General features: G+C 39.7%; 5 protein-coding genes and 1 pseudogene across 22 annotated transcripts; 2 read left to right on the top strand and 4 right to left on the bottom strand.

Moving 5' to 3' along the window:
* Positions 1–1802: 1802 nt before the first annotated feature.
* Positions 1803–42554, bottom strand: slc38a9 (solute carrier family 38 member 9). Its single transcript, XM_037118098.1, has 15 exons — positions 42264–42554; positions 40354–40493; positions 33481–33610; positions 31226–31344; positions 31056–31119; positions 21537–21630; positions 20085–20255; positions 17734–17793; positions 16798–17004; positions 15479–15586; positions 14614–14720; positions 6321–6434; positions 5558–5706; positions 4219–4308; positions 1803–3442 (listed from the first exon to the last, which is right to left on the bottom strand). Exons 2-15 carry the CDS (start codon positions 40449–40451, stop codon positions 3277–3279), a joined length of 1677 nt encoding a protein of 558 aa, XP_036973993.1. The 5' UTR covers positions 40452–40493; positions 42264–42554; the 3' UTR covers positions 1803–3276.
* An 18396-nt stretch (positions 42555–60950) lies between these two features.
* On the bottom strand, positions 60951–63327 carry purg (purine-rich element binding protein G). Its single transcript, XM_037118107.1, has one exon. It carries the CDS (start codon positions 62075–62077, stop codon positions 61049–61051), a length of 1029 nt encoding a protein of 342 aa, XP_036974002.1. The 5' UTR covers positions 62078–63327; the 3' UTR covers positions 60951–61048.
* Positions 63328–67902: 4575 nt separating this feature from the next.
* On the bottom strand, positions 67903–88852 carry il6st (interleukin 6 signal transducer). 6 transcript variants are annotated; one of them, XM_037118082.1, is made up of 16 exons: positions 88725–88852; positions 87975–88077; positions 81816–82118; positions 81574–81718; positions 80175–80329; positions 79901–80055; positions 78815–78977; positions 78321–78403; positions 76140–76413; positions 75171–75341; positions 74348–74449; positions 73592–73735; positions 73298–73438; positions 71983–72079; positions 70391–70472; positions 67903–69601 (listed from the first exon to the last, which is right to left on the bottom strand). In XM_037118082.1, exons 2-16 carry the CDS (start codon positions 88039–88041, stop codon positions 68969–68971), a joined length of 2715 nt encoding a protein of 904 aa, XP_036973977.1. In that variant the 5' UTR covers positions 88042–88077; positions 88725–88852; the 3' UTR covers positions 67903–68968. The 6 variants fall into 6 exon arrangements, with proteins under 6 accessions (XP_036973977.1, XP_036973978.1, XP_036973976.1 ...); XM_037118083.1 differs by lacking the exon at positions 88725–88852 and adding an exon at positions 88412–88690 and having other exon boundaries at positions 87975–88053; XM_037118081.1 differs by lacking the exon at positions 88725–88852 and adding an exon at positions 88412–88689.
* Positions 88853–91889: 3037 nt separating this feature from the next.
* LOC119030475 lies at positions 91890–98900 on the bottom strand. 2 transcript variants are annotated; one of them, XM_037118099.1, is made up of 6 exons: positions 98600–98900; positions 95077–95285; positions 93651–94624; positions 93396–93465; positions 92655–92772; positions 91890–92412 (listed from the first exon to the last, which is right to left on the bottom strand). In XM_037118099.1, the coding sequence occupies exons 2-6, from the start codon at positions 95282–95284 to the stop codon at positions 92250–92252; spliced, it is 1533 nt and encodes a 510-aa protein (XP_036973994.1). In that variant the 5' UTR covers position 95285; positions 98600–98900; the 3' UTR covers positions 91890–92249. The 2 variants fall into 2 exon arrangements, with proteins under 2 accessions (XP_036973994.1, XP_036973995.1); XM_037118100.1 differs by having other exon boundaries at positions 92655–92702.
* Positions 98901–102672: 3772 nt separating this feature from the next.
* On the top strand, positions 102673–120172 carry LOC119030471. 12 transcript variants are annotated; one of them, XR_005078285.1, is made up of 7 exons: positions 107170–107302; positions 110172–110323; positions 111792–111850; positions 114337–114408; positions 114496–118599; positions 118710–118777; positions 119047–120171. XR_005078285.1 is itself a non-coding variant. In XM_037118091.1 (6 exons), the coding sequence occupies exon 6, from the start codon at positions 114649–114651 to the stop codon at positions 117148–117150; it is 2502 nt and encodes an 833-aa protein (XP_036973986.1). In that variant the 5' UTR covers positions 107170–107302; positions 110172–110323; positions 111792–111850; positions 112026–112109; positions 114337–114408; positions 114496–114648; the 3' UTR covers positions 117151–120172. The 12 variants fall into 12 exon arrangements, 6 of the variants coding, with proteins under 6 accessions (XP_036973984.1, XP_036973987.1, XP_036973986.1 ...); XR_005078284.1 differs by having other exon boundaries at positions 114496–118777; positions 119047–120172; XR_005078283.1 differs by having other exon boundaries at positions 114496–118827; positions 119047–120172.
* Positions 120173–123748: 3576 nt separating this feature from the next.
* Positions 123749–125425, top strand: LOC119030230 (annotated as a pseudogene).
* The last annotated feature ends 8819 nt before the right edge of the window (positions 125426–134244 follow it).

Raw genomic sequence — 134244 nt, 5'->3', positions numbered from 1 at the left:
CAGACGCATTCGGCTCACGGTCGCCAGTTAACATGGACCCGTGTTAAATCCGAAACGCTGGCATCTTTTCATTCACAAATCTTCTGTCAGAAGCTCATCTGCTTATCAGCAGATAAACATTAAGTAGAATTTGTATTTGGGTAGTAAAACCAGCATTTTAAAAATATCGAAGCACCCTGTATCATAGCTACATCTGTGACGTTTTTAACAAATCAATACGTTTGAGAATCGATCCAAAATTCAGCAAATAATTCTACTTTGAGATTGAGGAGTAACTCTTTCCTTCATAGGTTGACGCTCCACTGCCTGTGTTAGCACTGTTCCAAGATGGCGACGCTTTAGGCACACCCTCCACAGTCGATGCAGCGTCTATGTATAAAGGCTATCGGTGAGCTCAAGGTCACGCAGCGTTGCGCAGAGCTGCCTAAATTGTAATGCATGCTAGTTAAAATGCGTCCACGATGATCTGGATGGGAGTGGTTTCTGCGGCGCATCCGATGTCACATGACCTTAAGTTATCGTGGGAGCAAGGCGGCTGCAGAGCAGTTGCGCTGTTGCTCTCCAGGTACTGCACGACCCTAGACCCACCTTCAAGAGGTTACTTCTGATTTTAAGAATGTTCTCTGTTAAAATCTTGTGTGATGCAATAATTATGGTTTATTATGTATGATGATATGAATATTGATAAATGTATAATTAAACTTGTTACAATGTACATTTGTGTGTAATTTCATTTTTTTAAAAAAAATATGACAGTGAATGATGCATTTACTTTGTTAGCGGTTAAATACCCAACTGAGTCAATCAATTGCAGTATTAACGCTAACAAAGTTAGAGACAAGAAAGACAATGAAAGCAGCAAACCGCGCGAAATAATGTGCGGTCAACATGTCCGCTTATGGCCGAAATAGGTGAAACATCATAAAACATCAAACATCATCATATCCATGTCTTGCATCACAGTATTCTTTAATAGCAGTGTATAAGTCGTCACTAACAGTGCTCTTATTTTGAAATCATGTAAACGATGTCCTTCCGGTTCAGAGGACGGACCAGTCCAATCAGCGACGATTCCTGTCACCCGAGGCATAGACATAATATACGTAGACGCCTTATAGCGTGCTAGAACGTAATCCCGCGTCGCCGCCATCTTGGTTGGGTCTCCTCATTGTAGGCTAGCACCAGAGTCCAGAGTGAGCAGTTATGATCGTATTTTGTGCATTTTATGGTTGCAATAACCAGCGCAGTATTGTTACCAGATCGTGGGCGATTACCTTTCACAAGTAAGATTTTATTTTTTTATTTATGTTTTAATAATTTTTGTGACAGCGCCATGTATCATAACTAAATCTCTGCCGTTTGTAACCGTGTGAATATCTGGTGAAAATGCGGGAGGTTATGGTTATTGTAGTTGGGGATACACCTTCCGCAGTAGAAATAAATGCAGGGGGGTCACATTGGAGACCCATCCAAGATGGCGGCCGAAATGATATGTTATCTCCAATAGGCAGCGTCAGTCTATGAGGCATCTACGTATATTACGTCTATGGCCCATGCGGCCCGTCTATGCGTTTGTGTTTTTTGAAGTGCGTTTGTGTTTTCTGATTTGCGTTTGTGTTTTTTGATTTGCCGTTGTGTTTGCATTTGTGTTTTCTGATTTGCCAATGTGTTTTGCACTTCAGGGCCACCATACTTCTTGACTGAACTTATGTTGAGCTTCATGACGAACAGCCAGGACTACTCAAATTATTAGCTTTTGTTCTTCACACTGATAAATCTGATTAAAAGTGAACAGAAAACAGTTCTTTTTGACTGAAATGGTTTATTTTCATTTAAATATTCCCCTTTTTTACCTTATAATTAGTAAAATACAATACATTACATTAGGCACAGTACCCAGAAAATAAGCAAAATGTAAACATGTCAACAGTGTAAATCAACACAACTCGTACAAATTTAAAGACTGTGCCAAAAGTTGCTTCAAAAAATATGATGTTTGAATTGTTTATACAATCACAAATCTATTAATATATTCCCTACACCACACAGTCATAAAAATCTGCCTGTAAAGCCTTTAATGTACGAAATTTAAACCTGCAGTAACATATTCTTCATATTCATAGTCGCCTTGAGTGCGGTGGAAACAAGTTGTGACCATGGCATATTCATCACCTTTTAAGTTGATGTGTTGAACTTGTTACCAGAAAGTTGCTTATTTGGAGCAGTTACTAAGCAACATGGTCATTCTTTTGATTTATATTTGTGTCTACCTGATAAGACTTAGGGCTAAAAGAGAGTGAATATTAGACTATTTTTGGTCTCCAAAAACTCCTGGGGGAACGATCTGACCCAAAGTCCATTGTGTTGACTAGTTAGAACCTAACTATTCCTTCTGCCATTTGGCGCTGAGCAGGCAGTGTAAAATGTTCTTTTGGAGCCTTTTCTCTAAAAACAGCTGCCTGCGGTGGACTAAAACAATTCAGCAAAAGCAATAGGAAAACCCAAACAGTGAGGCTAAGGTCAGACAGCAAAATGATAATCTGAAATTCAATACTGAGCTCTGTGAAAAGAGGTGAAGATTCTGTTGATAAATCTCTGTAGGTTCAACACGAAGGGTGTCATTGATTCAATATTATTGTTAATAATTGTCGACTCAAAATTTTATAGCATTGTTTGACTGAGATGTTGTCTGAAACTACATAAAAACAGAGATTTAACACAATTAAATTAACATTCCAGCAGTTGTGTTATCTCTCTTAATCGTGACCCCACATTACAAATGTACCTGCAAACTTGTTGCTGATGTTATCAATGGCATTTTTGGGCAGGTCTAGAATCCATTTAGGCAGGTATAATCAATAATCAACATAATGTAGGAAATGATCTAAAAGCAAGATTGTATCACTGAATGATCAATGGCTGGATTGCTTGAGGGAAAAAAATTAAATAATGCTATCATCAAATCAAGACAATGAAATCCAGTGATTCTGATAAAACTTACACCATTACAAATCACAAATATTCTAACAAAACAAAGTGTCTGATGTGTAATGTTATACTACAAAACAGTGATGACATCTGCTTGGCTGGAGAATGCTATAGTTTATCTGGGCATTTTTCTGGTGGCCATGACATAAATGGCATTATACATATTATGCATGATATGTATATTATGTAGATGTTTTGGACATCTACTTTCAGAGATTACCATCTGGTGGGAAAGGTGGGATGGAAATGCTTCTGAATGGTTGAGAGTGTCTGTGTCTCACTGCATCTCTACATGAAGAATTGAGCTAGCAGGTTAGCTACGCCTAGCACAATCAGGAAACTGTGGAAGAGGGCTGACGGCCAGCGGAGTATCCCCTGCCTTCTCAGGGAGATCATGTGGACTAAGGCAGGAAAGACAAACACTAGAGCCAAACCACATGTTGCTCCGGAAAACCTGCGAGGGGAGACAGATAGTTGATATCACAACAGAAGATTCAGTATGATAGGTTAACCAGCGCATTACACTAATGATTTAGGTTAAATCGTAAAGATGCCCCCATACAATTTAAATGCAAAGTCTGCAAGGAAAATTAACATTTTATTCCACAACAATGGCCATTCTGAACTATAATCAACACTCAAGTTTAGTTATTTTGTTGCATTAAGAATATACTTCCATGCTCAAGGGACACAAGTATTTTTTATTTTTTATTTTTTTTAGCAGAAGCCTGTAGGACAAGACAACGTGTGTATGAGGAACGTGTGCCTGGTTTGCCTTTGGACAGTGATTTCATTAAATCAGAGAGCAGAGCACAAAGTGCTTTCAGGTTGCAAAATTTGGTATTAGTGTTTCTGTAGGTGAATGATAACATCTAAAAAACATCTTAGGATGGTATCACACCAGTCGTGATGTTGTCACCATGTCATCTACATGACTAATCAGTAGACATCAACATTCTTACACGAGTCCTCTGTGATCTCAACCACACGTTATGTTTTATGATCAATCATGACTAATCACATCAACTCCTTTTGAGGCAGGCATTTTTGTGGATTAAAGCATGAAGAGATAGATATAATAGAGTAAGTGTGAACCATGCCACGGCTAGCTCTTTTCTGGTCCACAAAGACCACTACTCAGTAATTCCAGACTGCAAGGATAAAGCTACGGACCACTGAGTAACAATTAATTTATATTTAGTTCCTTTGGGAGAAATTGTTGGGACATACCTAATGATGGATCCAATATTGGGGTAAAACTTGGCCATCAGGACACCAGCTCCAACAATTAAGATGTTCAGAGTCAGAACATGGAAGAAACTAAAGAGACAGAGAAAAAAATGAAAATTTTGCTGCACACAAGACTAAAACAACAGTTACAGAGTTCAAATGAAATCATTTTGAAATACACAATTGAATTTCAACAAAATGATGGTTTATGAAAGCAAAATTGAACATATTTTAAGTTTCTATTGTTGATGTTGATTGTTGTGTAAATAACACTTTTCCGAAAATGGTGTTTCTGTCCTGCTTGTTTCATATTTAATGTTTATAATGTATTACATTTTGGAACTTAAGTTTCAAAACCTTTTTTTTTTTTTTTACTTAGGTACTTGTAGAATGACAGTGCCATCTAAAAAACGTACAAGAATTGACTGCAATTTCCTTACCATGAACTTCATATACTATGACTGCAGTTGTCACAATACCAAATGCTTATTATACAATTATCACTGGACAAATATTAGGATAATGTAATAACATTACAATATACAACATTGTTAAACATCTCTAACTGCCATTGCCACTGACAAGTTTCTTTTTTACAACGTAAAATGTCTCAGAAGACATCTTATTCTTTCATATTCAACTTTATGAATCCTTATAATAAATAAATAAATATCTATCTGTGATAAAAATGATCAGCAGTTTTTTAAACTCTCATTGAAATTGATATCTCAATACTCATCTCATCTAATTACTCCTTACTATCTCACTGACACTAGGTAAAAAAAACAACATTCAAATCTTATGAAAAATACAACATTTCCAAGGCACGAAATACTCTGCAGTGTAAATTATGTTTTTAAAGAATATAGCAAAACTTTGAGATAAGTCTGTCTTGAGCCGGTCATCCTTACAAACTAAGGTCCAAATGTACTAGTGCTTGTGGGATGCTTTCTGGCCCGGATATGTATCAAACAAGATGAATTGTCCACGCCCTTATTATATTTATATGAGGGGGATGAGACATGCTAAGTCAGTCTGATTGCACACTCCACTAACCTACAAATACGTTTCAAGTTTTGTGTGGAAAACTATTTGGGCTTTCATGTAAATATGTTCTAATTCCTGAGGATTCCAGAATGCACTGGGACACATCTAGAGAAGGAGTTAATAATCTGGAACTTAAATTGAGGCGTAGCAAAATTTCAGGCTAGAAAAATGTTACCACAAATTTAAAACACAGAGTTGTCAAAAATATCAGATATCATTATCAGTGTGCTGTGCAGGTCTACTTCCACAGAAAGACAAGAACTTGAACAATGATAATATTCTTCAGTGTTACCTGGGGTAATGACTACCAAATATCTGGCCCATCATCTGGACCCGCACCAAGTATCCCAACAGGGGGTAGACTGTGATCATCTGGAACAGCAAGAAGGTCCGAGCTACAAACACCATCACATCACTGCTGGGGAAGTTATCTAAGAAGTTCTGCAGAAGAGAAGAAAGCAGTGGAGGGTCTGCAGTTCATGACACATCTACAAAGCTACAGTCAGTGTAGAAAACAATAGGAAAGCCGACTTTGTCTAACATTTCGGAGTTGTTCTTTTATTCTCAATTTTCTGTTGAACCACTCATTTGTGTTTCTGTATCCTTTCTCTGCTCCTTTTTATTACTCTAAACTGCTTTCTTTTAATGATTATAACCAAGCGTTTGGTAACAATTCTAATAATGGCAAAATAACAATTGCTTTAAGTTAATCATTTTGAAAATTCAATGAAGACTAACTGTAAATGCTGATTGTGCAGCTTAAACTTCATAAGAGTAAGTATGAAATAAAGACAGAAGCTGTAAACGCAGAATGCTGCAGCAATCACACAAGATAAAGTGCATTGAAGAACATTGTTACATTAATCACAATCATACACAATTAAAAAAACATGTTCAAGTTATGCATATTTGCAAATTTCTCTTCAAATCTCTCACTTATGAAATATTGTGGATGGTACACATTCTTGGATTGGAAGACCAATAAAACCTTTCATACATTAGCACCATGTGAGACAAAAAAAACAACAAGATAAGCAAATAAGTTTAAATCTCACTGGCTCAATGCAGTCTTTGAAGAGAGGTGGAGAAGGAAAGGCAGCAAAGATCAACACTCCCACATACAGATAGGTCAGCCCTACGAGAAGATAAGCCACGGACAGGTCCCGCACCTGAAAACATCAAATACAAACTTAATTTTTCATTTTAGTAATGGGGAAATGAATGGCCAATTTGTTTTGACTGAATTTAGTGGATAATTTTGATTCAACCAAAATATCACCATAACACATTTGTTCTTGCTCCAATTCAACTTGTGAAAAATGGAAGCAAACACAGAAGTGTTGCAGTGATATTTTTGTTGAATTAATACTGAGTTATTGAAAGCCCCAGACTTTGCCTCTCTTGCAGATTTGCAGACTCTGCAAGCATGTCGCAGGAAGTCCAGGAGTGCTGGGGGCTGTCTAAACCAACAATTTACAGTATTTAGTCCACACGAGCCCTCAACCAGACTTTCTGCAGACTCTAAGTCCACTGGGGGTGCAGACTTCACTGGACTTCCTTAATTTAACTACCTTCAATTCACAGCAATATACATTATTATGAATTTGTAAAAACAATTAATTTATTGAACTGTTACTTGAATCGTGATAGCCAGACATTATATTCTCCTAGATCACAATATACAAATATGTAGTATATAAAAATATAAATACAGGTTATAGAGGTAATGAAATGCATTTTATAATTGTAGTTTTTAGGTCTGTCTATCAGCAAATCTCATTAGCGTCACAGTCTTTTCTCCTTGCAGAATTGAGCTATGCTATGTGTAAAGCTGTTCAATGGGCCATTGTACCCGCTACACGTTTAACAGTTTGATGTAAGCCCTATGTTGGGTTAAGCTATGTCCAGCCTTGTGGTAAATAAATATAATTGTTGCACCATCCAAAAACACCATCACTCGCTTATAACTTGTACCAGTGGCCCTCAATAGGCGGCCGCCTATTTGTGGCCCCCGAACTGCTATTCCCTGACCATGTGTTTTGGTTGGGTCAGCACGTGTATACCAGGACTTGTATCCATGCCAACAATACACAGACAGCTGGGTCACTCGCTGCTGTGAGCGCAATTTTTAACTTTCACTTTTGTTTTGGGAGCAGTTCGCATATTGACATTTTGAAGGCTGTAGGAGCAGATTGCACGAAAATGGCGTGTTACAAGTTCACTGCTAAAAGAATAGTGGATGATGAAAATCGGCGATTGAGCAAGAATGGACTGAAAAATTTCCAACCAGCACAAGACCCATGTGCTTAATATGCCGGGAGACTATAGCTGTGATGAAGATTTCCAATTTGAAACGGCATTATAAGACAAAGCATGGGAATTTTACAACACAAATAAATGCACTGAAATCATCATATCAAGCTGCAAGCAGGATTCTTGTCACATCAACAACACAACAACAAAACGAAACAGAGTGCTCACTTAGCAACACACACCTGCACTAGGATCAACAGATCTCCTCTGGGAGTGCAAATAGCCGTATGTCACATCGCGGTGAGGTTGTCTTGTCTTGGGGTCTGTCTCGTGAATTTCATGTCTTATTTTGAAAGTAACTCTCCTCTCGTTTCAGGTCACTTGCCCTTCCTCTTGTGTCCCTGGTCTGACGTCATCCCTAATTCCTGATTGTTTCCACCTGTGTCCCCTTCCCCCCATGTGTAAAAAGTCTTTGTCTTCCCCTGTCTGCGCCGCCAAAGTATTTCGTCTTCCATGTCGTTTACCGAAGCCTTGAACCACAGTCCTGTTCCTTGCCCTGTTAAGTATTGTTCTTGTTTTATTTATCTGAGTTTTGTCCTCTCGAGAAGAGTGATTTTGAGTTTGTATTTTTCTGGTTAAGTTTTGTGTTTGAATTTTGAGATTTCATAGCTTTTCTTTTCTCCTCCTTGTGAGCGATTTTTTGTTGATAAGTTTCATAAGAAAGAGTAGATATTTTTCATAGCCCTTGTGCTTCCTCTTCGGAGAGATTTATTTTGTAATTTTGATATTGTAGTTCATTCCAAGAATAGAGTAGGTTTTCCTCCTGCGGGAGCGTTTTTTGTTTCTCTGTGTTTCATGTTGTTTGTCTTGTTTGTCACTCAGATTTTCATAGCCATTTTGTTATCATTCATTCTGGAGAGTTGCAAAAACAGATTAATAAAACTTGACATTACTTCTGCCTATACTGCATCTGAGTCCTCTTTCCTGTCCAAGCCTGACAGTATACTTTGGCCAGCAATGGACTCAGTAGAGGCAGAGTGACTCTCAGAGGTGCTGCGGACCCAGGAAGCTCGTTCAAATCGCCAGGAGGAGTTCCAGACTGCCATGGCTGCCAACATGGGACAACCCTCCTCCCAGATACAAGAGCTACTGGGACAACTCTGTCGTCAAAGCCCTGCCACTCCGACTCCGCCTTCTCCAGCCACCTCGGATGTACCAGCGTCTTCCGGAGGAGCCTCCTATAAGCTGGCGCCTCCAACTAAGTATGCCGGTGAGCCGGGACTTTCGTACGCTGGCAGCCGAGAGTGGGTGGAACAATGCCGCTCTCTACGACGTCATTTTGAAAGGTCTATCGGCAGATATTCAGGATCTGCTGGTGCCGCTAGACTTGCCCACGAGTCTGGATGCACTCATCGCCCTCGCTATTCGAACGGATAATCGATGCACACAACTCCGAAAATACCGCGAAGGGAAACGAGGCGACCGACATCGACATACGGCGTCGCAGGAATCAAGATGGCCGACTCCGCACCGAGCGTCTCCAGAAAATCCCCAGATCCGTCCCATCGAAGAACCCATGCAGCTAGAGAAGGCTTGATTATCCCAAGAGGAACGACAGAAGAGACGCCAGGAGGGAAGGTGTTTCTATTGCGGAGAAACCGGTCACCTCGTCAGCTCATGCCCAGCCAAAAGGACCCCGGTGGTGAGTTCAAATCAGGTCGCTAAGACTGCTGTTCATGTGCTCACTCAAGTTAAGCTTAATTCACTTTTTGACATGGATGTATTGATCGATTCAGGAGCAGATGAAAGTTTAATGGACTGGAACTTGGCCAAGAAATTGCACATTGCACTAACCCTTGTCTCTCCCTCCTCATCGTCCTTACGACTGCGCCATAGACCTGATTCCTGGCTCTACGATACCCAAGGGGCGACTTTATTCCATCTCCGGACCCGAAAAGAAAGCCATGAACGACTACATCTCCGCTTCCAAAATTTCCCAGCTTGGGATTAATAAAGTATATCTATCTAAAATAAATAAATACATAAATAAATAAATAAAAAATTTCCCAGCTTGGGATTAATAAAGTATATCTATCTAGTATATCTATCTATCTATCTTCCCTGAAAGCAGGATTAATTTGCCCGTCATCATCACCAGCGGGGGCCGGATTTTTCTTTGTGGGTAAGAAAGATGGCTCACTACGCCCATGCATTGACTATAGCCCGCTGAACGAGATAACTATTAAAAATCGATACCCCCTTCCACTGATGACTTCTGTCCTCGACCAGCTACAACAGGTAAAGGTGTTAACCAAACTCGATCTTCGCAACACCTATCACCTGGTTCGGATCCGAGAAGAAGACGAGTGGAAGACCGGCTTCAACACTCCCAGCGGCCATTATGAATACTGTGTTATGCCATTTGGTCTCACTAGCGCACCTGCTGTGTTTCAGGCCATGATAAATGACATTCTCAGAGACTTCCTGGACCAGTTCGTATATGTCTACTTGGATGACATCCTGATTTATTCTCCCGACCTTGCCATGCATCAAGACCACGTAACCCAAGTCCTTAACAGACTACTTGAACACCAACTGTATGTTAAAGCTGAAAAAAGTGTCTTTCATGCCAAGACTGTCTCGTTCCTGGGCTTCATTGTAGCCCCTGGAAGAGTTCAGATGGATCCGGCTAAAGTTAGCACTGTAGCCGAATGGCCCACTCCAGACAGCTGCAAAAAGGTTCAGCAATTCTTAGGTTTTGCTAACTTTTACAGGCGGTTTGTCAGAGGTTTCAGCGCGATAGCTGCTCCTCTCCATGCTCTTACCTCCACCCAGGTCCCGTTCATCTGGAACCCTGAGGCTGAAAAAGCATTTCGGGAACTCAAGCACCGGTTCACCACAGCTCCCATCCTCATCTCCGGACCCCCAGAGACAGTTCGTGGTGGAGGTAGATGCGTCTAATGATGGAGTAGGAGCAGTACTGTCCCAGCGGTCCGAAAAAGATGGTAAGATGCACCCGTGCGCCTTCCTGTCACGACGGTTGTCTTCAGCAGAACGGAACTACGACGTTGGCAACCGAGAACTGTTGGCCATTAAATTAGCGTTGGAGGAATGGCGACATTGGTTAGAGGGTGCCGAGCAACCTTTCATTGTCTGGACAGATCACAAAAATGTAGAATTCATTCGAAAAGCCAAGAGATTAAACTCTCGCCAGGCCAGGTTGGCGCTGTTCTTTAACCGTTTCTCTTTTACCTTGTCTTACAGGCCGGGATCCCGAAACGTAAATCCCGACGTGCTGTCAAGACTCTTTGATCTCGAGCCTAAGACCAAGCAAGCCGAAACTATCCTGCCACTGAACTGTGTGGTAGGAGTGGTGACTTGGCCTATAGAAAATGAGGTAAAGCAAGCTAACAGTGGAGTCCCGTCACCTCGTGGCTGCCCCGACGATCGTCTGTATGTACCTGCTGAGCTACGGCCACAGGTGATTCATTGGGCTCACACCTCGCTGCTTTCGTGTCATCCGGGGGTCAAACGAACCATGTATGTCATCTCCCAGAGATTCTGGTGGCCGGCTATGGAATCAGAGGTCCAGGAGTACATAGAGGCTTGTTTGGTCTGTGCTCGCAACAAAGCATCTTCCAAGGCTCGCACTGGACTACTACAACCGCTCCCCATCCAATCCAGACCTTGGTTGGACATTTCTTTGGACTTTGTCATCGGGCTCCTGGTCTCCTAGGGAAACACTACGGTCCTCACAGTGGTGGATCGATTTTCAAAAATGGTACGTTTCATTGCACTCCCGAAACTACCATCAGCCAAAGAAACGGCTGAAGTAATGATGACTCAAGTTTTTTGAGTTCACGGATTCCCGAAGGACATCGTTTCGGACCGGGGGCCCCAGTTTGTATCCAAGTTCTGGAGAGAATTCTGCAAGCTAATTGGAGCCACAGCCAGCCTGACATGATATCACCCAGAAGCAAACGGCCAGACCGAACGCCTCAACCAGCAGCTGGAAACCGGCCTCCGATGCGTGGTACACCAGAATCCCTCGACATGGAGCAAACACCTGGTCTGGGTAGAGTATGCACATAATTCATTGCCTACTTCGGCTACTGGCCTCTCTCCCTTTCATTGTGCTTTCCGTTACCAACCACCTCTGTTTCCAGACAGAAGAGAAAGAAGCGTCGGTACCCTCGGCCTATGCCATGGTTCAACATTGTCGACGCATCTGGGCAGCCGCCAGACAGGTCCTTATCCGACAGGGAGATCGGGTGAAAGGGAACGCCGACCGAAAAAGACGTCCGGCTCCAGACTACCGTCCAGGACAGAGGGTATGGCTTTCAGCTAAAGACCTGAACCTCCCGGTGTCATCCAAGAAACTGGCTCCGCGGTTCGTAGGTCCCTTCCCCATCACCAGAAATATTGGTCCAGCAGCGGTTCGACTACGCCTGCCTCGGTCCCTACGAGTACACCCCACCTTCCATGTCAGTCAAGTCAAGCCTGTCTGCGTCGCCAAAGTATTTTGTCTTCCATGTCATTTACCGAAGCCTTGAACCACAGTCCTGTTCCTTGCCCTGTTAAGTATTGTTCTTGTTTTATTTATCTGAGTTTTGTCCTCTCGAGAAGAGTGATTTTGAGTTTGTATTTTTCTGGTTAAGTTTTGTGTTTGAATTTTGAGATTTCATAGCTTTTCTTTTCTCCTCCTTGTGAGCGATTTTTTGTTGATAAGTTTCATAAGAAAGAGTAGATATTTTTCATAGCCCTTGTGCTTCCTCTTCGGAGAGATTTATTTTGTAATTTTGATATTGTAGTTCATTCCAAGAATAGAGGTTTTCCTCCTGCGGGAGTGTTTTTTGTTTCTCTGTGTTTCATGTTGTTTGTCTTGTTTGTCACTCAGATTTTCATAGCCATTTTGTTATCATTCATTCTGGAGAGTTGCAAAAACAGATTAATAAAACATGACATTACTTCTGCCTATACTGCATCTGGGTCCTCTTTCCTGTCCAAGCCTGACACTGTACTGTCTTTCCAGCTTGGTCCAGGGTTCCATGACAGGTATCATCAGCCACATCTTTAAAGCCACTGTTTGGCATTATGCCAGAGAGTACTCCATTCTCACACAAATGAATTCCATGTCTGCATCGCAAACTACCTTAAGATTACCTGAGTGAAAGCCTTTCCTGTTTACAACTAGAATTATGTTTAATGGTAAATGGGCTATAGCACTTTGCCAGTCAACTGACAGCTCAAAGCGCTTACGACACTTAACACATTAACCGATTCACACACACACTAATATGCTGACTGCAGAGGCCACCATGCAAGGTGCTGACCTGCTGATCAGGAGCAATTCAGGTTCAGTATCTAGCTCAGGAATACTTCAACATGCAGCTTGGGGAGCTGGGGATATGAACCAGTGACCCCTTTGATTACTGGACAACACATCTAATGATTGACAGCTACCACCTCACAATTGTATGCCTCCAGACACAAGTCAAGCTGGTTATTACTTTCATGTCTGTGCAGACTCATTTAACATATGTTATGGATGTATGTATATGCATATGTCTATGTTATGTTATGATGATCTGTAATGTTTTTATTTGTTTTATGTATACTTTATTTGTATACTTCATTTTGCTGCTTGACTGCTGTTTGTTTCTGTACAGTGTCCTTGAGTGACCTGAAAGGCGCTTATAAATAAAATGTATTATTATATTATGCAGTATGTAGTGAAGACTTTGAAGTCAATTAATAAAAGGTGTAATTAAGTGTAATCTTAGGCATAACTGTGTAACTTATAACTGTAAAAATGTGTAATAACAAACTTTTTTACCAAGGAGTACAGAGGACTGATAGAGAGCTTCATCGAATGTGCCACAACAAACATCTGAAGCTGAATATCAACAAAACCAAAACGCATATGATGGACTACTTCTGTATGTCTATTAATATGCAATTCAATTGAGAGAAACAAAATACAGTGAAATTCCTTGACTGTTCACATGCTGAAGCTGATTTTGATGGCACACAAAGAAGCTTGAATGATATACAATTAGGTCACAATCTCTTCTACTGTTCCTGATTTATGGTGTTAAATAATGGCCAGGAAAGTGTTCTTTGCAAAACATTATGCTGTCATAGTGAATGTAGGAGACATTTATTTGTGTTAGATTTGTTTTTTTGTTTATTTTCACTTATATTAGTGTGGTGACATGATGTGGGAGGGACCCATTAATTAAACTGTATAATTTCACCTGTCACCTGGATGTCAGTGCTGGGAGAGAGGGTGACCTGCAAGTGTAGCTCACAGTTTCAACCAGTTTTTCATTCCCAGAAGAATTCATAAAACCTTAAAACCAAACAACTTGGGAGTGGAAATTAATCATTGGATGGCGCATAATACAAAGATGAATCCTCCCAGTCTCAGCCTCTTAGTGGTGCTAGGAAGCAAGAAACCACTACAGTGAAGCTGACTTCATTTGACATTTATGCAATCCCTATCATAATTAACCTGTATCTTACTGGTTTATGGCCAAAAACACATTTTCTGAGGTCACAATGTCCTTTGACCAGCAAATCCAGATCAGGTTAGGGTTATGTGGGCGTTTGTGCCAAATTGGACAAAACTCCTTCAAGGCAATCCTGAGACATCTCAATCACAAGAATGGGGCAGACATGAGGTCATAATGATTTCTGACCACCAAAATCTAATCAGCTCATCCTGGAGACGAAGTGTAGTGTGTGATTGTGACAAGGGTTTGAGACAGGTTTGAAGAAATTATCTCAATGTGTTTCAAATAGTATGTGCGCACAGACGAGAAACAAACACAGAGACAGAAAACAACAGGTTGTTGGTGCATATTGGCAGCGCAGGAGCATCAAAAGGCACCTGCAGTCTAGTTTTTATTTTCACCTTGGAAATTAGTCAAGACTAGCCCAAAAAAAAAGATTTAGACCCTCCACTATGGCTAGATGGTGCAACAGGTATTAATTATCTGTCAGGCTTAAAGCATATTTTACGTCCAGCTTAGTCTTACGCTAAGGTGCACGTCCAGCTGGTGCAACCAAGAGCATGGGTGGATGATGGCTCACATTGTTCTCTTGGTGCCTGTTGCTCTTCATTAATGTGATGATGCAGTTGTGAATGAAGAAGGCCAGAGTAAGGACACCGGTCAGCTGAGGAAAGAACAATCTGAACTCTGAAAGAACACATAATAAAACAGAAAAAATATCTGAAGATCAGTACTAGTGCTCTCCTGGTAGCTGCAATGTTCAGTACCTCCTACTGAAAATTATAGCATATTGTATTAAATCTTTAGCTGATCCATATTCTTACCCTGCTTAGTAATTTATCAGTATCATACAAGTTCTGCAAACTAATGTAAAATGAAAGGGTGAAAAAAATTACACTGTCAGAATTTTTAAGCAGACTTGTCAACTCTCTTGAAATGGACACGAGGTCACAGAAGTCACCAAAATGACCCCTAACCCTAACCCTGATTTAAACATTTTAAAATTTGCCTAACCCTTTGCTTTAATGTCCTGGGGAGCATCAATGGTCAGAGAAAATGTTCTCATTTGCCACTCTGCTACATTACTATGAAAGCTATTGTGTATAAGAGAGAATTTTGGTGGTGGAGATAGAGAAAAGATAAGGAAGTTCATCTTCATCCATTGATCAGACCAACACATACAGTAACAAACTCAGCCAAATACAATATTCAAATTAATATCACAATCTTGACTTATATTATGACGTTATGAAATTCCAACACATCCTCTAAGAAAAAGAACAATAAATCTAATACTGCCAAAAAGTAGATCTGCAACTTGATCAACACCATATTTTGATAAGACCTGATACACCCAAAGGTTAAAAAGGAATCAGGGACGTTCTTTGGAGTTGCTGAGAAAAGATAAACAGAGCATAATGAGCCAAAATCTGCAGGTGATTTACCTGGAACGTAGAACTGGGTTGTGTCAAACCAGTGAAACTCCAGGTGGAAGCCCAGGTGGACAGCCTTAATAGTGACTAGCGTAATCAGGTAGACCACTGATATAGTGCCTAAACAAGACAGAATGATGCAACAAAAGGTGGATGAGCGTTGCAGTACACAGTCCAACAACAAGGGTCTGTTCTAGACTGCAAGTTTTAAAATACTCTGAACTTCTGTCTTAACTCTGACTTTACTAACCATGAGATGGGAAACTCAAAATTTCGATCCCAGAGCAGTTGATCTGATTACGTTCAATCAGCTCTGAGTATGTTCAGTATGAGTTAAGTGGTTGAGTAGTGAAAAAAAAAGTGGGGGCTCTTATCCTAGAAATTCACCATTACATGGGATGAAATAAAGACAGAGTCTCCATTTTAATCAACTGGAGAAAGGATTGGTAACGCTTGCGACTATACACATTCATTTTTTAATTACTGCAACAGCAGTAAATATTGAAGCGGAGAAAGGAGGCAATAAAAAGAATGGCACCAGACAGGCTGGTACAGAGAAACCTTGACAAACTCATGTTCATTTTTAATGCTGGATTTACAAAAGGCAGGAATGATTGAGCTGCGTTTGAAATAAAGACGGAAGTTAATGTTCTTAAACTGTTTGCTGTTTTTCCGGTGCATTCGTGATTACAAACAGGACACAAGGGGAAAAAAAAGACCACTGGCAGTGTGAAAGGAGTTCCTGCCATCTGAAAAACCTACATATACACACTAGCTTCACTGTGTTGTTCTTGGTTCCAGAATAGCTGATAAGTTACATTACCTCTGAATGTGTTCAGTCTGAGTTAAGGGCGTGTTGTGAATGAAAAAAAGGTACTGGGTAAATAAAGAGCTTCTTCTGGTTTGGGAAGAGGGGAAGAGTCAGAAAGAACTAGGTGATCTAGAAGATCTAGTCAAAAAACCTGCCAGTGAGCAGGTAAGGTTCACAGAGACCCAGAGTTCATGTTACCTCTCTTTCTGGAACAGAGTTTCCAAATCTCAGGGTGAACATACTCAGAGTATTCACCAATCTTTTTTGTGAAACAGGGCCTTCAGTCAGATGTTTCAATAATAAATCCAACACACTGACAACTACCTGGCTACCAAAAATCGATTAATGCAGCTTTAATATTCAACTAGGATTCAAAGACAATCAAACAATCTAAAGAAGTGTTCTGTGACCATTTGGAACAACTAGTTATCCTTGGGCCTCAGCCGATGTTAACAACTCAACTATCAACTGTTTTGAAGTTTCAATTTATTGAAATTTCCTTCCTCGTAATCTATATTACCCAAGAAGGTGAACCTCGCAAAGAAGGAGGCTGAGCGGAAGCAGAGCAGTGGCAGCAGCAGGATGATCAGGTAGAGGGGAACGGTGTTGGTTTTACTCCACCAGTGTTCAAAAGAGTTGACATCAGTATCATTTCCACTGTTGCCAACGTAGAGTGTGCTGATAGTAGAGTTTCCTTCAGGGTCAGTGTTCGGGTATGGACAGATGACTGGGAAACAAATCAACAAATTATTATTTTTGGACAGTCAGTCAACTGCCTAAAATCATTTTTCATCCCTAAATGGGATTTTGAAAACTACTAGTCAGTTTTTGGGTGTCAGCAAACTTGATAGCTCTTTATCACCCAAATGTCTTAATCACCCATAACTGCTTAACAATAAATTAAGATAACCAGATGAGTAACAGACAAAAAAAACAAAAAAACAATGCAGATGGAATTCTCATCTCCATTGTGTTATGAAAGAATAATAGATTTTTAATAGATTTTTACTCGAGGATACGTAATACCAAATACCGTAAATATGTCAGATTGTTTTCATCAAGATCCATGCATTATTGCCATAAAATGTTTTAAAAGGTTCAAAAAGAAAAAATCCTGGATCCACACCAAGGATTAATGGGGTCTACTCTGCACTAAGACTCTTTGCTATCCTGATGACAAACCAACAGGAGAGATAAAGGTGGGGATAAATATATCTGAAACACATACTGTCTTAATCCTGGTCTTCTATTTTAGAATTTCTATTAAAGAAAGAGACCTCAAATTATCGTTAACAATAACAACAATTTTATGACAGAAATTTTAAAAAACTTGGTTCATTGGCAGAAACAAGTGTTGGTTGTTAATGCAAACTCTGTCAGGTCTTGAGCTGTGAGATACTTGTCCACATTTAATGTCCAAGTCTTGGTTAAAAGTCAATTAGTGTAACTGACTTACCTTTATCAGAGCCATTGGTTCCAAACTCAGAATCTGACACGTTGACATTGTGAGCATAGTCTGTACACAGGAGAGGAAATCATCAGATCAAAGCAAAAGGTCTGCTTCCTTCTTAATTAGGAACAGTCACTATTTACTTACAATGTTTCCCATACATAGTCTCTACTTGGGGGGCCATGCCCAGGTAAACTGAGACCTGACTGAGAAGGTAAAATCTGAAGTCCACTTTTTTCCAATCAATAATGTAATTTTACAGCGCACACAGACTATCCAGCTTCCGGCCCCACCCACCTCATCACATAGGTGTGCAATTTACTTCAGTGTTTCCCCCACATTGCTTTATTTGTGGCAGTCCACCACACTATCAACAGTGGCCGTTGCATATTGACTTTCTATTTTTGGAGCTGTGCATCATGTTCTCACTCACTCAAGACCCATCAGTAAACAGCATGATGTTATATACTCTGATACAGAGGACGGAATTGTGAAGAATCCAGCTGGCCTCATTGTCATGATCAAGCCCCCAAGAAAAGCACCAGGCCTTGAAGTCAGTTTTCAGAGTGGCAAAACCATGCAATTACATTGTCTTGTGATACACTGGGGCCCAGAAAGACTTTTTCCAAACAGGCTAACATTGTGAAAAACGTGTCTGTAAAACAGGGGATAACTGTTTTTGAGACTCACAACCAAGGCGATATGACTCGGTTTACTACCAGAATTTGAGCCATTTGGTCCAGTAAAATTTGGAGAGATCAGAAGAGCCACAAGATTAATTTGTTTTATCCCCACTGAAGTTAGCTGGGCGCTAAAATGTAAGTAAGGCGGCTCGGTCAGTGGAGTCTCAATGTGCATGCTCTATGCATGCTTTTGTCGATTAATCAATTCATCAATGAATCAATAACCTATCGATTATATTTTAGATTAATCTGTTATTTTTTATTACTTGATTAATATAACAACACATTTTCCAAAAAAATTGTAATTCATATTTCAATATTGTATTCAATCTTCAATCATCACCAAACAAATATGACAAAGTATGCATTGCAGGACATTATTCCCCAACAAAAAACAGCCCAGTCTTAACTGGTAATCTGTGTAATCCTAATGTTTATTACATTTGGGGACAAAATGTAAACAGGACTTTCATCACATTGAATCCAGCATTGTGGTGAAAATGTAGGTTTTCACATTTGTTTTAAGTAAGGCATGTAAGTTAGCAGGGATAATGCCTCATCCTGGTTGTTTACTTTTATTTTTTATCTATTGAATAGGGCAAACAATTGCTAGTAGGATGAGCATGCCAGTATCATAAAAACATAGCACTTCGTCTTTCAGCAGACTGATCAGTGAGGGTTCCCCAACACATCACACACAGACCACAGAGTGACACTCCAACACTGCTGCCTTATGCCACACAGCCGGATCCAGTGTGAATCCAGCTGCCCCAGGATGCCTCTGCTTCAAGCGCTCAAGCATGGCGGTAGTACTACTTACATCCTCCACGTCTTTGTATTCATCCCCTGATTCATACTACAGAGTGTTTGTTTGTCTCCATGGTGTAATTGTAGCCAGGAATACTGATTCACCAGTTACAGGAACAGGAACATACTACAAACACTGCACTCAGTGCAGTGACTGGAATGGTAACATTAAACATTTGCATCATATTAAGCCTTATTAAAGTTTGTTATTTGTTTGAAACCAGTGTTGTGGAGGACATTTTTACCTACTGTCCTTTACAGCAATATTGCGCAACAATAAGATGACAATGGACTCAGTGGTGAGTATGTGGTGAGGTAGACTTTGTTAGTAAAATGCTCAATTCGGTTGCCCTCACTATCCATAGGGGAACAGTGTAACAGTGGCTAATTTGCATTGTGCGTAGGTGCTAGGTTTTGAAAAGGAAAAGGAATGTATGAACTGAAGAAGGTGATATCTCTGGTCTGCTGCATCAATTTTGATCATTTGTTTTTAACTCCACATAATGGTGTTAGTGTAGTGTATGCTAGACCAGTTCAAACAATGTAGCCTCGTCTGGAGCCAAAAAAGGCTTCATACTACTTTTTCCACATATGCAGCAGTACATCAGGACCAGTAAATACAGTTTAATGTCTAAAAATGTTGGAGTTTCCAATGAAGGGCAACCAAGGCTTACCATCCGCCATGTTGCACAGTGTAAGGTCAAATGACACCCAAAGCAGCCAAAGAGTATAATCTGTTGCGATGGATGTCATACACTACTGACATGTCTTGCCTTTAAAGTGTTGAGCTGGCATTGTTTGAATAATCAATTAACTACAACTTGATAATTTACGAGTTCAGTTACTGAGATGAGAATTTTGACTTACTGTAGATAAACTGTCCTGTGTTGAAGAGGAAATTGGACATGAGGACCCAATAAACGACCATGGCACCAATCAGGGACACCATCGAGAAGAACAAGCTGGACCACTGGCCAAACTTTCCAAAGTAATATCTACACACATCAGGGAATTCCCAGTCAGATGTGTCCACGTAGGCTGAGTGAAAAAAGAGTGAAAAGAGCAGTGAATATATGTAAAAAAAACAAAAAACAAAACAAAACAAAAAAACTGTGATCTGATGCATTTGTCTGAATCGGTCAGTGTCCATGCTAATGTGAGGTTGGTTGGCAAGTGCACATAAGTAGTAACAGGCAAGGAAACAGACACTAATCTACTAATCACAAACTCTTAATGGCCCGCCTGCTTTTGAACAAATATTAGCCTATAAACATATTATCTATAGTTTATTTTGTCAGCGTATTTTGTGCATCTTACACAACTGCACGCCATGTACATCTGTGTGCACATGTGAGCATGCATGAGACAGCGTAGTGTTCTGCTTCTATATTCTTGCACATGAAAGAGAGACACTGAGACACTGCAATCTTTAAACTAATTCATCTCATTTTGAATAGGCTATTGATTATATTTTGTCATGAAAAATGCTCCACCTGTCACCAGTCCAAAGATGCCTAATCCACTGGTAACAGTATGCCATGGCAGGCCATGACAAAACACAAAGCTGAAACAACTGAATTCTGCCTGGATGTGGTCAGTAGCAGTGACATATGAACAGATCATCATAGTCTTGAAAAGATTTTCAGGATACAGGCATTTATTTATTTTATTTTATTTTTTGAGAGAATCCAATCTGCAGTCTAGTTCAAAGACTCAGAAAAGCCTTCAAGACCTTAATGTTGCTTTACTATAACTACTGAGTATTCATGGATTGGTACCCTTGGGGGGAAAAGGAGATTTCTGTGCAACAGGAAAGTGGTGTTACGTGAATGGCTTGAGTCACACCCTTTGCTGTGTGTCACCCAGCATCTCTCACCCTGTTTCCTGTCATCTCTAAAGCTGTCCTATTAATAAATAAAGCTATACAAAGGGCAATATAATAATAATAAAACATAAGTAAAAAATGTACCTGGTCACATCTACCCCTAACTGGGGCTAGCTTGTTTGAATTGGTTTTCCTGTGTCCTCCAAGACACAGGCAAGAACAAAACCAATTCAAAGCAAAACAGCCCTGCTAAAGCTCCACCAAGGTTGGTCATTAAAGATCTCTGTGCAATGTGACGTATAGTATGTGCTTACATATTTCTAAAGTATAGGCATATGTCATCCTCCAAGCTTGTCTTATATGGTTTATAAGGGCACAAAGGGGCAGTGTGTAGTATGTGTGTGGTTAAGAGAGGGAGCGACAGTAGCAGCTGTCTGAGCAAAAAGCATTCAAGCTCTGTAATATATCCAGGCCCAAAGTGCTGCTGTACTTACGTATTGCCTTTCGTGATTTGAGGACGATGTAACAACAATAGAGCATCAGCAGACCTGTAGAGATGAGAATGAGGATCCCCAGAGTGAAACCAGCCTAAAAGGGCAAAGACAACACTGACTTATCAGTTTTCAGTTTCTGTCCTTTAAGGAAAATTCAATGTGCGATGCATTCTGCAAACTCTGTATTTCAAGAATAGGTGACCTTAATACAAACTGAGTCAGTTTATTTAAACTGTTTTGAACTTGCTAGAGATAGGCCTTTCACACTTTTCCCATGAGATAGGACACAGATGGATTTTTGTAGGTGTTCCGTTTTTTTGTATCTTGTAAAAAGGATATCATCCAACATTTTTGACATAATGACCATTTTAATGGAGTTAATCCTGCCTGCCCATGAAATGGGGACAGATGCCCAGAGCTTGAAGTCTTCTTTAGCCTACTTTTTTTTTTTTTTCAAATATATTTATTGAGATTTTAACATTTTAACAAAACAAAAACAACAACAACAACAAAAAGGCTCAGTACAACATTGGTCTAGACAGTCTATACACATCTACACTTCACATGCACCCGACCAGCACAATGAATAGGAGACAGTCCATCCCACCACCCCTCCCTGTAAAAGAAGAAGAAAAAAAAAAAAAAAAAAAAAAAAAAAAAAAAGGGGGGGGGGGGGGGGGGGGGGGGGGGCGGATATTCCGACAATTTCAAAATGACCAGGTGGCTCAGTGTTAACAGCAAAACGTGGGAAAAGAGCCGAAGGCTAGCCAAGGACAACACCCGAAAGCACCGAAGCCACTGTAGAGCCGGAGAAGCGGAGATATGGAGTCCAAATGTTCATAAACCGTCCCACTGAAGAGTGAAGCAGACATGTTAGGTACTCAAGGGGAAAACATTCCATAACGATCTTGTGCCAGTTTGATTTAGTGGGGGGTTTGTCACTTATCCAGGACAAAAAGATGTTCTTCCTTGCAGCATATGTGAGGATGTCAAACAGTCTGGTAGAGTTAGAGTCCACAATAGAATCTTGACTGGGGTAGCCCAGTATTAAGGAAAGAGGGTCCATGTGTAGCACAACACCAAATATATTTTCCAGATCTTGCAAAACATCCATCCAGTACGCTTGAATTTTAGGACAAGACCAGATACAATGCGTATAGGTGCCCACTGAGATTTTACATTTTAAACATGCAGGAGAGAGTTGAGAGTTCATTTTATGCCTTTTGTTAGGAGAGATTTGTAAACGGTGCACAATCTTAAATTGCAGCAATCTAGCACGGTTACACACAGATATTTTCTTTGTTTGAGCCCATATCTTAGTCCATTTATCCTCATCAATATCCATACCAAGTTCACCTTGCCACGTCTGCATAACATCCTGTACATTTATCACATCAGTCTGGCTTAAGACATTGTAAAAACGAGTAATGGAATTCTTAGCTGGGCCAAGGAGGAGTAGTTGCTCAACTGCCGATGTACTGGCATCAGTATTAAGAGTAGTTCGCCTGTTAATGAAGTCCCGAATCTGCAGGTATTTGAAAAAGTCACACCTCGGGATATTATATTTTTCTTGAAGTTGTGCAAATGATAGCATGGATGCACCCTGAAATAAATCACGCATCCTCTTTATCCCTCGAGATGTCCAAGTGTTATAGCCACCATCCACCATGCCTGGTAGGAAATTAGGATTGCCCTGAATTGGAACCAATGGAGATGTTAGTCCAGACCTCCCTTCAAGCTTTTGTGTAATAAACCATGCTTTTAATGTATTAGAGATTATAGGGTTGTTTTTACAATGGCTCCTGGCTGACTTTAAGTCCCTGAAGGCTAAAAGGCCTGACAAGTAGCCCGAGGTCTGTGACTTCTAGACTCAGCAAGTCAGAAGTAGAGTCCTCCTTGACCCATTCTGCTATGAATCTTAAATGGGATGCTAGCTGGTACCATCTGATGTTGGGAAGATCTAAGCCACCCTTTGAACTAGGAAGTTGTAATTTTGCTACTTTTAGCCTGGGTTTTCTCTTGCTCCAGATGAAATCACTCAGCCAGCCATTGAGCAGCCTCAGTACCTTGCCTGACAAGAGTAGAGGAATCATCTGTAGAGGGTATAATAATCTTGGCAAAATATTCATTTTAATGATATAAACTCTACCGAGCAGTGACAAAGGGAGCGGGGCCCATCTAACCAGGTCCTTCTTTATGGAATCTAAGAGGGGGTTAAAATTAGCCTTAAACATTTCATGAAAAAGAGGTGTAATGTAAATGCCCAGATAGACAAAACCTGTCATGGACCATTTAAATGGGAATGAGGGCAGCGAGTTAGTCCTACCTTTAAGGCTTCCCATTGGCATAGCCAAAGATTTTGAAAAATTAATTTTGTAGCCCGAAAAACATCCAAACAAAGTAATTACATCAACAAGGCGTGGAACAGAAGTTTCAGGCTCCAGCACATAAAGCAAAACATCATCCGCGTAGAGAGAGATTTTATGTTGGATCCCACCCACATTTATGCCAACTATTTGAGCATCCTGTCTTATGGCCTCAGCAAGAGGCTCTATTGCAAGGGCAAAAAGGGCGGGGCTGAGGGGACAGCCCTGACGTGTTGAGCGATGTAGTGGAAAATTGTCAGATCTATAACCATTGGTGATGACTGCAGCCATGGGATTTTTATATAATAGCTTGACCCATCTAATAAAATTGTCTCCCAAATGTGTAAAACATTAAACAGATATGACCATTCAACGCGGTCGAATGCCTTTTCTGCATCCAATGAAATGATCATGCTGTCAATTTCCTGTGTCTGACAAATATAGATAATATGCAGAAGCCGCCTGACATTAAAGCTGGAACTTCTACCTTTGATGAAGCCTGTCTGATCCTCTTTGATGAGAAAGGGAAGAACCTTCTTGAGACGTAATGCCAGTATTTTGGATAGTAATTTAATGTCCTGATTCAGAAGAGCAATAGGTCTATATCCTGAGCAATCCTCAGAGGATTTTCCCTTTTTTAAAATTAAGGTGATGTCGGCTTCTCTTAATGAATGAGGGAGGCTACCAGTGATAAATGAATATTCCAACATCTCCAGGAAGGGGTCCACAAGCACATCTTGAAATTCCTGATAAAATTCACTACTCAGGCCGTCAGGCCCCGGTGCTTTACCTGATTGCAGGCTTTTAAGTGCCAATAAGGCCTCCTCCCTGGAGATGGGAGCATCTAATTCTTGTTTTTGGGAGTCAGAGATGGTCGGAAGGACCAGCCCCCCTAAAAAGGATTCCATCCTATCTCAAACTCCCTGTGGTTGATCTGATTCGTACAACCTAGCATAAAATTGCCTGAAAGTGTTATTAATGTTTTTGTTATCAAAGTGGCGGGTGCCATTCTCATCTAAAATTGAAGGAATCACTTGAGGTTCCCTTTTAATCTTGGTCAGATGAGATAAATACTTACTGGGCTTATCCCCGTACTCATATAGCCTTTGCTTTGAGGAAAGTAAAGCACTCTTAGCCTGCTGGGTTAGTAGAGTGTCCAGAGCAGCCTGTATTGCGCATTTCCTCTGCAACAGTAACGGGTCAAAGGTTAAGTTGAGCGCACTTTTGATATCTGTCAGCTCTTTTTCGAGTTTTAGTTGCTGTTCTAATTGTTTTTTCTTTTTCGATGCTGAGTAAGCTATGATTATACCCCTGATGTATGCTTTAGCAGTTTCCCACAGCAAGGATGGGTTGTTAGTGGATTGTGAATTAATAGATAAAAATATTCTAAATTCACTTTTTAGATAAGAGATGAATTTGTCATCTTTCAGGAGACGCGAGTCGAACCTCCAGCGCTTACTTTTTACAAGTTCTATGTCAAGAGACACTTCAAGGAGCAGAATTGCATGATCGCTAACCACAATATTGCCTATTGAGCAGGAGGACACAGACTGTATCAAAGACTGGGGTACAAAAAAATAATCAATCCGTGTGTGACACTTATGAGGAGGGGAGTAAAAGGTGAATTCTTTATCAGATGGGTGTAATGTTCGCCATGTATCAACCAGGTTGATTTCCTCACAAGTCGACAAGAGGGCTCTAGCCTGGTTTGTCAGAGAAAAATTTCGAGGGGGATGTCTATCAACACCAGGATTAAGTAAACAATTAAAGTCACCTCCCACCAAGGCCAGTGGCGAAGATACTTCTGCAAATTCTGAAAATGCTTTAGTTAATAAATTTGGAGAGTAATTCAGTGGGCAGTAAAGATTCATGATAGTAATTTCTTTACCATTTAAGACACCATTTATAATCACAAATCTGCCATATTTGTCCTTTATACACTTTTTTAATTGGAATGGGAGATTCTTATGTATCAATATAACTTGCTAGTGGTAAAAGAGGAAAAGTACACCTGACCAACCCAACTGTATTTAAGCTTAAGATGCTCATTGTCCTCCAAGTGGGACTCCTGAAGTAGAGCCACATCTATCCCCTCCCTCCTCAGCAGAGAATAAACCTTTCTTCGCTTCACACTACCCCTCAAGCCCCTTATATTCCATGAACAGAGTTTTAACTTATACGTTGGCATCATTCTTTTGGCAACTATATTGAGATGAGTTAAGTATCCATACAGATGACCAGAGATGCAGATTTATGTATCCCATATAACACCGTACTGTTTTTAGGGGCACGTTTTTAGGTAGTTTATCTGAATATATCAACATGATACTGAATGTAAGAGACCAGTACCGAGCATGAACTACAAGTAAAACAAAACCAGAACATAAGGAACCACAACAGTAAGAACCTATACATGTTGAAAAAAGAAAAATGTTGAAAGAGAAGAAAGTGGATAATGGGGGTCCCTCCCCAGGTTGCAGGGGGATTGCTGTTTGCCTCCACTGGGGCAAAAATGGTTTCTCACACCATGTAAACAGAAACAAAGCAAAGCAAGTGACATAACCCAGTTGACAGGGGCTCCCAGCAGCACCCTATTACGTGACAAACAAACGTTTACAATCTGCAAACCTCTAGATGTGAATCATCATCTGCTCCTGAGCCAGCTGGACTTCCATTGAATGAACACTGGTGTATAATTAAGCAAGATGATACCTTAATATGTATGATAATGAGTAATCATTCACAGGAGTGTAAGATGTATAGTAAAGCAGTACAGTCACCAGTATACATAACCGATTGTCCAAACTTAGCTCTCATATGGTTGAAGAGTGCGTCATTCCTGACGTGCAGCACTGGTCGCGAAGGTCAGAGCCTCTGCCGGGGAGAGGAAGGTTTTCTTGGTGCCATTCAGTGACACTTGTAGCTTTGCAGGGAAGAGCATGGAGTAGTCAGCACCGATTTGTCTGAGATGTTGTTTGGCTTCATTAAACTCTTTCCGTTTACGAAGCACTGCAGCAGACAGGTCATGGTAGAAAGATATCTTCCTTCCCTCCAGAGTAATATCCCCGACTGATGCTTTTCGCGGAACTGCTGCCATCACTCTCTGCTTATCCGGGAACGCGTGAAACCGAACGATGACAGGACGCGGTCGCTGATCAGACCCGGGCCTGGGCATTAGGGAGCGGTGAGCCCGTTCTAGCTTGACTCGGCCCCCCTTAGCATCCATGTCAAGAAAACCCGGTAGCCAGTGTTCAAAGAAGTCCAAAGCATTTCTCCCCTCCATGTTCTCGGGCAGGTTGAATATGCGGATATTCTTCCGCCGCCCTCTGTTTTCCAGTTCATCAATGTGGTCGAGTAGGGAATCAACTTTTCTTTCCAGAGCTACAATTCGATTAGCCTGCGGCTCGCTAGCGGTCTCGAGCTGTAGCATCCTAGCCTCTGCTTCGTCTAGGCGGTCATTAACTCTCTTCAGCTCGGTAGTATGAGAGAGAACTGTTTTAGCCAGAGGGTCGAGTTTGTTATCAATAGCCATCATTAGTTTAGTGGTCATAAGATCCAGCGCTTTAGCAAGTCCGAATTCAAGTTCTGCCTCCTCACCGTCTTCATCATGCTCGCTGCCATGTTGGGCTAGCTCCGTAGCCGCGCTGTCAGTCGGCTGTCGCGGCTTACTCTTTCCCTTTCGCATTGTTTGGTATTGTTTTGTCCAGAAGTGCTCAAGAGACATACTATAACACTAGCATTATAAAAAAAGAAACAAGATTTAAGAGAGAATGCAGAGTATATGAAGGGTGCTGGCGGAGCTCCCGAGAAATCGACCGTCTCCTAGGCCATCATCACGTGACCCCCTTCTTTAGCCTACTTGAAGGGTTGGTTGTTTATTCTTTTTAACAAAATCTTTGTATTACTGTGCTACACACCCTTACATGAGTAAAACAGTCTGTGACCACTTTAAAGGGGAGTTCGATGAATCTGAGTTGGGATGCATTTGCATTGACAGGGAACAGAATACTCTTGGTTAGATTAATTATGTATCTAGATGGATTACTAGGTCGTAGTTACTGTATAACAGTGCAATTGGAATGAGCCTCCCTGCTAGATTCCTGCATTATTAGCCCGGTTCATATTAGCAACAGGTGTCATTACATGTAAACTCTCTCTGAATTAAGAACTTTTGCCTGTTGTAATGGATTTTGAAAACAATCTTGTAAAAATACTATAGCTGACCTATATATATCACAACCCCTTTTGAGTCTTCCTAAGTTAATGGTCTTGCTAACTTAGGAAGACTCATTTAAATCAGGATATCAAACGATGGGATCCCCTGCCTCTCTCTTTGGGTAGAAGAATTAATGCAGTAAAGATGAATATACTACCGAAGTTTTTATACATATATTTCAGTGCCTTCCAGTCTTTTTAACTAAATTTTTTTACCAAATTGAATAAACAGATATCAAGTTTCATTTGGAACAAAAAAAACACCACGGCTAAAGAGAAGTGTGTTTCAGCAACCTCGCTCAATGGAAGGGTGGCACTCCACAATTTCTTGTATTACTACTGGGCCTTCAACATTAGAGTATTGTTATATTAGTTGGGTAACAATAATGATAATACTGACACCAAATGGCTAAATCTGGAGGGAGCATATGTAAATTTTACTTCTTTAAAAGCCTTACTATGTTCTAAGTTGCCATCTACACAGCCCATTTCTAACTTTACTTCTAACCCGGTTGTTTTACATTCAGTCAAGATCTGGAACCAGTTTAGAAGATCCTTCTCACTTACAGATCTATCTCAGGCCACACCAGTTATAAAAAATCATATGTTTGCCCCCATCATACTGTCCGATCTGTATACTAACAGCAATTTTGCCTCCTTCGAACAGTTGGCACAAAAATATCATATTCCCAAATCACATGTTTATAGATACTTGCAGCTTTGCAATTTTGTATTTCAAAACTTAAAATGTTTTCCCTTATGTCCTCCAACTTGCCTGTTAGACTAAAATTCTGATTGTAAACTAGAAAGAAAACGAACTATTAGCACAATATATGAAATACTGTATTCTCACAACTTGACACCTCTAGACCTCCTCAAAAATAAATGGGAGACAGATTTAAATGAACCAATCACAGATGACACCTGGCACAAAATAATACAGGGAATCTGTCTTAGACATGTTGTTATTCAGTTCAAAATTGTACACCATCTGTACTGGTCTAAAGTTAGACTTTCTAAGATCAAAGCTGACTTAGACCTCACTTGTGATCAATGTGGTCGGGATCCAGCCACTCTGTTAAACATGTTCTGGACATGTCAGAAGCTTAGCACTTTCTGGCAGTCCATTTTTGAGACCTTTTCTAAGATTTTTGGCAAAGTGCTCGCACTGTTTCCTTTCATTGCAGTTTTTGGTGTAGCCAAAAACCCTCTTGAGTTGCGGGACAAAATTATGTTGGCTTTCTGCTCTCTGCTAGCTACAAGACTGATATTATTGAGATGGAAAGACCCAGTACCTCAAATACAGTCAATGGAGTAGGGAAACTATGCACCATATCAAGTTGGAGAAGATAAGATACATAATCAGGGAGTCTACTAGGAAATGTTATAATATCTGGCAGCCTTTCTTAATGTTTGTTGATGATATGGAGGCCGATAATACAGTACTATAAACCCCTGATACTGCCCTCTGTCTTTTATGTCTTTTATGTCTTCTATTTCATCTATTTATTTTTATTATTTATCTTCTCCATGTCTGGATATGTGAACCCAATGTTTTGAACTCTGTATTTAATGTTACTATTGTAAGTCTGGTATTTGGGGAAAGAGGGGATGAGCTGGGCTTGGGGGATTTACTGTCCTGTTTAGTTGGACCTGTTCTGAATTCTAAATTGTAGGGTTAGGGTTAAGTGTTAAAACTAAATAAAAAGACCTTGATGAAAAAAAAACACTATAAAAAAAACACTATTGCTGTACTCCAAAATCCTTTTAGGTTATACATTTTTGTGATTCTTAAAATTGCTATCAAATTTTGATTCTGTGTAGTAGTAGTAGGGTCACAGAGTCTGAGACAAACAGTGAATTTTTCTTTTTGCAAAGAATCACATTCTTTAAAAATGTCCTAAGAGTAATTTAGTATTTGGTGTTTCCCCCATTGACTTTAATGATAGCATACAAGTGACCTGGCATGGAAGAAAGTCAATGACAATCAGGACTCCTTGGTCTTCTTTGGTCTTCAAGTAGTTCTTGTAAAGCCTTGAGGTGTGTTTGGGTTCCATTTCCTCACTGCAGTATGAAGTCAAGTCAAATCATGGCTATACTAATGGTTACTAAGGGGCAGTGCATGAAATTCTACAACACTTTTCAGAAACTGGATCAGTTCTATCTACAGTGTGACCATCAGAACAACATCAGAACAACACAGCAAGCTTAGTTCCCAGAGTGTTTGAAAAGCAAATGAATCACATATACAGAAAATGTTATGTTATGTAATGTAACAAACAACAAAAGACTCTAATCAGCATAGGTCCTGTCAAAAGAAGACTTGGAATGGTCACAGAGTACGATTAACAGTTTCTTAACAACTTCTCAATATGGAAACAAGGCCAAAAACCTGGTGTGGGCTGAGACATCCCAGAATTTCACAGTGAATGGCTGAATAAGTCCTATTTACTGATGACTCCTAGTTAGAGATGGATGGCAGTAACATAAGTATTTATGTAAGGAGAAAAACAGGAGACAGAGAAATATCTCAATGTTTCAAACCCACAGGGAAACATAGGTGTTGGACACTTGCCCAGAATTGACTCCACCCTGACCAAGGAGAAGTGCCATAGTTAAAATGTTTTGTGGAGAAGTGCGATGAAAAATGTAAAGAAGTATGAATGTATGAATGACTAGAAAATGTGCATTTCCTGTGAAAATACAGTGTGAATGCTGTCAGCTGAAGTGATTTTGAAAAAACTGCTGATATGAGAAAAATAATTCTTAAAATGCACAAAACTATAAATTATAAATTTAAGACAGTATAAATATAACTTATGGCAAGGAGTTTGCAACTTCACGTGGCACATCTCTATCCGAAAGTCAAGACTAGTTGTTTTGGATGTGGCCACAAACAAGCCAAAGACCTTAAGTAAGTGTTAATGAAGCACATCACCTGCTTTATACCCCAAGGTATGCTGAGGATAGATGTGCCCATCATTGTGTTCCATATAGCAAATCTGTGGAGAGAAAAGCAATAGTCAAGTAATAATCACACATTATAACTCAAATATGAAGACAACATATAGCGCAGGCTGATCTAAAGCTGACAGTGACAGGGCTTACATGGTGATGATACTGGGGTTTCTAGAGGTGTGGTCAGTGCCAGACACCTTGAAAGCTGTACCAAGTGGGCTGTAGACATAGATCTCTTCTGGCCCAGGGATCACATGGTTTGGAGGACTCTGGAGGGAGAAAAAACAGTCAGATACCAAAGATCAGTGGTGTAAAAGTACATTTACTCATGTACTGTTCTTAAGTATAAATTTGAGGTATTGGTACTTGAGTATTTCCATTTCCTTCTTCTTTAAACTTTATAACTTCAGTTACTGGTTACTTTGCAGATGACCAGTTTCATCAAAGCCAAAGTAGTACGTTTTCAAATCAATTTATTTTGTCAGCAATCAGATTTTAAAAAAATAAAATAAACAATAAACAGAAAAATGCCATAATATCTAATAATTGGCCAGGCCGATGATGAGTCAACCACCCTCATATATGTAAATAAATGTATGACTTACTTTTGCTCCTATTTTTGATAAATTTATTGCCAGAAAATTACATTGGATACTTAATTACAATTAATATAAGATACTTTAAAAGTGTTACTCATCACCATTTGGGTGGGTAACTTTCACTTTACCAAAATAACATTTTATAAAGATAGCCGCTGCTCCTCCACATTGAGAGGAGCCAGCTGAGGTGGCTTGGGCATCTGTATCGGATGCCCCCTGGATGCCTTCCTCAGGAGGCGTTCCTCACATGCCCCACCGGGAGGAGACCCCGAGGAAGACCCAGGACATGCTGGACTGACTATGTCACTTGGCTGGCCAGGGAACACCTTGGGATCTTCCCGGAAGAGCAAGAGGAAGTGTCCGGGGAGAGGGAAGTCTGGGTGTCCCTGCTCAGACAGCTGCCCCCGCGACCAGCCTCGGATAAGCGGAAGAAAATGGATGGATGGAAAGATGTCCCAACTGTTAGTCTAGTATGACTTTTGGGTACTTGCCAAAGATCAAGCCATCAAAGGTGCATTAACATGAGCTTTGTAACAGTCCTAATTTTTTCTGGTTTGCTACCTCTCTTCATTTTGGTATTGGGTTCAGAAAAATTATAGTTTGCAATTGCTGGGTTTGTTGCATACTAGATGATGTCATCTTGTTGTCTGTGTCAGACAAAATATCAATCTTTTCTTAGTTCACTATACATTTATTTCACAATTTCAAACTTTTCTGAACTGATTTCTGACAACATAAACTTTAACTAATGCCTAACTTGAAAAAAAAAAAAATTCAACCTTTCCATTAGTGTTCGCTGTGTTGTTGGCTCCTTATTCCCTGCTTTTTCCAATCAAGCTGGGCTCCATGATCTCACTACCACATCAAACAGCCAAACGATTAATAAATATATGATTGCATTTGTTAAGTACTACCCCAACCTGTTTCAAGTGAGATTACCATAGCATCACTTTAATGTTATCAAAGGGTACTTATTGATGATGTGAAAAATTAATTCTGAAAAGTTTTACAATGTGATCAAATTTAGGTGTACTGACGAATGAGGATGAGGATTTTGGCCAGACATGGTGAACAAGATGATATCATTTAGTATGCACCAAACCAAACATTTAGAAGCTGTGACTTGCACATTTTCTGAACCCAATGACAAAAGTCAACACAGTACAAATAGCTAAGAAATAAAACCACTGAATGTGATATTTTAGCCAGTGAAAAGTGAAAAAATCATAAATTGCTCATGCAGTAATTTGACATTGTTGAATTTCTTTTCATAATATGCTATGAATATCAACACTGTCACATACAAAAGTTTCAAGGAAATTAAAATGATGATAAATAAAATATAAAATAATATAGATAATTTGTTAACTAGGTTCTTTAGCTCTGAAGCTATTTTTAATGAGTGGTAATCTGTGGTACTCAATTATTTTTTAAAGGACCAAATAACTTCTAAATGTGATAAAGCTATATCGATAGTACACAGAAACAAAATGTGGTGGCAAGACAGTGAAAACCAGTGGAGTAACCCTTTTCTGAAGATGAGAGATTTTTCTTTTTGTGTGAAAAATGATTTATCATTTTTAATTTGATTCTATTAACATTCTGCAATATTTATATAAATAATAATTTATGTTGTAAAGAAGCATAGTACAAAGCAAAAGTGTTTCGAACAAGTTCTCACTCTGCAAGTGGAGTGTCGGAGTATAGGCAGCTCTATTGTGAGAAATGTGATGAAATGTGAGCGACCATACACAACTGCATTCCTAAGACCAGAGCATTCTACATGAAATTAGCTATACGACTTACTAGCAGACGGTCAGAAGAGCCCGTCAACCTGCCGTAGTAATGGACTCTGCTGTTGAGAATGGCAGCCTCAGCAGAGACTCTCTCCTGTGGGTCATCATCTACGATGTTTCTGGGCTCTACGTGGAAAGGCCTAGAAGAAGCAGATAAAATTAATTATTTCTAACAAAATTCTATCTATCGAACAATTTTAAGAAGACATTAAACGTACAAGTCAGGCAAAAAAATTCTCCATTGTGAGGCTTTGCAGCACTTGCGTGCTTCATATAATTCTAAACTAAATATCTTTGGTTTGTGACAGTTGATAAGACAAAATAAGCAATCTGATTATGTCACCTTGGCCTCTGGCTACTAGAGATGGCCAAACAGAAAAGAAAGAGTGTTTGTAATGCTCCATGTGCTAGAAAGCTAGGTGGTCACTGTGAAATGCCTAACTGGATTAAAATTCACACAACTGTTAATGCCAGAGTCTCTCTCTCTCTCTCACACACACACACACACACACACACACACACACACACACACACACACACACACACACACACACACACACACACACACACACACACAGCTAATGTCTTAGTATTTGCTTGTCAAGTGAATTCCAGGAAGCCTAACCTGCAGAAAGCATCTTGTTTATTAGAAAAGCTGTGAGAAAAGAAAAACATGTACGGTCTAGGTCAGCTCAGCTGCCCATGCAATACAAGCTTTGGGTGCAAGCTACTTTAGTAGTATATTTTGTCTTTTTAAATACACAAGGAAGTTAAAGAAAAACTACAGTATAATTCAACAAAACGCTGAATCATTCATGATGTTGTCATGAATGATTGAAAGATTTTCATTGTTGATGCAAAGACTAATTATGATATATATGCAACAACGAATAATTCCAAGTTGTCAAATAAGAAAAAGGATATCTAGGGATTATACAGTGTAAATACATTTTTAATTTTTAGTGCAATTCATTGACATAGACCATACCACATATACTGAGAATACACTGAGCATTGCAACACTGAGGCTGTATTCAGGAAAGGACAGAAAGGACTCTACTTCCTAAGTTCAGCTCTTTTAATATGTTCAGTAAAATGTTGCATATCTTTTATCAAACTGATGTTGCCAGTGCAATTTTCTTTGCAGCTATCTGTTGGGGGAGCGGCATCAGGGCCAGTGATACCGAGAGACTTAGCAAAGTCTTTTAGAAGGCTGGCTCTGTAATGGGGACTGCTCTAGAGCCCCTCGAGGTGGTTGTGGAAAAAAGAATTCTGCACAAACTGCTGACCATCATGGACAACACCTTACATCCTCTCTAAGACCTGCTGATCAGGCAGCAGAGTGCCTTCATCTCAAGGCTCCTTAAACTATGCTGCAACAAGGACCATTACTTCAGGTTTTTACCTCTGCACTGCCATAAAACTTTACAATCACTCTATGGGCAGGGAGAGGAGACAGCAGAACCAGAACTGAATGCCCCCCCCTTTTATCACATTTTAGATTTACATTCAAACACTATTCTATTTATTAAATATGTGCATTTTCAATCTTACAGTATGGTAGGTGTATGTATATATTTGTAAATATATGTTATTTTTACCATGCTTGTGTCTGATTTATGTTGTGTTATTGTAAGTTGTTGTGATTTTGTGTTAATTGCTCATGTGACAGTGAAAGTTTCCTTGTGGATCGACAGATTCACCTGCTGCATTCCATTTTTATAAGGACTGTTGTTCTGTTATCACCTCTAGACTTTCTTTAGACATATTTGAACACTAAAAATTAGACAACAAAACCAGCTACAGAACATTTTCCCATAACTTAACTACTTAATGGTCTTCACAAAGCTTTGCACATGATTAGTAAAAGCTACATTTATTCATTAACACTTCCTTTGTTGATGAAGGTTCCCAGTCTTCCAGGTCATGGCAAATATAAGTGCTGTATCATAGACAACTGGCAAGTACAGTTGTCTACTATACAGCACTGAGAAATAACTATTCCTTTTAAAACAGCTGCACATAATGAACCATTTGTGCATTGTATAGACATCATTTGTAACTGGTAAGGAAGATCTACAAATGTGTTACAGGTATGTAACATTTGTGTGTGATATTTGTTTACCGTTAAGATTCGGAGGACGCAAAAACCTTTGTAAAAGGATTCAGCAATACATCATTTATAAAAGGTAAGGAACATTTGAAGTGGTGCAGTTTGTGCTGCTGTGCTTGTAAGTGCTGACATAATCTACAGGTCTGGGGAGGTTATAGACAGCTGGAGACACACATAGAGTAACAGCCATTGCTCACCTGCATGTGAGGCGTTTCACTGGCCAGTCGTAACTGGTTGAGTTTCACATTATCGGCAAAGTGTTAATAGCATTTAGGCAGCATCAACTATTCCAGAACAAGCTCACGAACAGCATACTTTTGCATGAGCACTAGTTGGACAATGAAAGACAATACACCCTAAACTAGCATTTTTTATGATAAAACATGAACATGAAGATTTAAGATGATAAAACGCACAGAAGCCCTCCAAGTAATCTATTAAACAACACTCAACCAGAGTGCCTGACAGTCATCGTCTACTGAGCCCTGAACCATAGTAACATCATGATTTAGGCCCCCTTCCACAGAAGACAGAAAAATGTTCTGTGTCCCCTCAGAGTTTCCCTAAAACAGAAGTTGTTGAAAACGGAAAAGGCAGTTTATTGCTGCTCAATACATTAACGTTATGCCTTCATGTCCCACTGGGTTTCATTGATGACAGCAGTGTTTCTTTTCTGTTGGCCACTGTTAGTGTGTTTCTTTCAATCATGCTGTTGTTATTTGCATTTTTCTTAGCTCAGCTTCCTCAGTATTGATAGCCGGCTAACTGTGATTCAAGCATCTGAGGCTCACCACTGCTAAGTGACAGACGTGTTGTGGAGAAAAAGACTCTTTAAAGATCAGGGGCCTCAATTATAAAGCTTGCGTACGCACAAAAAAACACATGACATGAAAATGTGTGTACATTTACAGAAACTTTGACCCATGTGTACATACATTTTGGTGGCAAGGGGAATTGGCAGTGTCAATGGTGAGGTGGTGAACAGAAGCAAGAATGCAGCAATGAAATGTGAAAGGCAATATTCTACACATAACAACAAATGTTTAATAACAAATAGTATTGTATTGTGTAAAATCGCTGCAGCAAACATGTCATGACATGTCAGTCAAACAGAGCACATTGTAGACAGCGAGGCAGCTGCCACAAACACTGCCTTTTGCACCTGAACCTCTTGTGCATGTGGACTGTATAAATCAAAGCCTGGAAATTAATCCATTTGCAGTTCTCACACAATCATCACACTCTTTAACAACATTGAGTCCTAATCATAATACAGGCCAAGTGCAGTGACAAAATGTATAAACTTATAAATAAGTATTGTTCAAGTATCAAACCTCAATTTTCAAATGATATCTCAGGGTGGGGGTTACCACTAGTTGTAAAGATCATTAGGCAAGTGAAGTGGTCAGTCTGATATCATAGTGAAAATATAAATGCGGCAGTGCCAGTCGTGCCTGATGCTGCATGATGGATGTACAGTCTTTCACCATCTTCGACAGGGGTGTAGTGCATTAAAAATGATTTCAAAATTCTTGAGCGGCACACTGACCCAGAAGAGACTTCTTTCTCGTGCATACATGACTTATTCATTGCCCTGATATGTTCCTCTCTATGGTAGTTTATGGCAAAAAAAAAAAATGTTTTTGAACCTAAAATCATTCCCCCACTTGAAAATTTTAACTTGCAAACTTGTAAAAGGGAGGGAAATGAGTGGGTGGAAATCACAGGAAGGCCAGAATATTTTTTTTAAAAAAGGGAAGAGCTGTCAACGTTCAAACAAGAGCTCATTCAGAAGCTACTTGAGGTCAAGGAGACACTTGACACACAGCTAAGCCATCACCGAGGGGGAGGAGCAAATCAGTTTGCACTACCTGTTAACCATGCAGCTTCTCTGCCCGATGACATGTCCCTCCAAATACAACATGCTCACAGAACTCTGGCACAGAAACCAGCCCCTGAAGCTACACCAAGGTCCATTGTTATAAACTTCCTGCAGTTTGACGTTAGGGAAACGGTTTTGAAACACGCTTGGAAGACTAAAGTTCACATAAATAATAAACAGATTTTGTTCGATGCATACAAAGTGATGCAGAGCCTACAGGGTAATTAAAAAAGTGCTCAATGAGAAAGGTATTGGCTTCCAAACTCCATTCAAGAGGATCACAATCCACTGGAGCACCAGTCCGCAGATCTACGAGGAAGCAACGGAGGCTGCACGGGAGCTGTGGGTGCAGGGGCTTCAAGTGACCGTCACTAGAGAGGACACAGGCCCCTACATAGAGGAGAGCATACTGAAGGCGTTTCCATGGCAACTGGGAGACGCCAGGGCCAGAGGAAAATGGAGCTTCAAGTGATCAGGAGATCAGCTGTTTATCAAAATATGGTCATCACACAGTTTAGTGAGTGGACTGAATGGATATAAAGAAGGTAACTCTGAGTTACTCAGGCTTTTTCTTTATAAATAATGTTAAATATTGATTAAACAGTTGAGCAGTGTGGCGTATGTTGGACTTATCTAGTGGATATGGAATGTACATGTAGGCTGATCACTTCTCCACTGCAGAGGGCCCCAACCATCGGCGGGGTAGTCTCCCTCCCACTACCAACAGGGACTCAAGAGGGACAAGGGTCCCCTCTTTCAGGTAAGTTTTTGTTTCTGTTCTGATGTTCTTGACAATGTGTTACTGTTTACTGTTCAAAATAGGCAAGATTTATTTTTAAAATTTTCAAAGCAAGAAATTTGCAGTTGTGCTTTGACATTCGTATCACATGTGATATCAGAGGTGATATCTAATAATTTCTAGCTTTGATCTCATGATTATGACTTTATCTCTCATAAATATGGCTGACCATGGGAATATTATTTCATCAAGCTTTATTTTCATCTTATCCTTTTCTCTTACTGGTGGAAATGGGCTTCCATATTTATCACTGTGAAACCCTTGTAAAGCCTGGCAATGGTTACTTTTGAACCCCTGATTTGGTTGTGTGTGCAAGTCTGGACATGTCACTGTTTAATATACAGTAGGCCAATCGTTTGTTTGCTTAGGTCCTTAATGCAGTTGCTGTTTCTGTAATTTGTAGTTAGTTGTTTTGAGCGTGTAGGTCAGGTGAAATGCAGCCCGCCGCATACAGACTGACAGGAGGATACTGTATGTGCCCATATCATTACATACACTATATTACCAAAAGTATTCGCTCACCTGCCTTTACTCATTCTATGAACTGAAGTGCCATCCCATTCCTAACTCATAGAATTCAATATGATGTCGGTCCACCTTTTGCAGCTATTACAGCTTCAACTCTTCTGGGAAGACTGTCCACAAGGTTGAGGAGAGTGTTTATAGGAATTTTTGACCATTCTTCCAAAAGCGCATTGGTGAGGTCACACACTGATGTTGGTCGAGAAGGCCTGGCTCTCAGTCTCCGCTCTAATTCATCCCAAAGGTGTTCTATCGGGTTCAGGTCAGGACTCTGTGCAGGCCAGTCAAGTTCATCCACACCAGACTCTGTCATCCACGTCTTTATGGACCTTGCTTTGTGCACTGGTGCACAGTCATGTTGGAAGAGGAAGGGGCCCGCTCCAAACTGTTCCCACAAGGTTGGGAGCATGGAATTGTCCAAAATGTTTTGGTATCCTGAAGCATTCAATGTTCCTTTCACTGGAACTAAGGGGCCAAGCCCAGCTCCTGAAAAACAACCCCATACCATAATTCCTCCTCCACCAAATTTCACAGTTGGCACAATGCAATCTGAAATGTACCGTTCTCCTGGCAACCTCCAAACCCAGACTCGTCCATCAGATTGCCAGATGGAAAAGCGTGATTCATCACTCCAGAGAACGCGTCTCCACTGCTCTAGAGGCCAGTGACGGCGTGCTTTACACCATTGCATCCGACGCCTTGCATTGCACTTGGTGATGTGTGGCTTGGCTGCAGCTGCTCGGCCATGGAAACCCATTCCATGAAGCTCTCTGCGTACTGTACTTGGGCTAATCTGAAGGTCACATGAAGTTTGTAGCTCTCTAGCAATTGACTGTGCAGAAAGTCGGCGACCTCTTTGCACTATGCGCTTCAGCATCCGCTGACCCCTCTCCGTCACTTTACGTGGCCTACCACTTCGTGGCTGAGTTGCTGTTGTTCCCAAACGCTTCCATTTTGTTATAATAGAGCTGACAGTTGACTGTGGAATATTTAGGAGCGAGGAAATTTCACGACTGGATTTGTTGCACAAGTGGCATCCTATGACAGTTCCACGCTGGAATTCACTGAGCTCCTGAGAGCGGCCCATTCTTTCACAAATGTCTTGTTTCACAGTCTGCATGCCTGAGTGCTTGAATTTATACACCTGGGGCCAGGCCAAGTGATTAGAACACCTGATTCTGATCATTTGAATGGGTGAGCGAATACTTTTGGTAATATAGTGTATGTCACATAAAAATATGCAGAGATGTTCAACTTTGCTGATTAGAAGAAGCCTTCTTCTTGTCAACACTTTGCATTGACCATCTCTACTTGAATGTGGGTGTGGAGAGGGTGACCCGATAAGGGGCTGATCACCTAGCACACAAGCCCAATTTGAATTGAGATTTATAAAAGGAAATTGAACACTGGCAGGCGCACATCAAGTTGAACAAATTAAGAATATTTTTTGCCATACTTACATTTCCTCATTTGTACATATGAAATGTGTGTGTATTCTCTGCATGGCTGTCCCCCCCCCCCCCCCCATACTGCATAGGTTCTCGTGTAGTGCTTCAGTGAAATCTACCTTTTAGGCTTGAAGTCCAGCGAGTCTGTGGAGCCTCTGTGTGAGTAGCTCTCTCCGGGCAGCTCTGAGCTCAGCAAAGGCCTGCAGTCGTCATCCATGTTACCTCAAACTTGCATCTAAAGCTTCTCAACTTTCATGACCTGAATGGGGTGAAAAATGTAAAAAATCAACATGGAGACCATCACAGATTGCAATCATATGTACAGTATTTATATTAAAGCTAGGATGATTTCTGAATGTGCTGTAACACTCAAGAGGCAACTGGTTCCCATCAAATTCAGCATCCTGTGAAAAACATTGAAAACTATACAATCCATTATATTGAAGATTGTGCCAGATGGAATATTTGACTCAAGCAAGTTTCAAATCTGATAAATTAGATTTTCATACAGTCAAAATCTGATTTGGCCAAATTAACCTGCCTGCTGGCCTAAGCACAAACACGAACATAGAGTACACAGCCCCAGGTCAATCATCACTTCAGCCGATACTGTTCTTTGTTAGTTTAGAAAAAAGTTACAACAGAGTTGACCAAAACCAAACTGCCAGCCTGAGAAGTAATCTAGCTTTGGTAAGAATTAGTAGCAGAAACCAGTGGCTGCTTAGAATGGAGAAAACATCTCAGAACATCTTAGTATCAGTAGTAATGTAAAAAGAACGTGACTTTCTCAAGTGGAATATTAACTGTTAATAAAGTACCACTTTAAGCATCAATGACCTTTTCCTTAGGGTTGAATTAACTTTACTGCTTTGTGCCTCGACCAACCAGTCAAGTTGCATAGTGTACAGTATACAGCCTGGGTTGACTGGATGGTTAACCACACGGCATCCTAAAGTCTTTAGGTATATGCTTAATATATGGGTGGCAACAATATTGAAACAATTTGACCTGACAAAGATCTAGTCAAAACATTATTTACCTCTACATTTTTGGTTTGGCATTAGTGTCCAGCTGTAATTCCTCATAAACTTTAGCAACACTTTGCAAACTTCTACCCCTGACAATAAATGCTCTGTAATACTTAAAGTTGAATTTCAAAAAAGTCTGAACTTGTATTCTGTAAATAGACCTATTTAAAGCCTCTCAGAAAAAAGCATTACAGTGCTATACCCAGGAACAAAAAATATACAAAACCAGCAAACAATATGCATTGGACTAACGATGTTAGACAGTGTACCCAAGTTACTGATGAGGATACTCATATGCATGGCGATCTCATCAATAATCAGATGTTACATGAGCTACACAATTAGCTACACAATTCCAACTATAGGTCACTCATAGAGGGTCATAATTACTATAATGATAATATTAATTTATGAATAATAATCATGATAATAATTGTAATATTCTTGATCTTCTGGGAAACATCTCAGTCGTTGGGACGCCCAGGAAATATATGTAAGTGTATGGTCCCCTCACATCAGCAGCCACAGTAATTGACTGAGCCTGGCAGTGGCACCTACATACCAGCTAACTCTAATGCTTTAGCAGTAACATTAGATAACCTCATCCACACAACCTACGTCAAACCAGGTGGCATGTGACAGCACAAATAAAACCCTGTACAAAGTATCACACCCTGTACAGAACACAAACAACAAACTGCTGTCAGATAATGATTGAGACTAGCGTCAGAATTATAACTTTGATTTTACAAAAGTGTCCTACTTTACAGTAGATTTTAAGGGAACTTCCAGTGATAAAACTCACGTGAAAGGAAGCGCACTTAATATTTCCTCTGAAATCCTTCTGAAGAAATGTCAACTGCTGAGTCTGCAATATATATTGCTGCCTTAAGCAAAAAGTAGCAGTTTGTCTCTAATTTCACCTTAACTAGGTTAGCTATCGTCAACCAAATAATACGAAAAAGCACATGCAGACTAACGGGTTAGGTCAACATCCTTACCAAACTGACTTTTGAAGAGTTCCTTCCTGGTGTCCTCAGCTCATCACAGGTTTGCTGTGTCAGCGAATGTTATAAACCCGAAATGTGGACTAACGTGCGAAGAACGGACGTCTACACACAGCGGCGGTGCTGATATAATGTTTCAATTATAAATATACAGACACAGTAAAACAATGGCAAACTGTTTCTGACCGCAGAACGAATGTGCTTGGAAGGAAGTGAAACACTGAAAGTGGAGCCCCGACTCATGAGGAACTGGAGCTGTGACTGTCTGGTTGTTTTGGTTTTCTGCTGTTTCTTCTTCGCTTTGTATTTGCTCTTCTTCGAGGAGCTTTTAATGGATCGTCAAGCTGCAGTACCGCCGCCTCCTGAACTGGAATGCGTGTGCGACTGTTCAGGGCGACTCTGACAGATCATTTACAGTAGCTACAGTTTTCTCAACGGCTGCCACACATTGCTTGAAATCGTACTAAATATCACAACATATATATACAAGTTCAAAATATTTGATTTTCCAATGTTAGATAAACAGCAAATGAGTAAAATGGTATATGAACTGTATGAACCTTAACTGATGAAAAATGTACAGTTATTTGAATGTTTATCCTGATTTAAACCAATGGGGAGAACAAAAAGACCTTCTCACCATCCTATCTCTGGTCTGGATCATGCCTGAGATTCTCATCCACATCACAGGCAATATTGGCCCTAGCCAGATAGAGTGGGGCGACCCCCCAGTATGCCTTATCCACACCTGGCAAGTCTCACTGGTAATAGACAGAGGTGGTCAACATGGGTGTAGGCAGAGCCATTTCTTGCTATATGCGGGTGCATAGGGCCCCCACACCACTAGGGGTCCCCTCAAGTTGCAAGTCTGGCCTCAATAACTGAGGAGTGACCTGAAGGAAAAGGTGTGAAATGTACCTGGCACTTTTTCATAGCACCTCCGCTGGGGTTCCAAACGAACCAATGTGATACATACGCCTGCTGATTGGTCAGATCTCATCTCTACCGCACTGCATTGCTATGACAACCAGTACTACTAAGTGAGGAGAGGTGAGGCGAGTTGCGCTGAGCCGCTGATATCCGGCCCTGACTGACTGAAGTGACACCCATTTTAGTGAATTATAGCAGGGCCAGCGTGTTGGCATTACATTTGGGAGGGAGGGTGTGTTGTTAGGCAGATGTCTGTCATGTCGCTGTATCTTCATCCAGTGGGAACTGCTGTTCCGTCATAGACCTCCTCTGCTGTTCAATATTTGCTATGTAACATTACTTTAGGATTATTTTAGTGTGTCCTCAATTTATAGGTCTCTCATGTGAAGTGTGCTAAGCAACACTATTACCTATCAGGCCTATTGTGGATTATTATGGACTGTTGTGGTAGTGGATTATTGTTGAGTGGATTATTGTTAACTCTACTCTAGTTGTGTCTTTCTTTACTAAAATTAGTGGAATATTTATTGTGACAATATAATCTGAACAAATGTGCCTACATTCCTGCAGTTTAGTTATGTTTCTGATGTATTACTTTGTTTCATTCAAAAGAATCATAATATAAATTAAAGTCAATTTAAAGTAAACTATACTATATATGACCGTTGGTTCTGCCTACAGAATATAGGTTAAAGTGAAACTCTCACCAAAAAGCAACCTAGGCTTTATTTGTGAATGTATATGAGTAAAACCTTTGTGTAAAATGATAATTACGATGAAAGAGGCACTTTTAAGAAGGTTTGTTTTCAGGTAAGCTAATTTTCAATGGAGTGCAGGGGCAGTCTTACAATAGCATCAAAATCGCTATTTTTAAAACACTAAGAAGTCTTGACACAATATGAATCTTTGCTTGTAGTATCACCAGGGTCTCTACACAGGAACACAAGCATTGAGAATATAATATAATTAATAATATAATATAATTCTGAAATATTTTGGAGCCATAGACCAGGAGGCATCTTAGCTGTCTTCAGCACAACCGGACCAGGATGTTTAAGTTTAAAAATGTTTTACAATTTGAGATAAACATTTTAGAGGAACACTGCATCATTTTCATTTATTGACCTATAGAGGATCCCCATTGTTTACCTTGTATTATCATTTTCATCTCAACTTGTTTGGTTGGGTCAATTTAAGATGTTTGATTTGAATTTGAGAGAGGTTTTCACGACTCTAGCCTGCTTTCCTCTTAAAATGTGATTGTTGCATCATTGTGGATCACCTAAAAGGCTTAGGAATCTATCCATCTTGGTTTGACAGAATAGGGGCCCCCACTAGCTCAGCAAAGAGCAATGGTTAGTGAAAAGGTCCTAAAAATAAGACAGATCAGAACTTCATTAATCATCTTGCAAACCATCAGATTTGTCGGTCCCTATGTATAAAACTGTATACAAAGTAGTTCAAACTAGCTCCACCACCAGCAGTGAAAGGGATAACACCCAGTGGTCACATGCACTTCTCTTCTCCCTTCAGATGCACTTTTGAAATAGTTTGTCACCAATGAGAGAGGGCACCACAACAGATATGTGTTTGAGATACAGGTCTATTTCAGCAAGTGGGTTGAAGCCTTTCCCCTACATATTGACCAGGATGTAACTGTGGCTGCAGTGCTTGTCTCAGAGTGAGTGTGTCGTTACGGAGAACAAAAGACATTTCAATGGGTGGAGATGAACTTCTAAAGCACAGCTAAATCATGACCTCAACATCTCTAAAAAGCAATTGTGTCTGTATGTGAGTATTCAGAACTTTCAGTACAGACTTTTTTGTGTAGTCATAAATCCATCCTCTTTTCTGTAAATAACCCCAGGGACACCTTCTCATGCTGTTTGCTTTCATTTTCCATTGAATTTATTAATCAATAATCAGTCACACAAATCGAGTTTATGGTGCATTAGACTTTATATTACTTTTAATTCATTGTGAATTAAAAGTAATATAAAGTCTAATGCACCATAAACTTGATTTGTGTGACTGATTAGCAACTTGCTGGCAAGGTGACAGCATGAGTTAACCAACCTATTAACTGCCTTATGCATTATCAGTACCAGCATGGTAGAGCAGGTCAACTAGTGATCGGAAGGTCGCTGGTTCAAATCCTGGGATCCTGAGCAGCATGTCAAACTGTCCTTGAGCGAGACACTAAACTCCACATTGCTCATGAGTGACTTGGCAGAGATGAAATCCAGTGCCTCCGGAACCAGACCCCCTCCAGCCCCTGACTGCGCCTAGAAATTCTGTCCATAAAAATAATGAACAGAACCGGTGACAAAGGGCAGCCCTGCAGGAGTCCAACATGCACCAGGAACAGGTCTGACTTACTGCCAGCAATGTAAACCAGACTCCTGATCCGGTCGAACAGGGACCATACCTCCTCCGACCCCGTACTCCCGGAGCACCTGCCACAGAATGACGCGAGGGACACGGTCGAATGCCTTCTCCAAGTCCACAAAACACATGTGGACTGGTTGGGCAAACTCCCACGGCCAGGACGAAAACCCTCCGATCCCCCTTTTTGAATAGAGGGACCACCACCCTGGTCTGCCAGTCAAGAGGCACTGTCCCTGACTGCCACGCGATGCTGCAGAGACGTGTCAGCGAAGACACAGCCCCACAACATCCAGAGACTTGAGGTACTCAGGGCGGATCTCATCCACCCTCGGTGCTTTTCCACTGAAGAGCATCCCAACTATCTCAGTGACTTCGGCTTGGGTGATGAATGAATCCCCCTCTGAGTCCCCAGCCCATGCTTCCTCTATGGAAGCCATGTCACTGAGATTGAGGAGATCCTCGAAGTATTCCTTCCACCGCCATCAGCCCCCCACCTCCTCCGTAAACAGTGTTGATGGAGGGCTGCTTCCCCCTCCTGAGGTGCTGGATGGTTTGCCAGAATTTGGGAGCTGGTCAAAGCTCTCCCGGAGGTGGGAGTTGAAGACCTCCCTGACAGAGGGTTCTGCCAGACGTTCCCAGCAGACCCTCAGAATACATTTGGGTCTGCCGCGTCTGTCCAGCTTCCTCCCCCTGCCAGAGGATCCAACTCACCACCAGGTGGTGATCAGTTGACAGCTCAGCCCCTCTCTTCACCCAAGTGTCCAAGACATACAGCCGGAGGTCAGATGACACGACCACAAAGTCGATCGTTGACCTCCGGCCTAGGGTGTCCTGGTGCCACGAGCACTGATGGACACCCTTATGCTTGAACATGGTGTTTGTTATGGACAAACTGTGACTAGCACAGAAGTCCAGTAACAAAACACCACTCGGGTTCAGATCGGGGAGGCCGTTCCTCCCAATCACACCCCTCCAGGTAACACTGTCACTGCCTCCGTAAGCGTTGAAGTCCCCCAGTAGAACGACGGAGTCCCCGGCTGGAGCACTCTCCAGTACTTCTCCCAGGGCCTCCAAGAAGGCCGGGCACTCTGCACTGCTGTTTGGCCCATAAGCCGAAACAACAGTGAGAGACCTATCCCCGGCCCGAAGGTGCAGGGAAACGACCCCCTCGTTCACCGGGGAAAACTCCAACACATGGCGGCTGAGCTGGGGAGCTATAAGCAAGCCCACACCAGCTCACCACCTCTCATCGCGGGCAACTCAAGAATGGAAGAGAGTCCAGCCTCTCTCAAGGAGTTCCAGAGCCCAGACTGTGCATGGAGGTGAGCCCAACTATCTCTTGTCGGACATGCACGCACGCACTCACATACTGTTTACATGTACTTCTGTTTCAAAAGTAAATAAGTATGAGGAGATTGCCCTTTTGGTTGGATTCTCATTACTGACGCATTACTGTGGGAGTAACATGTAAACCACCCAGTTGAGGTGGGTCTAATTTTAATTTCTACAGGCTTACGCCTGGAGCAAAGCAGTGGTGGATCATATTATGAAGTGAAATTACTAGTAACTCACTCCTCTCGTGATTTTAAGAGTTATTACCTGAAGTTTAACTAGCTTTGTGAAACATCTGTGGCAAATTCTCAATCATTGGTGTCTTCTCCTAAATTTGGCATTAAATACAATACATCAAAGGTCCTATTTCAGAGGAACTTTGATTTTTAAGTCTCATTACAACTCGTAAAATACTGACCCTTTTGGGATTGTAGGATGGGTCGGCCACTATCCCAAAGCAGCTGTTGAACACTCAGTTTAACTGTTTCACCACTGACACCCAATGTATAATACAACAACACATTCTGCAGCAGGAAAATGACCCCAAACAGACCTCAAAGATTTGCAAAAACTTCTTGAAGACCACAGAATAACCAAGGAGTCCTGACTGTCAGGGATTTTCCTCCAGGCCAGGTCTACTGCATACTATCATTAAAATCAATGGGTGAAATACCGAACAACTTTTTTGTCATGCAGCTGTGGGTGTAAAGGGAATACAGGAGGGGGCTGAGGACGCAGCCCTGTGGCAGGCTATGTGGTGCCAGTCACTGAGATAGGCCACGTTACTGCTGTGACCTCACATGTTGCATGTGTGCACACAACTGAACCATTAGCAGTGAAGCCTCCTTGCAGTTATAAATGAAACTCGCATGAGGTAACAGAGGACACTGTACATTGAACTTCTCAGCACCTTTTATACCTGGAGACATATCTTAATATTCTATTCAGTCACCCAGTACAAACACTGTTGAAAACAAATTTGTCATAACCCCTCAGCATGAGGACTGATCCCACTGAAGCAATATCTAAGACAGGTCAGAGCAGACTCCATCTGCTGAGGAAGCTCAGGTCCTTTGGAGTGCAGGGGGCACTCCTGACCTCTTTCTATGACTCAGTTGTGGCATCAGCCATTTTCTATGGAGTAGTCTGCTGGAGCAGCAGAATCTCAGTAGCAGGCAGGAGGAGACTGGATAAACTTCAAGCCTCAAGAAGGCCAGCTCCATCCTGGGATGCCCTCTTGACTCAGTGCAGGTGGTGGGAGAGAGCAGGATGATGAATAAGCTGTCATCGGTTCTGGTGAAGGAGTCCCACCCCCTGCAGGTCACTATCACAGCACTGGGCAGCTCCTTCAGTGATAGACTGATACACCCCAAGTGTGTGAAGGAGAGGTATCACAGGTCCAAGTGTGTGAAGGAGAGGTATCGCAGGTCCAAGTGTGTGAGGGAGAGGTATCGCAGGTCCAAGTGTGTGAAGGAGAGGTATCACAGGTCCAAGTGTGTGAGGGAGAGGTGTGTCAGGTGTGTCAGGTCCAAGTGTGTGAGGGAGAGATATCGCAGGTCCAAGTATGTGAAGGGGAGGTATCGCAGGTTCAGAGTGTGTGAGGGAGAGGTATCGCAGATCCAAGTGTGTGAAGGAGAGGTATCGCAGGTCCAAGTGTGTGAAGGAGAGGTATTACAGGTCCAAGTGTGTGAGGGAGTGGTATCGCAGGTCCAAGTGTGTGAAGGAGAGGTATCAAGTGTCCTACCTTCCTGCTGCTGTCAGACTCTACAACCAGCAGTGCTCCAAATAGATCTAACATCTGCGCTATGTCATAAAAGAACCCCTTTTCTCTGATTTTTGCACTAACTTGTCAATTTCACATACCTATATCTGCTAAAATTACATTGCTAACATTGTAAAACATTATCTATAACATTTTTTATATACAATGTATCAGAGAGTTCTATTTTTTGTTTCTTACTTCTTGCTTTTTTATTGTATTGTTTAGTCTTTTAATGTTCTATTAATGTTTATTACAATATCCTGTCCTCCAGCTGCTATGAAGAGGAAATTTCCCTGTTTGCAGGACAAATATAGGAAATTCTGATTCTGATTCTGGTTCTATCAGACAGCTGCCTCCTCCTGAAGTTTGGGTAGATGGATTTAGAGTAATTTAAAAGTGGGAATCCTGACTTCAAGTGGCATTCCATTGTACTTTTACAAGTGGAAGGTCAGAAATGTTTGAGTTCCAAGTTGTGCAGAACTCAGCCTTTGAATGATAAGATACAGGTGTCTTCTCGATTCCTTCTTTTGCAAAAAATTATCTAACTGCACCAGCTCTGCCTTTGGCATCTGCAGTTATGAAAGTCACGAAAATTCCCCCCATGTACCCTATATTACCAAATAGTAGTTTCAATTAACCGCAGGGTCCCCTTTAAACTCTGGGTGCAGGTGTTTATTTTGATAAACAACCACCGGTTCCAAATAAATGCTGAGTCTAATTTAGGCCTATTTTTTAATTTTTTTTTCGGGAGAAGCAGCCGCTAGACGTTTCTCTGTCGACCAGAAGAGAATGAGAGATTGATGAAAAATCAAACTGAGCTTCAGTATCTGTCCGAGGAGGACAACAACAGGGCCAGGCTGCCTGGTGGAGGGAGGAAGAAGGCTAGCGAGGAGCTTGGGATAAACATGCGGGAATGAGTTACCAGCAAACGGGCACACCACGAGAGAGTGTTGCGCAAAATGATCAGGGCGATGGAGAAACAAATGTACGCCACCGTGAGTGACAGCAGAGATGAGGAGTTTGTAGCGAGTGCTGGTAGGATAGATCATTCCCTCCGCCGCAACAACGTCACTTGCAGAAGACAAATATTGTCCAGAAGGATTGCAAAAGGTTGAGAACCCCTGATATATTGTTTCAAACAACAGGCGACCCCACAGAATGTTATCACATTAAGACAAATCTGAGGACGGCAGGATTCAGAGAAATATAATTATACTTTTAATCATTGCCACAGTCGTAGACATGAGTCGCACTGAATGCCTACTTCCATATACTGTTCCTTTAAGTTTGTAATTAGCAGACAATATTTCTGATTAAATATTTACATTCAAAAAAGAAACAAGAACTGATACACAAGGAGGTTAACATACATTTTGTTCATAATGTAGCTGACCTATTTTTATCTGGTGTTGTGTAAATGGGGTTAAGAATGATATGTGTGCCATCTATTTGCAGGAAACACAAATTAAACCTGGGGACCACACTTTGGCACAACATTGCCAATTATAAATTGTTATGTGTATGTGGATGGATTACACTGCACTAAGTCCAGGTTCACATACAATTGTTCTGTTTAAGAAATATGTTTCAAATTAAATAATTACAAACTAGGTTGCACCATTTAATTAAATAGAATTCACAGGATGAAAATTCAGTCATTATCTCCTCAAGGAGATGGATATTCAGGTGAAGTTTTCTAGTCCACAAAACATTTCTTGAGCTTCACAGCAAAGCAACTGAAGTAGCTGGAGACTTGTCTTAAAACCTGAAAAAACAACTGTAATGAAACATAAAATGGCTCCAAATATCTTGTTGGGCATAATCATTTAATATTAATATTTAATAAACAATGTTATTTACACTCTTGCACAGTTGAGCTTGTGCACCCAACTCAGGTGGGATGCACACTAACACCTTTAGCTTGGCAGCTACAGTGATGATTATGGCTTTGAAATGGTGTAAATAACATCTTTTCAACTTGGGATCCCATGGCCTCTGGAGACTTGGATTCAGTTGGGTGAGCTGTGTGGAATACTTTTTCTGTTGTAGCCATAAATTACCACCATGTCATGACTCCTGTTTGTGTTGTCCTTGTATCTGGGTTTTGGTTCTTGATTCATGTCCTTTTTCTATGTCTTGCTGTGTTCTGTGTTTTGGTTTTTCCTTGTCTCGTGTCTCATGTTCTGATTTTTCCATGCCCTCATGTGTCCTTTAAGTTCTCCTGTGTTCTCCCCTCTGGCTCCCTCTGTCTGTTGTCTTGTTCCCTCCTGGTCTGTTCCTCTGTGCTCCTCCCCCTCATTATCACACCTGGCTTCCTTCCTCCTCTCTCTCCTCACCTGTTCCTCGTCATGTCATTAGTGTCTGTGTATTTAGTCTCTGTGTTCCCCTCACTCCTTGTCCGGTCATTGTTTGCTGTTTTCTGTATTCTGTATGCTCCTGTCCCTGCTCCTGTCCCTGCTCCTGTCCCTGCTCCTGTCCCTGCTCCTGTCCCTGCTCCTGTCCCAGCTCCTGTCCTGCTCCTGTCCCTGCTCCTCCCGAATGGTATGTGTTCTTTGGATTTTGATTTCTGGTTTCTGATGTTTGATTTGAACTTTGATTTTTTTTTCTTTGTACTTTGTATTGCCTTTAAGTTGTTACTTTGCCATGCTGTTTTGGTTGTTACTTTGTTTCTTGTTCCCGTTTTGTCTGCCTTGGTGTTTTGCATTCGGCTTTTGCTAAATTAAAGCTCGCCTTTTGTTCCTCCTTATCTTTGCCCTTACCTTTCCCTTCCATAGTTTTCCCTTTAAACCCCAACCTGACACACCAGAACTGTATCCTTTCACAAGGCCCCCCCAAGAATGTATTTCTAATTCTGATTTAATTAATCGTCTTCAAGTGTGTTGTTTTTTTTTTTGTTTTTTTTTTAAATGATTTTTCATTGGATGCTTTCTTGACCATTTTCAATATATTTTCTATCATTTTTACTACCCATCAAAAGTATGGTTAATAGCCTGCAGTGTGCCACTGCATTGGCCAGAGTATATAATGTAAAACAAATGAAAGCCTTGATAATCCTGTAAAACATTTAATGAACAACATAAAAAAGATGATCAATACAACCAGTAAACAATCATGTTTTCTTTTCCATCAACAATCTTCACAAATGCGTCCAAACTCAGACAACTTTGACCTTTCAAAGACTATATAGATGTTTACTGTCGTATAACTCTGCTACATGAAAAATGATTTCACCACATTAACATCTGAAGAATTAAGAGTACAAAATGATGTCATTAGATTGTCTACAGATCTTTTAGACCTTTGTCACAAAGGCAGTGTAACTGTAAATAGACATGACATTTTTCTTGTCTTAAAAATAGAAACCACCCATGACTGACTGCTTCTAAAGTTTGAGATACTGTTGCTTTTTGTTGCCTTCATGATAATAGCTATTTTCTATATCTGATCATTTGTTCTCAGGGCCACAAGCAAGCTCAGCCTGAACTTGGTTCTGGTTCATCAGAGAGCTTTGGTGGCTGGTAACGATGATATTTACAGTTAGACTTCACCATTTGTGATCAGGTTGGATATCTGAGACTTACAATGCATTCCATTGCTAGTCTTCATTTGGAAATTTCGAGCTAACACATTGTACAGCAACCTCCATGTGCTCCAGTGATGTAGCTCAGGAAAAAACAGGGAAGTACATGGACAACCTTGAGCTTTCTTTGCCCAACTTTAAATGCTCCTTGTGTTTGGAGAATAATCAACACGGTGAAAGTAACTGTCGTCTGTCAAGTTTTCAGAAAAATTGGACGTATTGTTAGATTTCTGTACCATACACCAGAGTTGACATAATCACTTTAAGAGCTGTTGAATGTTAACAAATAGAAGGTTGGAATTTCCAAATTTCCGACATCTTTGGGAAGCAGCACTATTTGAGAACAGTAGAAGGACATCAATTTTCCCTTTTTTTTTTCTTCTAGCTCCTCTTTGCATGCATTCAGCTGGGGTCCATAGAAGCACCTTTTATATAATGTAACATAGCACCATTTTTTCATATAGTTTTCCTATTATACTGGGACCCACCCATTGGCATGCATACATTCTAAACTTTATTTTCTTGGTTATCACTTCTAAACGTAGCATTGTTCAAATGTTACAAGGCAAGTAATGAATATTCATACAGTACTTTTACATGTAGAAGATGAACTAATACAGTACACATAAAGAAAGTGCTAGAGTACAAAACGTCCTTATTTTTTTTTTTTAAATCTCACGCTACAGGACAATAGGACACACCAATGTATTACATTTATCTAAATATACACCTTTTCACATTTTCATTACTCATTTCAGTTCATCTTTAAATAATTACCAAACATTTACATCTCCAAAACTATGAAGGTGAAAAGAGGGCAAAACAAAACAGCAAACCAGAACGTCTTCAGTATGCATAGGCCACATTCACAGCACTCTTCCTGCACAACCACAGATAAACACATACCATTTTTCACCCCTCTTTACTTGTAATACTCACTGTTGTGAGTGATCATTTTCATCCTGGATATGATCATACTATTCAAATTTAAAACAACAGTGCTATGAGAACTAGTTTTCTGTTGGTTTTGACCACTGGAGTGTTTTTTTTTTAATGGCGTTTTATTCATTATTCATTATTACTCCTAATTTCTTAAACAAAGCACATGAATCAAAATAAGCAAAAATACAGTCAGACTGTGAAGGTGCTTTAAGGCTTCAGGGTTGGAAACCCTGAGATCTTTGTTAACAGTCCAGATCTCCTGTCATCAAGTTGTTCATCAACATCCTATAACATCCTGTAGCTCTCTGCCTGCAGCTCTCTGTTGACTGTCCACTGAAAATTAGATGTTCCTGGGATCAAACACTCAGTTACTGTTTATATCTCCTGAGTGACAAGGAAGAGCAGCTGTGGTCAAAATATGGTTGAACACACCATTTGTCGCTTTCATACTCCAGTGATGACAAATTCTGAGAGGTGCGCTGACACATCAGAGACAGACATTTAGCCATTTCTTGGCAAAAAATATGCATATTTACAAACTTCATAGCATACAGATGGACATCTTTTTACTCAAAGAAAATAGGTGTAACACACTGACCACAGCTGCAGTTTTCTGTCAGGGAGGAATCTACATTTTACAGCAGCCTTTTTAGTCTACACAGAGTGAAGAATTTGGACACTAAATTTCAAAGTGCACACTCAGTACATCACTGTAAAGATCACCAATGTTTGTATTGATTTAATTACCATTCATGCCATGCAAATAGACAGTGACTCTTTAATTCATAAGGCCATAATTTTGGAAGGTTTCCAGGAAAGAACTGTCATTTAGACTTCATTTAAGCAAAACTAGATTATTATTTTGAGTTAATACTGAAGGTGAGCACAGCTGAAATGGTGCCAATAATCCTTCACTTCACAGGAAAATTGTGCGCACACAACTGAGAACGTAAAGTTAGTTTATTGTACCTTCTGGGTGTGATTGAAGGTTGAGTATTAAGGTTCGTGTTCAAAACAAAGGAGCTGAAAGAAAATCAGAAATATGCACAGTGCATGATGTGTTGGTAATGGGGGGGAAAAAAGCGAAGCTCCACTATGTGTCTTCAAGGGGAACAAAAAGCATAACAAATATGAATATATTAAATACCCATTTTTATTATGCAAATAAGATACTAACATAGTTATAAATACAGACAAAGCATTTGCACCATATTGTTTATATATTCATTTAATTATATTTAAGATTTTTGGATTTGTTTTTTTTAAATAAGGGCAACTAGTTTTAGATAAATATTCATAATCTCTCTCAGCTTAAGAATCTTTTAAGTTCTGCAGCTTGACATTATTTCCATATAATAAGGAAACTTCTCATGAGGGTTCCACCATTGACATCCAGTACATCATTTTAATTCTACAGAAAATATAGGAGCATACAGTATATTTCAGAGTTATGTTGTAGAGCTGAGATAATTTTCCTTCTTATCCTAATCATTTCAGTCTCATGAAATACTGTGAAATGAGCACAAAGCTAAGATATGAAACATATGCTTCCACAAAACAAAGGCTATTGTGGTTGCAACATTTCAACATTTTACTTTCAGTAAAATTTCCTTTTTATGGTCAGGTCGCATCAAGCTCAATGTGATCCGAACAAACACATAATCCATTGAAATTTATTTGAATTTAACCAACACGTCAAACTATGTTGTAGCATGAACATTGTCTGTTCGGTTGTGGTGCCATCTATGGTGTTAAATTCAAGAAGATTCCTTTTTGTAATTTTTTTTGAGAAGTTACTTCTCAGATGGCTTTGAGCCATAATTCTCTCTTCAGCACAGCTTGCACATTTAGTGTTACTAGCAACAAAAATTTGGTTTGCTGAGTACAGGGCATGGATCAGATATGAACTTTTTGAATTCAAATAGGTGATTTGACACTGAACACTGCATTTCTTTAACTGGTAGTTTGGACTGTTGTCAAACAATCCCATTCAAAATGAAGTAATCTTCACATTGATCATGTCCACAGGATGAAACTATGTACTCATTTCACAAAATTCAGTGATGCTAGTGTCTCAGTGCATCTGATAATGATTATTTAATTTGGCATGTGCAATATACACAAGATGGCAAACTCCCAACTCTCTCTCCTCAATGAGAAGCAGTCAACAAGAGACACAGATCATGATGCTCCTTAGATTCTACAAGCAGGGATCAATGATTGTCACTTTCACCAAAGGCATGGGGAAAAAAAGTTGTCCCACTACGTCAACTGATTACAAAGCAGCAGAACACTAGTGCAGCTTTCATTTAAAGTGCTTTTGGATGTGATATTTGGAATTCAAAAGACAGATGACATATTTCAAGGAATTCATATTCCATTTTAAAGAGAATAAAGACCATGTCTTTTTGCCAGATCTTATCTAAAATCCACCTCTAGAGCCATGTTCCAATGGCCATCAACACTAAATCAAATCAATGTAAAGGATTGATTATATATTCTTATTCCACATCATTTTGAAAATATAATTGTGCTTTGAATTATACTTCCTACACTGCTTTATAACTCAGCCATTTTTATGAAAATAAAACAACTCATTGCTTCATTTAAGTTCAAGCCTTACACTAGACAACAAACACACCAAACCCAACTAGTCTTGTGCTTTTCATGCACCTAAAGGCATCACAAGAAACGGCTGCCACAAGTACAAATCTTTTAACACAGAATTTTCGCAAAAGATTTTTTTTTTATCCTCCACTAAGACCAGTCATTTCATTATATCGCAACATTAAACTTAGGGTTGATAGCAGTCAGTACACTGTAGAGTTACACTGAGACAAAGGGCCCGATTCAGACACTTCTGAGGCTCATGTGTCATTTAAAATGTGCATTTGGGTTGCTTCTGTTCTGACATGGACTAGTCAGCAAGTGGACTACAGATTATGAAGATCATGAAGCTTCTTTAAAATATCCATACTACTTTTGATAATTAGTTGCTTTAACTTTTTTTTTTTTAATATGGATGATAAGTTCAGTTGAAACCTCAGTGCAGCTCAGTATTATTCAATAATACTGTGAGGACGAGGTCACTCGATAAGCACAATATTAAAACAATACAACAAGAATGACGCAGCAGCATTCATTCCTCTGAACAGGCACTGGCAGTATCTGGTGGAAATATATATTTCTTAGCATGTCTATAAAAACTGCAGCAGGCACCAGAGCACTGAGATAATAGTTCAGACACCTCCACAGAGCAGCATGTCTGCTGCAGGACAACACACATCAGTGACAGAAGTCCCAACATCTTATATACATTGACTCTCAGCTGCTGTTGCCATTAAAGATGCGATATGTAAAAACTTTTTAAATGCAGGGGGAACTAGGCCTTTTATTTAAACATGCCTTTATTTCTTAATTCCATTTTTATTAGGATATCTTTATGAAAGCAGATACGTCCCTGTTTTTATAATCTGTTCATTTCATTTTGCTGTTTTACACAAACTGAATCCTTCCTCCATGTTTATCTGTCGACTTTGAAAATGTAGTCGACGTTCAAACAGCTCCTTGTACTGCTGCTGTCTGTGTCTACATTTGTAGGGAAGTGTTGAGTTTCACTTACACTAGTGTGGTGAACAAACCAACAGCAAAATACATGTGACTAGAATTAAAGTAACATTATATAACCATTTAACTTTATATAATAACAGCTTCAGAACCATTTTGATGTTACAGTGAATGGTGTCAGCTGCCCTATCACTTGTTTCTGCCCTGTAACATTTGCAAGCCAGTAGGATCAGAGAGCATTACGCCTTACAGCAGTACATTTTACACAACAAATCTATCAGGGCTTTTAGTGAAACTGCATCATATTTTGTGGTGAAGAGGTTTTCTTGTATTCCCTCTGAAGTCCTCCAGCTGCTCTGCCCCAGCTCTGTGATTTACAGAGTTTCCTGAAAGCATATGGTAACTGCTGCAAGCAGGCAATGTAGACAAGCTCAACAGCCTCTACAGACATCATGACAGAGCTGAAGAAACCAAAGAGGAGGTTGATAGGGAAGAGTGAGGAAGAGAAACAAAGGAGAGGTGACAAAGCAAGAAGCTAAAGACAGGAGTGAATCTCACATAGCTTTGAGTCAGTGGCGACAATCTTGCTAAATAAAAGGCTGCAGGCAGACGCAGAGCTGGGATTGTTCCTGCTGAATAGTAAGTAATATTAACTGGGTTAATAAGTAAGTATGTCTTGTGTTGTTGCACCTACATGGTGTTTGGCTGTGTTAGCAAAGTTTTCATTTCAGTAGTTTTTGATCACAAGCCAAGTCTGCCCATTTGATAGCATCTTCTAGCCAGGAGTTATTGTCTGGGGTTCAGGCTACGTCAGCCTGGCATTCTCTTAATGTTCTGAGTTGTGTGCAGTGCTTGCAAAAAACTTCAATTCAGCAGGAAGGATTACTTCAACATACAAGTTTCCATGTCATTACATTGTTATGACATGCCTAGTTTTGTTTGTGGTTAGCATGTACCATTACATCATATCTGACCAACTGTTACAGAAACCAGGGATTTGTATTTACAACAGTATGGTTGCATTTAGAAACATTGAAAATAAACAGTTCTATATAATGTTGCTTTAATTAGTGAATGAGAACAGTATTTGTGTCAGGAGTGGTGAGTATGACACAAGTCTGTTGTACTGAAGGAGTGTATACTTTGGATGTGTACATTATTGGGAATTAACCATGGGTGGTTCAGGTTATTTTCCATCCTCAGTGTTTTTCAATCCAGCCACTGTTAGAAAACTGTCATTTGCTTGTTTTGGTTACCCTTCTGCATATTATTTTAATACTGTATGGGTGTTTAAATCATTCTCCATTACAGTATTTTCCAAGTACTACATATAAACTGTGTTGCATAATTGTTTCTTTTTTATTCCAAATAATTAGTTCTAATTATTCTTTGATTATCATGTTGATACTTACAGGAAAACAAGTGCATGTATCAGAAAATGGTTGAGAACCCTTGGTTTTTGGCACTTCAGAGTCAGATCTTTCAAAAGACCTTGGATTATCTTGTCCTGGCTTAGAGATTTGGAATCAGCAAAGCATAACTACTGTATTGTAACACCTGTGTGGTGTGTAAGTCGAAGTCTGAATCGGGATCTTTGGGATCAGTGAGAACTCCTCTATCATGCAGGTCACATACAGAATAAATAGAGCTTGACCTACGGCAAACTGCCATTCAAACTCTAATAGAGAAGCAGCACTTCATGGATTTTTAGGAACTTACAGCCAAAAAGAACTCACAGGTAAGACATAAATACTATAAGACAACTTCATCACTTCCTTATCAATAGATAATAGGGAAAGGTAAAATATATGGTTCTGCAGAGGCGAACAAAATGATACAAAGATGGTTTAAAGGCCTGTTTGAGCAGGATGTTGAGCCCTTTCTATGCTACCACAGAGATCAAGGAAACAAGTCCATTTTCTACCTTTACCTATGTGTTGATGTCATGTTGACAACACAGATCTGTAGATCTCAGCTGTCCTACATGGGTTATCAACAATTTTATACAACAAACAGAAATGTGTCAGCACATTTCTATAGCACCACATATTTCAAAACCAAAAAAGGTTTTTGGAGATACTGGTCAAATGGATGAAATAAGTAAACAACTCATTTTGATGTCTCATTTAAAACATTACAGATGCAAAGGTCTAAGGGCATTACTATCCACTCCTAAGATGTGTGTTTGGCTTTATTTGTCTACATACTATTGAGTCCATCAAATATCTGTTGCCTGGCTTAAGTCTCCTCTACCATCTTATCCTCCAAAACATTTGATTTCCCTTATATAATGCTGCATAAATGAGGGTTAAGTCAGAAATAGACATTGCGTTGAGAAAATCACAGAGCAGGTGCTGTCAATTTAAGATGATTTAACATTTATAGATCACATGTGTGAAAATTCAAAATTGGATTCTTAGAACCTTTTTAAGCAAGGTGTTTTATACTCAGCATCTTTTATTAATTTGAATGTCAGCATGTTGCTGGGAATTATTTCAAGTCTAAGGTCAAGTATAAATCTAAGAACATGTTTATAACAAAGGCTCCAGGTCTATTTGTGGCCCAATAGTGTGGCCAGTAAGGATACGCTGCATATGATCTCTTGTGTGCTCCGCAGAACACATGTAAAATACCTTTCCTTCAGCTAACAAAATGTGTTAGTGAATTTCTGAACTGTTAGGCTATAATTACCATATAGTATAAATAGTGTGAATATAGCAACAAACTTATCCTTATGAATGAATACATCTACACATGTCTCACCAGACAGCAGTCACTGTCAGTTTTCTCTTTTCTGTCTTTACTGAGTTTGTGAATGGTGGAAAGACATATTTTCAAAAATATATTCATCCAGTTATCTCTTGCAGCAGCAAATGCCACCGGTCAATTCCTTTTCTTAATTGACTAAGGGTTTGAAAGAAGTAACAAATGAAATTTTAGAATATGAATGTGATTCAGCTCCTGTGTTTGCGGACTAATTGCCAGTGTTGGATAGAATGATAAAAGAGATCTACAAGCCGATTATTCTTTCTACTTTTTTGTAGATTCATTTTTGTTTCCATTATAAATGTGGTTAACCATTGTAAACTGTTTGGTGTTTTCCACTGACATCAGAACTATGGCAGAACAGCCCAAGGTTCTGCATTGTTGTGCTGTCACAGGAAATGATAGATAAAATACCCCAAATGTCTAGTCTGAACACTTATCAAAAACCAGGCGACCAATTTGAGACCCTATACTCTGGATTGTACAGCACTACAACATTCAGTTTCTCCCCTCATCTCAATGCTGCCAGGATAAGCAACAAATCATAACATTGCATCATTTTATACACTGCATGATATTCTACCTGGTCTGGTCACTGGCACATATTTGATTTGCCAACAACACAGCACTGCAGGGGAAGTTGTGTCATTGAAATGAAAGAGTAGGCCTAGATTCATTGCTGCCACAGAGTTATTGTGAATGTGACAGCCTGACCTCTACATGGAGACATCTACAGTGTGTAATGCAGTATTATTATTATTGTCTGGTATTCATTATGTCTCATCACATTTGTTCAGCACACCCAATCACTGTGCTGAGTGTTTCTTCTGTCTCTACAGTGGGGATAGCCAGTGCGTGCTGCACTTTGAACTTGGACCAGCACCACCCCCCACACCTCCCCCCACCCTTCCAACAAGCTATTTCCACAAGTGAGGTCCTCTGTTCATTTTTTGTCGCAATTTAAATCTAAATTCAAACAACAAAAATTGTATATTTTTATTTTTGCACTTTTCATGGAAACTAAACTACATCACACACACATTACGTTAATTCCTGTTTTGTTTTGTTTTTTACTGTCTGTGATTAATTTTGGTTGTAATTTTTTTTCTGCACATGTGTGCATTGTACAACTGCTCACCAATATTCTTTAAGGGCTAAATATAGGAAGTATTTCTGAAATATTATCGCTTGCCCTACAATCTAAAATAGCCCTGGTCTGAGTGGCAAAAGAGCATTAAATTGCAAATGAATTGGAAAATGGACATCTAACATGTTTTCATTGGGCTGTGAATGGACAATTTCTTGGCAGGTTCAAATCTGTAGCTCTCTACCCATCGGCAGATGAACCGACAGTTAATGTGGGACAGTAGATCGAGTAGTATTGTAAGGACATACAATAGACCAACATCATTGGGAGTATTTAGGGGTTGTGGTCTGGTCTAGACATTTTATTCTTGAACAGAATCCCTATAATACATGCAGAAGACAGACAGAAACAGCCTACTGCCAAGGTCAGTCCTCCTGCTCCTCACTGTCCTGCCGAGCGTCTGTCCTCTTCTCTTTGTGACAGGAGAAAATCCGTCGCATCTCCTCCTCATACCTGATGAAATTCTCTCCAAATCTAGCCCAGGCTTTAAGGGGAACTGTGATGGTGTTTCTATAGGGCTGGCGCACTTCACTAATTTTTAAAAAGATACCATACCGGTTAGAACCGACGTCAAAGTAAAATCTCTTGTTGTCCACCCGGATTGACGCGGCCTCTGGAAGTTCGGGGTTGTCGTCCTGGTTCCTGGACCCGGCTCGCTCTCGGGCGTCGCTCTCTTCGTCGCCATAGTCTTCAATCAGCTGTGACAGCGCGTCTCGGAACTCGATGAGCCCCTGCGCGGGCAGCACGATGGTCTGCTCGATGCCCTGGCCGTAGTAGCCCATTGTGCCGTGTCCTTTGCTGACGGTCTGTCGTATGCGGAGGAACCTGCCTCTCTGGTTCTCCTTCAGGTCCAGAAAGTACTTTCTGTTATCTCTCTCGATAAATTCGCTCTTGAGAACGCGGTGGGCATGGTCGTCGGACACCGCAGAGCCTGTGGGAGACAGCGCAGCGTGCGGCTCCTGCGTTCTCCTGCGGGAGTCGTGCGCGCGGCCCTGGCCGTTGTTGCTGTGCTCCTCGAGCTGCGGAGGCGCCAGGCCCCCCCGCAGCCCGATACGGGCATAGTAATCTATGAAGTCTCCCAGACAGTAGCGTAGAGCGGGAGCCATCGACATGGACAGCGTCAGTTTGCTCTTCCTGATGTTATCATGACGGCCTCTTCCAATCCACACCTCCGCTATTTTGAGGAAGCGCCCGCGCACACTCTGCTTTACATCCAGATAGAAGCGTTTCTTCTGAATGTCGACTCGTTTGGAGGCTAACTCCTGGATGTCATTGCCCTGCTGCTGTGATCCCGTCTGGACATATTGCTGAGTATATGCGGACCTCTGTAAAGAATCTGATGCAATCTTACCCCTGCCTCTCTCCATCCCTCTGCAACATCCATCAGCCATCATGATTTATATTCCACTAGGATATTAGACGACACAGGACAAAGCGATCCCCCATCCCAGTGGACACTGACAGGCGAATAAAGCAGGCTTATTCTGACAATTTGCTGGAGCTACAAACAAGTTAGCGAGGTGCCTCGAATGACCTAAAAATGTCAGCTTAGTTTGGAGTCATCGTCTGATCGAGTTTTTGTATCCCAAATAATAGTCAAGCTATTTTAGCCATTTCCACGACCAACTTCCATGCCGTTCTCCATCACCGACAGCCACCTTTTTGTCGAGAGAGCAAGGAAAGCAGCTAACCCGAGATGGGAGGAGGCGTCCAATACTACATGAACCCGATGAACCCATCCCCCCCCCTCCCCGTCCTGAGAATACCTCAGTTAAAGAGACACGATTTGCACAGTGACTGTAGATGCTGTAGCCTAGTTCTCACACAGGATACACACTCACTACAGCTGCATCAAGCTTATCTGCAGCTATTCTGAATCTGGGAAATCCATTTAGAGGGAAATGATGCTTCAAACCATATGTTCACTCCTGAGCTTCTGAGTAATGAGCCAATTCTTGATAACAAGATGGTACAATTTAGGAGAAGCACATTTATTTTGATTAAGCAGGTTAAACATCTGACTTAGTGTCTCACAAGTGTGACTAAGAAAACAATCATAATGAAGTAAGTCTGAACATAATGTACCACAAAAATGTAGCCCAATAGTTACTCACTGGCTATTGCTTCATCACAATAAGATAAGTCACAAAATGATGGTTTACTTGTAGGACACAATAATGCCAGCTGTTCAACACGCAGCAGTGTAGTGTGCATGTGTAATCTTCACACACCTGGAGAATGAGAACGGCTACATCAGGATGCTGTTTGGTGACTTCAGCTCAGCATTGAGAACAATTCGACGCATGAAGCTGATTAGAAAACGTAACACTCTGGCCTTGACTAAATGTTATTGGACATTCTCACAAGCAGACCCCAGCAAGTTCAGATTGGCAGTTACGGAGCCCCCCAGCCCTCTCCTGTTCACACTGTACACCCATTACTGTGCTCCCAGATGTCAACAAAACTGCCATACCACCAGACTACAGAGCAGCTTCTCTCCTCAGGCTTTGAGAGACCTCAGCTCATCATCAACACTCCATTTTCTAAAAATAGATTTGGCACAAAGGACTCAAACAAAGTTAGCAAAGGGTTAGCTTGCAGCAGGAGAAAATTACAGCAGGTGCTGTTGTGGCACATGCAGTTAGCTTTGTTAAGCCCCGGCAAAGCTCATGCAGAACGCTGTAAAATCAAGCAGTCTGACAATCCTCGGCCACCAGTGAAATGCTGGTTAATCTGAGTGTTAACTTTCCTCTTACTGAATAAAACTATTTTTAGGCTTATGGTACAGCAAGATCATGGGGACACCTTCATCAGTGTAGCTTGGTCCACTTTGATGCCCATTTCAATATTAGGACAACTCACCTAACTTCCCAGTATAAAATCACTCCATCAATCTTAACCAAACAGGTGCCCAATATATTACATAGTTCTGTGGTGAACCTAGATTGATTTTTGTATCAGGCAGTAAGGTGATGGCCCAGCCCAGCAGGATTCAAACCCAGAACCTTCTTGCTGTGAGGCAGTAGTGCTAACCACTGCACCACCATACTACCCTCATTTCCTATATCAACCCTTATATAATCAAATCAGTGTTATTAAGTGTCTAATTAACATTGATTAGCAGTCTCTAAAAGTTTCTAATAAGTAGTTAAATCCATCAATTATGCAATTTTAATAAGCATATTGTGAGGTCTAATAGGTGGCCTATTGACTATTTATTTATACTTACTACAAGAACCTTAATACAGCTGTGCATCAGGTACTAAACTTGGGTATCAGGGGCGACTGTAGTTTAGGAGGTTGAGCAGGTCATCCAGCAATCGGAATGCTTCTGGTTCCCCCAGCTCCAGATGAGCAGAGTGGCAACTTGCACGGCAGCCTCTGAAATCAGGGTATGAATGCGTGTGTGAATGGGTGAAGGTGACAAATACTGTAAAGCATTTCGAGCGTTCAGTAGAATAGACTACAATTTTGCAGAACAGCCAGTGGTACTTACACGGTAATGCCTCATTGCATGTCCCTTGATTTTGCATGGTTTTTCAATCACTTCCTTTAAGGACATGGCCATGACTGAATAGAATAGGCCTTTTCCACATAAGATATTTTGACATGTCACAGCAGTTGGAGCATATGTTTAACTATCCTAATAAAATGCATGATGACTAGAATCCATTTAGCTGCATCAGTTTCATTGTTCTGGTATGGGTCATGCTGTCTCAATGACGCATTATGTACATGCTATAAAAAAAAACAAAAAAAAACTGGATGATCAGTCAGTTATCTTATCACTTGCCCTTGTGCTTAATCATGTTGGGAAGACAAGTTGTATGATTAACACATAAGTATGATAGATGTAAACACATGAATTATCCAGTAGCAGCACATTTTGTTGAATTTGGTCACCCTATTCACTTTCTAAGATATACTGCAATTGAAAAGGTATTACTTCCCACCAAGAGGAGGTTATTTGAATGTTTTACTTACTATTAGATCCAATCAGTGGTTTAATAACCCTGGCACCCCATAGACTAAATACAGTTTATGACCGAAAAGTTTACTGCTAGGGAACCCAATTATTGGATATGTATGTAAAGGTATTTAGCTGATGCTTTACCTTTCCTTTATATTTTTTAGAAATGTTAAGAAAAAAGTGTGTCAGTAAGGTACCTCTCTTCATTGGATATTCAGATAAAGGTGTTTCTGAGGTTAAATTAGACCTGATGTTAAAGTGTAATCTTATATCCATTACAATCTACACAGAATTTATGTGGTTAATGTTACAGAAGGTATTTAACCAAAATGAAACTTAAGTTTGAGTCTTTACGTGTTGTGTGAAACATTTTCACTTTAGAAGTAATTTTATATCATGTAACCCGACGCTATCTTAATTTGTAGTCACTGTAGGCTTCTTGATTGTTTGTTCCCACCCTAGTGTTGATTGTCTGATCACTATCATGAGTTATTACAGCGTGACCTATTGAACATCAGTGATTGTACACTTGTGTTCAAAATAATAAGCAGTCCAACATCACTAACCAGATCAATCAATGCTTCTGGTAGAAATTGTATTTCTACATGGCAAATAAATGCACTAGTAGGTGTACTAGAGTAAAAGAAAACCAACAGACCCAACAGTCATGGGGCATGTTCAAAATAACAGCAGTGTGGACTTCAATAAGGTCATTCATTTCAGTGAAAAAACAGGTGTCAAACAGGTTTCAAACAGGTGGCCCTTATTTAAGGATGAAGGCAGCAAATGTTGTACGTGCTGGTTATAATGCATCTCTCCCTGCAAATCTGAGCAAAATGGGTCATTCCAGACATTGTTCAGAAGAACAGCTTACTTTGAACAAAAACTTGATTGAAGAGGGGAAAACATAAAAAGAAATGGCACAACATGTTATGGGCTGATGTAAGCGAGATTGTTCTTTTTGGGTCTAGGGGCCACAGAGAGTTTGTCAGATGACCAAGAAACACCGAATTCAAGTCAAGTACACTGTGAAGACAGTGAAGCATGGTGATGCAGGCATCATGATATGGGGATGTTTCTCACATTATGGTGTCAAGACTATTTATCACATACCTCGGATCACGGATAAGTTTGAATACATCAAAGTAATTAAAGAGGTCATGTTGGCTAATGCCGAAGAAGAAATGCCCTCGAAATGGGTGTTTTAACAAGTCAGTGACCCCAAACAAACCAGTAAGCAACGTCTGGGTTCCAGACCAACAAGATTAATGTTATTATTATGTACTTTGATACTAAATTGGACTGGACTAAAAACACTGAGGCGGTCTATAAAAAAGGCCAAAGCAGACTTTTTCCTAAGAATCAGAATCAGAATCAGAATCAGAATGTGTAAAGCTGGGAAAACACATCTCAGATGCACAGACTCAGTGCAATCAGTACCGGATCCCCCCAGGGCTGTGTTCTTTCTCCTCTGCTCTTCTCCCTGTACACCAACAGCTGCACCTCCAGTCACCAGTCCGTCAAGCTCCTGAAGTTTGCGGACGACACCACCCTCATTGGTCTCATCTCTGATGGTGACGAGTCCGCCTTCAGGTGGGAGGTTGACCATCTGGTGACCTGGTGCAACCAGAACAGCCTAGAGCTCAATGCTCTAAAGACAGTGGACATGGTTGTGGACTACAGGAAGAACTCAGCCTCACTGCCCCCATCACCCTCTGTGACTCCACTATTGACACTGTGGAGTCTTTCCGCTTCCTGGGAACAATCATCTCCCAGGACCTCAAGTGGGAGCTGAACATTAGCTCCCTCATCAAGAAAGCACAGCAGAGGATGTACTTCCTGCAGCAGCTGCAGAAATTCAGTCTGCCAAAGACAATGATGGTGCACTTCTACACAGCCATCATTGAGTCCATCCTCACCTCCTCCATCACCATCTGGTACGCTGCTGCCACCGCTGAGGACAAGGGCAGGCTGCAGCGTGTCATTCGGTCAGCAGAGAAGGTGATTGGCTGCAACCTCCCGTCTCTTCAGGACCTGTACACCTCCAGGACCCTGAGGCGTGCAGGAAAGATTGTTGCTGATTCCTCCCATCCCGGTCACAAACTCTTTGAGACACTCCCCTCTGGCAGGAGACTGCGGTCCATCAGGGCCAAAACCTCACGCCACAAGAACAGTCTCTTCCCGTCTGCTGTCAGCCTTATCAACAGGCCTGAATCCCCCGACACTCCTCACACTCCACCTCTACCACTGACTCTACTGTCACACTGACAGCACCATAACTCTATGCGTTACATTAACGCTCAGCTTGAACTACCTATTCATTTGCGCATTTTTATTTGCACATCATTTCTTGTAATTGTTCACTGCCAGCTGGTCTGCTCCTTTTACCAAAAAACAGATTGTGTATACATATTTATATTATATAATTATATTTTCTACTTTTTAAAATAGTTTATATTGTTAATTTGTTATATTTTCAATTAATAGTTATTTGATGCATGCACCAACATCACCACAACAAATTCCTCGTATGTGTAAAATCGTACTTGGCAATAAAGCTTTTCTGATTCTGATTCTGATCAAGTTGCCAGCCCAAGCCAATACAAAACTTATGGGGTTTGTTTTTGCTGTCTTTTGTAAGTTATTTGTATTATTTGATGAAAAATAAATAAACACTTTTATGACCAAAAAAAAGGAAACTTGTGGGGTGACATCAAAAATGCTGTTTCTGAGACAAAACCAAGACATGCAGAGGAATTGTGGAATGTAGTCCAATGGTCCTGGCCCTGGGAATACCTGGTCACAGGTGCCAGAAGTTGTCTGACTCCATGCAGTGCAGATGTGAAGCAGTTCTCAGAAACAGAGGTTACACAGCTAAGTATTAGTTCAGTGATTCAAAGCAAAGCTTAATCTTCAAGCATTTTCAGTTCATAGTTGAGTTTGTAAAGAGAAACACAGACACTGCTATTATTTTAAACAGCCAAATATTCACTTTCTGTAAAGTAACAACACATTTAATACATTTGTCTTCATGTTTTGATTTGGATCATTACTCACTTTTTTTAAACAGACTGCTATTATTCTGGACATAACTGTGTTTCAGTATGCATTTATCTTGAAGAAAGCCTATGGCTCATACTGTTCAACGCTTCATTTCATATTCTGTTCAGCAAGTTGTTCTATACCACTTTAATTTATTTATGCTAACAGGCTTTCTCACTCAAAGTTGCAGCTAAAACAAGATGTGAAATTTGAAGTTTGCCAGCTACTTTAATGGTAACAAATATGATGTACTGTTACAACCAACTCACAATTTAGGAAAACTGCAAAAATGAGGCCATCAACACCAAAATGATCCTAAATAAACTTTTATGTGCTGCTTTAAATGTACAATGCATGCATAATTTTTCTATTCATTCTGAAGTAGTGTCCTTTTTACGATGAAAATAAAAAAGGATCAATTGCATTGCTCAGAAAGAAACAAGCTACACTCATCTCTTGAAAATACTGGCAAACTAGCGGTATTCTATATTTGGAAACAACAGAAAAGACTTACATCCACAAATCAAGCAGCAAATTTATCCTTAGACTAAATTATGCTTTGTGAGCTACAGACTATACATGAATCAGACATGTACTAAATTAATTTCGTTTCTTTCACCTTTCAAAAGGCAGTTGAACTTTTTTTTTATTGAACATGCACTGGTATCATGTACTGACAGTCTGAACACGTTTAATTGATTACATTCACGTGCAGTGTGTGTGTATATATATATATATATATATATATGTCAGTTGAAGACATACTTTATGTACATGAAAAAAACAATGCCTGGGTAATATGTTGTAACATTTCTGCAGGGGTTGAACTCCTCCACAAGAGGGCGGTACAGCCAGAAGCTGCTCAAAAAGACACAGAAGGCAAAGTGAAAGACGGTTTCATCATGAAGATGCCTGTGGTAGATTCCATCACATGTCCAACTGTGATTAACACGCATCATCTTCACAATTTCAGGAGACAATTTGAAATGCACAATATGACATTTACTATGTAGCTCAAAGTATTCACAGACATGTATAGGGTAGGCTTTGGACATTATTGTACTACAAAGATAAGGCAGAATTTTTTCCGAGTGCAAAGCTAGCAACCCTATGGTGTAAGCTATAATTCCCATTGCACTTGACAGAGAATGTTACCAAAGCATTCTGAAATACTCATACTAGGTTAATTTCAAAACACATAATGGTTCAAATAAATGGCCATTAACAAAGGCACAGAACCACTCATAGATAATATATAGGTCTCTCTGTGTTCTTACTGTGGCCTGTAGCCACCCAGCTGAGGCATGTAGCTGGAGACTGGTGCTGCTGGCAGCCAGTCAGCTGACTGACCCTCTGTAGGTGTTGTCTGCTCAGAGTCCTCTTCCAAGGGATAAAAGTCCAGAGGCTCTAGCAGGTCCTGCTGCTCCATCTCCCGCTGGTGGCAGTCAGCAGGGTCAGTGCCGTCTTTGTTCTGTGCAGTGTGTGTGAAGCAGGGTTGTCGGGGGAAACGCTGCGAATGTTTGCTGCCCTCCTGCAGCAACATGTCAGGGTTCTCCTCAGAATCCAGCAGGGGCTGTGTGGACTCCGATCGTGAAAAAATGGCCTGCTGCTGTTGGGAGCTCGGCATCTGACCCTTGTATCCATTGGAGGCCATCACTGATGAGTACTGAACAGTGCTGGCTGTGGTATCAGCCATGTCGCCGCCCTCATCGCTATCGGACACACTCTGGCGAGGTGAAGACATGCAGGAGGAGCCACCAATGCCGCTGCTGTGCTCCTCAGACAGATACTTGTCCTTCTTCAGAGGCAGACTGGCCTTATCTTCTTCAAACACGCACTTTCCATCACACACATCCACATCAAGCACACTGATGCCAGACAGACAATTCTCCTTTGGAGTCTCTGCCTGTAGAGGACACATAATTGTTTATATAAAATGAGAAGTTCAATTACAATCACACTAAAACCAAATAATGCTTGACACATTTGTCTCTGGAACACTGAGCTTTGTCAGTGTCAATACTTAAGGATCAGGATGCTCTGCTCCTGCTCCCTCATGTATTTTCCAGTACTATGATGACAACTTCTTTCCACACATTTAAATAAAAGATGAAAATTAATACATTGGGCCGGGCCTTTTCCAAACATGGCTTTGTCAGAGCTAGGCACTACAGGAACTTTCTGAAGCTTAAAACACACACCAAATAAGCATGTACACAGACTTCTCACTTTCTTTCTGTTGAGAGAGTTGCACAATGCTCAGTATGCCACAAATAATGGTTACTTTATTAGTATCTTACCTTCAGTCTCTCTTTCAAACTCTTCATCAACTGAGAAGGATGGAAATATATTAACAGGCCGAGCCAGGGGCAATAAATAGCTGTGCACACTGCAGGGTTAATTTACCCTTAATCATTGTCAGGTTAGAGAAACTAACTGGAGTAATGCAGTAAAAACTCTCACACTGAGCTGAAAATGCACTTGTAAAATATCTAGTTATCCCTCTTGCAGTTTGGGCCAATGGTCTGTTGGGGGGTAGGCAGAATATATGTAAATCTGACTGGCACAGAAATGGGTATATCTGACAATGAGGTGCATCTCTACTACTTGTTGTACTGTTACAGTATAATGACAGTATGTTAAATACTGTACATGTTGGCACATGTACAGGGGTCAGTACAAAAGAAGTCCTTACTTTCAAAGGATAATGAGGAGACCATGTTCCAATGGTGCTCTCTCCAGGGTTTGGAATCTGAGGCCACAAATTCTCCTTGATTCTATAGGAGAGGAAACAATGAAGCATATATGACATCTCACAAATCTGTGGCATCAAAGCTAAAAATAGCACAATAATAACATACAAATAAAGTATTAATTCAGATTACAACACATACCTGCACAATGGTGAATAGTAAAACCTTAAGATATATAAACCCCATTCTGCAGAGGAACATGATGCACAGTAGGGAATAGTTTCAATTCACTGGCTTAAGGCCAGGGTACGTTCAAAATGAATTAATGGATACAGATAATACTCTTAAAAACGTCCAGTTCCTCCATGACAGTCCGATGGAAGTTACTACAACGTGAAATCAACTATTCTGACTTTATCTTAGGCATACGTGTGAGAGAGTGTGATTCCCACATAGAGCATATTTGATTATTGTTTGGGTACCATGTCATGAGGTCATCAAAATTATGCTTCAGCTGTCATTTCAACAGTACTGCATGAAAGAGAAAGCAATATGGATGCAAAATTAATGATTTAACAGGGAGGAAAAACTAGTCTGAGTGGCTAACTGCGCAAACAGCCTCTGCAGTGGTACCGGGACAAACTATTATAGTGTAAGAGCCATTTTTCCGCACGCACCTGACGGCGTGGTCTAACAGTTATCTAACAGCATGAGAAATAACATTTATATAACTACAACTACAAACAAGAAAATCTCTATCAGCTCTTCTACTATAACAGTTGTTAATAAATCAGTAATTCCACAGCCATTTTACCTTCACTTCCATGCAGTACTGTTGACAAACAAAAAGCTGAAGCATAACAATGATGACCTTATGATATGGTAGATGATCTTTAAATATGCTCGGTCTGTGATCAAAACAAGTCAGCGACGAGAGATATGTTTCACTTCTCTTTGCCAAGTGGCTTGGGAGATGACGGAAGTGTTGACATGCAGCAAGAGACCATGGGTCGGACTTGAACCTTGGTCCTCTGCAGGGTGTTCATATATGGGTCCCACACTCTACTAATTAAGCTACTGGGGTATGTTGAAATGAGACATTTAATGATTTCATGATTTCATGTGCAACTATAACTACTGATGCATTAATGTGTTCACAACTTTAAATCAAACAACAAAACAAAACAAACTAAAGCTTTAAAATAATTCTTCTGGGATAAAAGCATAATATATGCCACAGAGATGTAATGGGGTAGAAGAATATAAGTTTAAAGGGTATCTATGCTGTACGTGTTTTTTCTGAGGGAAGTGACATCTCATGCTGACATCTTGCAATTGAATGAATCTAGGCACACCCCCAGGAAGAGAGGGGGGAATCCCAGTGGCTGGGAGCTGACTGGGAAGCGGCTGGCAGTCGGCCGGGAGTTGAAAAAACGAGGTGGCTGTAACTGTAGGACCATGTATGAGAGCTAAATTGAATGAGCACAAATAAAAAATAGCGCAAATTGGGACCCTACATCCATCCTCAAAAATAGTTTCAAACCCTGTGCTGAAAGCAACAACATGTATGGGTGGGTGTCAAAGTGTAACTTACACGTCTTTTTTGTAGATACAGATCAGCATGGTCATTAGAACAATGAAGAGAAAGCCAAGGCTCACTCCAACCACAATACCCTCGATCTCTCCTGCGGCTGGGAGAAACACAGAGGATATTCAAAGATGATAAAATTATACTAACAATTCAAAAATCCAGGCTAAGTATTGAGTGAAAACAAACTTCACTATGGCAGCTACACTGTTGTTTTGTTACCATGTGGTACCACTGCATGTAAATTAAGAGTGCTGTTTGCACTCCTTATTACATATGTAGTTGTTTATCTCTTGGGCTCAAATAAGACCCCTAGGATCTAGACATTCACAGGATGTTTAATTTAATATCACTGCCTGATTTCTTTAAAAGAACAGAAGTAATGAAACAATTTTCTTTGGTACACGGTTTTCTCTGAATCTAAAACATGCTAAGCTCAATCAAGTTTGAGTAAGAGCAAAATTGCCTTAAATGGGTGTTGAAAATGCAAACATCAAGTCAAAATCCACTAAGCTTGCCACAAATGATCAGGGATGCAAAATGTTGTGCCTCTGCAGCTTTTTCTAGGTAGTGGGGTATTTACAAAGTGAACAGTTATAAATACAGTCCAGGGATGTCCTGATTGGCTCTGCAGGATAGGGATCAGGGCTGATATTGGCATTTTTCCACTGATTGGCAATTGGTAATTTTGAACGTGGACCCACCCCAGTTTTTTTTTTTTTAAATCTTTTTACGCCAGGGCACAATTTGTGGCAGAACTCAGACGCACACGTAACGTTACTCTGGCAAGCTCGTTGATAAAATGTCTGCAGTATGGAAATAACTTAAATTAGAACGTGAAAGCAGTCCAATGGTGACATGCAACATCTGCAATATGACCGCTGCGTGAAGGGGTAACAAACAAGCTAAATTTAGCCCAGAATATTATTGAAGTCTGCAAAACTACACTATCATATACAGTAAGCCAATCAAATCCTCTTCTGCTTCGACACATCCAATTCACACTAATGCCAAAATTCTGTTTTTGTATAATATTAATATAATATAAAATTGAAATTAAAATTGAATTATGATTTGATTCTCAAAAATTTAACTTTCTTACCCCTCAAAATATGACTACCTTTTGATATATACAATTTTTCTATCATTAATTTGCCACCCACGCTTTTCTAAGGGCTCAAAAATCAGTATGCTAGATGTTAGAGTCCAATTTGAACTTTGTTAAACTAAATGATAAACTAAACAATAAACCAATTTACCATCTCACAAATCGTCAAATAGTTTTGAGACATTTTTTGAAAAGCCAGAACATTTCACTCACCATATTTCTGGGTCCAGAATGAGTGATTAAGGCTTTTGGCTGAGCCTCGGATGGTTGAAGCATTGATCCAAACATCATACCTGGTGTTGCCTGACAGTGACCTCAGAGTGTGTGAGGTGGTGTTAGCTGGAACTGTTACGGCTGCAAATCAGCAAAACGAGCAAGTAAGTAGTAGTAGTGAGCGGCTGGGATATTGTCAGAAAAAAAATATTCATTTAGTCCAACACTTAACAGAAAGCTATAAATGTAGGGGGAAAAAAAGCTTATTCAGGATATAACATGACGGGTACATACAATGTAATTCAGTCCCACTTGTATAGAAGATCGTGTAGTTTGTGATGAAGCCTCTTCGTTTGTGTTGTGGAATCTCTTTCCACACCAGCTCTACATCATTACGTCCAAGTTTTCTATCGACAATTTCAGGGCCATCCAACGGAGCTGCATTAACAACAGCAACATAATTTATGTTAATCATACAAATGAGGCCATGCCCCTTCTGGTGGAAAGAGTCGCACTTTTAAAGAAAGAGAGAAACTGTGAGATGAGATGAACCAAAGATTTTGGTTAATCTTAACCGTATATTTGGTTGTGCCAAGAATACCATGACAATGACAAAAAGCTGTTGTGCTTTTGGTTGGTTAAATGGTTAAATGAAATGAACATGCATGTATGAGCTTCTTATAATTCTTCATTTGGTAATATATTTTTTCATGAAAATTAATATAATTATGAATGGACATCATGATGGTGACAGCGGTGTGTGCAGTTGCAGAGGCCAGTAGCTCCTACAAACCTTGCAATATTCATCTTTTGCCTTTAATTGGTTGTTAACACGTTGCTCAACTAATGTCGCTACTCCCTGTCTGGGATGATTCAGGAGTAATGTGTCTTTTATAGAATGTTGAAACCAAGATGGAAATGAAGAACACTACAGGAAAAAAATGTTTGGGACTTAAAATGGGATTTTTGTAGTATAAATTTGTACCTCCTGTTAACATTCACAATGCTTCAAAATACAATTATTGATTTCTTCAAAGTATTTCATCTTACCTCCTTCCTCTAAAAAGGCTTTAACACTTGCTGGTTTCCCAATCCATCCAGAGTATATTGGATGCACAGATACAGTGTAGCAGACAAACTTCTCAAGGTTGCCTAGAGGTGACATTGAGATCAAGTTAAATCACACTTGTGCAATGCCTGCAAAACATGCCTGTTGTGAACGGACCTTCAGAGTAGGTAAGGATTGTGCTCAACAACTTCTTTTTTCAGCTTTCTCTCTATGATGCATCAAACTACATTTTTTTTAAAGAAACCTCAAATATGTACAGAATGAGTGATTAATTCTCAATAAAATGAATTGCAATGTTTGTTTATAACACCTGGGCAGAGAACCCCTGGATCACACTTAGCTTACATACAATTTAATTACACTTAATGCTTTCTAATTACAATGATCGTATTTCAAAATGTATCCACCTTATTACATACTTCCATGATACATTTCTCACAAATTATGGTCACAACCACAAGAGCCAACATTTTCCAAAATTAACGGAACACTAATCCTCTTTCTAGCAGCAACTAAGTGGATCATTCATTCAGGAAGATCTGTGTAAGTAACTTCACACTACTAAAAAACAACCCAATTCTAAAGTGTTCGCAGTGCGTCACCCATGACTGTTGTGATTTCGCAAATTTCCAACATGCAAATTTACTGCCAGTTGTCTACCTAGAAATCACTGTTTCTAGCGTGATGTCACAGGGATTCAGTTAATAAGCAGAGATTTTGACCAAAATATCCATTTAATGGCATGCTGAATTCACTGCAAATTCTCCTCAGATACTTTTCTTTCCCAAAAAGGAGAATCATCACCTTTAATGACTGTGTGAGTGGTGGCTCTGTTTTCCCTCTGCCAGTCTGTCTGACCATTGGCAGCCCACTCAACCACATACTCGGACAATGCTTTATTTTTGGGAGATTTCCATTCCAGCCACAGCTGTCCTCCATGAGACGACAGATTCAGCCCTTCCACTGGGGCAAGATCTGTAGTACACACACAAAAAATACACTCAGTATCAATTTAAGGCATCTTTAAGTCTTTTGACTTTTTTTCCTCTTCAATACATCATTTCTCACCAGTCTAGACTTGATTTAGACAAAGGTTGAGTTGTAACTCCCATTTATGTAATATGTAATTTAAGGTATTACATTATTTGTTTAAGGCATCATATCGTAAATACCATGTCGGTAAAAATGTAATAGCAGTCTGGACATTTTATCTCAGTATTAGTCCACTTATTAGGTTTCACTCTGAAAAGTTTGTATTTAACCTATTTTCAGGAAATCATGACATTATTTCGCTCAACAGGCATAACCTATCCTTAACAAATACAATTTGGTATCATCAGCCAAGTCTGAAAGAAAACTTGATTTGGAGTTCTAGCCTGGATAATCAGGAGTGTTTTTTATTGTCTCAATTGGTAATGAAGATTTCTCCCCTGAAAAGCCAATTACTCATGCTACAGTGCTGGATGTCATCCTCCAGAGTATATGTTTCAATTGCATTTATTCTGATGGGACTGTGATCTTTTAAGATCAAGATACTGCAATGTTGTAATTAACATTGTCCCTTCCACAGACGGCTCCACAGAAAAATACATGATATCACTAAAAGGAGTCCTCACAGTAGCCGGGATAAGCCAGCAATGACCGGCTTTAGTGCTAGATATTACAAATTACATTGGTATATATTGTTGCAATATGTCCTCCCTACTGGTATGGAGTTTACAATGTAAATAGTACATGCAGCAGTTTAGAGTGTGGCCTGTAGGTCAGACTTACCCCGAACACCATATGCTTTATCAGGGATGAGTAAAGATGCCAGAGCGGATTTCCCCACAGAATTTACAGCGGTGACATACACTTTAACAGATTTCTCATCAGCTAGGTGAATCTGTTTAAGGAAAGTTATCTCCCGGTGGCTAGAGCTGCCATCTGCCTCCGACCTGTTGACTGGGATGCGCTCCCACTCTTCACTCCTATTCTTGAATTTGTCCTTTTTGTCTTGAATCTTTATGTCGAATCTCTGGATTCTCCCATTGGCAAACACAGGATCCTGTCACACAGGAAAGTCCAGTCACAACCTCACAGACCTGACAGAACTTAAGGAAGTTTAGTAGTTTTTTGTTTTTATTTGATAGATGGATGTTTCAGACTTCCATTAGGATTTTTGTCTACAGCTGATCTTTCCCAAGCAACTTAATCCTATTTTTCCTTTACTGACCATGTAGACGTGTCCAAAAACTTGCAGAGACTAAATAGAAAGTTTTTTAAATTATAACAGAGGACACTATAGCAAAAGTGACTTTTTCCAAAGATATATTATCTGTTGAGCATTAACAACAGAGGTTGGTTGGTGACTACCATTGCCTGTTGGCCCAGAGCAAAACACTACATGGGTTTACTTCATTAGTCAATGCTGCAGAATCTGATGCCATAATCACATTCCAATACAGAGCCTCTGAAAAACTTATAAAGAAAAGTAATGTCTTCAATTACCTAGCTTAAAATGTAAAGATGAAGTTGCAAATAGGAATGGCAGTAAGAAAAGGGAAACATGAAATGTAAAACTGGAATGGGGAACAGTTAAGCTTAAATTGAATGTGTTAACTATATCAAGGGGGATAATCAGAAGATCTCAACAATACATATTTTTAGGCTACAACTGTCCTAAAATTAACTCAAATATATTAAAAAAAAAATAAAGATCTTTCAGTGTAACTTGTGAATGTAACTCCATTCATTCCTATGTTACTGCATGCTCACAGAGGAGTATTCTGCTGTTTTTTGCACATGTGCAATTAATATCCAGGACTTCACATCCTAAACTCTACCACTGTCAACCCCAGTCTTAAACAACCCACATTATTGCATCTTGACCAGACACAGTCCAGTCATATAAGGTTTTGACCTATTCTTGTTTTGTTCAACAGAACTCAATTGCACATATAAAAACACACTGAATTAACACAGAAAACAGAGTTTGGGCTAGAAAAACTCAACAAATACACTTCTCATCTCCAACAGTTACTCTGTGTACAGACAGCTTTGCCAGTTTTCAACTTGCATGCCTTTAAAATACAATAATGGACAATACTGGCTGTGGATGCAGGCCAACAGTGTATTGATTATATGTATTAGGAAAGACTATTACTATACTATATTGTTGGTTTTAGATTCTTCATGGGAATTGTTTGCAAAAAAAATAGCCTGATTTGAGTTAAAAATCAAAATAATTTCTGGGTTCCCATATCAGATATGGAAGAAGGTGGAAAACTGCTAGTTTAGTTTTATCAAAAGGTGCAGAAATAAAATACTGTAGTTTCAGTATGCTCTGAGCGCAGCTACAGTCGCTCTCACTCAGCCACACCACACACCTATTCCTTAAAGGAAGTGCGCTGGTCTTTTATGTAACACCATATATGGCTTCCATTTTGGGAGACACTGCCTGTGCGTCTACAACTCCTCAAACAGTGTTATGAGTGTGCCTCTGCAAGCTTGAAGGATGACTTGGAGATTCTACTATAGTTATTAAATGTCATTGTTCCATTTGAGCAACAGCTTCATTTTTTTTTAAGTTTGAACATAAAATAAATGGTATTTGTTAAAATATTTAGCAAACATTTTGGCTGATTAACACTGTCTGGAAATGACTCAGAAAATATAAAATATCATAAAAACACCAACATACAATGGGTTGGGGCTTTAAAGGGGTATCCACGAAAGGCTTAGTCTGTCATCACAGTGGATGGGTCGCAGTCCATCAATTCAGAAACACAAGATACTTTAAAAGATATTACTACATGGGTTCAGGCACACTTCATAAAACCTCTCTTAACATAGTTGGTTTGCAAACAAGCATCTAAACTTTTTTAGAATTGGGGTTGTAAGTGCATACACTTACAATAGAAAATTTAGGTGTACATTTATTTGTGTTGAGCTGAATGTGACGTGGCAATTTACCTTACAAATAAACTGCACTCGTCGTTCATTTAGGCTGTCCACCTTAGTAATGATCCTCCATAAATCTGGTTTGCTTGTTGGTCCTAGGCCAAAGAAAACAAAAAAGAAACAGATTTTGTGTTTGCCAGAAGAACACAAGGAAAAAACATATCTTACAAATGTACAACATAGCATTAAACTGGGCAAATATTACAGACTCAAAAGAAAAGTTCAGCATGTGATTTACCATTGCATTGTGTTTGCATGCCTGCACACTGTGGCAGTCAAGCCAATCACTTTCTCTGAACAGTACATATTCTGTAGATGCTGCCAGCTTAATCTGATATCCATGCTTTAAATATTTTGTGAGTGCAAGAAAGATCAAGAATGTAGGACTCCTTCAATTAAAATAAGATAAGTAAACAATTCATTAAAGCTTTTCAATTGTTTTAACACTATGCAGTATTTGGTGGTCAGATACTTGTACTTTGTAAACTGGCAGCCAGTAAACTCACTGTCTTCTGGTGTTCTCATGGTAGCGTTGGTACTCCAGTTGCTCCAGTAACCGTGGCCCCGTCTAGCATTTTTGCAGCATACCTGAATGACATAAACTATGTCTGGCCGAAGGTTCTGTAGTCTAAAAGACTGTATGTACTTGTCAGTGTCCACAAGAGGTACCTAAAACAACATTAAACACATCTTGTTTAAAGAACAGACAAAAAGCAGACTTGCTGAGTGATCAGATGTACACTCATACAAAATAACACAAAAAATATGTATGTGACTGGAGGAAACAAGACAAACGTTCTGTAACACAGTCACTTGATTTATAAATCCCAACCCTGGTTGATGTGGTGACACCTTTGTAACTGGTGCTAACAATTCACATATCATATTAAGGTAAGAGCTTAGAGAATTCACACGAAATGAATGCGTACAAACATATGAAGAAATTATCTACATAACCTTGCATAACATCACAAGACAATGCAAATTTCGTTTTAATCCTGAACTAACTTGTTTGCATATACACATTTATATCCAAACGTAGATGGTCAATGCAAGTCAAATTTTTTTGCATAGAAATTAGCCTGCTGACCAAAGGCTCTTTAAAATGGATCATCTGAAGTAAGGAATTCCCGAGCCGATCTGCAGGATCAGGATCGGGCCTAATATGGGCATTTTATCTGATATGGGCAATTTTGGATGTGGACCCAAGAGAGATGGAACCAAACTGATCTTGAGATCCTTCATGATGCAGCAAGACAACGACCCAAAACAAAATACCAAAACAACCAAGGAGTTCATCGGGGGAAAGAAGTGGAAGGTTTTAGACTGGCCAAGTCAATTTACAGACTTCAACCCTATTGAGCATGCATTTTTCCTGCTAAAGAGGGAACTGAGAGAAAAAAAACCCAGGAAACAAACAACAACTGAAAGAGGCAGTAAAGTAAAGCTTCACAAAATAAGAATGAAAAGGTTTGGTGATGTCAGTGGGTCGCAGGCTTGATCCAGTTATTGCAAGCAAAGGATGTGCAACTAAATATTAAGTATTATTTACTCTAATCTATACAAGTCTAATATTACAAAAACAAACTTACATAAGTCCAATTTTGAGATCCATTTTGGCAGAATCTGATTTTATACGTTAACTTCAGGTATTCTGCAGCAAGAGGATGAGTCCAGTTTATGAGAAGGGAGGTGGGAAAAGTCTTCTCTGAAATGATTTTGATGTCTGACGGAGGGTTTGTTTTCACTGCAACAAAAGACACAACAACCAATATAGAATGCGAATAGCATCAATGATATACTGGACTTCTGGTAGATTAGAACAAGCCATAAAGATGACAGCAAAGTGAAAAAGATTAAACTTACCAAACGAGTCAGCATCTGTAGACAGATGCTCTGACTCTATTCTTCCCAGTTTATTGTATGCCTCCACCCAAATTTCCAGTGGCATATGATGGGGAAAAATGTCTAGATTCACTTGGGCACTGTTACCATTTGTCTCATTACTATGGTTCCGACCCCTGTTGATGAAAGAATTTACCAGTCAGAGGAATTCTGCAACATCATGCTTTCTGGGTCATTCCCTGTCATTTTGTGTGTTAAAGTGTTTTTAAAGCTTTTGTGCATGTAAAATGCTGCAAACTTCCAAAGTCCATGCCAGACGGGGAGTTCATCTTTCCTAGACAATACACTTTGACCAGTTTACCTGCTCCAAAGAACTCCAGATCATCACATTTCCCTCATGCTCGACAGTTGGTGTTAAGCACTTCTCCAGCATTTCTTTATTAGTTCTGCATCTTGCAAATGTTTTTCATGTCATCATCACACCTCAAACTTAGATTTGTCTTCCTCTGTCCATAGTCTGTGTTCTTTTCTATTGTGATCTCATTGGCCTGTTTCAGATATGGCGTTGTCTTTGCTACTTTGTCTAGAAGGTCAGTAACCTTTAATGATGCTTTAATCGAAGGACCTATGTGGCTTTTCTCAGACTAGAGACGGCAGGAACAGAATGGAGGGATTCAGGAGATTATTTTCTTTTTAAAGGCCATGTTGAGACTATAATCAAACCTACAAATGCAGATGCTCCAGATACTCAACTAGCCTAAAGAAGGTCAAATGCAATACTCCTTGTATCAGTATAGACAGGTTTTAGCTGTACTGATATGATTGCACAAGGGTTACAAATGATCAATATGGCTTTTAACACAATACTTGAACAAGCTCACAAAATGTGCCATTGGACCACAGGTGTGATGAACATGGTCCTCTATATACATTTGTAGATATTCCATCAAAAATCTGCCATTTTCAGCAAAAGTACACATTTACCACCTTAATATTTGTGTAGACTGTATTTCTTATTAATCAAATGAATGTTATTTAATGAAAAACAACTGAGCTTTTCCAGAGGATCCCAAATGTTTGAGCTGTAGCATACATAGCACTTTGCAGTGTTTTGGAAAGGTCATATGTAGTCAGATTTATGGTGCGACTTTAACTTGTTACAACATGACACATCCATATACAAATGGCAGGCTGTGAAATGCAAGAAAGGGACAAGGCAGATGCCATACAGGATAATCTAAAAACTACAAATGATAAGCTATGAAAAAAATCTAATCATCACGTCTTCTCTGTCTGCAATAACACATTTTGACAAAACATTCTTTCAATTACTTCAAACAGCCAGCCCGACTTAATTCTAAAATGAATCAGTGCACAAATCTCACAGGCAAAAAAAAGAGAGAGAGAGATTTATACTCACAATTCTTTAACATACAGTATGTAGTTTGTAGGAACATCTGTGCTACTACGTCCTACTTTTTCCCACACACAGGTTATGGTTGAAGAGATTCCCATTTTCACCTGAACTGCCTCACAGGACAGATTCTCAGGCCTCCCTGGACGATCTGACAAACAACACAAAAACATAGAAATAATGATGAAACCTTAGATGCAGGTGGTTAAGAAACAGCTAAGGTTTTAAGGTTTGAAACAAAAACTTACAGCCTTTCGTGAGGATGATCCCATGCTTAAATTTGCTTCTGTTAAGGTAAACATAGTTCGAGACTTCCTTGCAGCTGCAAAATAACCATTCATGTTTTTCACCGATGACAGGGATAGTGACACTGAGAGATGATCTGTTGATCTTGGTGTACTGTTTATTGGAAACAGTAATATTTGACAGGTTCCAGTAGAGGTCCTTTGCGGTTATTTCAGCTGTGTTAATGATCATACATGTAGCCGTGAAGTTAGTCCCAATCTCTAGCACTGGAGACTGTGGGGTTATCATCAAATGGTTGTAAAGTTCTGAGGACAAACAAAACAATAAAATACTGTTAATCATGTATTAGAGAGGAAGGAGCAAGATGGCGATGTAGTGCGAGCATCGCTGAGAGCCAGCTCCAGTGGCATTTATCAGTATGTTTCTTAATTATTCATGTCTGTGCAGTAAAAGTAAGGAATTTTGAACAGGAGGTACCCTAACATGAGCAAACTTTTGCGAACTCCAGACAGGATGACGAAGTCTTTGAGAAAACCGGCAAAGCCCATTTCTCCCTCGAGCCCTTGCGATACAGGTGAGCTAAAAGATGCTGGCACAAGCGCAATGTAGCCAGGACTTATTCAAGCTTTGGATAAGATACCTGACATCCTCAGTTAAGTCATCAACACCAAAGCTGCCACCGTCTCAGAGTCCGTTAAAGAACAGACCTTGGAGTTACAAGCAGTTGCCACATGTACAGATGAACCTGAAATGTGAATTGCTGATGTCAAACAGGTAGCTACATCCTGAACACAGAAGAGTCAAATCCTATGACGTTTTTAGAAAAGTTGGTCCCTGAGTACCTTCTGACGACTACGAAGGACAGCCAGCTGAAGCTTGGTCGGGCTCATAGATCCTCAGCAACGAAACCCGGCCCAAACCAGTGTCCAAGACCATTGATTCTGAGGTTTCACAACTTTCGGGATAAACAACGAGCAAAGGAGGCAGCACATCAGCTTGGCTCTCGCGAATCCAATCAAGATGACTCCTCACCCAGAGAACCCAAAAGCCCCATTCACACTGGCGTTTGGATGCGGGGTTAGTGCGCCAATTCCGCGCCTCCGTCTCAGTGGGAATCTCTTTGGAGAAAGCCTTTTACCGAGTTGAATGGTTGTGTCTATTTTGCTGATAGAACAAATTTGGTTTAGGGGATAATTATATTAGATGGGTCAAGGTCCTGTACAGTAATCCTCAAGCTGCCATTATGGCTAATGGGCTCAGATCAAATGGCTTCCCTGTACACAGAGGAACAAGGCAGGGGTGTCCCTTATCTACTTTCTTGTTTGCCATGGATAATGAACCTTTGGCAGAGGCCATAAGAACAGCCCCTCTATACATGGCTTGTTAATTGATGGTGTACGCCATAAAAACGTTTAGATTTGCCTGTTTTATATATAAGAGTCTCCATGGTCTTGCTCCACCATTGCTGAAGGAATTCATAAAGAAAAGGACTCTGGGAGGTATGAGGCCTGTGACAGAGGAGACTGTGAGATTCCCCACAGGAGGACTACGTATGGGAGGAATGTGTTGCCTGTTGTTGGGGGGGACATTTGGAATAGCCTTCCCTCCACAATAAGGGAATGCCCCACATACTCCTCTTCTAAAGGAAAACTAAAGCAGTAGATCAAATCAAATCAAAAGTGTGACCACTAACTGGACCTAAGACTAGTTGTACATGAATATTTATTGCATTGTTACATGACTGTGTAATGTATTGTGTTATGTGTGTGTGTCGTCTCTCCTATTTGTATTTGACATACTTATTTGCTGTCTCTTCTATTTGTATATTTTATTTATTTTTTCAGGGACTACGGATGCAAATTAGCAGCTCTGCTATAATCCGGCATATTTACAGAGACATTTTCAATGTGCACTCTCCTTATCCAAAAACAAAAGTATTATCATTATTATCATTATTATCATTATTATTATTATTATCATCATCATCATCATCATCATCATCATCATCATCATCATCATCATTATTAAGATAAGACTTTATGCAGACCATGTACTAATACCTGTATTACTTAACATTATTGATTAATTTAGCAAATTCTGCTTACAAAATGTATTTGACTAAATCAGAGGCTATGCCGCTTGGGAGTCTAAAATTAGCAATTAAATTAATTAAATTGAACATATTGCCTAGAGTACTAACCCTAGAGTGCAATTTATGGCATGGCCAAAGACAATGAGTTAGAGTGCCAAACAGGAATCATTTGGATATGGTAAAGATGTTGGTCAAATGTCTTCACTGAAATTGAATATACAGTATACTAGGGCTAAGGCTAGAGATAGACCCAATGTCTATTATTTCCTGCTAGATATTTTAACACATCAGAGACTGTATTGTATTCTCAATTGTGCAGAAAGGAAGAATATTTCATTGCAGTGGAAATGTGATAAAGAACCAACTGTTTAGGGTTGGCCTTAAGGTGCCGTTTGATTTAGTGCCTCTGGAATATTTGACATGTATGGTTCACTCAAAACCAAAACAATTTCATAAAGTTCGGGAACCTTATTTGAATTACTTGGACCCCAAAGTGTCTGCAATTATGTTAAAAGGATTTCCTGAAAGGTCATAAGGGAGGGCATACTGTTATTTATCTACGTATTATTTCATTTCTTCTTACATGTCTACAGCTGTGTGTGTGTAACTGTGTGTGGTTTTTTTTCCTTCTTCTTTTGGGTTTGTTTTCATGTATTAGAATCAAACTCAACCAAAGCAATAATACCATTTAAACAAATAAATAAAACATACAACTATTGTTATGTTTCTGGCATCTACACTACCCTGACATTTTAGGATACCTCAAAACAGAAACATCTGGAAACACTGCAGGCCCTGTTTTAGTTTGAAAACTTGGGGGTTACGTTTTCATTTGGATGTGAAGAAATGGAGACTTTAGAAAAAAGACACTGACATTTGCTTGACGACTGGGTCACAACAGTCACCACGTGTTCTCTCTTGATTCTTTGCAGCTCTAACACGTTGCACTTTTGCCAAAAGAAAAAGACACCTGCCTTTACTACCACTGATTAATTCAACATAGACAATGAATAACAGACTATGCTGACCTTATTAGCTACACAAATTAGGAGTGGATGTAGCCTAAGGCTGCCAAGGTGACCAATAACCCACAGTTCCTCCCACAGTGTAAGTAATAACAATAAGTCAGCTGTTGACTTTGATGGGATGCAAATTTATTCCATTTTTTGATCAAACATTTAATCAAGAATACACTGAGCTTGTGGAAAACAGTAGTGGTAATGAGACAGCAGCCAGGACTAATTCAACTACCACTTTCTACATGATAACATGATTATGCTTGTTGAAAAGGTGCACTGATATAACAAGTAAACTTCTTTACTTGAGTTGCCAAGTTACTCAGTGTTGAGTTAACATCTTGTCTTAGTTTGCTTCACTAGCCTTTCTCACACAGAACTGGCAATTCGCCAATTCTCTGTGGCTGTTTTCCACACAGAGCCAAGCAGCTCTGGTGTTAAGATGCACCAGTGTGTAATTCACACAGAGAGCTGGCACTGCGGATCCAAAAGAAGTGTGGCAATGTCGCGGTCAGGAGGGACGGTCACCGTGATTTATTTTTCATCACAAACACTTGCCGGTGACGGATGCTGTTTTTTGGGCAGAAATGTGATCAACAGTTGGTAGGACAGACAGGCGAACAGACACTTTAAACTGCTGTATTTTGTTCCTCATATGAATGGCCAAACACTACAAGTTAACATGTTACTGTTGTTTGGTCCTGTAACCTTGTTTTGTGGGACATTTCTCTTTATTTTGTTGAGTGAAGGTCCTGTGTAGTTATCAGACTGTGAACACCATCAGATCCACACTAACGCCCTCCTCGCTGCTGGCTTATCCATTCACACAGATACAGTTTGCCCATGCTGCGCCTCTTTTACTACTTGTCTACTGGAAATGTCTCGGACCCAGAAATCATGTTTCCTATAAACTTTTATGACTGAAATGTAATCTATAGGCCTAGGGTTAGGGGTTAGGGCGATTGCATGTTGGGAAATTAGCATAATTAGCATAATTAGCTAATTAAGGGGAGGACATTACAGGTGAAGAATTGGGACTTTTAACTAATATATAGTATATCACCATGAAACTTCCCCAGTTGATTACTTACATTAAGACAATTACTTTTTGTATCATGAGTTTTCTGAAATTGAATATTTGAATGTGCAAATGGGGCAATATTCTAATTAAAAATGTGCTAACGTGCATACATTTCCAGAACATAAATCTAAACATTGCATAAAGCCAGGTTCAAAATTCCTGTTTCATTTTGTTGACATATTATATCCAAAATTCCTTCTGTAAAAACCTTTGGCTATATCTAACCCTGGCAACAACCATAAAAAACAATTTTCGCCCTGTTTTTAGGGATAAAATGTAAGATAAATCAGGCTATGAATGATAAATGAACAAACGCCTTTAGACAGGAATAAAACTGTAAAAATTTGGTGTATATAAGTGCTACTGAAGTGGAGATTTTTGGCTCAGAGTGTGAGAAAAAACCCATTTTGAGAAAACGGCCTTTAACCATATGTAGTGTATAAGAAATCTATAGAAGGGTGGAGGAGAGGGGCTATGAAACAATCGGTGCTTTGGGATTTCTGGATATCACATGGACTTAGACTCTTAGATCACCTTTCGAAGTTAACTAGAAGCAAAATTATAGCCATTTTCAGTTTCTCGCGATTAAGGGGAAAAATGGCAGGCAAAAACATCGTTTTTTATGCACTGGTAAATTTTGAAATTTTGGGTTATTTTGCTTCCATAACATGTCTTTGTTCAGACTAGTGGAAAGAAAACATCCAAAATACACATTTAGCTGTTCATTTTACTTCACTTTGTCCATTTTCTTCCAACGATTTTTTATACAATATATGTTTACTGACCTGCCATTTGAATGCAGGGGTACTATGCCATTTGTTCACACATTCCTCTGTGTAAAAGTCTGCAGCGAGGGATGAAATTTCGCTGCACCTCTGATGCGCAGGATTGGCAAACAAAACCCATGTTAATGGATAAACCGGCAGTGCGCAGCAGTGCCGGAGCTGCTTGGTCCTGTGTGAACAAACATCGGTGGAAAACTGGCAAAGCACCACTGCAGCGATAATGCGGCATTACAGTGTGAAAAGGGCTAGTGTCTCATCCAACAACACTGATCAGCAATGAATAATCAGAATCTGCAAAGTTTTTTTTTTTGAGAGAGATGCAAGCAATGTGCCCTGCACTGATCTAAATATACTATGAATTATTCAATGGCCTGATTTTAATGTTAATAACTGGTTGGCTGAGGCTAACCTTAGCTACTGATTCTGCACAGCGTCTCAAATCCTGTTTAAGTTTAAAGTTCGGAGAGAGGCTCTCGTATTACTTCTGTAGTTTATCAGACTGTTTTTCCAGCTACAACTTAGGGGGGTCCAAGTTAATCACACAGTAATCATTTTATATTATATAATTATGAATATATAAATATATTCATAATGTCAAGATGTTTGTTCATGCAGCAAGTCTTTTCTTGTCGGTCTACTTAGAATCAAGATTTGCAACAGCCAGTGTGAAGGTGAATAGTAATGTGGACATTAGTGACAGAGCAACCAGTCAAATGGTGATCCTAGGTTCCTCAAAATGGTACTTTAGTAAAGTGCTTGAGTCTGTTGTATTTGGTGACATTCCATCACAGGTTATTCTGAAGTCTGGCATTAGGATTTAACTTTTTTTTGCAAATGCATCACTTTCAATTATCAGTAATCAGTCTCCATGATTATAAATAACTGATCTCAGCCCTTAAATATCAGTTGACACCTCATTTAGCCCATGTTATCTATTGATGTCTCTACATTTGTCACTTGACAACATGTTACATTTAAACACAATCACACATATAGGGATATAAACAACCTATAAACAATATCAATTCAAGTGCACGTTATATCGCTTCAGAGGAACCAGAGGCAGATTTTGTCAATGTTTCTTTATCGCTCCTAAGTCAAAAGTTGATAATGAGCCTGTTCAGACACTGCACATGAACGGGCATTGCACTGATATTCACTGTAAATGAAGGTAAAATGATACTGACCTCCGGCACGTAGAGCAGAGGCAAGGCAAGCTAACACCAACAATTGGAGCACTCTCTTCAGCACCATGATGACCACTCGCTAACACAGAGACAGAGAAAATGTCTGGAAAAGACAGCATGGGAATTGTCACTGAGGTCTTTAACAATATATTTAGCTATAACCTCACAAACTTTACAGGTAGTCGTAACACATCGTGCCGTAACGCCGACGTTCGCTAAACTATTAGCTAATATATTGTGTTGTTAGCTGACTGATAGTTACACACGTCTTGTATTAAAAACATAGAAATTACTAAAAGATGGCACAGGCGATGAAAAAAGGCACCGTTGGTAGCGTATGGCATAGGTTAACGTACAGTAACGTTAACATTAGTCAGTGCTGCTATCGATGCTAACGCCATGTTGTTTCCGTAATCAAGAGCAAGAAGTTAACTTACCCTGTCTGGCGTCAGATCAGTTCATCTATAATGTTTGCCGGAGTAATATCTTTTTTTTACGAACTACCTTTTTTAAGTGTAACAATCGATAGATTAGTTAAACACATGTTAACGCCGTCTACCATTTGTGTCACGTCCGTTCCAGTGATTCTGGGGAACGCCCGCCCACTTCCCGTCAAGGGAAACCTGTGTCGCAACATTTGCGGTGTTGCGCTATAATTACACGATCTTACATCATACGGATGGACCAAAGTCGATTCCTTTGAGCGATCGCACAGCGACTGACAGCTTAGGGCTCTGCTTAAATGCTCACCGAAGTCATATTTGTGGTCACTTATTCGACTCTGTGGACGAATTGTGTTTTCCTGTTTCGCTTCTTGAACGTCTCACACTGTTGTTTTCCAGTATGTCTCCGCCCCTCTTGTTCACAAGTATGCGCATGGCCACATTGCCCTCCATGTTCCTGGACTTCTGGACATTGACATTAGAAGGCAAGACAGCACAAATTCGATTAACGGAAAATGGCAACATTGTTGTGCCATCCAAACAAGCAGGATGTTTTATCAGTTAGAAATGTAGCCTGCAGTTTAAAACTGTAGTCAGCTGTATTGTTATTTGCAAAAGATACCACAGAACAATATCCTGGTAAAGTCAGTGGCAGCTGAATCACCAGGCTGGCCACACTGGATGTCCATGTAGTATGTGTTGCTGCTCAACTACAGGCTACCTTTTCCCAACAGATGCTGGAATAAAAAAAAGAACAGATTCTATGCTTTAGTCCTGCCCTCTTGTACTTATGACTTTTTTGAACCATGATCATATTATAAATACTTTCAATTTGATAGTGAAGTTCTGTGTTGTTCCAGACATTGATTTGGTATTGTCAGAGAGACTTACTTCACAAGTAATCCTAACTGGGGCCATCTGATCAGCTTCTCTGTTTACATTTTTCATGTTTACATCTCCAACTGGGATTATTTACCTTCATATACTTGGTCTGTATTTTAATTATCATATTTTAGAATGAAGTGTCTTCCACAGTGCCACACCAACTGTCTTCTTATAGTTTGATCCCCTAACACTTGATGTCCTGAAGGTGTAATTATGAGGTGTCTTTAGTTACTGAGTTGATTGATTGTTCTGTTGTTCTTGTGCTTCATGCTCTTACAAAAAAAATGTGTCAGTGTATCTAGTATATAATACATGTGACTTTGTAGTGCGCTACTCATGAGTTTACCTGTGCATTAGTGGCCTTAATGTTTAGGACAGTCATGGGTCAGATCCCTAAACCATAGGCTAAATGTCAGTGGTGGTAAAACACAAATATCTGAAATTCACTAGGATTTATGTTATTTATTCAAAGAGATTCACTCAAACAATCAAATTTTGTTACTTACTTTGTGTGATTCAAAGGGCTTCCACTGATTATTTGGTATCAGTACAAGGATAATAACCTAACCTCATGTCAAAGTTAAAGCAGTATTCTAATCATAAATTAAAGCTGCAAGCAGTGATGAACGGGCCCTCGCAGTCCACGCGCGTCAGGGCATGCTGCAGTTGGGGTGTGCCACGTAGATGTATTCAGGGCAACACCCTCAAGGGTTAGGGTGAGGGTTAGGGAGTAGATGGCAAATTGTATGTGGATGTAGAATGACTTGATGGTTTTATGGTTAGCATCAAAATGGACTGCACCACCATGGCCGCCAGGTGTGGCATAGGTGAAAGCTTTTGATAAGTGTTGTCCTTAGATGTTACTTGCAAAGTGTGTTGCAAATCGGTCAAATGGCCTAGGAGGAGTTGGAAAAAGTACACATTTCATTTTTGAAGATTTTATGAAAGATTTTGCAAAAATTTACTGCTAAAGTTGGCGTGGCCTACATGACACAATTCAGCAGAATTTAGGGAACTCGTAGATAGAAGGTTTAAAAATGTGGGCCATATAATATGGGAGTTATTTGCCACCACCTGCTGGTCATTTTTGGTCTGTGAGATACAGGGGCCAATCTATACCAAGGCTAGGAATTTCACTGACATAATAGTCATGATGTGGGCACAGTGCCAAATATTTATTTAGACTGCCAACATAGCACCACATAGTGGTGGAATGGTAACAGTTTTGTCAGCTGTCCTCAGGAGGGCATTGGCAAAAATTGTATCAAGTTTTGTCTTAATCCTGCCAAACGATGTTGAGTCATCAGCCAAAATTTTGCACAGCGCTTTAGTGGTTCATGGAGAAGTAGTCACCTGGGTTTCATGTCATTGAGACAGACCAATGTGGAGATATGCAACATTTCATGTTTAGAGCAAAATGTACAGGAAGTTGTTATTTAATAACTTGAGTATTGTTTGGAATATCGAAATTATTACTTTTTGTGAGAAGAGTCCACAGATGTTGTGTGCCAAGCTTCGTGGAAATCATTGCCTGGGAGGAGTTGGAGGCCTATATCACTGGATTCAGCACAATTCAGTGAACGTGCAGATATAAGGTTTTTGAATGTGCGACAAAGTTTATGTCAGATGCAGGGTGACAGAGTAAACAGAGTGGTGACACTCCCATAGACCTCCGTTATAAAAAATGGCAGTGTTTTTACCACCTACTTTCGGGTTATGGAGCTCGGATTATTTCCAAACAAACATTGTCAAATGTCTATATTGTATCAGAGGCCCTTTGTGATGCTTATACTGGTCTTCATTTGAATATGCACTAGTGTCTGACCGATAGGGATTTTTTGGCCCAATAACGATAGCCGATATTTGAGGGGGTGCAATCACCAATAGCCGATATGCAATTGATATAGTGAGTTTTTGAGCTGAAATGAAAACAGGCCTTGGATTGTGCATAGATTTTGCACCAATATGACTATGCAATAGTCTTTATTCAAGACTTTTCACATTTAACAGACTTTTTTTAATGACATTTAACATTTTAACTTGTTCAGTCAAGCTGAGAAAAAGTGCAGATTGGCACACAAACAAAAATAAAATGAATAATGTAGCAGAACTTTCAATAGATAAATAAAAATAAACAAATCTAAATAAACACTGTAAAACTTTTCAGTGTAAATTTACAGTATTTTACTGGCAGCAGCTTCGCCAGCAAAGCACTGTATTTTACAGTTCATTGCTGTATTTTTGAATAACAGTATATTATGTAATTGAACATGCAGTTTATTACTGTAAATTTACAGTACTTTACTGGCCGCAAAGTACTGTATTTTTTTTTACAGTTTATTGCTGTGTTTTTGAATTACAGTATATTACTGTAAATGAACATGCAGTTTATTACGGTACAATTTACAGTACTTTACTGGCTGCAAAGTGCTGTATTTTTACAGTTTATTACTGTATTTTTGATTACAGTATATATCCTGTATTTAATGCTAATTAAAATAGGTTACTGTAATACCACCAGCACTACTACTATGAAAAATGACAAGAAGACATTTATGCAGCTCCTCTCAAATATTTATTAAACACACTGTTATAAGTGTGTTTATTGGGGCACGCAAATGAAATTGAAAAAAATATAGGTGATTAAGAGGCAATAACCACTGATAAGGAACATCAAATAAACTGCTTTTAATTACTGTAACTTGCTGCAGAAGAGCAGCATTCTAGTTGCATGAGTGTATAAGTATAGAGTGAACACAAAACAATTATGCAACTGTTTTTCTTGAAACGTTTTTTAACATTTTTTTCTTGAACATCAAACGGAGTTCCTTGTGTTCCATGAGAATGAGATAACACTGGGGTTCAATCACTGAATGAGTGAGAGTGTGTGTATGTGTGTGTGTGTGTGTTTGCGCTCGCGTGCATGTGTGAGTGCATGCATGCATGCTCAGACAAAGTTCCACTTGAAGTCACTCAGCTTTTTGATGAGTGTGCAGACATGTGGATTCACCGATGTTGCCTTCTTCTTCACCATCTTTCCGCTCTTCTTACTGTGCACCATCTCATTGCTTGCTTTTGTGCCCCTCTCTGGATTGATGTCAATGCAACATCTGAAAAACAATGGAGAATGACAAAAATATTCTTTCAGGTGATATCACTCTATGAATGAGACATGTCAAGCAAAAGTCTGTTCAGTAAAAAGTAGTGATGCAGAATACTGAACCATATAATTGTCATATTTCACTAAGTGGAAACTGTAGGAACCATGACTAGGTGTTTGGATATTGGTTTGGCAATTATGAAAAGTGAATCAAGTCCAGCTGTGTGGTAGCAGGTGTGAAAAAGCTCCTACCTCTGAATGAATTCCAACGTGCATGCAGCATCATGTTGATACTGCAAGCTGAAATTGTAGTAGGACGAGAAGAGCACAGCGAGACCAAGCAAAAAGGATGTTCCCTCACACATCACTTCTTTTTCTATGCTTTTTTCAGGTCCAGTGACACAGACAGACCAATGGATGATCCATTGGTCTGTCTGTGTCACTGGACCTGAAAAAAAGATTAGAAACATAACAATTAATACAAATGAAAAAAATAAAGCATTGTTAAGACTACAAGATTTTCTGTGTCGTCAGATAGCCGTGCTGTTCACACTAAACAACTCTCTCTTGTAATCGGGAGTCTTGGAAGTCTTTGTGCTGTTCACGTTACATGACTGATCATGAGCAGGTGTCGCCAATGGTTCTGTCTGGTCTCCAAATGTTTTTTTTTTAATCAAAAGCTAACCCTGATTATGCTATAAACATCTGAAATTATGTTTCATAAGAGCAAAAAGTTTAGAAATCAAAGGAGGAAAACAGTCAGTCTGATCCCAATTTTATGAAAGATGAAAGTTATAATTTCAAGCACTTTCAAGCATTTAAACTAAAATTCAAGCACTTTTCAGACTTTGACAACAACATCACTAAAATTCTGGCATTTTCAAGGATTTCAAGCACCCATACAAATCCTGCACTTTAAAAAGGGGAAAAAAAGTAAGAAAAGAAAGAGTGTAGCTGTACATATTTTATTTCATTCATTCATCATTTACTTACCAACCACAATCAGCCGTGGTGTGTCAGGCAATGAAACAGTCATCTGCACAATGGCTGGCGTGGCAGACACCTTACAAAAAGGCACAGAAACAAAATGATTAACAGTATGGTACCTTGCAGATGCACGTTAAATACTAAATATACTGTCCTAGAATTTTAAAATAATGGAAAAGACCTAATGTAAAGAAAGAGGAAGATGTTGAACAAATGAAATACTGTTGTTTAAAATAGACACTGTAACAAAGATAACCTTACATCAGTTTCTATTATAAGGGCATCCAGTGGTTCCTTGAAGTGTGCCATCAGAACCGGCAGGATGTTTAAAGCAGTCACACTGCAGTCACTCCTGTAGAGAACAGCCTTTACATCAGCATTTGTTGGGTTTTGTTTGAAAAACTCCAGAATGTTTCTGCCATGCTCTTCAAGAAAGGCCTCCATCTTTCGGACAACTGGAATATTGGTTAGCAGTTCAAAATGAGCGCACATGCTCCTTGGAAAAAACAAATATGGCCATTTGTTCTTCACATCTGCCAAAGCTGGTGCTGGACTGGCATTTATCATTTGCCGTTGCAAGCAATATGTTGCCACCATGAGCTGTAACACTTCTGCTCTTTCCATTCCTGAGGAACCTTCATGTGAAAAGATCGCTATCAGCTTTTGTCTCTTATTTTCCAGAGATACTTCTGTCTCCTCAGGTGGAAGCTCAGGTTGCCATTGTGTGCAGCCGTAGGTGTCCGCAGGTCCTCGTTGTGGTTGATCCCCATGTCCATTCTTTGCTTTTCTGTGATGAGCTACGGTGTTGTTTCTGTTTAAATGTTCAATGCGTGTCTTTATTTGATACAGAAGCGATTCATGTCCTGCTCCTACAGTTGTTTTTCTGTCATCCATCGCATCCGTAAATGACTGGGGATACTGTCTCACTATGTTCCTTGCAATGATGAGACACTGGGCTCTACTTGGATTGACTTCAATTTTCCGCATGTCATCAACAAGTACCCGGATCATCTGTCGCCTATCTGCTGGTGAAGGCCTTTTCCCATTCTGGATGGCTGTTTTCAGACTAGGAGGCATCTGGTCCCAGTTTACTTGAAAACTGTCAGGCCAGTTGGCTCTTGCAGGCAAGGGTGATGTTGGAGGAGAGGACTGAGAACTGCTTGAAAATGAAGAGCTTTGGTCTTGTTGGATGCATGGGAATATCTGCCTCGGTGTGGAAGAAATGGGCACAGGCTCTGGAATGGGGAAAGAATTACATTTATATGTATAAAATCTAATGCGCTTTGACTTTCTAACAACACAAGTATTACTACCTTACTCTGTGTTATACAATAAGATCACTATCTCCACATTTGCCACATGATATTTTCACAAGTGCAGGCCTGGGTGATCCCAATTGAATCAGTTCAAAATCAAGTAATTCTGCATTTTGCCATGCTAACTTTAGCCTCAGTCTTTATGCCTCCTTCATCAAGGTATGCTGTCATATGCACATCCCTGTTATCTCATGTTATCTTATCTGACCATATTTTATTTCTTCTCAGAATTACAGCATCAAAATGAATGTTATTTATATTCTCCACCATTTGATTTTCCCCCCATCACATGCACTCTACTACTTTATGTTCTGATGTAGAAATGAATTTAGAAATAAGAAAATATGACTAGCATTTGAAGCCTTAATTACCTTTATATTTCCATGCATCCAGAAGTTTTCTGCACTGAATGGGCTTCATGAACTCTTGAATGTCTTCCTCTCTCACATATTGCAGGTCTTCCTCTGTTTCTACTCCTTGCTGTATCAGCTTCTCCACCATATGTCTTAGTGACTCTTCAGGGATCCTGGGAAGTGTAGAGAGGATGGCCTCCCTGAGTAGATCACTAGGTTCCAGCATCCTACAGGAATGGAAAATTGTGGTGAAGTAAGATCACTGACAGGCCAAGCATATTATATTCTGACAGATGATAATAGTCCAGTAACCTTTCATGATCAGTGCAGACATAGCATGTGCTTTCTGTGAGGCAATAAACCCCTTGATCAACAAGACGGACAGATTGGCATTTTTCTGTGACAAAGTAGACAGCAGTGGCATTGTGAATCAAAATTAACTTAATTCTGCCAAAGACAAGTCCTTCATGATTTGTCTCCAGGATAACGCACATGTTCTTTTTATAGAGTGTGCCTTTAACACTGACTCCATGTGCTACAACAGTGCTGCTTGGCTGAAAGCTAAAAGGGGCAACTGATTCTTGTATCTTATAACTGTAATCCTGTGAAAAAAACTCTGTGCCTCTTTCAACGGCAACACATGGTGGGAGAATAGAACCAGCAGTAAGGTAAGCTTGCAGAAGCTGATGCCTTTCAGCAAGAGTAGAGCAGAGATTCTTGAAGTTGTGCAGTTTGCGAGCACACTGTTTGAAATATGTATGTTTACTTTCAAATCGTAGAGTCCATAAACGGATAAGAGGCCCAAAGTGAATGGTTAGGTCTGGGTAATGAGACAAATAGTGGTGTTTTGGTTTCAGTGGCTTATCTGGAAACATTTCCTTTCTGCTTTGCAAGTACTCCTCTATCAAAACTTTCAAGTATGCTACTTGACCAGTGGTTATCTTTGGAGCACAAATCAGCTCAACTATCTGTATGAGTTGCAGCACCATTTGCCATACATCATTGTCCACTGGGTTGTAAATCTTGTCCCTAATCAAGACTGGCAGAAATCTAAGTAGACACCAGTTCTGCACAGCATGCCCACTGAGTTTCTCACTTCCAGGATTTACATCACTTGGTTTGTTATTAGCATCACTGCCAAGGTAACGAAAGCGATTTATACGGCTGTTTAGCTCTACATAACTAAACTCTTTTTGCTTTGTAATAAGCTGTCTGAAGTACAGGGCCAGATCAAATGACACAACACCGTCAAAAAGATCATGGCCTAAACAAGGAGGTAGTCCAGGTTGGCATACATGGAAGTAGCTAAGCTTGTTGAATTCTGAATCAAATTTGATGCCTGCAGATGACTCTAAGCCTGCTGTAACCACCTGCTGCACATGGCCATTGTATGATTCAACTGTCCTGACTGAGGCTTTTGCCGAGGTAGAGGAAGTGAATGTTTCACGATCAATATCAATGAACCTGCAGAAGTGAGTGCCCTTGCTAAAGTTCTCAATGAATCCACCAATATTGTGTGATCCCAAGTTGTCACCAGCGATTGCACACAGTGTGCCTCTGTACACCTGTTCATCAGACATGACCAAACCATTTTCTTCCAGATCTTTCAGATCTCTTACAAGAGAGCTGAAGACTTTGTCCTGGCCAAAGTATTTATAATCCTGCTCTCGGCATAATACAGCCAGTTGCATCTGATCCACGTTTGACCTACTGTGTGGTGCCATATCTGCCAGTGAAAAGTACACAGCAAGACCTTTATGCTTCTTCTTGCCTGATCCCAGTGGATTACAAACTTCAAAGGCATCTTGATACAAGATCAGACCCAAGGACTTTGGATCAGACTGAAAGAACGTGTGTTCTGCAACAATGCTACCATCCCATATATCCTCCATTGTGTCCTTTGCTCGAGTTGGGGAAAACACCTCCTGCTTATGGGCATACACTTGTTGCCTGACTGATGAACACTGAAAGAGTGACCTGAGTGTCTCTGGAATAGGTACATACTGTGCAAAGCATTCCTCCCCTGACTCATTCTGTCCAAGACATACTGGAACTGATTCAACGTATCTGAACTGACTTTTGAAAACTGATTTTCTTCTTTTATCAGTTTTCAATGTACCAGTGTTGCATGCACGGAAAAGATCCTCTGACTTTAGGGCATCCACAATACTATTTATATCAGCCTCAGAAATATCTAGAGTCACCAACTTCTCTTTGAGCTTGTGAAATAGATGAGACTGGCTGACATCATGCACGTCCTGTAAATCTTCAATAATGGTCTGGATTACTGAGGATGGGAGTAACAGTTTTGCCTGGAGTTTAAGGTAACACAAAGCCAAACTGTTTAAAAAGAGGGATTCATCAGCACGCTCGGGAAAAACATCTGATTGCTCTTCCTCTCTATCAGCATCATCCAGAACATTACCTTGCATATTCATGTTCTCTGCCTGTTCACCCAAACACTCTGCGTGTGTAACTGCTCCACTAAAAAAGATCAAAGAGCTTGAAATATATTTTTTGTGAGTTCTTGATAAATGAGATGAAAATGTGGACACCACAAAGAACCGTTTACCACAGTTTCTAAATGGACAAGAAACTGTCCTGCCCTCTCTGATGTGTCCCTTCAAGTGAGACAGTAAATTGTTAACACTGTCACATCTTACAGTGCAAAAATCTACATGACAAGACAGTGTGTCATTAGTGCATTGACCTGAAAAGCCACTTTCATCTGATGCCCTTTGGCCTTTAGCTTGGTGATCTCTGTACACATGTATTTTAAAAACACTTACTTTTCGGAATATGCGCTTACAATCAGGTAGAGCACATTTGAAGGTCAAGTTTCGGACATTCTTGTGAATTTTCATATGCCTCACAAATGCAAATTTTGTGTCACAGCTATGACCACAGAGTTCACAATGAAACATTTTGTAAAATGGAAGAAAAGTTAAATTAAATGTAATTTATTTGCCTATTTTGCAGGGAAAAAATTGTGGCCAAGAAATCTGACTTGGTGAAAACTGTAAACGTATAAGAAAATTCACATTAGCTTACTAATATACCTCTTTTACACCGTGGTCTGTCTTGGCGTCCTGTGTCGGAGTTTGAGTGGCTTAAACTCCGTTAAACTTAAACTCCGTTAAGCTAGCTGCTTAAGGAGGAGAGAGAGATCCTACAGAACGGAGTAAGGGAGTAAACGGAGTTTAAGCTAGCAGAGGAGGAGAGGAGGAGAGAGCGATCCATACAGATTGCACAGCGAGACGAGCACTCACTCTGTTTCCGAGAAGTGACGATGGAGCAAAGACCGCTCACTCCGTAACTCACTTATATTAGGCCTTCAAATTTACTTTAAACTTGCAAACAACTTGCTGTTTTAAGGCCAACATGCACTAACACTTGCTAGCTAACCTTTACAATATCGCAAATATGAAGCTTTTCAACAGCCTTGTTAAAATAGGCTACTGTTCTAAAAGGCAGAAAATTAAACAGCAGAAAATCTTTGCATCTTATACATTTTAAAGGTTGAATAAAAATGATTACTTACTCGGTGGAGGTTGTCGATGCAGCTCTGGACACAAGAGGCTGAGCTGAGTGCAGCCTGTCTGTGGCAGAGACTCACAGATCTGCTACAAAGTTTAAGTTTAAATAAGACGCAAGTTGCATTCAAGCTTTTGCCAGAAAATAAAAGAAACTCTTCGCTGCGTTCGCTTTGTCTTTTTTCCCCGCACTGTTTCTCACCTTCCCAAGATTCATTGCTGTTTCAAATTTACAGTAAATTCCTGTAAATAACGGAATTCTCTTAAATTACAGTAATCAGTTTTTTTCCCCTCCCAGATTGCATTGCAGTTTACAGTATTATACTGTATGACACTAATACAGTAAAATACTGTTCAGATTTTACTGTGAATTTACATCAAGGTCTTACGGTGAACAACATGCTGTCAGTCAGTGTCTGAGGGACTTCACTGAAATGTGAGCTGAGCCAAAGCCTCTGGCTGAGCTCAGCACGCCCCATTGGACACTTTTGAGAAGACTAAACATATCTAACTTCATGAGAAACATTACATATTATTCAGAATTAAATGCTGCAAACTTCTCAATTCAAAACAGTGGTCAGTACTGAGATCTTGACTGCAGCACATAGTCCAGCTCTGGCTCAAAAACAGTGGTTTTGATGCGCAAGACGTCCCGCAGGTGAGAGTCGCTTAGTCTCGTCCTCACGCGGCTTTTGGTAATGTTCATAACAGAGAATGTCTTCTCACACAAGTATGTCGATCCAAACAAGCTCAGCATTTTCTTAGCAAATGTCCGAATCTCTTGGAACCTGCCTTCATCCAGCTGGCGGTAGAAGTTGACCAGAGGGAGCTGTTGGTGCCGACTGCGACACTCGGCGTCACACTGCAGCTCAATGAGCTCCAGCTGCAGGTGGTCTGGAGCATCATCGGGGTCCACGGAGAAAGGAGAGGAAAAAAGCGCGATGTCCTTTTCAATAGCTGCAAAATCCCGAAAGCGCTGTTGAAACTCCTCAACAGCAGATGAGATGTCTGTTGCATACTTTCTCATTTGCGCACTGGTGTTGTTCTGTGGGAAACTGGTCATAATTTCCTGCAGCGATGGGAAATGTGTGGTATTGGGCTGCGCTTGTGACAGGTGCCTTTGGAAAAGTAGCAGCTTGGTCCTAAAGGCTTTGATGTGTGAATACAGCTGGCTTACCATTGCATTTTGCCCCTGAAGGCTGGTATTCAGTGCATTCAGATGCCGTGTTATGTCAACTAAAAATCCGAAATCAGCCAGCCAAACAGGATCAGATAGTTCTGGTATCGGTTGTCCCTTTTTTGCCAAGAATTGGCCAATTTCCTCCCTAAGAGAGTAGAAGCGCTGTAGTGCAGACCCCCGACTGAGCCATCTGACGTCGTTGTGATAAACAACATCTCCGTATTCTGCCTGGATGTCGCGCAGAAACTGTTGAAACTGGCGGTGGCACAGGGCTTTGGAGCGGATATAATTGATAGCCTTATTCACCGGTTTCATAACATGATCATATTTCACATGTTTGGCACAGAGAACTTCTTGATGAATAATACAGTGGAGTTTGATAGCTTTGCCTCCTTCTTCGCTGACTTTGTTACAGACAAGGGTTGATAATCCATTTCACTCGCCAGTCATGGCAGGTGCGCCATCCGTAATAATCCCAGTGACTTTATTCCACACTGTAAAAAATGGCTGTGAAATCCACAGTTATTTACTGTGTTTCTGGCCAGTAATTAACTGTAAATAATTTTCACAGTACATTGTTGTATAATAAGCAGTAATTTTTTAAAATACTGTAGAAATCACAGTAATAAATGTAATACTGTATAAATTCACAGTAGACCTTATTCTACTGTAATAAATCACAATAACATTACCACTACTGTATAAAATCAAAGTAAGCATTATAGTACTGTAGAAATTCACAGTAGAATATTGTGTACTATAAAAAATGACAGTAACCATTATAGCACTGCAGAAATTCACAGTAACATATTGTGTGTATTGTGTGCAGTAACATAATTCACAGCAACATATTGAAATTCACAGTAGAATATTGTGTACTGTGGAAACACACAGCAACTGTTACAGTACTGCAGAAATTCACAGTAACATATTGTGTGCTGTAGGAAATGACGGCAACCAGTATAGTACTGTTGAAATTCACAGTAACACATTGAAATTCACAGTAGAATATTGTGTACTATAAAAAATGACAGTAACCATTATAGTACTGCAGAAATTCACAGTAACATATTGTGTGTATTGTGTGCAGTAACATAATTCACAGCAACATATTGAAATTCACAGTAGAATATTGTGCACTGTGGAAACACACAGCAATTGTTACAGTACTGCAGAAATTCACAGTAACATATTGTGTGCTGTAGGAAATGACGGCAACCAGTATAGTACTGTTGAAATTCACAGTAACATATTGAAATTCACAGTAGAATATTGTGTACTATAAAAAATGACAGTAACCATTATAGTACTGCAGAAATTCACAGTAACATATTGTGTGCAGTAACATAATTCACAGCAACATATTGAAATTCACCGTAGAATATTGTGTACTGTGGAAACACACAGCAACTGTTACAGTACTGTAGAAATTCACAGTAACATATTTAAATTCACAGTAACTTATTGTGTACTGTAGGAAATGATAGCAACCATTACAGTACTGTATAAATTCACAGTAACATATTGTGTACTGTGAAAATTCACATGCTAACCATGCTACTTTGTAAATTACACTAACATTATAGTAACCATTATTGTACTGTAGAAAATAAAATGAAAAGTTATACCACAATAGAAAATATATATACTACTAGAATATTCATACTACTGCAGACATGTACTGCATTAATAACAGTGATAATCCCATTATTGTACAGATTCCCAGTAAATATTAAACAGCACGTAGAAAGTTCTAAAAAGTTTCTAAATAAAATGTTGTAGTTTGTCACATGTCTACTTTGAGAGGCTAATCAATTATTGATACTCATTGAATAATAAGGCCTTCGCCTTCAAGAGCTAATTACCCAAATCGTGATGTCAAATGATGTCTTGATTGTACGCCTAGTGTAAGGGAAGTAAAGGTAATGTAAATGTGTTCACATGACAGCCATTAACATTTTGACAAACTGTCTTAAAGCATCTAGATCAACATGAATTTCCAATATGATGCAGGACATGAAGTCAAATGAGTGTCCACGCACATGTGTGGTTGTGTGTCTATCCATAGCCCGGGGAAAGGGATGTCAGAGGGTTTGGGAGTACAAGTCCAAAGACCAATATTGTTTGAGCCAAATTTGATACACAGAGCTACCCACAACTTTTCAATGATGCATGCCATACACTGTCAGATCAGTGGCTTTGTGGATACAGTTTCCAGCCTGAGATTGGGAGGTCGGGGACCGGGGTCTAATTCCCTGTCATGGTCTTACTAAAGACGATAAAAATGATACCAAATGCCTCCCTGTTTGGCACTCGGCAGGATTACTATCATGTCCAGGGAGTGTACTTGTACATCATGTCCAGGGGGTGCACCCATACATCCACACACTTAAACAGGAGATAGACCCCAGACCTATTATGGGCCACATAGCTTAGGAACTATTGACTTCCAAGCCTACTTTACTATGCCATACTAGTAACAGCCATTAGTCTCTCTCTGGTCATATTTGACACATGACACTACAGATTCCAGCATTCTTATTTTTGGAGACTTTCTGAATTGACCATTATTTTTGCTGACTTTTTATAGCTGTTTTTGAGGGTAATATAAAGCCAAATCCTGACTCAAAAATGATCAAATGTAACCCTATTAACAATAGAAGGGTTAAAGGTTTTTTTCAGTATACTCGAGTCTAAGCTATAGGCCTATATGCCAAACAATGGCCCCTTTGTCTCCATTCAGGGTTCTATTTGTTCATATTTACAATACTACAATACTTATTTGTATTTGTAAAATTCACATTTAACTGCTAATGTGTTGTTTTAATTGCACCCAAAAATTACTGATTAGAACCTACAGTGCAAATTATCCAAAAGAGTGGTTATATTGTATGTTTTTGACTGTTCTATGTGGATTTCTATGTTGGCTTTAATGTTTTATTTTATTTTATTTATTCTATGATAAGTGTTTATATGGAGATCAAAAAAAGAAAGGCTTTATGTTCCAGTATCAAGCTGGGGGACAGACAAAAGAAAAGTCTGCCCAATGCTGCCATATATGGTAGTTATCCTATTAGAGGAACTACGGTAATCAGAGAGCGGTACTTTTCAGCGGGACTGCACTCATTCAGCTGCTCAAACTTGGCCATCCTGATCACGTGATCACTATACGCTATCCATGCGCGCTTCGGGTGCTGTAGCCTACTACAGGTGCGCTGTAAGCAAATCAGAGAGGGAGACTGGCGCAAACGGATTACTGGGTGTTGTTTTTGAGAAAAGACACATTATTGTTTCTGTATCAAAGCCAGCTGGATTTTGAAAGGAGTCTACAACGTTCTCCAGTCGAGTCTGCTGCAGGAAGAGGACGGTTTTTCCACCACTTGGCAACAAGACGCGGTTGAACGTGTGGAGCAGCACATTGTGCATCATTACATGTAAGTGACTTTTCTCTTGACGACTAAATCAAACTTAGTTTGCTCATTTACATAACACTAGCCATAGGTATTTGTGAAAAAGAAAGTTGCAGATTCTTCCAATTTAAGCTAACTGATAAGTTCTCTGGTTAGGACATCAAAATGTCTTACACATGTACTGTTTGTAAATTCAGAACTATGTCAATTCCTGCGTTCATTCGGCATGTTAAAATTCACAGAAATCTTGCAAACATTCAATTTCAGTGTGGCTATGCAGAGTGCCCTACAGCCTTTACAACAGTAGTTGCACTTCAAAAGCACATGTACAGATTCCATATGCTCACAGTTAAACCAAACACAAGGACATGCTTTAGCATGCAAATTTGAGGGATGTAGCTTTGTGTCAGAACGTGTAGCAACCTTATGGGAGCATCTCCAGTTGCATATTGAAAGTGGAGCAAAAGTGCCTTGCCCCTATGATAACTGTCCCAATACCTTTTCTGTCCATTCATCTTTCACCTCACACATCAGTCTGAAACATAAAAAACGAACTTGTACCTCTATCCCAGCATTCTGGACATAAGTAAACAGTGGCCGTTTCTCCTGTCTTGGAAGTTCTTACTTTCCCACTTCACCACCCTGACTGGTGTTGACCTGTACACCAGACTGAAGGAAGACTTGGATAAAAAGGGGAAGAGGTAAGTTATCACTATTGGTCTTCAATAACCGTTATTGTAAATGGTTCTTTTTTATTGTGAACACTTGGCTATAGCAGTATTTCAACCAACTCACAATTTAGTTTTTTTTTATTTCATTTCAAAAGTTTGTCAATGACATTAAGGATCTTCTATGCAATATAGGCGAGTCCACTGTGAAACAGTGAAAGTGCTCTGCAGTGTTTTCACATCATCTTTTGGTGTCGCCTCAGTTCTCTCTGAACCACAACAGAGGTTATACCAAAAAGATACCAGGTACTACCTACTACTTTTGCCCAGTGTAAAACCAAAAAGGCCAGTCAGTTTAAGCTGGAAAGCACTATAACTGTTTACTGTGTAGGTATTCTTTCTGTAATAATTGCGTGAAGTGCTTTTCTGTGCTTTTGTTAATCTAAATTCTAATACTCATTGGTGACAACAACTCCTGCCGATGCAGAGGAACAGTTGGTCCTTCCCAGCACCCCAAGGCTCATTGCATTAGGTAAAACTGTCATTCAAAAAAAGCAGATTTGGAGATGAATAAAACTAAGCGGACATGCACAAAAAATATAGTCAGGTAACTCAGCTTTACAAATAAATACAGTTTCAGATGTCATAATAAAAAAAAAGATCATTTAGGCCCCTTAAGTTGTTTGGGTGGTATTTGTCATTGTATATTGTGCACATGATGTATGTGACATTTGTCCTCTGGATTTACCCTATCAAGACTAGTGAGGAAGTGTCATTACTGCAGTGCCTGGGGAGCACTGGGGAGGGCCGGGGGTGAGCCGGTGACCTTCTGATTACCAGACAGCCTCCTACCCACTCAGCCACTGCCGCACTGGGGACAGGTGAAGAGGGTCTGCAGAGTCAGACATCACTTACTTGCAATTGAATTGTTGTTTTATGTTTGATTATTGCAGGAGACACTGTGTGGTCTGCTAACAAATGGATGCTGTCCATAGAGGGCCGAGTTGTAATCCCAGGAATCCCTGATGAAATCCCGGATTTCACAACTGCCTTGGCTGTATTATTCACCAGTTTCTACGTATTCAATATTGAATATCAGGTGGAAGCAGTCACAACACTGGAATTTGTCCAGAGGTATTGCCAATAACATTCTAACTTAACTTTGAAATATTTGAAAAAACCCAGAACACTTCATAGTGGTGAAAGAATATTAATTTGTATTCCAAGATAAAAACACAGAATAGGATCACAAAAGGATTTATACGTACAATTCAGGGCAATACAAGTCTTATGATCAAAACTGAAATCGGAATCTAAGCCATTTCTATGTTTAAAAGTTAGGAGGCACCTTGACAAAAAATACTCTTGAAGTTCATATCAGGTTGATCCTAACCCTGAACTAAATATTTTCCATATAATTATCAAATGAGTTTTATCTTTCTTTAAACTTCTTGATCTGTCCTGAGAGTACTCCTGTTGAACTGATGCGCTCATGAAACTGGCCAAGAGATATATTAACTTATATTTTCATGTCTATTAGGTTCCTTGCCAGGATCAATCCGGATTCCAGCAAGTGCACAGCCAAGGTCCAGACAAGCAGGAAAACTGGCAGAACTGTAAAGCGAAAGACCTCTGATATGAGTCCACGTGTCATTTCCTTCATGAATGCCTTCTCTGCATTTGACTGGCAAAACAACTAGATTAAGGTGAGGTTCTGATAAACCTCATCATATCCATGAAGATGGGTTTGGTTTTTATACGTTTTGAGATCTTAGTCTAAATAATGTTTAACTACTTTCTACTTAAGAAATAGTCAGCACTAATTCCCTTTATTAACCCTCTGGTATCCTTTCAAAAAAGTTACACATTTACCCTTAAGGACATGTCCTCTCAAAACAACTGCTCTAAAAATATATAAGATAAATATTTTGATGCATTATGAGTTATTTTTGTAGTTTCAGTTTTTCAGTTTTACTCACACTTATACCCTTAGTGGACATCAGCTGACAGAAAAGCATTAACTACAGTGTGCTGTAGCATTGCAGATAGTAATCATTGCCAGTTTGTCCACTCGAGAGGACAGGCAAGAAGGATGGATGGAGGGAAGGAAAGAAGAAGGGAAGGAGGGAGGAAAGAAAATAAATTAAAACACATTTCCCCCTGGGTCTCAGGAGGTTAATAACCTGAAAATAACTTTTCAGGAGGGTTGCTAGTTTCGTCCAGTCATATTCGGCTTCAGTTTTATAGTGTTCCACTTTAAAGTTTGTCAGCTCATTTCTTTATGGCATCACTTTCAGTTTCACTACATCAAATTGGTATCCTGTCCTAGAGCTGGAGAGACAGGGATACCCCTGTTACTAAACAAATTCAGTAATTCTGATTGCTATCAGAATATAGAGCTATTTAACACTTAAAGGGGACCTATTATGCTCCTTTTCCACAAATTAAAATAGTTCTTGTTCTTACCCCAAAGATCAAACATCACAGAACGTCCTCTCAAAACAGCCCTGTGCAAAACAGTTTGTTTCAGTGCCCATCCCTTTAAATGCAAATGAGCCACTGCCTCGTGTTGCGTTACCATGATGATGGCTACTGCTAGTAGTACTGATTTGGCCAAAATGCAGTAGTATGCAGTATGCAAACAAAAGCTAAATCTGCAGCATGTGAAAAATTCCCAGATGTCATACTGATTCGTAAAATATCTCCAGTATGCATCTGAGCAGTCCACATTGTGTACTGCAATGCAATGCGCTCATGCCCTAGTCTCTCCCTAACCAGAGGAGTTAAGTAACTTTGCCATTTACCGTAACCATGTTATATAACTTAATGAAATAAGATTTCATGCACACTGATCGGTTCATTGTAAAACATTTATTTATTGATGTAAATGTGTTGATTTGTGTGCGTAGGCTACAGAGCCCCTCAGCGCTGCTCCTCTCCTCATTCTCACAGCTTCACTTTTCATTCAAACTAATGCGGCTGCCACAATTGTTAGATTGTCCAATTTTGCTGATGTATGGCATTTTTAAACATACAGTACCAGTCAAAAGTTTGCTGAGACCTTCCCATTCACTTGAATGAGAAAGTGTCCAAACTTTCGACTGGTACTATATATGGCATGGTGGTTATGTTTGTAATTAATTGGTTATGAAATTAAGAACAGTTATTACTCTCTTATGATCACAGCACTGTGAGTCAAGGTTTTTTAAGGAAATACTGCTGTAAAGCTGCAGTACAGCATTGCTTTAGGCATAACTGATCTACTACTTGCACAAATATGGGTTGTTCATACACTTCTTATTTACTATAATAGTTTACTTTTCAGGAATCTGCTACTGATGTTGCTGTGGAATAGCACTGTGGACCTGATGACTGGATAATGGAATCACTGAGATCCTAAGAGGTTAGCACCTTATTGCTGCACCTCCCCCACAACCTCAATGTTTAGATTTGGTGAGTGGACTTTGCTTCAGGGGGATTTAATTGTGTACTACCATTTTTCATTGTGTTGTTTGTATTCAATGTGTTAACAACATGTTCCATGCAAGAATAGTGTGATAGTGATTATCAGGTTTTGTTGACGTTAATGCCACTGATTTTATGGATATTAATATCCATTGTTTTATGGTTAGTAAGATTTTAAATGTGTAGAAAGTGTTGTAGCTGCTTGTCAGAAAACTGTACATGGAATGTGATTTGAAAGAGAAAATTCATTGCGTATTATGTTTGTGATAGCCATGGTATGCTTAGCAATTAAGCAGTATTGTGTTTATAGATTGACTTTTTATACTTGTAACTCTTTCCCCACAACCTTAATGTTTAGATTTGGTGAATGGACTTCGCTCCAGGGGGATTTAATTGTGTACTGCCATTTTTCACTTGGTTATTTGTATTCAATGTGTTTACAGCATGTTCTATGCAAGAAAATTGATCATATGTTTTGTTGATGTGTTATTGCCACTATTTATGGATATTAATATCCAATGTTTTATGGTTACTAATAAAAATGTATATTTTGGTGTCCCTATAATTGTTGAAACTTAAAAATACAATTTTAAATGCAGTAAAATTTTATTGACAGCAGAATACTGGTAATCAGTAAATTACACCATAACATGAATCATACAGGATTATAGAAGTGTGGTTACAGTTAAAATATTAATATTGTAACTTAAAAATACAGTAGTAGTATTTTTTTATATAGTTAAAACTTTTAAAACACTTTAACCAAAATACATGAAATGACTGTGTTTTATTTTACAGTTAAAACACTAATGATGTAATCACAAATGCAGTGCAGTACAGTTACAACAATACTGCTGTAAAATAAATTCCAGTAAAATACTGAGAATATATACTGTGTTTTAGTTCACAATTACGATAATAGTACTGTTACATAAAATACAGTACAGTACACAATTACTGTATTTCATAGTAAAGTTACAATAATAGTACTGTAATAAAAACAAAAGTACATAATAATTACCGTCTTATATTTTACAGTTACAAAAGTACTACTGTAACATAAAATACAGTAAAGTACAGTTCATAATTACTGTTTTATTTTACAGTTAAAACAATAGTACTGTAATATAAACCACGGTACATAATATTTACTGTGTTTTATTTTACAGTTAAAACAATAGTACTGTAATATAAACCACAGTACATAATATTTACTGTGTTTTATTTTACAGTTAAAACAATAGTACTGTAATATAAACCACAGTACATCATATTTACTGTGTTTTGGTTTACAGTTATGGAAATACTACTGTAACATAAAATACAGTAAATTATAATTATTGTGTTTAATTCTACAGTGACAATACTTTAGTTTTTTTTACAATAACTTACTTGTCAATTACTGCCAGTTAATAACTGTGGATTTCACAGTAGGTTTGTTACAGTGCACTGTAGCTTCATTTCATCTACTGCGGAACAAACAGAAACAAATAAATCTGTTCCTCTTGTTTGGTCCTTCAGGCTCTGGAGGTCGAGAAGCTCTTCACTCACGTTCATGTCATTGTCCACTCCTCTCAAAAAAATCAGTAACTGAGCGGTGTCAGATGCGTCAATGCTTTCATCGCAGGCTAACAAAAAAAAGTCAAATTCCGCTCCTTTTGCTTCTAACTGTCTCTTAATATCTGATGAAACTTCTTCAATTCTCCGTACCACAGTGTTATGAGCCAGGCAAACATTGGCAAACTCTTGCTTCTTCTCTGGACAAATTTTCTCAACCATTTTCATTACACATTCTTTAATAAATTCACCCTCAGTGAAAGGTTTACAGTGTTTGGCAATCAGCGTTGCCACCTCGTAGCTTGCCTTTGTGGCATTTTCATTTGACTCACGGGCTCTTGTGAAAAAGCTGCTGTGCCGTTAAAACAGCTTCCCGTTGCTTCAATTTTTCACGGTGTTCCTCCCCAGTTAGCTTGTCATAGTTAGCATGTTTCTCTGGTAGTGACTCTTGATATTATATTCCTTGAAAACAGCCACAGTCTCTTGGCAAATTAGGCAGACAGTTGTTTCATATTTCAGTGAAAAAAAATACAACAATTTCAACTTGTCCTGGAAACGTTGGCCCTCTTTGTCAACTTTCCTTTTTTTAGCTGCAGTCGCCATGTCAGAAATGGGCTGGCCTGAAATGATCTCACAAGGCCAGGGGTCACAGCGGACCTATGAGGCGGCCATCTTCTGGTGAAATGTAGAATAGCTGTTTTGTACACATGTATTTCATTCTGTGGTCAGCAGTGCTGGTGGGCCGCATATTATTGATTTGAAAATTTAAACACGGCCGCATTTGGCCCCGGCCGGACTTTGGACATGCCTGCCCTATAGAAATTGGCCTTTCTATTGGGCTCCCATATCGGTCGGTCACTAATATGCATAACATAATTATCTATATTTGAACTTGGTTGTTACAACCAATTTTCAAGCATTGCCTGCTAGCTAGTTAGCTAGCGCTACTTTGCCAGCTGTGAAGGTAACATAAAAGTACGGTAATGAATTGCTAGCAACTTCTATACTGATGATGTTGGGTAACTAACAAGCAAGATTTACGTATTATCAAGGGGTTTAATTTATTTTGGCTTTTATCTGCTGAACCTGACCATGTCAGCCATAATTAGTTGGTTATGTGTGTGATATAAGACTTATTCTAGCTAGAATTAAGGGGGCATTTATGATAAATATTTAATTTAATGTTTCATTGAATTTTGTGTGACATACTAACTTTTCATTATGTGATGTGTTGTTTGCTGCACTTAATTTTTTGAACTGTTCCGTGTTCAATTTAACATGGTTACTCCCTTTCATATAGGCTACTGCGCTTCAATTTTAAGCGGCTGCTGGTGGTCACGACGGCTGATGATGGTTGCGGTGGCTGCTGCTAATTTTGTCCTTCTCCTGATTTTTTTTTTTTTTCCCAATTTGGTTCATCATGGTTGCAGTGTCATGAATCACCTGCCCCTGGTACTTACTTACTTGCTTACTTACATACTGTCTGTCATTGCTTACTAAAAAATACTTTGAAAATCTTCATTTGCATCAGCCATCCTTACATTGGTGTCTCAATAACTGTAACAGAAGACAAGTGTCTTGTTATAATAGTTAGAGCTAACATTACTCTTACTTTGTGTACTAACCCATAGCCACAGAGAAAAATCTTAATAGCTCTGCACTTACTTATAGACCCAAGCATACAAGCGTAAATTAGTTTTCATTCTGTAATAATTTGGATAATATGTGTATGGCTTAATCTGAAATATTCTAGTAATAATTTTAGTATTAACATGATCATGTTTAATGTTGTGGTCCTGGGGTGGCCACTTTCATCAGAAGAAGTGAGCTAGCCGCTAGGTGAATGCTGAACGGAGTTATAAGCCAAATCACAGGAATCAATAATACAGTCCAGTTGTGCTGAAATGAAAATCGTGAGACGTCCATCATCAAATGAATGATATGGAAAAGAAAAGTTAAACATGAACTCTAAGCTTTTCCCTCCAAAAATGTAAATCTTATGTAATACACAGCTTTTCATTGTCACCCTGCCTCTCAAAATGCGGAACTGACATTAACAAAAATGTAATAACAGTATAATGCAATAACAACTGAAAAAGTACATGGGTGTGTGGTTTTTCAAATGTTAACCCTTCGATAGCGCAATCACTGCTGCCTGTCCCAGAGAAGAACATAACAGCCAGCCTGTGTTTTGGAAATATTGGGGCTTACATGAACCACGTGACTAACCCCAGCAGCAACATCAAAGAGTGTCACAACTCTTTCTCTCTTTGGCACCGAAACAATCCAAGCCTAGAGGGTTGTCTGCGTATTTTCCAGCAACAAGTCCAGATTTATAAACAAAAAAGGAAACTGATATAACTCGTCAAATCTGAAGAATTTCACCAATAATGGTGGGGAAAACCACACATCACACATGATCCCACTGTACTTCACAGGAAAATCTTAAAAAAACAACAACAACAAAAAAACCTAGTAGTTTCTGTAAAATATTTTTTTTTCTACAGAAGTTTTCAGTGAATTACTTTTATGTATGATGCATGTATGTTTTATGTATGATATCCTTAATTACCCTTTTCTTTAGACTACTGCTAATGTCTGTCAGTCTACAGTTATTGTTAGTTATTGAAAATGGTGATGAACCTGTAAGAAAAACACCCAAAACCCCCAAACATTTTATACAAAATTACAGTGGAATGTTAACTAATACAATACCAATAACCCTAACCCTAACCCCTAACCCTAACCCTAACCCCTAAAAAAAATTTAAATTACCCCCAATATCTCCAAATCTGCAGGCATTTTATTGTTTTTTGTTTTTGTTTTTGTTTTTTTTTTAAAGCAAAAATCTGTAAGAATACAGAACATTATGTCTCAGGAAAGTGATTTTCTCACTATGTGCCCTTTTTCCCCCCACCAGCTGTGGACACTTCTCTAAAACATGTCCATCTCCACAGAACAAACAACTCCTGTCCACAGGTAAGTTTTCCTTTGATCCTCCAATGTTCTTTTCTGCAACTGTCACAGTTGTGGCAAAGATATTTCCTTTTATCCTTGAATGAGGCTGTGTCTTGGACCTCCTACTATTTTGGTTCTTTGCATCTTTGATGTCTCCAAATAGTGGCTCTGTTACAATTTTTACCTGCCTTTCCAGGAAATTCACCATGTCTTTAAAAAGGTAGCTCTTTGTTTTTCTTCTGAGATCACAGGCCATCGTTCTCCATTTATCTCTCAGACGGTAAGGCATTTTGATGACGATGATGGCTTGCATATTAGCGGGCATGTCAAGCTCATGCATGTAGCTGACATCCTCCATGGCGCTGCAACATCCTCTTATAAACAGAGTGTTTACTTGTAGAGCCTTTGTGTCATCTGATTTTATTGATCACCATGATAGAGCCTTCTCCATGTAAGCTGTAACAATTGTATGCTCATATCCAAAATGCTCCTTAAGTAAAGATTTAGCTTTCCTGAATCCTCTGTCAGGTTGACAATGTAAGGAAACAGTGGATCGATTTTGTCAAAAGGAGCTACTGTGGAGAGTTAAAAAGCACCACCAGCACCCGCCTCTGCAGTGTTCACTTATTTATATATAGTTAACTACAGCGACCAGGTAAAGCCTGAGTATCTGAAGAGTTTGTTGACGCTGGTCAATGGGGCCGAACCGACCCTCTCCGTCCCGGCCTGCATCTTCCCGTCATGCTCTCATCTCCGCCGCCGGCATTATGTGCCCGCCTGCGACCGTCCCGCAGACAACAGGTTCTCCCATCCCCGCCACCGGCCAGACTTTAGATTCTCTGCGCTGACCCGAACCGGGCCGCGTGCCGGGTCGGGCCGACATTTCCCGGGTTGGGTCGGCAATTGATCAAGCATGTGTGTGTGTGTGTGTGTGTGTGTGTGTGTGTGTGTGTGTGTGTGTGTGTGTTTGTAATAACTCAAAATAATGACGATACTTCCAGCTACAAAACGCGCATCTCTCTCCTCCCTCCACGTTATTTGTGCCGCTGCGTGGTTTTACACGTGAGTGAGTCTCCTCTTGCAGAAAACGTGACTTCTCGCGCACGTGACGTCACTCCCCGAGATGCAAGAAGAAAAGCTAAAATAAATATTTTTACTGAGGAAAATCACGAAAATAATAGTAACGCACAGTGATTTGAATAAGTAATTTTAATCTGATTAGTGGTTTGGAAATATTACCGCGTTAGATTACTCCTCACTGAAAAAAGTGGTCAGATTAGAGTAACGCCTCACCGGCATCACTGATTGTGTAGTGTAAGTGCAACACGGAGCTTGAGAACATCCGTTATAACAGCCCACGTATTGAAAAAATGTCGGGTTTAAATCGGGCTCAGGCTCATTATTACAGTTAAGGTACTGCAGTCAAGCCACCCTCCACTTCGAAATCCCCAGTCAACCTAGCCACCAGTTAATTTGCAGTGCCCGTATATAGACGATATTACGGTAATGCAGTGCCAGAACAGAATTCAAAATAAAAGCAGACACTTATGAAGGCAGTCTGCAATTTCACACAAATACAATCAATCAGCCAGTCTGATAAATGATGAATTATTCAAACGATTAGTTAATTACTTAATTGAGCATTTAAGATATTAATTCATTGATTATTTACTGAATTCATATTACCATCCTATTCTGATCACACTGAAGCCCCAGAAGATGGGGGCCATGACATTTCATCTGTGTGTATAATTAGTCCAACATAAAAATAAGCACAATAGCTGGAGTTTCTGATGAGGAATTTCAAAATAAAAGCCCCCTTGATAGTCAAATATTTTCAATATTTCCCTCAAATTCAGATCCACATTAAGAGGAAACTGACAGTTTCCACAGACTCATTTGACTTCAGACTGATAGAACTCAACCTCAGAGACTCACTCAGATAATTCCAGGAGGATCTGATGTGGATTTTCAAAATTAAAGCCCTCTAAAATGTGAATTTTGATATTTCCCTTTGATTTCAGATTTACTTTAAAAGAAAACTGTCTGTTTCCACAGACTCATTTCACTTCACATTGTAACCTGTGTGTAATTGCCAGATATGTTAAGTGCCAGGTGTGCTGGAAAAAGCACATACTTATATGCCATTTTATGATACTTTTATAGTCAATATAGGGTCCAAAACTGACATTTTTAGGCTTAGGTGTTGAAAGATTAAACAAAATAAAATTGAAACTCGTTTTGAACAATGTCTTTGTCATCTGCAAATTGATTTTGGGTAGGAGTGAAAAAAACCAATTTAAATTGTCAATCAGGATTTTGTGTGAAAAAATCGGAATTTTCTTTTTGGCCATAACGTCCAGCCCTATATATTTGTCCTCCCAGGTACATCTCTGGTCATTTATCTTGTGTAATATCTTAGTATTTTTGTTCTTTCTGTTGCAGGCAGACTTACTTTGTATGGCGACCCTCACTAATGTTTGGCCTCTCTTCTGCCCTTGCCTCAGGTACTCTAATCTGTCCTCCTCAAGCTGAGACTCAACGACAGACCACCCTGTTGTTCCTTGACACCTCCAAGTGTATCCTTCACTTAAGGTATGCAATTTTCTAAATAAAATAAATCCCACTGACCTTAAAGGTATAGTTACCTTAATCAAAGGCCCCAGTTATGGAAAAATGAATTGGAAATGCAAGCTGTGTAGCCTGACAACATCAAAACGATCAGACCTTTTGAAGCACAGTAGACTAATGCATGGGCATTTTGGTCGAGTCCATTCCATACCCTGTCTCTATGCGGATTGTCCTTGCACCCTCAGGACATGGGGTGCATTAAGGACACATTTGTCAAGGCATCATTCCCAACCGAGCCAGGCAACATCCTTTCGTTCACGTGCATAGTCTGTAACACATGCTCTTTTGACAATGAGAGACAGTATTTTATACATATTGGCAGCCATCTAAAAAAGTTTGAAACTATGCCTTGTGTTTTTGAGGGTTGTGATTTAAAGACCAACGTATATGCAACATTTCACAGCCATAAGAGTAGAAAACACAACCCACATGCATTGGAAGATTTCAAGACCACTGTTCTTCATCAACACCAAAACAAGCCGGATGAAGAAAATAACTTTGTTGAGGATGATAATGACTGTGGCTCTGTCTTTGAGGAGGAGGATGACTTGAAAAAAGTAATTACTAAGAGAGTGGGGTTGCTTCTCCTGAAAATGGAGAGCATTTTCAATGTCTCCAATACATGCATAGATGAAGTAGTAGAGGAACTTAATTTCCTCACTGCATCTGCATCTGGCCCTGTTATTAAAGAGATCATACTGAACACTTTAAGAAAAAATGGCTGTACTTTTGAAGACTCAGTGGTAGAAGAACTGGTCAAAAACGTTTGCCAGCTAAGCCCTGTCTGTGCAGCTTTACAAGTGGATGGGCCTTTAAGCAGTCAGTTCAGGAGAGCACAATTTAGAATGGAGCATTTCTCACCAACTGAACCAGTTGAGCACATACTTGACAGTACTGAGAATAAAACATTTCAGTATGTACCGATCCTCCCATTATTATCTCAACTTGTGGACAAAAGACACATTCAGAACACAATATTAAAGAACAAAAGGCCATCTGATGTCTCTTCTGAATACAGATCATTTCATGATGGATCTTTACTAAGAGAAAACAGCTTTTTGTGTGAAGGTGAACTTAAACTCCCGCTCATCCTTTACATCAATGACTTTGAAGTATGCAACCCGCTGGGAACATCCCGAAAGAAGCATAAAGTCACAGCTGTTTACTGGGTGTTTGCAGATATACCTGCCACATTGAGATCTACTCTGACATCCATTTACTTATCCATGTTGTGCAAGGCAAATGATGTGAAACAGTATGGCTACGCAAAAGTTTTAGACCCACTGCTCAAAGATTTGAAATCCTTTGAAGATAATGGTATTTTTGTTCCAAGTTTGGGCAAAGTGGTCAAGGGCACTGTACTTGCTGTAGTTGCTGACAATCTTGGCGCTCACTCAATAGCTGGGTTTGTTGAAAGCTTCTCAGCTTCACATTTCTGTCGCTTTTGCATTGGAGAACGGTCACAGATCCAGGAGCATGAAGTAGCAGAAGGACTGTTTCCTCTGCGGACTGAGTCCAACTATGCCATGCATGTCAAAGCAGCATTGTCTGATCTTGCAGAGGCTCATCACTGTGGTGTTAAAAGACAGTGTCCCATCTCAGACAGACTCAGTCACTTTCATGCTACATCAGGCTTTCCCCCTGATGCTTTGCATGATTTGCTTGAAGGGATTGTACCTGCAGAAATATCACTCTGTCTTGGTGTGTTAATCAGGAAGAAGTACATATCTCTTCAGGAGCTCAACCATTCCATCTGTTGTTTTCCTTACAAGTGGAGTGACAAAAAAAACTGTCCACAAACAATTGCCCCAAATTTCACATCACGAAAAAGTGTTGGGGGTAACGCACACGAAAACTGGTGCCTGTTGAGAATGATACCACTAATGATTGGTGACAAAGTCCCAGAAGATGAGCCCGCTTGGGAGGTTTTGATGACGCTAAAAGATGTAGTTGAGCTTGTCATGGCTCCTCTTCACACAGATGAGACAATAGGATACATGCAAAGTAAGATCTCAGAACACTGTTACAGATTTTTGGAAGTGTTCCCAGAGGAGACAGTGAGACCAAAACACCACTTTCATGAGCACTATCCTTGGCTCACAACTGTTTATGGGCCACCTGTACATTTCTGGACCATGCGGTTTGAAGCCAAACACCGGTTCTTTAAAAAGGTTGTGAGGCAGACTGGGTGTTTCAGAAACATTCTCAAGACAATGGCAAGAAAACACCAATCGATGATTGCATATCATACCCCTGATTGCAACAATCAAAGGCCACCACTGTCAGTGTCCCAGACGACTCAAGTGGCAGTCAATGTTCTAAAAGACAGCATTAAGGAGTCCTTTGCAAGGAAGTTCCCTGGGGAAGAATTTGTGAACATAACAAATAAAGCAACCATTTCAGGCACAGTCTATAATGTTGGAATGATGGTGCCCTTTGGATCAACAGGAGGCCTACCTGACTTTGGAGAAATCAAGCAAATAATCATTGTGCAGGAAACTCCTGTCTTTGTGCTGAAGTTGCTTAGTGGCTGGTACAATGAACACCTGAGGACCTTCAAAGTAGAGCCAACAGGAGAGACAGAAATCCTTAAACATTCTGAATTGAAAGAAACATACCCCTTAGCTGCATATAATACATCAGATGGACTTATGGTGTCCCTTAAACACTTCATTTGCACATCAGAGTAAGTGTAATGGGTTGATTATTTCTTCTTATCATATCATATGTGTGTGCACTTTTCAAGTACAGTTATTGAAAAAAAACCCAATTACTTCACAAAAAGCCACTGAGTTTTAAGATCTGCACAGACAAACAACTATTTTGCCAGGGATCCTGTCTTTTGTATTTATTATGTTCTTGTACACCTACCTTGATTCTACAGTTTCTATGGATGATGAGAATGTTATGATTTATGGTTGCTTTTATTACATAGAAAATACCTTTATCTCCCTCTTCTTAAATCAGTAATGACCATCAAAGTTTATTTATTAAAATTTCCACTATGTAAGTAAGTTCATCAACTTAATAACCTGTCTCAGTTTCTTTTCTTTCTCTGTCTCTACAGCTGAAGAAACACACCGCAAACAACAATGGCTGTCCAGTTTAGAGTTATTATAGAGGAACACAACATTCAAAAGTTGACACTTTCAACAGGAATTCCAAATACAGTGGAGGATCTTGTTTCCATAGTTTCTAAAACTTTCCAACTCTGTGGAGAAATTGCACTACTATACCAAGACAAAGACTTTGACAATCAGTTTTTCAGTGTCACCTCAACTGCTGACTTGCACGACAAGGCCACTCTTAAAGTGATACAAAAAGAGCCGGTGATCACCTTTGACCTACACCCAGTATCTGAATCAGAACCATCATCTACATTGAGTTCTCCGACTTCAGTGAACACCCATCCTTCAAGCAATACTGAAATGGACATCTCCCTTGCAGATGATGATGCGTCCTCACAGATGTCTGACTGCACATCATCAGGTTCCAAGGACACCATTATTCTCCCTGATTCATGTCGCTCTGCTGCATGGCCAGTGCCATTTCAAGTGCCTCAGTTTTCCCGCAACATAGAGCTAATCCTTGCAGAAGCAAACAAAGCATATCATGCCACTGGAAGACACTTCATGGATGCCAGTGTTAAATCAGCAATAATACACAGCCTATCCATCAAATCAGCAGATTCTTGCAGTGGCTGAAGCTCTGGTTGACAAGTTCCCGTGTCTTAAGGAGCCGGGATCGTTTGCTGGTTTATATGGCTGGCAACAACGCATAAAAAATAAGATGCACAATTATCGTGCCAAGCTAAAATTTCGAAAACATGCTTACCCGGAAGTCGAAGTCAACACATTGAAGAGGAAGCATCCGGCTGATGCAGTCCCATCAAAAAACGTAAACAAGCCCAAAAAAGCTGAGGTTAATTACCTCCCTCCACACCCTCCTGGCGAAAGCCAAGACTCACTAGAGAAGGAGAGGCTTGAATTACTCGATGAAGTGAAGAAGTAAACAATGCAAAGACAATCGCTGAAAAGATGAGTAAAACCTTCTCAAGCCGAAGATTGGAAGTGGTGACCCTCAGCCCCTCTGTGGGTGTGTTTAAAGAAAGGTGGCCAGCATTATTCAGTGAGGCTCAGGTGAGAATGTTTGATTATTTTTCCTTTCCACCAGGAAACATTCATGTGGTTACATTGAGATCTGGTCTGTCATTTCAAATTTACATTTTTCCCCTTTACTTACTCTCTAGATCAAGGCAGAATTCTGTCGTATAACGACAGTTTCCTTGGAGGAGAGATTTATGCAGAAGCTTGATGGGTACACAGCAGGTCTTTTGCAGCTTATGCGTGCTAAAGGAGGAGCTGCTGGTTCTTATCTTATTTTCTCTGCTCTCCCCTCTCCTTCTCAGCTCTACTCGGCTCTCTTCTAGTATCTCCTCTTTTCCCCTTCTCCTTTTGTCTTCTGTCCACTCACCTCTTCTCTCCTTTACTCTGCAAGATAAACTGAAAAGTATTGGAACATCATCTTCAATAACATATGTACATTAAAATGTGTATGCTTTTTCTTTCTTTCTTTTTAACATGTAGGAATGTGAGGACCATACAGACAAAACAATGAAGGTGATTGTGCAGCACAGTGTCATGGCTGAGGAGGATCCATCAGATGTGTCTATTGTGATTGAGGGAAACACTGTGATGGAAGAATGTGGAAGTCGAACGAAGGCATGTGTTCTGCTGATGGGACTGATATATGCCCTCAACCTCGAATATCCACAGCAGCTGAAGAACACGTTTGAAACATTTCAAAAACTTTTTTTGGAGCTTGACGCAGCGAAACTACAGAAGAAGGTCCACAGCCTCAAAAGTAAGCTCATGCAATAGACATTCCCCTTCTTGTTCCAAGAGGATCTGTACACAGAGTTGTGATGGAGTGTGATTTTAGTTTTCTTCACTGCTGCTCTCCTCCCTACCACACACACACACACACTGACACACACGCACACACACAAGTTGTATGTTGTGCAGCCTCAGCCCACTCCCTTGCTGCCTGATTTCCCCAGATTGACAGAGAAGGAACACCAATAGAAAGTGGCTGGCTTTGTCAATACCCTCAGTTTGTTTTAAATATGTTGGTGTTCACCTGTTCTATTCTCATCTAAATGTTTGATAGAGTATATGCACAGGAACATGGCAGACTTTATGTGTGGGCTTTTGACTTTTAAAATATAATATAAGTCACCTCTTGAAAGTGTTGTCTGTATTTGAGGCAGTTTAGTTATTTGTTGTTTTTTGTTGTATTGTATTGTGGTTGTTGTATAAATGCACTTGTACTGCAGATTTGGTGTTAAGTTGTAAAGCTAAAGAGGCACGAGTTTGGATACAAGAAAATCTTGTTGTTACTGGACATCCTTTGGAGATCTGCACTCCTGATACTTCTCCATTCATTTCCACTTCTCTTCTATCCTCTGATCTTGTCACTTTTTCTTTTTGATCAAGCTGGATGTGGGAAGATGCATTTGTCATCAAGAAACATGAAGTTGTTACTTCAGTGAGATTTGAAACATGTTTATACCTTGAAAAGCACTGTGAGGCTGTTTATTGCACTTTATTCTGTGTTTTTGATAATTGATTAAAAACATTGTGATGATCATCATGTGAATGTCATTTTTGGGTGGTGGAATGGTGTGAGTAATGGTTACTAACTGATAATAATTATTTTTGAATAGTAATTATTAGGGGTAAATTTTACCTTCTCTGAATAAGTAATTCTTAGTGACTCATATGAATTAATTTTGAATAGTAATTCTTAGATATATAGTACTTATAATACATAGGTAATACCTACTCAGCAATCAAGAGTTAATTTTACCCAATTTTAATGAGTAAGTAGTTGTTGAAATGTGAGGTAAATATAACCCAATTTATTTTAGTATTTCATAGCTTTTTATTTCAGTTATTTTCTACTGACACTGTGGAATTAAATCTACCCAAAAAAAGTAGATGGAAATTGTTACCTCAAATTTATTGGGTAAATTCTATACATTGCTTTTTACAGTGTGCCTAAAACAGGCTCCCAGCGCTCTAAATTGCTTGATTTGGCAATAAAAGACGTCTGAGTGAAATGAATGATGGAACAAGTGAAACCATGTTTCCACAGTATGATTATTTCAAATTCATACATTTTGAGCAAAATCTAAGCTGAGAAAGCATTTTTGGCTTGAATACAGCTTGATCTGCTCTAACTGCCTAAAACAAGCTCCCAGCGCTCTAAATCGCTTTATTTGGCAATAAAAGACGTCTGACTGAAATGAATGATGGAACAAGTGAAACCATGTTTCAAGACTATGTTTTGGTCAAATTCATACATGTTGAGCAAAATCTAAGCTGAGAAAGCATTTTTGTCTTGAATACAGCTTCATCTGCTCTAACTGCCTAAAACAGGCTCCCAGCGCTCTAAATCGCTTGATCTGGCAATAAAAGACATCAGACTGAAATGAATGATGGAACAAGTGAAACCATGTTTCCACAGTATGTTTAGGTCAAACTCATACATTTTGAGCAAAATCTAAACTGAGAAAGCATTTTTGGCTTGAATACAGCTTCATCTGCTCTAACTGCCTAAAACAGGCTCCCAGCGCTCTAAATCGCTTGATTTGGCAAGAAAGGACATCTGACTGAAATGAATGATGGAACAAGTGAAACCATGTTTCAAGACTATGTTTTGGTAAAATTCATACATTTTGAGCAAAATCTAAGCTGAGAAAGCATTTTTGGCTTGAATACAGATGAATCTGCTCTAACTCCCTAAAACAAGCTCCCAGCGCTCTAAATCGCTTGATTTGGCAAGAAAAGATGTCTTAATGAAAACTATGATGAAACGAGTGAAACCATGTTTCCACACTATGTTTAGGTCAAATTCATAAATTTTGAGCAAAATCTAAGCTGAGAATCCATTTTTGGCTTGAATACAGATGAATCTGCTCTAACTCCCTAAAACAAGCTCCCAGCGCTCTAAATCGCTTGATTGGCAAGAAAAGCCGTCTGACTGAAATGAATGATGAAACAAGTGAAAACAAGTTTCCACACTTTCTTTAGATCAAATTCATACATTTTGAGCAACATCTAAGCTGAGAAAGCACTTTTGGCTTGAATACAGATGAATCTGCTCTAACTCCCTAAAACAAGCTCCCAGCGCTCTAATCGCTTGATTTGGCAAGAAAGGACGTCTGACAGAAATGAATGATGAAACAAGTGAAACCATGTTTCCACATCATGTTTAGGTCAAATTCATACATTTTGAGCAAAATCTAAGCTGAGAAAGCATTTTTGGCTTGAATACAGATGAATCTGCTCTAACTGCCTTAAACAAGCTCCCAGCGCACTGAAACGCTTGATTTGGCAAGTAAAGACGTCTGACTGAAATGAGTGATGAAACAAGTGAAACCATGTTTCCACATCATGTTTAGGTCAAATTCATACATTTTGAGCAAAATCTAAGCTGAGAAAGCATTTTTGGCTTGAATACAGATGAATCTGCTCTAACTGCCTAAAACAAGCTCCCAGCGCCCTGAAACGCTTGAATTGGCAAGTAAAGACGTCTGACTGAAATGAGTGATGAAACAAGTGAAACCATGTTTCCACATCATGTTTAGGTCAAATTCATACATTTTGAGCAAAATCTAAGCTGAGAAAGCATTTTTGGCTTGAATACAGATGAATCTGCTCTAACTGCCCAAAACAAGCTCCCAGCGCCCTGAAACGCTTGATTTGGCAAGTAAAGACGTCTGACTGAAATGAGTGATGAAACAAGTGAAACCATGTTTCCACATCATGTTTAGGTCAAATTCATACATTTTGAGCAAAATCTAAGCTGAGAAAGCATTTTTGGCTTGAATACAGAGGAATCTGCTCTATCTCCCTAAAACAAGCTCCCAGCGCTCTAAATCGCGTGATTTGGCAAGAAAACACGTCTTAATGAAAACAATGATGAAACAAGTAAAACCATGTTTCCACATCATGTTTAGGTGAAATTCATACATTTTGAGCAAAATCTAAGCTGAGAAAGCATTTTTGGCTTGAATACAGATGAATCTCCTCTAACTGCCTAAAACAAGCTCCCAGCGCCCTGAAACGCTTGATTTGGCAAGTAAAGACATCTGACTGCAATGAGTGATGAAACAAGTGAAACCATGTTTCCACATCATGTTCAGGTCAAATTCATACATTTTGAGCAAAATCTAAGCTGAGAAAGCATTTTTGGCTTGAATACAGATGAATCTGCTTTAACTGTCTAAAACAAGCTCCCAGCGCCCTGAAACGCTTGATTTGGCAAGTAAAGACGTCTGACTGAAATGAGTGATGAAACAAGTGAAACCATGTTTCCACATCATGTTTAGGTCAAATTCATACATTTTGAGGAAAATCAAAGCTGAGAAAGCATTTTTGGCTTGAATACAGATGAATCTGCTCTATCTCCCTAAAACAAGCTCCCAGTGCTCTAAATCGCGTGATTTGGCAAGAAAACACGTCTTAATGAAAACAATGATGAAACAAGTAAAACCATGTTTCCACATCATGTTTAGGTCAAATTCATACATTTTGAGCAAAACCTAAGCTGAGAAAGCATTTTTGGCTTGAATACAGATGAATCTGATCTAACTGCCTAAAACAAGCTCCCAGCGCCCTGAAACGCTTGATTTGGCAAGTAAAGACGTCTGACTGAAATGAGTGATGAAACAAGTGAAACCATGTTTCCACATCATGTTTAGGTCAAATTCATACATTTTGAGCAAAATCTAAGCTGAGAAAGCATTTTTGGTTTGAATACAGATGAATCTGCTCTAACTCCCTAAACCCTCGTCTTGTGTTAGGGTCAAAACTGACCCGTTTTAATTTTTAAATGCCTAAAAGAATTACATAAATTTTATTTATTTCATCAAGACTTTTTGACTTTGTCAGGAACCTCTTTTTCAACCAAATAAAAAAAAAAATCTTTTCACTAAATTACAAAATGCTCTGGTTAGAATTACAACGTTAGGGTCAGTTTTGACCCAGCTATAATAATACTATTATAAAGCAATAATTAGAGCCAAAACTGAAATCATAGGTGCACTGTCAGCTGACAGACTGACAGCCAGCTCCTCTGCTAATCATGGGACTCCCGATTTTGCCCAGTATACCTGCACAACAACAAAACAAACAAAGAAGGGCATGTCCAGACATGTGAGGGGAATTCACTTGTTTGAGTGGCATTTTGACTTGCAGAGTGTACAATTTGCAGCATGCAAAAATGAAGAGAAGATATTCAGTGAGCCAAGTGTTGGATCACATTTTTGCCGAAAATGAGGAAGAGGACACGGAACAGCACAGTGATCCAGATGAGCAGGTGTCTGAGGAGAAAGACAATGTGGAGTATCACCCAGAAGACACAGACACATCTGATGAGTCAGATGAGGAGGTTGCTGGTGCTGAAGCTGCTCCTGCTGAAAGATTGAAGTCCAAAAATGGTAAGATCTTTTGGAGCTCAGTACCTCATGATGTACATGGCAGGGCAGCTGCTGCAAATGTGATCAAAATGACCCCTGGAGTCACAAGGTTTGCTGCGACCAGGGTCAGTGACATCAAGACATGTTTTGAGTTATTTATGCCATCATCAATCAAAAGAATCATCATTACTATGACAAACCTTGAAGGAAAGAAAGTCCATGGCGACATGTGGAAAGATATCGATGAGGAATACCTGGATGCTTTCATTGGTGTTCTTCTTATTGCTGGAGTGTACAGATCCTGCAATGAGGCAACTGACAGTCTATGGGACGCGTCAACAGGGAGAAAAATTTTCCAGGCAACATTTCGGACATTTCAAATGATATCGAGAGTCCTCAGATTTGACAAAAGAGAGACCAGAGTGAGATCTGACAAGCGTGCTCCCATCAGGGATGTCTGGGAGAGATGGGTGCAGCTCCTTCCGCTGATGTTCAACCCAGGGCCAGAGGTGACAGTGGATGAACGTCTTGTCCCTTTCCGAGGAAAATGCCCCTTCCGGCAATACATACCGAGTAAGCCAGGGAAATACGGCATAAAAATCTGGGCAGCCTGTGATGCAAAAACCAGCCATGCCTGGAATCTACAGATTTACACAGGCAAAGCTGCGAGTGGCATCCCAGAGAAAAACCAAGGAAAACGTGTGGTCCTCGATATGACCACTGGACTGAAGGGTCACAATATCACTTGTGACAATTTTTTCACCAGCTATGACCTCGGACAAGAACTTCTCAAGAGGAAACTTACCATGGTGGGAACAGTGAAGAAAAATAAACCTGAGTTGCCTGCTGAAATCTTGCAGGTGAAGGGCAGGGCTCCATTTTCCTCAAAGTTTGTTTTTACAGACACCACCACTGTTGTCTCATATTGTCCAAAAAAAAAAATGGAATGTGACACTTATGTCTACTCTTTACAAAGACGCAGCTGTGTCATCAGGAAGTGACAAAAAGCCCACATTTATCCAGGACTATAACAAAAACGAAGGAGGAGTGGACAACCTGGACAAGCTGACAGCCACATACACATGCCAGCGAATGACCAGAAGATGGCCAATGGTTGTGTTTGACAACATCCTTGATGTGCCTGCATGTAATGCATTTGTGTTGTGGAGCCACATCCACCAAGGCTGGAACTCAACCAAAAAAAACAAGCGGAGAATGTTTCTTGAGGAGTTGGGAAATTCCCTTGTCAAGCCACACATTGAGCGAAGGGAACGGGTACCCCGAGACCCAGAAGCTGCAGCCTTTGTCAGACAGCTGCAGAGCTCACCCAGCACTCCATCTACACCATCAACAACACAGAGAGAATCTGCATCAGCATCCTCCTTAGCCAGCCCCGCCTCAACACCAACCAGAACAGCCCCAACCCCAGACAGGCCACCTGGTTCGAAAAGAAAGAGGTGTCAGGTCTGCCCAAGCAGTAAGGACAGAAAGACAAATGTATTATGTTTCACCTGCAAGAAGTACCTCTGCAAAGAACACACAAAAAGTGTCACTTTTTGCCACACATGCCTTTAAATGCATACATACACAAAGGCTTTTACTTTGATTTAGTTTTGCATTCATTTTTTGAACTAGTAGTTGATTTCTGTTTTGAGTTTTTTGACCATGCAAATCTATATTTTGTTTCATGAGCTGTTCTGCTTTTCATTTTTTTCAGTTTATATTAAAGTTCTATTGCTGGAAAAAATACTTTTTTGCCTTTTCTTGATGTAAATTTATATGGGTCAAAATTGACCCTTAACACCATAGATGTTACTTTTGTTATTAATATTAAAATAAAAAAATAAATAAAACAAATTTATTTAAGAGATGTGTTCTATACCTCTCAGTAATAGTCAGGTAACACAACAATCTTTTATTTATTGACATGATTCTCTTGAGGTTTATTTTACCTTTTTTAAAAAAATTAAAATCAAGGGGTATACTGACAAAAAAAAGGCCCAGAGGCCCACACCAAAAGTATTAAAACCAACATTTTCATGGATAAGGAAGCCTAACAAGGTAAACAAGAGATGAGAAAAAAATTGGATGATATCTTATTGTTTTTAGTGTATTTTATAGCTGATTTAATACACGGGTCAAAACCGACCCCTTAAGATAACAGATGGTAACAGGAAGCTAACACAAGACGAGGGTAAAACAAGCTCCCAGCGCTCTAAATCGCTTGATTTGGCAAGAAAACACGTCTGACTGAAATGAATGATGAAACAAGTGAAACCATGTTTCCACACTATGTTTAGGTCAAATTCATACATATTGAGCAAAATCTAAGCTGAGAAAGCATTTTTTGCTTGAATACAGATGAATCTGCTCTAACTCCGTCAAACAAGCTCCCAGCGCTCTAAATCGCTTGATTTGGCAAGAAGACAAGTCTTAATGAAATGAATGATGAAACAAGTGAAACCATGTTTCCACACTATGTTTAGGTCAAATTCATACATTTTGAGCAAAATCTAAGCTGAGAAAGCATTTTTGGCTTGAATATAGATGAATCTGCTCTGACTGCCTAAAACAAGCTCCCAGCGCCCTGTAACGCTTGATTTGGCAAGTAAAGACGTCTGACTGAAATGAGTGATGAAACAAGTGAAACCATGTTTCCACATCATGTTTAGGTCAAATTTATACATTTTGAGCAAAATCTAAGCTGAGAAAGCATTTTTGGCTTGAATAAAGAGGAATCTGCTCTATCTCACTAAAACAAGCTCCCAGCCCTCTAAATCGCGTGACTTGGCAAGAAAACACGTCTTAATGAAAACAATGATGAAACAAGTAAAACCATGTTTCCACATCATGGTTAGGTCAAATTCATACATTTTGAGCAAAATCTAAGCTGAGAAAGCATTTTTGGCTTGAATACAGATGAATCTGCTCTAACTCCCTAAAACAAGCTCCCAGCGCCCTGAAACGCTTGATTTGGCAAGTAAAGACGTCTGACTGAAATGAGTGATGAAACAAGTGAAACCATGTTTCCACATCATGTTTAGGTCAAATTCATACATTTTGAGCAAAATCTAAGCTGTGAAAGGATTTTTGGCTTGAATACAGATGAATCTGCTCTAACTCCGTCAAACAAGCTCCCAGCGCTCTAAATAGCGTGATTTGGCAAGAAAACAAGTCTTGATGAAAACAATGATGAAACAAGTAAAACTATGTTTCCACATCATGTTTAGGTCAAATTCATACATTTTGAGCAAAATCTAAGCTGAGAAAGCATTTTTGGCTTGAATACAGATGAATCTGCTATAACTGCCTAAAACAAGCTCCCAGCGCCCTGAAACGCTTGATTTCGCAAGTAAAGACGTCTGACTGAAATGAGTGATGAAACGAGTGAAACCATGTTTTCACATCATGTTTAGGTCAAATTCATACATTTTGAGCAAAATCTAAGCTGAGGAAGCATTTTTGTCTTGAATACTGATGAATCTGTTCTAAACCCTAAAACAAGCTCCCAGCGCCCTGAAACGCTTGATTTGGCAAGTAAAGACGTCTGACTGAAATGAGTGATGAAACAAGTGAAACCATGTTTCCACATCATGTTTAGGTCAAATTCATACATTTTGAGCAAAAGCTAAGCTGAGAAAGCATTTTTGGCTTGAATACAGATGAATCTGCTCTAAGTGCCTAAAACAAGCTCCCAGCGCCCTGAAACGCTTGATTTCGCAAGTAAAGACGTCTGACTGAAATGAGTGATGAAACAAGTGAAACCATGTTTCCACATCATGTTTAGGTCAAATTCATACATTTTGAGCAAAATCTAAGCTGAGAAAGCATTTTTGGCTTGAATACAGATGAATCTGCTCTAACTGCCTAAAACAAGCTCCCAGCGCCCTGAAACGCTTGATTTGGCAAGTAAAGACGTCTGACTGAAATGAGTGATGAAACAAGTGAAACCATGTTTCCACATCATGTTTAGGTCAAATTCATACATTTTGAGCAAAATCTAAGCTGAGAAAGCATTTTTGGCTTGAATACAGATGAATCTGCTCTAACTGCCTAAAACAAGCTCCCAGCGCCCTGAAACGCTTGATTTGGCAAGTAAAGACGTCTGACTGAAATGAGTTATGAAACATGTGAAACCATGTTTCCACATCATGTTTAGGTCAAATTCATACATTTTGAGCAAAATCTAAGCTGAGAAAGCATTTTTGGCTTGAATACAGATGAATCTGCTCTAACTCCCTAAAACAAGCTCCCAGCGCTCTAAATCGCTTGATTTGGCAAGAAAACACGTCTGAATGAAAACAATGATGAAACAAGTGAAACCATGTTTCCACATCATGTTTAGGTCAAATTAATACATTTTGAGCAAAATCTAAGCTGAGAAAGCATTTTTGGCTTGAATACAGATGAATCTGCTCTAACTGCCTAAAACAAGCTCCCAGCGCCCTGAAACGCTTGATTTGGCAAGTAAAGACGTCTGACTGAAATGAGTGATGAAACAAGTGAAACCATGTTTCCACATCATGTTTAGGTCAAATTCATACATTTTGAGCAAAATCTAAGCTGAGAAAGCATTTTTGGCTTGAATACAGATGAATCTGCTCTAACTCCGTCAAACAAGCTCCCAGCGCTCTAAATCGCGTGATTTGGCAAGAAAACACGTCTTGATGAAAACAATGATGAAACAAGTGAAACCATGTTTCCACATCATGTTTAGGTCAAATTCATACATTTTGAGCAAAATCTAAGCTGAGAAAGCATTTTTGGCTTGAATACAGATGAATCTGCTCTAACTGCCTAAAACAAGCTCCCAGCGCCCTGAAACGCTTGATTTGGCAAGTAAAGACGTCTGACTGAAATGAGTGATGAAACAAGTGAAACCATGTTTCCACATCATGTTTAGGTCAAATTCATACATTTTGAGCAAAATCTAAGCTGAGAAAGCATTTTTGGCTTGAATACAGATGAATCTGCTTTAACTGCCTAAAACAAGCTCCCAGCGCCCTGAAACGCTTGATTTGGCAAGTAAAGACGTCTGACTGAAATGAGTGATGAAACAAGTGAAACCATGTTTCCACATCATGTTTAGGTCAAATTCATACATTTTGAGCAAAATCTAAGCTGAGAAAGCATTTTTGGCTTGAATACAGATGAATCTGCTCTAACTGCCTAAAACAAGCTCCCAGCGCCCTGAAACGCTTGATTTGGCAAGTAAAGACGTCTGACTGAAATGAGTGATGAAACAAGTGAAACCATGTTTCCACATCATGTTTAGGTCAAATTCATACATTTTGAGCAAAATCTAAGCTGAGAAAGCATTTTTGGCTTGAATACAGATGAATCTGCTCTAACTCCGTCAAACAAGCTCCCAGCGCTCTAAATCGCGTGATTTGGCAAGAAAACACGTCTTAATGAAAACAATGATGAAACAAGTAAAACCATGTTTCCACATCATGTTTAGGTCAAATTCATACATTTTGAGCAAAATCTAAGCTGAGAAAGCATTTTGGCTTGAATACAGATGAATCTGCTCTAACTCCCTAAAACAAGCTCCCAGCGCCCTGAAACGCTTGATTTGGCAAGTAAAGACGTCTGACTGAAATGAGTGATGAAACAAGTGAAACCATGTTTCCACATCATGTTTAGGTCAAATTCATACATTTTGAGCAAAATCTAAGCTGAGAAAGCATTTTTGGCTTGAATACAGATGAATCTGCTCTAACTGCCTAAAACAAGCTCCCAGCGCCCTGAAACGCTTGATTTGGCAAGTAAAGACGTCTGACTGAAATGAGTGATGAAACAAGTGAAACCATGTTTCCACATCATGTTTAGGTCAAATTCATACATTTTGAGCAAAATCTAAGCTGAGAAAGCATTTTTGGCTTGAATACAGATGAATCTGCTCTAACTGCCTAAAACAAGCTCCCAGCGCCCTGAAACGCTTGATTTGGCAAGTAAAGACGTCTGACTGAAATGAGTGATGAAACAAGTGAAACCATGTTTCCACATCATGTTTAGGTCAAATTCATACATTTTGAGCAAAATCTAAGCTGAGAAAGCATTTTTGGCTTGAATACAGATGAATCTGCTCTAACTCCGTCAAACAAGCTCCCAGCGCTCTAAATCGCTTGATTTGGCAAGAAAACACGTCTGACTGAACTGAGTGATGAAACAAGTGAAACCATGTTTCCACATCATGTTTAGGTCAAATTCATACATTTTGAGCAAAATCTAAGCTGAGAAAGCATTTTTGGCTTGAATACAGATGAATCTGCTCTAACTCCTTAAAACAAGCTCCCAGCGCCCTGAAACGCTTGATTTGGCAAGTAAAGACGTCTGACTGAAATGAGTGATGAAACAAGTGAAACCATGTTTCCACATCATGTTTAGGTCAAATTCATACATTTTGAGCAAAATCTAAGCTGAGAAAGCATTTTTGGCTTGAATACAGATGAATCTGCTCTAACTCCTCAAACAAGCTCCCAGCGCCCTGAAACGCTTGATTTGGCAAGTAAAGACGTCTGACTGAAATGAGTGAGGAAACAAGTGAAACCATGTTTCCACATCATGTTTAGGTCAAATTCATACATTTTGAGCAAAATCTAAGCTGAGAAAGCATTTTTGGCTTGAATACAGATGAATCTGCTCTAACTCCCTAAAACAAGCTCCCAGCGCACTGAAACGCTTGATTTGGCAAGTAAAGACGTCTGACTGAAATGAGTGATGAAACAAGTGAAACCATGTTTCCACATCATGTTTAGGTCAAATTCATACATTTTGAGCAAAATCTAAGCTGAGAAAGCATTTTTGGCTTGAATACAGATGAATCTGCTCTAACTCCGTCAAACAAGCTCCCAGCGCCCTGAAACGCTTGATTTGGCAAGTAAAGACGTCTGACTGAAATGAGTGATGAAACAAGTGAAACCATGTTTCCACATCATGTTTAGGTCAAATTCATACATTTTGAGCAAAATCTAAGCTGAGAAAGCATTTTTGGCTTGAATACAGATGAATCTGCTCTAACTCCGTCAAACAAGTTCCCAGCGCTCGAAATCGCTTGATTTGGCAAGAAAACACGTCTGACTGAAATGAGTGATGAAACAAGTGAAACCATGTTTCCACATCATGTTTAGGTCAAATTCATACATTTTGAGCAAAATCTAAGCTGAGAAAGCATTTTTGGCTTGAATACAGATGAATCTGCTCTAACTCCGTCAAACAAGCTCCCAGCGCCCTGAAACGCTTGATTTGGCAAGTAAAGACGTCTGACTGAAATGAGTGATGAAACAAGTGAAACCATGTTTCCACATCATGTTTAGGTCAAATTCATACATTTTGAGCAAAATCTAAGCTGAGAAAGCATTTTTGGCTTGAATACAGATGAATCTGCTCTAACTCCGTCAAACAAGCTCCCAGCGCTCTGAAACGCTTGATTTGGCAAGTAAAGACGTCTGACTGAAATGAGTGAGGAAACAAGTGAAACCATGTTTCCACATCATGTTTAGGTCAAATTCATACATTTTGAGCAAAATCTAAGCTGAGAAAGCATTTTTGGCTTGAATACAGATGAATCTGCTCTAACTCCCTAAAACAAGCTCCCAGCGCCCTGAAACGCTTGATTTGGCAAGTAAAGACGTCTGACTGAAATGAGTGATGAAACAAGTGAAACCATGTTTCCACATCATGTTTAGGTCAAATTCATACATTTTGAGCAAAATCTAAGCTGAGAAAGCATTTTTGGCTTGAATACAGATGAATCTGCTCTAACTCCCTAAAACAAGCTCCCAGCGCCCTGAAACGCTTGATTTGGCAAGTAAAGACGTCTGACTGAAATGAGTGATGAAACAAGTGAAACCATGTTTCCACATCATGTTTAGGTCAAATTCATACATTTTGAGCAAAATCTAAGCTGAGAAAGCATTTTTGGCTTGAATACAGATGAATCTGCTCTAACTCCGTCAAACAAGCTCCCAGCGCCCTGAAACGCTTGATTTGGCAAGAAAACACGTCTGACTGAAAACAATGATGAAACAAGTGAAACCATGTTTCCACATCATGTTTAGGTCAAATTCATACATTTTGAGCAAAATCTAAGCTGAGAAAGCATTTTTGGCTTGAATACAGATGAATCTGCTCTAACTCCGTCAAACAAGCTCCCAGCGCCTTGAAACGCTTGATTTGGCAAGAAAGACGTCTGACTGAAATGAGTGATGAAACAAGTGAAACCATGTTTCCACATCATGTTTAGGTCAAATTCATACATTTTGAGCAAAATCTAAGCTGAGAAAGCATTTTTGGCTTGAATACAGATGAATCTGCTCTAACTCCGTCAAACAAGCTCCCAGCGCCCTGAAACGCTTGATTTGGCAAGTAAACACGTCTGAATGAAAACAGTGATGAAACAAGTGAAACCATGTTTCCACATCATGTTTAGGTCAAATTCATACATTTTGAGCAAAATCTAAGCTGAGAAAGCATTTTTGGCTTGAATACAGATGAATCTGCTCTAACTCCGTCAAACAAGCTCCCAGCGCCCTGAAACGCTTGATTTGGCAAGTAAAGACGTCTGACTGAAATGAGTGATGAAACAAGTGAAACCATGTTTCCACATCATGTTTAGGTCAAATTCATACATTTTGAGCAAAATCTAAGCTGAGAAAGCATTTTTGGCTTGAATACAGATGAATCTGCTCTAACTCCGTCAAACAAGCTCCCAGCGCCCTGAAACGCTTGATTTGGCAAGTAAAGACGTCTGACTGAAATGAGTGATGAAACAAGTGAAACCATGTTTCCACATCATGTTTAGGTCAAATTCATACATTTTGAGCAAAATCTAAGCTGAGAAAGCATTTTTGGCTTGAATACAGATGAATCTGCTCTAACTCCCTAAAACAAGCTCCCAGCGCCCTGAAACGCTTGATTTGGCAAGTAAAGACGTCTGACTGAAATGAGTGATGAAACAAGTGAAACCATGTTTCCACATCATGTTTAGGTCAAATTCATACATTTTGAGCAAAATCTAAGCTGAGAAAGCATTTTTGGCTTGAATACAGATGAATCTGCTCTAACTCCGTCAAACAAGCTCCCAGCGCCCTGAAACGCTTGATTTGGCAAGTAAAGACGTCTGACTGAAATGAGTGATGAAACAAGTGAAACCATGTTTCCACATCATGTTTAGGTCAAATTCATACATTTTGAGCAAAATCTAAGCTGAGAAAGCATTTTTGGCTTGAATACAGATGAATCTGCTCTAACTCCCTAAAACAAGCTCCCAGCGCCCTGAAACGCTTGATTTGGCAAGTAAAGACGTCTGACTGAAATGAGTGATGAAACAAGTGAAACCATGTTTCCACATCATGTTTAGGTCAAATTCATACATTTTGAGCAAAATCTAAGCTGAGAAAGCATTTTTGGCTTGAATACAGATGAATCTGCTCTAACTCCGTCAAACAAGCTCCCAGCGCCCTGAAACGCTTGATTTGGCAAGTAAAGACGTCTGACTGAAATGAGTGAGGAAACAAGTGAAACCATGTTTCCACATCATGTTTAGGTCAAATTCATACATTTTGAGCAAAATCTAAGCTGAGAAAGCATTTTTGGCTTGAATACAGATGAATCTGCTCTAACTCCGTCAAACAAGCTCCCAGCGCCCTGAAACGCTTGATTTGGCAAGTAAAGACGTCTGACTGAAATGAGTGAGGAAACAAGTGAAACCATGTTTCCACATCATGTTTAGGTCAAATTCATACATTTTGAGCAAAATCTAAGCTGAGAAAGCATTTTTGGCTTGAATACAGATGAATCTGCTCTAACTCCGTCAAACAAGCTCCCAGCGCCCTGAAACGCTTGATTTGGCAAGTAAAGACGTCTGACTGAAATGAGTGAGGAAACAAGTGAAACCATGTTTCCACATCATGTTTAGGTCAAATTCATACATTTTGAGCAAAATCTAAGCTGAGAAAGCATTTTTGGCTTGAATACAGATGAATCTGCTCTAACTCCGTCAAACAAGCTCCCAGCGCCTGAAACGCTTGATTTGGCAAGTAAAGACGTCTGACTGAAATGAGTGATGAAACAAGTGAAACCATGTTTCCACATCATGTTTAGGTCAAATTCATACATTTTGAGCAAAATCTAAGCTGAGAAAGCATTTTTGGCTTGAATACAGATGAATCTGCTCTAACTCCGTCAAACAAGCTCCCAGCGCCCTGAAACGCTTGATTTGGCAAGTAAAGACGTCTGACTGAAATGAGTGAGGAAACAAGTGAAACCATGTTTCCACATCATGTTTAGGTCAAAT

The sequence above is a fragment of the Acanthopagrus latus genome, chromosome 12 (genome assembly GCF_904848185.1).
Source record: "Acanthopagrus latus isolate v.2019 chromosome 12, fAcaLat1.1, whole genome shotgun sequence".
Lineage (NCBI taxonomy): Eukaryota > Metazoa > Chordata > Actinopteri > Spariformes > Sparidae > Acanthopagrus > Acanthopagrus latus.
The sequence above is the reverse complement of the archived record's forward strand: the minus strand, read 5'-3'. Positions and strand labels throughout refer to the sequence as shown.

What these genes read in the sequence shown, in the direction of transcription:
- slc38a9 (XM_037118098.1), bottom strand. Translation starts at nt 40,451, where the DNA reads ATGGATGACGACTGCAGGCCTTTGCTGAGCTCAGAGCTGCCCGGAGAG. An exon ending in GCTCTTCTGACCGTCTGCTA is followed by an intron (nt 31,345 to 33,480) that starts GTAAGTCGTATA and finishes TTCTCCCTCCAG; the next exon opens with AGTCCTCCAAACCATGTGAT. An exon ending in TGCGAGGTTCACCTTCTTGG is followed by an intron (nt 15,587 to 16,797) that starts GTAATATAGATT and finishes TGTCTTGTTTAG; the next exon opens with GCACTATATCAGTGGTCTAC.
- purg (XM_037118107.1), bottom strand. Translation starts at nt 62,077, where the DNA reads ATGATGGCTGATGGATGTTGCAGAGGGATGGAGAGAGGCAGGGGTAAG.
- LOC119030475 (XM_037118099.1), bottom strand. Translation starts at nt 95,284, where the DNA reads ATGCTGGAACCTAGTGATCTACTCAGGGAGGCCATCCTCTCTACACTT. An exon ending in GGATGCATGGAAATATAAAG is followed by an intron (nt 94,625 to 95,076) that starts GTAATTAAGGCT and finishes TCCCCATTCCAG; the next exon opens with AGCCTGTGCCCATTTCTTCC. An exon ending in ACCACGGCTGATTGTGGTTG is followed by an intron (nt 92,773 to 93,395) that starts GTAAGTAAATGA and finishes GCATAGAAAAAG; the next exon opens with AAGTGATGTGTGAGGGAACA.
- LOC119030471 (XM_037118089.1), top strand. Translation starts at nt 114,649, where the DNA reads ATGGGGTGCATTAAGGACACATTTGTCAAGGCATCATTCCCAACCGAG.
- il6st (XM_037118082.1), bottom strand. Translation starts at nt 88,041, where the DNA reads ATGGTGCTGAAGAGAGTGCTCCAATTGTTGGTGTTAGCTTGCCTTGCC. An exon ending in TACAGATGCTGACTCGTTTG is followed by an intron (nt 80,056 to 80,174) that starts GTAAGTTTAATC and finishes CTTTTGTTGCAG; the next exon opens with TGAAAACAAACCCTCCGTCA. An exon ending in CTCCTCATTATCCTTTGAAA is followed by an intron (nt 69,602 to 70,390) that starts GTAAGGACTTCT and finishes TGTCCTCTACAG; the next exon opens with GCAGAGACTCCAAAGGAGAA.